The following is a 144,179-nucleotide window of genomic DNA, read 5'->3' on the forward strand; positions in this document are numbered from 1 at the left end:
TCCATTTTTCTTGTAGAACATTTAACCCTGCTGAGTACACTGGCTCTGCTGAAGCAGGAGAGGCTGCTAATGAGACTACTGAAGGAGCAGGTGAGTGCTGTTTATCGATTCGGATCCTAGGCCACAGCACTGTTTCTTTAAGGGAGCGGAAGTCCGATCTCTAAAGCTTTTCACTTAATCATATCCATAGCCACTTTGGCTCTAATACAGCTCTCAATGGAGCCGGATTACAAGTGTAGTATTGATTTCACACAGAATAGAAGGAAACTCGGAATGCTGATTAGGGATCCGATTTAAGCAATTCATGTTGATAATTAACTATGATTTTAAAGGAAAAGTTTATCTAAATCTGTATGGTTTTATTCTGTGGAACACAAAAAAGAGATGGTGGGAGACATAATGTTTCCCTCATATGGTGAAAAGATGCCATGAAAGTGAATGGTGACTGAGACTAATATTCGGTCTAACATTTCTTTATGCCAACTTGCAAATCACTATTGAACCCCTGCATATTACTAATACTACTCTCCTATTAGGAGCTTGGAAGGATAATCTGGAAGATTGGGCTGCAGAAGACTGGAATGAAGATGTGAGTGTTTTCAGGAATCTTAAGATTAAACAAAGGAAAATATTTACTACGCTCATGTGAAATGCTCACTTTTCCTTTAACAGCTTTCTGAGACCAAAGTGTTTACCGCCTCCTACGCTCTTGGCTCCAAGAACCACATGCAGCCTGGACAGGGGTAAGTGCTTCCTGTGCTTTTAACACCTCCTAGCACAGAGATTTAGCATCTACTGTTATTGACATACATTATATAAATTTCCTCAAGGAAGATTGCAAGCAACTGAAGCTGCTGAATTTTGATTTGTTTGCCCTTGCCCATCAGATCGCTACATGAAAAAGAGCATGTGTCAACTAGTCCTAAACAGCTTTTATGTAAATATTCAAAGTGTAGTTAAAAAGCTCGACATAAGAGTAGGCTTGCCATGGTATAAGGTGTTACCGATTGTACTCGGTACATAGGATGACACCGGTGCAAAATTTTATACAGGTAATGGGTAAACATTATGAAAGAAACTTAATGACAACAGTTCCTCTATCAATAGCCAAACGAATAGAATTGCCTACAAGTCACCTAATGAGTTTGCGACTCATAAATAAACCTAAATGAACGAATTGAAAGCCAGATGTTCTTTATTGACAAATCAAAATTACTGACAGCAACAACTGTGCGAGACGGGACACGGTTTATCCCGTATTTTAGCGACTCGCACCCAAACTGCACCCGAACGTGTCTCAAATTTCACATGAAACGGACGCCTTCAGCGTGATTTGAAGATGCATCCAGTGCAGACTCGCAACAGGTTCAACAATTGGGGAGTTGTGTGAGATAACAGACACGACATGACCAAAGTGACTGCGGGGGAAAGATCAAGTAAGATCAATGCCATTCTGCACACGTCTTCTGTCATGTGTCCAGCAAAAGCAGTCAAATATTTAGTCAAAAATATAGCATTTGAGTGCATTATAATTGTTTCCTTCATTGTGATTCCAAAACACCAGTAAACACATATTTACATATTCATGTAATATGAGGAGAAATACAGTACTTTCATATAAAGCGTTTTCTATAAAAAAAACAAAAAAAAAAACATTATTAACATGTGCTCTAAAATGCCAAATTTATTTTTAGTGATAGCCTACTCGGATGAGCCCAATTTTAAACCGAGCGCTTTTCGTTGAGATTTAAAATGGGGAAGAAAACCCTTAACGGAAAAAAATACTGGCTCCATTGATTCGTTATTTTTGGAAAGGTAGTGTTTATTAGAAGAAAACATGGATAGATTTTTTTTTTTCTGTCTTTCTGGTTGTAGATTTTTCATTAAGTGTTGGAGCTGTTCGCAACGAACACGTATTTGCATACGTCAGTGCAGTTTTTCAATTGTTTTCCAATGTAATTATGTTCTAGTTGGACCTCTTTGACAGCTGACAGCTTGTCAGTAGAAGGAGAGTCACGTGACACCATTCGAGGTTCGGACGTGTGAATGGCGAGCTCTGCGCACTTTGCTAGTTTTAATACTTATGTCATAAACAGGTGAAATTCGATACACCCTGTTTCATAACTGTTCAAGGAAGACAATATGTCAAAGAATTCAAAATCCTCGGGCTCTGGAGACATTAAAAGACACTTACGTGCTCAAGCTGATACCCCTGAGCAGCAGGCCTCAAGCCAGGGAGCCGATTTGGCTGGAGAAGTGAGGGAAATTTGGCGAGAATTGTTGAACATGTCGGCAATGCTGATGAAGGTGATTGCTGACTTGGAAGATCTTGCTATAATACGTTGATCGATCACTGCCATGGAGACGAAATTCACTGAGGTGGTCACAAGAGTGGGGGATGTCGAGAAACAGATCGATTATCTGGGGTCATCGGAGAGGGAACTAGCTGCTATAATCTGCTAGCTACCAAGGTGGATTTGGAGTGCGTCTGGGAGAAGTTGGAGGACTTGGAGAACCGTAACCGGCGGAATAACGTCAGAATCGTCGGAATTCCTGAAGCCGAAGAGGGTCAGGATATGGTGATTCCTGGACGGGCTTTTTCCGAATATGCTCGACATGACATAGGCCATAAGCTGGAAATCGGGCGTGCTTACAGGGTTCTGGCTCAGCGATCTGCTAAAGGAGACAGGCCCTGATCAATTCTGGCCAAATTTCTGAGATCATCCGATAAAGATCTCGTGTTGTGCGAGGCGAGGAGTAGAGGATGGCTTTTTTTTTTTTTTTTTTTTTTTTTTATAAAAGAACCACAACATTTTCTTGTTCCCAGACTTTACGAATTCGACGAGAGAAATGTGATCGATTCAAGGAAAGCAAGAAACTCTTACATCAACGGAAGGTTGCTTTTGCTCTGATGTTCCCAGCCAAATTGAAAATAGATGTTAAGGATGGCCGTAAAACATTCACATGCCCATATCAAGCAATGTCCTTCATAAAGTCAATGGAGTTAGTAAGTTATTGTGTGGTTCTTGCATTGCAGCCGAATGGACTGACTCCCTGAAAATTCACTTGACAGTTCGAGGAACTGATTGCCTTTTTTGTTTCTTTTTGTGTTGGTTCCACCTAGTGGCTGGAGTTTGTTTTATAGATTATCTGTTGTTGTGTAACTCTGTCTCACAAAATTTGTATAGAATCACCAGACTTGAGCAATCCATTGGCAAAGATGTCACGGGGGCTCTCGTAGGCATACATGGACTGTTTGAGTTTAGAGGGATGGACGCGCTGTTGTGCGCGGGGTTAATGTGCACGTTTTTCTTTTTTCGTTTGGTTCGAGGGGAAGTTTGGGGTTTGATTGTTGCACTAATGTTGGAATGTGGTCTTTTATAATTTTGTTTTTGACACACAATCTATTTTTTCTCATGTCAAAATGCCAGATGTTAATATGAGCGGATTGTCTCTCTCCACGTGGAATGTGAATGGGTTGGGGCACTCCATAAAAAGAATGAAGGTTATTTCTCTTAAGCGTAATAAATATGATATAGTGTTTCTTCAGGAAATGCATCTTTCCCCACAGGAAGCTGAAAAATTTGGGAAGATATGGGGTGAACATGTTTTCTTTAGTGCTGGCTCAAGTAAGAGCAGGGGAGTCATTACACTGATAAGTAAGCATCTACAATTGAAATGTCTCAAACAAATTAAAGACACATTAGGAAGAGTCATTATTGTTTTAGCAGAAATTCAGGGGTTAAAGTCTTATTTTGGCTAATATTTACGCACCTAATGTTGATGATCAGGGCTTTTTTTATATAGATCAGGATCATGACAAATATTGGGAGGAGAGTTTAATTTTTGATGGACTCAGTCCTTGATCATAGTGAAGAAAAAGTGTGCAAGCCCCCTAGAGCAACATTGACGCTTCACGGGATGTGTAAAAATCTTGGTCTTTTGGAGACTTTCGAACCCATCTGGTAGGGACTACTTTTTTTTTTTTTTTTTTTTTTTTTTAATCAGTCCATAAGATTTATTCTAGAATAGATTTATATATATATATAACCTAAGTTCCAATAAAAATCTATCCATCTATTTTTCTGGTTTTATCTATCTTTTTAAAACTTTCAGACAAAGACTTTGTCAAGACAACATCAAAGTTTGTCTTGACAAACTTTACCTATCTTTGTGTTTGCTAGCTTTTATAAGTGAAGTCAAAAAAGCATAGAACAAATATACATACACATACGTAGTGCAAATTTAAATACAAATCTGTTATATACAGTGCAAGGGAAGTAATGGCAGAAGAGGGTTGCATGAGTGTTTCACCAAGCACACTCATCTCGTTTTCCTTTGCACACTGACCACGTTTACATGCATTTAAAGTGGGTAATTCCAGGTTTTTTGCAGAAAGCGGCATTCTGAAACGTCATGTAAATGAGCGTCGATTTCCTTACGCCGTTTAAGGGATTAAGAGAAAGTGGTTTAACACGGCTAGCTTTCTCCCGGAGAAAGCTGCTTATGTGGCCATGTAAACACATGCGCAGCACTCTAACAGGTTTTTGAAGAGTGCGCATATGCGTGGAACAGACCGAATAAAAAATGTCAGTATGAAGCCCAACAACAAGTCAACGAAACATTTCTGGGAGTACAGTGGGAAAAGCACATTCACTATAAACTATATGCATTTATAAACACCACTGTAAAATATTGACGGTCCCTCACATTGGCATACATGTGCTAGTACATTGAGGGAATCCTGGAGTTTTACGTAAAGGGAAACCCCACTGTTGAAGCGCAGTTCCCCTGCAGGTCACCATAGAAAGTTAAGGAAACAAACACAGCAACAACTCTGGAATATCTGAAAATAAAGTGAAGCAACAGAGAATAAAATAGTGAAGTCTTTCTCAGATACATGTTTGTTATTTACACAAGCGTCGCGGGTAAATTACATTGCTCTGGAGAAAGCTGTTTACCGATCGAGCCGCATGTATACAGGAGTAAAGAATACACCGCTTATACAGTGCATGTAAACCAGAAAGCCACTTTCTCGCAATAACCCGCTTTCTGGTGTCTATGTAAACATAGTCACTGTTGCATTGTGTGGTGAGCTGTCAAAGCTCATTGTAACAGACAACAAAATAAAATAAGGAATTAATTTATAGTTTAGACTTGCATGTTAATGCACTTTTCAAATTGATGAATGAAGAGCCATATTTAAGTTAAATGTAAAACTTATCACAGTTCACATGTGGGAGCAACCAATAAACTTTCGACTACATTTTATGACACACCCCTTAGATGTATCATGGCTGCCCAAAACAGCAATTATTGATGTTTTTAGCCCAAGGACACACTTTGTCGATATGGCTTTAAAGTTGACTTCATAAGTATGTGGGCTAATGAGCCGGTGAAAACTGAACAGATCAGGTTCACTGAACTGTCACAAAGCACTAAGTTTAAATGGCAGAAGGGGTAGAATGACGTAGGTTCATGTCGCGTTTTAAATTTATAGCTGTCAAGAAATTTGACATTATGGCCTTTATTTTAAGACCGTTACGTCTTAAGCGCAGCGCTATGTGATATGTCATACATCCAAAATCAGTGGGCATGGCCAAGGAGGTTTGCTATTTTCATGCAAGCATGCATTAAGTATAGGCGTAAGTGGGTTGGCGAAATCGCAAGCGCAAAGCGCAATTAATAAATGAAGACGGACCATTCAAAAGATGTTGTTAGCTAGTGTTTCATTGGACCTCATATATTTTTGTGAATACACCCACTGTTGCGCACATACTCCCACAGCTGGCATGAAAACTCACCTAGTCCCAGTTTCCCAGGCACATTTAGCGCTCTCACGAAAATTGGAAAAGACGTAGTGGACAGCCATAGCACTGCGCCTAATGCAGGTACTAACCCTAATTGTCATATCAAATTTCAATTCTCTTTTTCTCTGTGCTCCTCAGGGTTGATCTCAGCTCATTGATGCCTAAAGTGGCAGAGGGCGACTCCGAGCTGGCCGGTTTAGAGCCGTCATACCCTGATACTCTCACCCAGAGCCTGGTGTTCACCAACTCCCAGCAACACTCCACCCAAGCACACACACACAGCTATGCCTCTGCTGCCGCTGGCACTTATGCGCACGCCACAATGGTGAGGTCTAACAGACGCACAAACACATACATACACATACTGGCTTGTAGCTCTGTTAAGCATCACAGTTTGGCAGAATTTTTCTGGAGACGTGGCTATTCAGTGAGCCAATGTTGCTAATCAATGAAGATTATACAAGTTTCTCCAGTTTCAGGAGTTTTTTTTTTTTTTTTTTTACATAGGAAAACCTTTTATTTGATGCAAAGATATGCATTAGCCACCAGGCAAGCAAACTAACTAAAAATTAGGGATGCATGGATACTGATGGGTCTTTTGGGTCATGTTTAAGTTGCATGAATCAAATCATCAAAATAAGTGATTTCAATTAATGTCATCTTCTGCCTCTAGTCCATGCTGGGATCCAGACTTCACCAAATTGATGTACAGAAAGCAGAACCAGTCAGCATGCCCCGACTCACCCCTCTGTCCAATCAAATGGCAGGGACCCTAAGCAATGGCAATGAATCTGCAGAACCCACTGCTTCAGTTCCACATGCGACTGTACCTATGACTCTGAGTGAACCCAAGGAGATGCCTGTTACAACAGTTCACAGTGAGTATTACACACACTGTGGTCAATATATATGGCCCCGAGGGGCTGCAAAGTAAATTTTTTCCATATCATATTTTAATTTATTTTGGCTCACACTGTGTTATCGGTCTATATACATGAAAACATAGTTGCCATTATATTTCAGAAAGGGGGTCCCTCACAAGAGAATCTTAATATTTTGGGTTTTCTTGGCATCAAAGTTTTTAATTCCCTGTGTTATAAAACACACTTTTATTTCACTCTCTTTTCTCTTTACAGTGGACCTGAAGTCCTTACCCGACCCATCCCCCATCCTTAGTCAACTGACCCAGCATCAGAATTCAGCACTCCAGTCGGACCTGCTGGCTCAGGCCCGAGACTCCGCCCCACTCCCCCCATATGATGGGCCCTCTACATCCCTGAACCCCCTCTCTGAGCCTGTCAGCACCACAACAGAGCCCCCACAGGCCAAAAACATCAGGCCACAGAGACGGAGAGCGCCCCCTCCCTCCAAGGTAATGAAAGTACTTGTCCTTTCATTGGACTGGCAATGAGAAACACCCAAAGAAGTAAACCTTAATTTACAAATTGTGTGCAAATGCCCATTTTGGGAGTTTTATGGTACCGTTAAATTGTTATATGGTTGCCAAATCCCACTGTCAAAGAAAATGTGCTTTATTCAAATTGACTTTCTAATTTCTGTGTTAACCCTTAAAGTTCGGATCGGCCCACCGAGAAAAACATTATCAAAATATAACAAAATATTTTGATGAACACAAAATAGGTATCGTTTTAAAGCTTAGTACTTTACAATGCATGTAGGCATTATTACTAAAATTGAACAAGTGCTTTGAAATTTGCAGACAAATCAGAAGTGTTCCATTTTGAACATTTATTAATAATTTTGTACTGCAAATATTATTGTTATCGGTAAAAAATTTAAACTAATCCAATAGCCATGTATCATATGTCGTTGGAAAGCTCTCAAAGAGTAGAATACAACCAGTCTATTTGTTTTACTCAGACGAAAATATAGTGAGTAGTAGCTAAGTATGTCTTTGACATACATGTTACATATAAACAGGTGTTACTTATCAAAAAATGAACAGAACATACAATATCACATTGTATTTCTTAGAGGAGGTGTTTCCCGTTAAAACCAGCCCACACACAATGTAATCGGATGCATAGATCATTAGATAATCCACAAGAAGCACAATGTGCACACAGCATAATGTGCTATCTGGTTAAAAATACGTTCACTTTCCTGGATCAAATGACTTCATTGGAAATGATGTAGTACATTGTCCAGCATCATGCAAAGCTAAACCAATTGTAGTAGGATTCAGACTGCTGCAACCAGAGGTGGAAGCTATCCAAATATGGGCAGTGAGGATCGTTCACTCGAATTACATATGGCCACCAGATGGCGGCACCAAGAACATGACCGACTCGATGACTGAAATGACACAGAATAGAACTGAATGAGATCACGTTACTCATGCCTGCATGCTTTGGAGAGAGAGAGCATACCCATAGTGATTGTTGTATTTTCATGTGTGATTACTTCTTATGCACAATTATTATGTATTATGTTTAGAGAGGCTTTTGGAACTTGGAAACATTTTTGGACCCCAGGAGAAATTTTTGTTTTCTTGTGATTGCTTTTTATGTATCAACACAAAATTTTACTCCATTATAGTTGACATGACTGGGAACAAAGCAAAAGCAGTTTTTCAGAGCTACCTTATTTCCACCCAGAGATATATAATGTCAAATCAGAAAAATATAAAAAAAGTTCATTTTTGGCTCAAGTTTTATTGTGATTTTTCAGCAGTTTCTTTGGCTGAAAGTTGTAAGCCTTTAATTTTGGGCTTACAACTTAATGCCACTGAAACAGGAAATCTTTAAAAATGCCTTCAGAGCTTAAAGGGTTAATGAACAAGCCATTATGTGTTTTGATTGCCAGATCCCATCTTCAGCAGTAGAGATGCCAGGCTCTACTGATGTTTCTGGGCTGAATGTGCAGTTCGGTGCACTGGATTTTGGATCTGAGGCCACTGTGGAGAATCTCAACCAATCAGAAACTAGTTGTCAGGAACCTGTGGTTGCTGCTAAAACCCAGAGCAACCCTACCATCAGGTTTATCTGTCCACCTATATCTCTCCTGTTCTAAGCATGTTTGATCTGTTCAGTTAAATTGCTGATACTTAAGGAATAGTATATCCCAAAATCTGTTATTATTTACTCAACCTCATGTCATTCTAAACCTTTTCGACTGACTTTCTTCTGTGAAACACAAAAGACGTTAAGCAGAATGTCTGAGCTGCTCTTTTCTGTTCAGTGAAAGTGAATGGGCAAAAAAGTACCATAAAAGTCAACTATATGCCTTGTACTCTGTATTCCAAGTGTTCTGAAGCCATACAATAGCTTAGTGTGGAACTGTTATGCACTGAAAATCTTGATAGACAGACGTGGTCACAACTGACTTTCATTGTATGCAAAAGCAGCTTAGACGTTGTGCAAAAAAAAATTCTAATGTGTTCCACAGATGAAAGTCAAATAGGTTTGAAATAACATGTGTTTTTATAAACAAAAAGTGATCCTTTGCTTTTTACAGTTCCCTCATTCATGGTACATTTTGTTGTAAATTGATTTATTTGTGACTGCTGTCCAATCAGGTATTGATCTGAGACCATTAAACGATTGTCTTAATGCATTTCTAATCAGAGTTTCTTCCTGTGTGTATCATCTCATCATTTTAGTGATTCTCTAGGTGGTTTGCCTCCAGCGGTGATGGAGTCCAGTTACCCCTCATTGGGTTTATCCAGCACTCCTGCCATGGCTCCCTCTTCTGCCACCGAAGTGGAGTCATCGGCCACCACCCCTCTCAGCGTATGACCAACTACCCATTCATCTCTTTTTAAATATGTTTTAATTTTTAAAAAGAATACTCGATATGAATCTTCCTTACCAAAACTTTTCTCTAGTATAATTGCTTTTAATAAATGAGATGTTAGTATGTCTGACAGCTGAATCAATTTACCTCTGTTTACCCACAGAATGGATTCAGTGAAATTAGGACATCTAGCACACAGGAAGGTATGTAAGATCTGTGTTATGCTTGTGTCTGTTGCCCATTTCAGTAAGGCATCCTGATTTGTGCCTGGCAGGTAGAGACAAGGCCCTAACCCCAAACACTAACTTTGGCTATATTTACTGTGCGAACAGGCTTTTGTTAGTTTGCCTAAAAATTATGATAAAATATACTTTTGTTCTGCTAATGTGTTCGTTTGGTGATATTTCTCTTGTTTCTGCACATCCCTGAAATTCTTAACCTAGGAGAATTAAGAAAGTCGAAGAGCGTTGATGATAGGGCTGTGTCGATACAATCAAATATCGATATATTGCAGTACTTTTCTGAAGATATTGTATCGATACTTTAGGACCATGTATCAGTATTTATATTAAACTATTTGTGTATTCATATTATGTAAACACACAACAAAGTTGGCACACTGTTACTTCTAAATCAATTTAATGAGCTTAATGAGACAAAAACGTGATGTTTTGAGCTACATGCTCTTCATCAGACATCAGCATGTAATTGAAAAATACCCAAATGAATTGGAATTGAAATTGGAATTTATTTGTAATCTAATCAAATTATGATATCGTGATGTATCGCAATTTATCGAATCGTAACTTGAGTATTACATTATTGATGATTGGTTAAAACCAGACGTGAATGTGGTTTGGACGTGAAGTTCTTGATTTACAGTACCTTATCCCAGCTGAGGAAATTGTAGCTAGCTATGTTACTAGCTTAAAGGGATAGTTCACCCAAAAATGAAAATTCTTCAGTCATTTACTCACCCTCATCCCAGATGTGTATGAATTTCTTTCTTATTCTGAACACAAAAGATTTTTTAGATGAATATTTCAGCTCTGTAGGTCCATAAAATGCAAGTGAATGGTGGCCAGAACTTTGAGGGTCCAAAAAGCACATAAAGGCAGCAAAAGTAATCCATAAGACTCCAGTGGTTTAATCCATGACTTTTGAAGATATATGATAGGTGTGGGTGAGAAACAGATCAATATTTAAGTCATATTTTACTATAAATCTCCACTTTCACATTCTTTTGTTTTTGGTGATTCACATTCTTTGTGCATATCGCAACCTACTGGGAAGGGAGGAGAATTTATAGTAAAAAAGGACTGAAATGTTCATCTGTTTCTCGCCCACACCTATCATATCACTACTGAAGATATAGATTTAACGACTGGAGTCTTATGGATTACGTTTATGCTGCCTTTATGTGATTTGGAACTTCAAAGTTTTGGTCACCATTCACTTGCATTGTTTGGACCTACAGAGCTGAAATATTCTTTTAAAAGTCTTCATTTGTGTTCAGCAGAAGTAAGTCATATACATCTGGGATGGCATGAGGGTGAGTAAAGTATGAGAGAATTTTCATTTTTTGGTAAACTTAACAAAAAATCTTTTAATGGTTTTTAAAGCACTTAATACCTTAGCACTGTCTTTTTTGACTGTTTATCAAATTATGTTCTAACTCGCAGTTTGAGGTCTTCCAGTGCAGAATTTCTTACATACTGTAATGTAAATCTTAAGAGATCTGGTGAAGCTGCTTTTAGCCATTATGCGGTAAAAATCTGGAATGCTTTACCAATTTGAAATTAGACAAGCACCAAGCATTTACATTTTGATAAAACTAGATTTTTTTTATTCATCATTATATTCAATTTGTATCTATTTACTTTTGTTTTCCCTATATTTTAATTCATTTTAATATTTTATCTTTGTGCTGTTTCATTTTAATTGCCATGATTTGTTTTACTTTGTCTGAAATTTTGAATTCTATGTTTTTATACTTCCAACTGTGAAGCACTTTGAGCTGCATTTTATGTATGATAGGTGCTATACAAATAAAATGTATTATTATTACGAAACTATCCCTTAAATGTAAAAAATGAATAACTTTGAAGGCCGCCTCTCTTATGTTGTTTTTCAAAAGAATTTATTTTTATTTTTATTGAGACTGCTTATCTACTGCTGTTGTCTGCCTGAGAGTTGGCAACCTTTCGTCACCCTCAACAGACTAATTTTAAAATGCCGCTGCACGTAGTATAACCGCAGTCGTCGTTCACCCAGGGTGACAAAGGGACAAACAGGGCACCTTGCATCTATCTGCATGTCCTAATTGGGCACAGCACATCAAGTCTCCAGCGTCAAGTAATTTTTCTGTCATCATTAAAAGTGAAATGTGGAGGGGGATTCTAGACCAAGGAGATTTCACTGTGGGTGGAGCTACACAGTATGATGTGACCAACTAGAAACAGTATATTGGGCCACTTGTTGCTTGGGACAAAAACATGAAAGAGAGTGTAATTGCTTCCATTGCCTGTTTACGATACCATGTTGGTGACAATTTAGTTCAAATTACCCAATTTGAACAAGACTTTAAATCTTTATTAGGCGAATTCATAGTGTAGACAAACATTTGCGATTTGACCTTTTGACATTTCTTGCCTTTGTCTTCCTGCAGCTGCTCCGTCCAGCACCCCACAATGCATGTCCACAGCTCTCTCTGGCGAGAACGGCTTGCCATCTACATCACTCCAATCTTCCTCCACCTCAACAGCAGCAACTGCCCTCAGCACAGCTCCTCCCTCTCTTAGCAGGTACTACCTCCCCACTGGAATTATCATCTAATTAAATATTTAGGAAACAGTTGACACATTCCTGCTGATGTTATTAGTCGTCTAATGGACTCATTTTTGTTTTTTTTGTTGTTTCTTTCATCAGTCACATTAGCAGTGTTAACTCTCTCGGATCTTCAGCGCCTGCCAGCTCTTCCCTGAGCGTAAGTACTCTCAACCCGAGGTACTCGGGTATGTGATTTTTAAAAATGGATCTTTATGAGTGACTGGATCATTATTAATTGACTGTAATCGCTTCCTCCAGTCACAGATGGGTGCTGACGTGAGCGTGAGCCTGCCTGTGTTTTCCGGCTCTGTGTCAAATGTGTCCAGTTCGGCAATCAACTCAAACGGACTAAACGCTGCAACTCAGAGTCTCTCTGCTAACAGCACATCCGCTCCCTCTGCTGGCCGATCTGCACCACTGCAGCCCTCCATCAACACCTCCAGCACCTCTGGTCAGTGACCATTAAAGTGTTTATTATAGTGCAGATGAAATGTTTGTATTGTTTGGACCAACACATTAACTGTTTGAAAATGATGTGCATTCAATTAAGTATTTAAATTGTTATTAACACATTAATTTGTCCGTGTCTTCAGGTAAAGCTCCTCCGAACCTGGCTCAAGGAGTCCCGCCTCTGCTGGCCAGTCAGTACATCATGGGTCCTGGTGGCCTCCTTCCTGCTTACCCGGTTAGTATATGGCTGCTCTGCACTCCCGTTCATTAAGCAAAGATTTAATATCAATTGCATTTATGTGAGTTGTTTACATTAACAAAAAATGTTTCTCGGTGGGCCTGGGTAGCTCAGCGATTATTGACGCTTACTACCACCCCTGGAGTTGCGAGTTCAAATCCAGGGTGTGCTGAGTGACTCCAGCCAGGTCTCCTAAGCAACCAAAATTGGCCCGGTTGCTAGGGAGGGTAGAGTCACATGGGGTAATGATTGGTGGTTCTCGCTCTCAATGGGGTGCGTGGTAAGTTGTGCGTGGATCGCAGAGAGTAGCATGAGCCTCCACATGCTGTGGGTCTCCGCGGTGTCATGCACAACGAGCCACGTGATAAAATGCGTGGATTAACGGTCTCAGAAGTGGAGGCAACTGAGACTTGTCCTCCGCCACCCGGATTAAGGTGAGTAACCGCACCACCACGAGGACCTACTGAGTAGTGGGAATTGGGCATTCCAAATTGAGAGGAAAAAAACAAGAAATGTTTCTCACCTTCATTTTGTGCCATGTACAAGTCTTAAGTCAAAAGGCTAACAGCTAAGCAATTCCTTTACATTAGAAACAAAAAATAATATACGTAGTCTGTATTTTAATGCAGTAATTCAAATGACAGTTACGAAGCTGCATGTGTCTCTGTTTCTGATCACTTACATGTTGTTTCATTCCTAAAGCCAATCTATGGATATGAAGACCTACAGATGATGCAGTCACGTCTGCCCATGGTGAGGATTTCACTCGTTTCTTCACTAACACTCGGCATTTGGCTATTCGCTATGCCCGGTTTTCATGTGTTTTTCTTTCTTTCTTTTTTTTTTGTCACTCTGTCCTCTGCAGGATTATTATGGAATGACATTCCCTGGTACAGCACTAGCTGGTAGAGATGGCGGATTAGCAAACAGTCCATACTCTGGTAAGTAGTCCACAATTCAGGGTTATTGACTTGTTGCAAGGACTGGTACACTAACAGGAATGGGACAAATAATTTGTTTGCACCTGGAATATTATATTGATGTCTGGGACCCAATATGATATTGTGGCACTTTTTTGAATCTGAATACACAAACTGATATTGTGATCTTTTACCCTGCATCCCAACCCAGACCTTATCCGCCCGAGATTAGAATTCGGGTGTCCCAAATCATAGTATGTGGAAATGAGTGTCCCAAAGTTGCCCGGATGGTCTACTATTACCAGTAAATTTCCAAAATGTGGATCCGTGAAACTCTTTTAGCTAATATTGCCCATAATCCCTTGCTCGACTAAAGAGGAGTTTGACCTTCAGCTTCAGAACTACAATTGTGATACTGGAAAAACTACAAACATGGCTGTGAGACTGACAACGCATCATCCTTTCATGTTTTTACAACATAAAACATTATGTATGTTTGGTTGAACGCTGTGAAGAGAAACTACTTTGTTCTCTCTGTCGGATGAAGACGCTGATTGGCTCATTAAATTGTGAATGGTCAAGCGGCGCTATTGATCAGATAAGGGTATCATAATCATCATTTTGTCATCATGGGTTCATTTATGTCCATCTACTGTATTTGTACTGCTTGATGTGGATGCTCTTGTGTATTCTTGAGCTTGAGCTTCTTTCTCGAAAATAATCTTTAATGAAAGTGTCAGCACACCATATTGATTAAAACGGGATTACCACAAAAAGAAAATGAACCAAATGAACACAATTGTCTGTTCTCATTTTATTTTTGTCATTTATTGTTTCTAGTGGTCGACCGCTATATTGCTGAGGCCGATAAATCGGGCGATTATTCTTTTTTTTTTTTCTTTTTTTTTTTAATTATCAGCATCAGGCGGCAAATTTTCCCGTTTGGCCGTTTTTTTTTCTTTCTTGAGGGCGCCATAAATCGCCTGCTTCCATTGAAAAGCAACTGAGACAGGTAAATGACCAGTCATGGTTTGTTTTGTTGTTACATGCATCGTGGTACTACAATAATAGACCAGTGTGCAATACAGTGTCATTTAAACAATCCGCATATCAGAGCCATGGCAGACGCGTTTGAGCTCATAATGTTAAAGTGCTCGTCTGTTTCATTCTCCCTCTCTCTCCTCTAGTAGCGGTTCTAGCTTGTATGGCGCCCCTGGGCGAAACCCGCTTCAACACGCCCCCAGAAGTTGTTGATGGAGAATTGTATGGCACCTTGGGGGAAACCCGCTTCAACACGCCCCCCAAAGTTGTTGACGGGGGTGGGGGTCTGTGTAGGTGCCTCGTGCCACCCACCCGCAAGATGCCGCCCTGGGCAACTGCCCATGTCGCCCATGCCTATATCCGCCACTGCTCTCCTCAACAGTTCCCTGTAACTTTTAACTGTCTTGTCTAATGATAAAAAGGAAAATATCAAACTAATATCATATACCGTCTGCAAATATGCGCATATCTCGTTTAAATGGATGTAATAAACAAACCTCACAAAACTTGAGCCGATACAGCATCCTGTGGAGCACTCATTTATTTACCTCTAAAGCACGTATTCTATCAGCCTCTCCCCTCAGCAGTTCCCCGTCACCTTTAACTTTCTTTTCTAATGATAAAAAGCAAATATCAATAAAACTTCTATTATATACCATCTGCAAATATGCAGATATCTTGTTTAAACAGATGTAATTCATAAACCTCACGAAAATCCAGCATTTTCTTCCCATCTAGCGCTCATCTAATATCTTCCTCTGAAGTGCATATTCTATTAGCCAGAATAAAAAACTTCAGGATCAAAAGTTCCTCTGATTCACAAATCATGATGGTCAGTGGTCACAATCCAAGCAGGTGATCCAGGTTGTTTAAATTGCCAGGAGACAGCTGCTGCTCACTGGATCCGCAAGAGCACGTGAGTGCAACCAATGTCTTTCTAGCAAGTCAGTCCACTGTCGGCCATCTTTGGAATGCTCTTGGGAGGCTATTTCCAGTCATGACAGTGCAGCTCCTATCTACTTGAATGGGGAAAGACCGAAATCTCCAAAACAGCTGGTCAAGATTACAATCAAAGAACATATTTCAAATCAGCAGTTAAATCTGACAACACTGGTATCCTAAATGGTGCTTCTTTACCTCAGATTACACAAAAAAACACAGTTTTCCCAGCTTTTATAGCAAATGTGCATGTGCATTCTCTAGTTGATTGACAGGCGATGTCTGTATCTAAAAGGTGACTGGCTCTTTTACCTGTAAGGCGGGACTTCCTATCCACATCCGTTGACTGTTGGCTGCATTTGGGTGTTCTAATTTCACTCAATCATTTTAATAGAAGTGTCCCATCTCTGCTAAATGGTCTCTGGTGCAACTTAAAAAGTAAAAGCGCTTAACATGTGCTATGAGTAAATGTCTTATTCACTATGCACTGTATGCACAGTTGGTTTGATTCTGTATTTGTTGAGTAAATGTGATTGCTAACGTGGACATGCCATCCATGGTTGCTGGACTACTGTGTGTACTGTTATTTCCTTCTTCCTAATATATTAACAATTTCTTCAAGTGCAAATAAATTACTAAAATGTTATGACTAAACAGAAATCAGAAGAAACTGCTATCTACCATTTAAAATAAAAAAAATTAAGAATTTTTTTACAAAGTTTTTTGAGAAATTGGAGTAAATATAGTGCTAAATAAGAGTTTATATTTTTTAGCAATTTTATGTTCATTATTTACTATATTAAATTGTGTGATGTATCGGTATTGTATTGGCTTATAGGCAACCCTGCTCTCTGGATATCGCATCGGCCATTTAAAAAAAAAAAAAAAAACATCGGTCAACCACTAATTGTATCACTGAAATATAGCGGAGGTCAGATGCTCTTTCAAGGGACTGTAACGATGTAATCAGTATGTAATACTGCCTAAGGGGGAGAAAATAAAGTGATTCAGCACAATGTCATTCAGGTGTTCGGTCTTTCCGACTTGAATAACATTCAAGTTCAGGAGGTAATCCAGTATTTTTTACTGCGATGAGATCACATCTTTAAATATAACTGTTATCTGTGTTATATTTCATCTGCAACACATTGTAAACATCACATATTGAAAAGAGATAATGACAAGAAAAGAGACTAGTTTGGTTTGCATTAACTAAACATTACTACATGCAACATTATATCTAAATGGCTCTCCAGACAAAACACCCTGTGACAGATCTTCATCGACATGCTGTTTCTTCTCTAATATAGTAGGAAGCATTGTAGAGTATCATAAATGAAATGCAATGAAGAATAATTAATAAAGATTAGTAGAAATGAAATGAGGAACGTGCATGCCATGATAACTGTAACAGGATTATTGACAGGTCAGTGTACGGTGACAGGATACACGTACCAATGTGACTGAGGGGTCTTTGGTTTCAAGATGCAATCATACTTTTTTGATGCACACTAAAAAGTAGACACTTTTCCATCACAAAAACAGTGCACACTTTAAGGGTATAGTATAAGTAGGTGAATTGGGATGCAACATTACTCATTTTCATTAATCTTCACTGGACTTCTGTGCTTTGCGCAACAAGTACTGAACCTCCTGCTCCTGCTTTACTTCATTGTAGAGCTATAGAAGTAGCATTGTGAACAGGCACTTCATTGTCGGTAAAAACAAATCAACGTGAGGGAACTGGTTCCACTATAGTCTTGTCTGTATGGAGGAGTTTTACAGACATCACTACCAATTAAACAAATTATAGACTTATTCTTAGCACGTTCTGGCTTTGCATTTTGGTTAAATAGAAATGGTGTTCATTGACCTAATGCAGCAGTACGTTGCATCTTCTCACACACTTACTCTAATGTGAAAAATGTAACTATTTACAGTGCATCCGGAAAGTATTCACAGCGCTTCACTTTTTCCACATTTTGTTATGTTACAACCTTATTCCAGAATTGATTAAATTCATTATTTTCCTCAAAATTCTACAAACAATACCCCATAATGACAACATGAAAGAAGTTTGTTTGAAATCTTTGCAAATTTATTAAAAATAAAAAAATGGGAAAACAAATCACATGTACATAAGTATTCACAGCCTTTGCTATGACACTCAAAATTGAGCTCAGGTGCATCCTGTTTCCACTGATCATCCTTGATGTTTCTACAACTTGACTGAGTCCACCTGTGATAAATTCAGTTGATTGGACATGATTTGGAAAGGCACCCACCTGTCTATATAAGGTCCCACAGTTAACAGTGCATGTCAGAGCACAAACCAAGCCATGAAGTCCAAGGAATTGTCTGAAGACCGCCGAGACAGGATTGTATCGAGGCACAGATCTGGGGTAGGGTACAGAAAAGTTTCTGCAGTATTGAAGGTCCCAGTGAGCACAGTGGCCTCCATCCATAAATGGAAGAAGTTTGGAACCACCAGGACTCTTCCTAGAGCTGGCCGCCCGGCCAAACTGAGCGATCGGGGGAAGAAAGGCCTTAGTCAGGGAGGTGACCAAGAACCCGATGGTCACTCTGACAGAGCTCCAGCGTTTCTATGTGGAGAGAGAACCTTCTAGAAGAACTACCATCTCTGCAGCACTCCACCAATCAGGCCTGTATGGTAGAGTGGCCAGACAGAAGCCACTCCTCGGTAAAAGGCACATGACAGCCCGCCTGGAGTTTGCCAGAAGGCACTTTCAGACCATGAGAAACAGAATTCTCTGGTCTGATGAAACAAAGATTGAACTCTTTGGCCTGAATGGCAAGCATCATGTCTGGAGGAAACCAGGCACCGCTCATCACCTGGCCAATACCATCCCTACAGTGAAGCATGGTGGTGGCAGCATCATGCTGTGGGGATGTTTTTCAGCGGCAGGAACTGGGAGACTAGTCAGGATCAAGGGAAAGATGAATGCAGCAATGTACAGAGACATCCTTGATGAAAACCTGCTCCAGAGCGCTCTGGACCTCAGACTGGGGCGAAGGTTCATCTTCCAACAGGACAATGACCCTAAGCACACAGCCAAGATAACAAAGGAGTGGCTACGGGACAACTCTGTGAATGTCTTGAGTGGCCCAGCCAGAGCCCAGACTTGAACCCGATTGAACATCTCTGGAGAGATCTGAAAATGGCTGTGCACCGACGCTCCCCATCCAACCTGATGGAGCTTTAGCGGTCCTGCAAAGAAGAATGGAAGAAACTGCCCAAAAATAGGTGTGCCAAGCTTGTAGCATCATACTCAAAAAGGCTTGAGGCTGTAATTGGTGCCAAAGGTGCTTCAACAAAGTATTGAGCAAAGGCTGTGAATACTTATGTACATGTGAATATTTTATTTTTATATTTTTTTTTTATTGTTTTTTTTTTTTTTTATACATTTGCAAAGATTTCAAACAAACTTTTTTCATGTTGTCATTATGGGGTATTGTTTGTAGAATTTTAAGGAAAATAATGAATTTAATCCATTTTGGAATAAGGCTGTAACATAACAAAATGTGGAAAAAATGAAGCGCTGAGAATACTTTCCGGATGCACTGTATTCTTGGCATTATAATATCATGTATCATGTTGCAGTATCATGAGGTAAAACAAGGCAAAACTTTGAAATAATTTTTTCCCACCTCTGATCAGTCAGTAAGACTACATGCATGCGTGTTGGTGTAATCATTCCCGCATTGTTTCACAAATGTTTTGTGCCTCGTCTTGCCTTTACAGGTGAGCCCACTAAATTCGGACGCAGCGACTCAAACTCCCCAGCCCCCAACACCAGCCTCTCCTCAGTGCCCCCCTCACAGTCTCAACAGGGTGCCATCCCCCCTCAAAATCAAGGGCCACAGAACCCAGGTCAAGCCCAACAGGGTCAGACTCAGGCATTCCTCAACCCTCAACTGCCCCCAGGTTACGGCTACACCAGCCTGCCCTACTACCCCGGTGTGCCGGGATTGCCCAGTGCCTTCCAGTATGGCCCCACTGTCTTCATGCCCCCAGCATCCGCAAAGCAGCATGCCATGGGCCCATCCAGCCAGTACCAACACCAAGCCGGATACAGCCAACACGCGTATGGCCCAGGTAAAATATCAGATTTACAGGCTGCTTGACTTTGTAGTTTGCATAAAAATTTAACAAATCTGTCATTTACTCACCCTCATGTCATTCCAAACATGTATGACTTTCTTCCATGGAACACAAAAGGAAATTATGAAGAATTTACTGGTCGCTTTTATCCATGTAATTACAATGAATGGGGACTGGAGCTTCAAAAAGGTAGAAAAAGCAACTTAAAAAATATATATTTAAAAAAAATTGGTTCATATGAAGCATACGCTATATTCAAAATCTTCTGAAGGCATACTTTAGCTTTGTATGAAGAATAGACCAAAATTTTATTTGTTATACACTGATAATAGGCCCTTTCCCATCTACAGTCCTGGTACTTTTACTTAGTTACTTTCTAGATGAGAACTTGTACGAGGAACGGAACACCTGAGGAGACTTTTCCTCTGTTGCATTTACATAGTTATCACTGTAGTGACGTCATCTAGTGTCGACCATTTTTCGTCTGACGTGGTTGGAACGCGTGATTCAATATCAACGACACCGACATAGAATGCCGGGATTGGAGTTAGACTTTTGGTAGGGCTGTTTTACACGAGGTTTGGCTGCATCCGAAAACGTAGGACAGTGTTTTTGGATGAATTGATCTCTAAAGGAAACTGGTCTCTGAACAGTTTAAAAAGCACCTCATTTCATCCTACCTCCTTATACAGTCCCCTGAAGGCAGCATTTTCCGTTTTCGGAAGCAGTCTGTGACTTCAGGTTACAGTTTTAACTGGGCGTGAGAGCTGTGCGTGCGGAGCTCAATGCTGCTGCAGCAGTAGTGAGAGATGAGACGAGTGGTCAGACCACCACACAGCACGTGCAGAATTTAGTGTACAACATGTTAAATTCACTATAAACCTATTTTATCAACACAATCTTTTACCATAAATGCTTTTATGACTCAACATAAATTACTGTACTGAAAAAAAAATACACGTTATACATAAATCACTTTATTTTCTGTATAGTACACAGTACAAACAGTACAGATGCGATGAAAACTCAAAGTGTGTCTCCCGATGAAGTTACACACACATGTACCAAAGTACCTATTCCAGAGTAGGAGCTAAAAATCCCCCAAAAGAACCCAGAGGAACTAGAGTTCTTTAGGTGCGAAAGTGACAAAAAGTACTAGTGGGAAAGTACCTAAAATAGGCTTTAGTAATACCAGTGGGAAAGGGCCTATTCATGACATCCACCCTAGCCGTTTTCATTAACAGGTCTGAACGATTTGTTCACAAATGAGTAAATGATGACAATTTTTGTTGTGATTAAACATCATTTAATCCCCAATATAGCAAGGTTTTCTTTCCTTACTAGGCTGGGAAACACAAGGTGTCTCAAGCATTTCTTGGTTTGAAATCTCTCGTTCTCTCTGCTAAGGTTTTGACGAGCTGTCCCAGGCTCATGCTGGAGGAGAGTATGGGAAAGGATATGGAGGCAGCTCTCAGTCCCAGGCCAAAGCAGTCAGCAACAGCACAGGAAAAGGTAGACCTTACACTCACTCTATAAAATAATAAAAGACACACATATGTGTTTATAAGACACATTTTAGTCAATATTAATATATAATCTTTAAAAGGCAGTAGTCAATACTATATCAATCTTGCTAGACCTCAATCTGTCTTTTAGGTGTATGTTAACCTCCAGAGACCCGAATGTGACTGCTGTGTGGATTTTCCATTTCTCTTTTTGATTTATAACTAGTAGCACCTAATAAACATGTCAAAAAAAGAAAAGTTCTAGAGCAAATCGTTTTCCTAAAAATGAATGGCAACATATGTGGACAGCGGGACTAAGTTGTGAAATTTTAAATACCAAGCTATAGAAAGTCAGATTTTAGGAGTGAATGGACTGCTATAGGATGCTCCCTTGTTCACTATTTAGTGAATGACTTAACCTCCAGTGTGCTGTCTGTCTGCACTGGTCTCAGAACAGTTGGAAATGCACCTTATTTTCATCCGAACTCCATATAAAGCCTCGGAAAGCAATTTTTTTCTCAATGTGAAAACGCACAGTAAATATACAATTTCTAATGAAAACCTTGTGCTATTGTACACATCAGTGTACATTGTGTTTAACAGTGTGGCGTTTCGTGATAAATCGCCCAAATTTTAACAATGGCATATTGGATGAAACTAGAGACTCCAATCTTTTGACTCAAACAGGTTTCAATGTAAAAACTTAATTGGGTTTCTTACAAGATGTAGTTTTGTTTGGCTTTTCTCCAAAGACAAACTTCGCTGTGATTGGCGCCATGTTGTTTTGTCACATGACTCGAAAGTGTAACCCTTTACTGACAGCACAGAGTCTCCTGAACTGAGATCAGTTGGTTTAAATGAATTAAAATTATGCGTTGCGTATAGCGAAGCCAAAATACAACGTCCACGCATGTGTACGCGGGGTCGAACAAGATCAATATAAAATGTATATTCTCATGTAGATGTCATGTTTTAACATTTTAAACGACTTCACAGCACCAGGATTGTCTGGATCTGCAAGCTCCGAGCTTACTGGTACTGTCTACAGCAAGAATCAGGTGAGCAGCGGGTGGCGCAGACTTGTATGTGAGAAGGGTTGGGGGGGATTCAAAGAAAAAGGTTGGGAACTACTTAACTAGATGATGTGAACATTATACATGAATCACAAAAGATTAAATAGATTGATCTGTATTGGACACCTCTATGTGCAGACTTTGGCAACAGCATTGACACAGTTCTCTCATTGTATTTTTGTGCTCTCAGTCTGATCCTGTTGATCAGGCATGCGCCTCAGATCTCTGTTAATCTCAAGTAATTGGTCGTGGTTTACAAATATTACACAGCAATCGGCTTAAATTGCCTTTATTCCCTCTTTGATTCCCGCTTTTGACCCTATGTCTTAAACATCTCTTTTATTATATACAATATCATAATATTGATCATTTATTATTTATATAACCTGGTGGGTCCATTCATAGACATTAATTCTGTCTCACACTCCTCTGACCCTTCTAGACATTTGACAAGCAGGGTTTCCCCACAGCAGCTGCCCCTGCCTTCAGCCTGCCCTCAGCTTTGGGAGGGACCGGCCCGCTTAACCCTGCAGGTGCACCTGGTTACGCCCCAGTCCCCTTCCTTCACATCTTGCCCCATCATCAGCAGCCCCCCTCACAGTTACTTCACCACCACATGGCTCAAGACACACAGGTGAATGCAATATTTACACATGAAAAAGTATTCCAAAAAGTAATGCTGGACTTGAGAATTCATCTAATGAGCCACTTGCCATGAATAAGCATTGCTTGTTTTAAACCAGTAAAGGCACAAAAACCATGTTCTTTAGAGAGAGAACTATAGATGTTAGATAAACTGAACACATCTGTACTGACTGTATTAAACAATGTGATCATTTTTATTTAACTGATTTTCAGTTCCTTGTTAAACTATAATGTGAGTTGAATGCTTTACCATCACCCCAAGCTGTGTGAATATGTACATTGTTTAAGATACAAGTATTGAACTGAGGTCGGCTAATGTGCTAAAGCTAGCAGCAACACATCACATGCGTTTGAAAGTGTCACTTCCGTCAGCTGTTAAACCAGCGAATGCTTCCGTGTAGTAAAAAATGGGTAAGTGTTTCATTTGGGATGATACTACACTTTGAAAATTCATACACTACATGGCTGAGTGCATAGTGTATATTTTAAGTGTATAGTGCGTCATTTGGGACACAGCTATTGACTTTGTGCCCTATTTGTGGAAAGTGCCATCAGGTGTTCTTATAATATTGATCAAATGCTTTGTTTATATTTCATTAAATAAGCAGTTATCCTAATGTGTTATATTCATGTTGGATATGTTGTTTGTCTCTTTGCTCTCTGTAGGGCCAACGCAGTCAGTCCAACAGCATGCAGAAGAGTCAGGGCAAGTCCAACTACAGCAGCTCTCCTTACTGGGCGAACTGAACAATCACTTTTCAAACCGTTACTGACATGAAAGCCCAAATCTGCGTGCCCGCACTGTTCTGCCTCTCATCTGAAACATACACAGACACCGTATCAGTTCTCCCACCATCCCCCTCCTCCAAAGTTCTCCTCTGCTATTTTCCATTTTGTTTTTTCCTTCTCTGAATTTGGTTTTTCCATGTAAGATATTTATGTAAGTATTTATATATACTGTAAATGTTAAGAAGCCAAACATAAGATATGGTCACTCCATTTCTTTTTTTTTTTTGACAGACTCTTTGTTTTGTTTACTTTTTAAAAACTGCAGAGATGTAGCAAAACATTTAAAGGAAAAGCATTTTGAGGAAAACCAAAAAGAGACATTGCAATGAGAGAGCTAGAGCACTGACAGTGGAGGAGGGTGAAATATTGTGGGAGTGTCACTCATTCAGACATCATGAGAGGCTTCAACATCAAGAGCGTTCCACTCTTGAGTCCTTCCCTCTGAGGGTTGTGTCCCTGTACTATGGTTCCCAAGTTAATTTCTGTCAGAAATTGAGTTTAAAGCAGAAATTTAAATTCTGGCCAAACAGAAAAAGGAAAAACAGCCCATACATTTTATATTTTACTCTTGTTCCCCTCTGAATAAAGGTTCTGAGCTATTCACCCATTTGTGTGTCTTTCATTTGTTATGCTGCTCAGGTGATAGCAGGTGCAGACTGATAGTTTATTCATTAAATATGAATCCTAATACACACACCACTGCTCTTCTGTTTCTTTTTTTTTTTTAACCATTTATACACAAACTGAAGGGTGATGCAAAACAGCAATTGTTGCATGCTCATTTAAATTCTAGTCTACTGGAATATCAGCATCCTTATGACAATAGTGTACTGAGATGCATTCTTTAAAAAAAAAAATACAAAATGTTACAATGGTATTTTCAATGAGTTAGTTTAAAAATACACTAGGGTGAAAATGCATTAAAAAGGCAAATTTGTTTTAAGTAATAAACATTTTTAATTCACTTTTTATTTTTTGTCAAATAGGATATCTGTAAACCGCCCTTTAAAAGTTTAGTTTTGCTTGTATTTTGAATGGTGTTTCAGTTTTTAAAGGGATAGTTCACCCAAAAATTTAAATTCTCATAACTTATCCTCATGCCATCCTAGATGTGCACAAATGAAGATTTTTAGAAGAATATTTCAGCTCTGTAGGTCCATGCAATGCAAGTGAATGGTGACCAAAATTTTGAAGTTCCAAAAACCACAAAGACATCATAAAATAATCCATAAGACTCCAGTGGTTTAATCCATGTCTTCTGAAGTTATCCGTTTTGGATGAGAACAGACCAAGATGTTACTCCTTTTCACTATACATTTTGTCATTGCAGTGTCTAGTCACAATCATGATTTCATGCTCCGTTACACTTCCTAGTGCTTGAGGCATTCTTAGAGCGTTAGATGTTATATAAGCCCTGAATTGCTAGGTGAATTATTTTTTTGTCCGTCTCAGTGTCCAACAACAAAAAAATATTCTTCTCAGGCAAAGCTTTTTCCTGAAAATGTAATATTTTTGGAGAAAATTTGTTTTTTTGTTTGTTTTTTCTCTCTCTGAAAATTTGTTTTTTTCCCTCCTCAATAGGCAGCACATAAGAAATGTGTTGTTTTTTTTTTCTTACTAGCTAAAAATTAGCATGTGCTACCAACCTCGGCCACCAGGTGCCACTAGCAGTAAGCATGAAATCTTACGCTGACAAGGTGACAGAATGTGAAGGTCATCAAGCAATCAGAAATGACTCACATTGTCCCACTTGACAACGAATAGTACATGAAACATATGTAACCTGAGGTATATTCATTTAATTGTGGGATTTTCTGTATTAGAAGACTCAAACACTGTGTATGCTTTTTTCCTTGTTTAAGATTCACAAAACATACTTGTTAACTATACCTTTATAAATCAACAGATAAAGTGCCACAGACATTCAGTCACGTTGTCAGCATTAGATTTCCTGCTAGCTGATAGTGGCACATGGTGGCTGAGGTTTGTACCACATGGTAATTGTTTGCTAGCAAGAAGTGTGTTTTTTCTCATGTGTTGCCTTCTGAGAAGAAAAAAAGAATAAAAAACAAAAATTATTTGCAGATCATTTTTTTAATTTTTTTTTTTTTTTTAATTGTAGGATATAGGATCAGTAAGACACCTTAAAAATAAATTTCACCAAGTGAATTTTGTTTTTTGTTTTTAACCGGGCTTCCGTAAGATGGTGCTAGGAAGTGTAATTGAGCTAGAAATCATGATCGCCAAGGAGACTGCATATGTCCAGATTTATAGTGAAAAATGCGTTACATTTTGGTCTGTTCTTACCCAAACCTGATTGGATTGCTTCAGAAGACATTGATTAAACCCCTCGAGTCTTATGGATTCATTTTTATGCTGCCTTTATGTGCTTTTTGGAGCTTCAAAGTTTTGTCACCATTTACTTGCATTATGAAGACCTACTGAGCTGAAATAGTCTTCTAATAATCTTAGAATTCTGCATCTGGGATGGCATTATAAGATAATTTTCATTTTTGGATGATCTGTTTCTTTAATATATAAAACAGATTACAAGTGACTATTTAAAAGAGGTTGACGTCTCTCACGGTTAGGTCTGTAATCCAAGAGTTTTCCTACTTTGTTCTAAATATTATATTTACTAAGAATGAAAGACTGATAAAGTCAGAGTTGCCTTAGTATGAGTGATATATACCTACAAACTGTCAAATGATTAGAATCACCATGGAAGTTAAACTGAATTAGAACACGTCTCACCAACATCTCCTTAATAGATTTAAAGTCAAAATAGGTGAAGGCCCCAAGGACTTGAAACAGCTAATGTGTTTAAGTGTGTTTTCTGTCACTAAGGAGCTTTATTTTGTGTAAGCTGGTTACGTTGAAGCTAGGAGACTGAAGGGCTGGTATAGCATGAGTTCTCGTTTATGTTTATCTCGTTTATGACAGATTCCACTATGGCAATAGTGAATATGGCAATGCCCCTAGAGATCAAAAGAGACAATAAAAAATCATCCCATGACTCTTTCCCACAAACCACTTTGGACTACAGGGAATTCCACAGATAATGGGAAAATGGTTCATTTTCCAGCAAAATATGATTTATTTTGCATACTGAGCATCCACAGTTTTAGCAATAAATGTGTTGAGTTAATATGTGTTATTAATAAAAATGTTATATCCTTTCTTATATGCTAAAATTAGTACTTTCCTGACCCATGACTTATATAAAAAAATAAAATAAAAAAAACATCTTTTATATGTTAAAAATATATTTATTTTAATTTTGTCAATTATTTGTCTATCTTATTTATGTATACATTTTGGTTGGTTTATATGTGTATTTTATTTTTTATTTATATATATATATATATATATATATATATAATTTTTATTTATTTGTTTATTTTCTTCCTTCACCTTTACTTGTCTTAATGACTTTTGATTGTATTCATATATTGTTTGATCTTATTGAACATTTATATAGAAAAGGTTTAGCACAATTTGTGGATTTTCAGATGGTCCCTTACCCACCATAGGCAAATTTTCCAACTTATATCAATGTTAAATTAGTGATCTGGAACAGTTTCACCGTGACGCCATCTGACCAGCTTAAATACTGGACAAATCATGTCCCGTATTGATTCGATATTGGACGCATCATTTTATCTTTAAATACGGGACGGGTGGCAACCCTATGTGTGTGCCTTCTTTAGATTTAGATTTTTTAAAAAGACTAATTTTAGATTGTTCTTAATATGCGGGTGAGTGTTAGCAGTTGATACCACCAGTTTTTGAGTGCAGAGATTTTTCTATTGACAATACATCATCTTATTTGTTCTAAACTGCCAAAATGCCAATTTTGACAATTTGGGTTTTCCCATAAATCATTGAAAATAACACAGTATGGTTCAGTTTATCAGTAGTACAAAGTAATAGCTAGCAAAATTAAATAAGGATTAACTTCTGTAAGGATATAAATTGATAACAACATAGGAGCAGAATTCTGAAGTGTACCATTATTTTATCTGAGCATATATTCATTATCAAGTGAAAAGAGGACAATGTATAATAACATTGAATGAAAAGTATTAACAATATGATATATGATAAATGAAATACAATTAATTATATGATATGATATTATACAGTTCACATTATGAGATATATATACATATACTGTACTGTATATGTATACTCAGGGTTGGGAGGGTTACTTTTAAAATGTATTCCACTACAAATTACAGAATGCATGCTGTAAAATGTAATTTATAACGTAGTCCGTTAGATTGCTAAAAAGTGCACTCATTAATTTTTTCCTCATTAAAAAAGTTTAACTCCTAAATACATTAATTGTAATTTTTCAATATATGTAGTAAATCATGAGCACTCACATTAAAATGAAAACTCCAGTTAGAATCACATGACCAGCCGAATACTACTCACTTAATCTCAGTAACAGTCCTGTTATTTGACACTTTCACTCATTGATTAAAGTAATCATGGCTGACTGTGAATACTACATTTCTACAATGGCATCTGAAACTGAAAACTATTGATTTTAAATGACGCTGCATCCAATCCACTAGGTGTCAGTGTAAGTCCAAGATAACACAAAGACAAAAGTTACTGAGTGCACCTTTAAGGTCAGTAATGTATTCTAAATACTTTGGATTACTTCTTCAGCACTGGCAGATTTTTTCATTTGTTTTGACTATAAACAAGCAAATAAAGTAAGAAAAATACACTTCACTGTAAAAATACATTCTCTGAAAAAAATCTTAAATATCTTATGCAGTTTTTCTACTCAAGTAAATTAATCTTGTTTTTTTTTTTTTGGATTTTTAGGTATTGTTAAAGAAAAACAATTATTTGATGCATTGCTTGCATTCATTTACTTCATGTTCCACGTATGCTGTAATGTAGGAGTGTCTGTCTGCTGAATAACTGTCTGAATAATGTCTGTGTGTATGTGTCTGTGTGTGTGTGAGTGTGTGTGCATATAGATGCATATAAATGTTTCTAAGAATGAAGTTGTATGTCATCCATACTCTGATTTGCAGGGAATAACAATCATCTCCTGCCAGTGAGACCAGTTGAGGGATTCCAACATAGCCGTTAGGGCCACAGAGCCCTTTTTGTGTTGTTGTTGTTGTTGTGTATGTTCTGGCTGCCTGTGTCTGTCACATATGCTGGTCAATGGGCCCAACCTCAGTGATGTGTCACTACTGCTATCCAGCGAGGCAAGGGTTTATGTCTCTTTAGATTCCGCCAGCATTGAGCACATAAAATCCACCCTGCAATTCAATTTGGTAATACAGTCTTGACTGCATTAACCAGTCTATCATTTTATACACTGCTGACCTATTTCTCTTATTACATTTAAAGGCATTTGGTGAGCAAGTGCAGGAGAATAAATGGGTTTTATGCATTAGCCAAAGAACTTCTCGCAGGTGGTCTGCAAAGAGTTACACTGGGGCAGGTTAAACATTACTTTTGTTTGTACTTTGTTGAAATTGGCTGGTGCGTTTAAATAAGTATTAGAGTAATTTAATGTACGTTTATGCAGTAACCTTAAACTTTACACTTGGCTAGAAGCAAGCCTGTATGTCAGAGATTTAACTGTTTTTTGTTTTTGGACTCATGGTTGTTACTCATGCATGGAATCATTAGGCTGGAATGTGGGATTGCCTGCTTACCGTACAAAAAAATGAAAGCATTAGATGCTCTTAATGAGAGTTTATAAGTTTTTCCCTACATGGGGTCTGTGAACAGTTACATTGGGGGTCCTATGATAATTATCCACTGATTTCCGCACATTACGTTTGTTTACTCAGCTCTGAAGAGGTGATAAATAAAGGCCTAATTGCGGCAGATGGAATGCACGCTGTTAAGTGTTCTCAGAGAAAGACACTTGAAGGGGGGCAGCTCGGGCTCGCTGGGTAATGGCTGTCAAGCGGAATTTGCGCCCCCCGGTAGAGAAGCAACGCGCTGAATGGGGTTGCCCGCTACCTCCGTGAGCTGGGTACTTGATTCATCTCTCAAATCTCTGCATGTTCCACTTTTCCTCCTCCTCCCTCTGTGCTTTAAATGACAATCCTGCTCTCGCGCTGAATGGCGGTGGTCACAGGGTGTTTTCATCCCCTTTCATCTTGTTTATAAGGACCGTGAGATATTCTTGTCCCTCGCCTGTTGTCGGATTTGACAGCGGCTCCATTCACGAAGAAATTGGCCGTAATTAGTGCAATTATGCTGATTCGCACTCGTGTTGGAAACGGAACAGAGCGCACAGTGTGCGCGAGCGCAGAGGGATAACCAAAACAAAGATCAATCAATCATGACGCGAATGAGAGCGACGCGTAACGTCCGCCACATAATGATGCCATCAAAGCTGCATCGAGTGACGAGTGTATGCAAATGTGAGAGGAATGATGAAAAAGCCCAACACATCAGATCTATAAGTCATTGTAGTAAAGTTGTGAAATAATGGATTGAACTGTCTACATTTTACGAGCAATATAAACAACAACACAAATGTTTTGACTCACAAACAAGTCGAGTAAATATTCTCAAAATGTGTCTTTTTTAATGTCACTGATGCCTGTCTTTCTCATGTCTTACCAATAATTAATAAATGTAAATGTAAAAAGTAAACATGAATTTCCATATACGCAAGCCATCACACGATCAAGAGTTCTTTTGTTCCGTATGTCAGCACAAGGCCGGAGGAAATTACAGCCGTGCTGATATACGAAACAACAGCATGATTGCTAGTGTGATATTGCTTTTATACAACGAACAAGTACATTTTATTGAATAACTTACGTTTCAGACAAAACTTGTCAATACGAAGTCAATTAGCATCAAGCTTAAAGCCCAAAGTATACTTTGTTCAGATGCGAACAGGACGTGTAACGCAAATTTCGCCATTAGCGGAGTGTTTGAGCACTGAATGCGTGCAACCAGATTTTTATTACGGTCACAATGAAGTTCTAGAAGAAGCTCATGGGAAGAAATTTGCGTAGAAAAGTGAACTCTGTCCTGCAAATCTAGTTGATGAGAAGACCAATAGAAGATCAAAATATCACATGGTGAACTCTTGGCTCAATTTAAGTAATACATTTCAAAGCTGTGTTTTTATTGTGACAGGAAGGTGAGTAGACGGTATATTTTAACATTTTAAATATAATTTATTTGTTATTTGTGATGTTTTATTTACTAAAACCAGAAGTCCTCCAGTGTGACATCCTGGTCCGTTGCGTTGTCCCGTGCTAAAAGTCTATTGTGACTGCCCCATACAATGGTTTTAAACTTGCATTGCTTAGTTCATAAACGAAACAGTGCTTTTGAACAAATCGTTTGTTCACCTCTGTTGTTTTGGTGGTTAACGACCATGATTGAACAACTCTAGTATCATTACTACTAAGTGTGTATCATTGTAACATGAAGGCTGTTGCTAGATAGGACCCGTCCTATGTAGGCAGCGGTATACCAAGCGTCCTCAACTTAGAATGAGATGGCCTCCGTAGAACAAACCGAAACAAAATGTATCATGGTTACAATGAGAGCACGCCCTGAGTGAGAAGGGAATCTCTGAGGTAAACTTTAGGAGAGTTATAATGATGTAGAGCGAAAAGAAATGGATTTTATGGCTGTACTTTTATATTTATTTAACATTATTTATCATTATTATTTTACACCCGTCTACTTAGGAACATTGAACATCATACCTTAAAATCGGCTTCATTTTTCAGATAAATTATTTTCATTTACTTTGACAAAGAATTTTGGGTTGTAAGTGCCAATGAAGAATCCACCTCCTGCATCCTCCGAATTCCTGTGAAAGAAGGTCACATATGAAGGCTGCATTTTGAGTGTCCTACTTGGCTTTTTTTTTTTTACTGTATAACCAATAACTAGGCCTACATGACAGAAATACAACTTTTACAGACAAAACCAAAAAAATGTATGAAATCAACATAAAACAGCCAGGAGATACATTAAGACGCTACATACTTAGACACATTTCACAGCTTTTGTATGTTTTAAGTATTGTCAGACGTCTGTTTTAAAGCTTATAAACAGTGAGTGTGCTACTTGGCTTTCTGAACCAAGGCAGCCTCTATGACGTATGTGGCCGACAAATGCGACCTCAGGAGCATGCAGCCTTTGAAACCAGACACAGCTAGTCACCCATAACATAAAATTTACTCATTTGATGCCACCTTCTGGCGGAAATATGCAGTCCCCAAAAATGGTCACTGAACGTATCAGTGAATGAAATCAAAATGAACTATGAATCAAAGTCCCCACCACTATTTGGAAAGCCACAAACACTGAGAAGCGGAGTGATACTAATAGAGTGCAACAGTGCCCACCCAAGTTTTCAGCCGTCTGGGTTCCAGAAGAATTTTTCCCATTCATTTTTTCCATAGGCTTTTCATAAAATCCTTCATAAAACAGTTCTAAGCCATGAACCGAACCAAACCAACCAGCTCAGGGGTGAATCACAACATTACAAATTTTGATTTGAAGCATAAAAGTATTTGAAAATCAGACAAAAAGATAAAGGTACAAGACTGTGTACTTACCGTCTTTCAGAGGGTACGAACTACACTCCCATGAAGCATTGCGAATGATGTAATTAAATAAAAAACAATGGAAATATATAAAAATATAGATTTGAGGTTGTTGATTATAAGTAAAGAAACAATATATTTTAAGTTTACTGCAAAATATCCCAATATATACAAATTTATAAGTAGTTTAAGTGTGTAGGGAGACAGACTCGATTGCGTCATTCACAGTGGGTCATGTAAGTGAACGGTCGCTACTGGACTTGTTTGGTGGGCTTTGTTGGCTGCTGTTTTCTGATTGGTGGATAATCTCTGCTGGATCATGGGTAGTGGAGCTGTTCACCAGGAATTCCGCTATTAAACACAATTTTAAAACAATGAAGTAGAAATAATGCAGACTGATGGCTTCAACAAAGGCATATACCATCGATGAACAACCTCACAGTTAACGGTAGGTCTGTCTTTAAAGGTTTATATGTTATCGTTGAACTGGTACCAGACTGTTGCGCTCTATAGTGAAGCATCTCTTAGAATGCTGCTTGTCCAATCAGATACGAGGACCAAGAACTTAGTTTATCCTGAACGCGGAAGTGTTCCACGATTCATAACATAAGCCTGTTTACGTTTTCTGGTCTCTAGTGTTTTTTCACTTGCATTGGCATATGTTATTAGTGGATGTGGTGTTTGGCATATTAAATTAGCAAAACATTGCCAAATAAAAAAACATTTGGTTCCATAGTGCCGATACTTTACAAAGTCACGGTGACCGTCTTTTGACAGCACCTCGCCCGTCAGAGTTTGAGTGAGTAGATGTCATGAAGCAATGACCCAAGATTAGTTACTTTGATAATTAATTTGAGCTGTTATCTGCATAACTGCATAAATTGAGCCTGAACTAATTTTAACTCCAACTAAACTTAAAATGGGTTTTGTTCTCTGTCTGGATAGCTCGTTTTGGTAGTTTTTGCATTGCTTCGTAAGGAGACCGGGTGTCATGCCGAAATGTGATTCCCTAGAATCCTTATGTTTAGGGGTGGGGTTTAGGGATAGGGACCAATGACTCCCTACTATGGTTAAGGTTAGAAATAGTCTTTAGTGATAAGGACCAATCAGGTAGCAGGGAGTCAATATCTGGTGGGGAGTCCAATTTCGGCACAGAAAACAGAATCATCACTTTGTGTTTGCTCAGTAAAACTGTGGAGAAAAGAATTTACAATATGATTTTTGAACCAAACTGAAAATAGCCTATTAGGCTATATAGCTGTTGTTAGTATCTGGGAATCTTATCTCTGATAAATGTGATAATTGCAGCGTTTCCGCCGGATCCACTTTGATCCTTGAGGACGTCTTGAGGATGAAACGCGGTGTGTCTTTAAGACCCTGCGGAGGCCCGGTAACCCCACACGGCTCCGTTGTCCGTACTCTCCCGACTGTCTCTGTAGTTATTTGAAGGAGGCGCTATAGCCATATCTCCACTTTACAAAAAAACGGGAGAAGTAACGGGGCACTGTCTTGAGAGAACAAATCAAGCCCAAGCTGTGCAAACAGACTCTTCTCTCAGTCTCTCCGCGGCGTCGGAGTGAGTGCGGCCGATGCACGGCAGGCTGAAGCGTTTGGAGGCTCGTGTCCAGTTGAAATCCTCCGCTCACCCCCTCTCTCGAGTATATGTGGAGCTCAAGCGACACTTCTATGAGAATCCCCACTGAACGGCGAGACGAAGTTTGCTTGTTTTCTTAAACCGGGGGTGCTGGGGCGAGTAGAGGCGAGAGAGAGAGGGTGAAAGATGGTTTTGAACAGCCTCTCGTGCGTCTTGGCTTGGCTCTGCTTGGCTTGTATCTCGTCTTCTCCGTGCAAAGCTCGGATTTACACCAACCACTGGGCTGTTCGGATACCCGGCGGACCCGAGCAAGCTGAACAGATCGCCAGTAAATATGGATATAGAAACCTGGGCCAGGTACGTGTGTCCCGCACAAACGAGAACACAACTAAACTTGTTTGGAAGGATTTACAGTGATTTATTTGAGTGTGTTTTGTATCTAGAGGTCTTTTCCCTCTGTTCAAGTGTTTGTTATCATCACTTTCATTGAAGTTCAAACGTCAAGGGTGAAAGCGCAGGAGCTTCTCACACAAACACACACATGAACAAAGTTTCATAGAGTGTGTTGTGATTGTCCAGACTCTCCAACTTCTGTTGTTAAGCCCTTTAATCTTCATTGAGTTGTCTGAAGACTTATTTTATTATTATTATCAGCACAGAATGTGGAAAACAACAACAACAAAAGTCTTTATGAATCTGTTTACCATCTATCATAACTAATAATGAATGCTGGCAAATCAATTTGGCTATAAAATGAGGTGTACATTCATATCATCAGTATGAAGAGAAGTCACACATGTCTTTGTAACCTCTTCAGAATTTACTTGTAACATTCACTGTAACATGTCTGTGCGCTGACAGGGTGTCAATGCAAAACAGGCCAAAAGTGTTATGTAACATCTTTCACATATTTCAGATGATCTGAGCATTAATTACTGTAATGACATTGAACGATATATAATGCAGTCATTTGCAATGAAGTGTTTTAATTTGTCAAGCCATTTTAAGTTTTACAGAAGTTACAAATTACAGGATGAATTGCCTTGTCTTCCACTGCATCTTAGTCTTAATACACCGAAGAAAAAAAGACTAGTGAGATGTTCTTAAGTAAATTTGAATAGTATAAAATTAAGTTAAATCTACTTAACTTCATGATGACACTGTAAACTCGAATACATTTAAGGTAATCAGTTTCAACCCTGCTGGAAAATCCAGTTTAAGCTGGTACCTGTGTTTTGGAACATGGTAGCTGGTCATGAGCTGGTCCAAGTTGGTCATGAGCTTGTCATGAGCTGGTCCAAACTACCATCTACCAAAAACCAGCTTGACCACCTTGAGCTGGAATGACAAGCTGGTAGCTAATGTCCAGCATGGACCAGCTAATGTCCAGCATGGACCAGCTAATGAAAAGCTTGGACCACTAATGAGCAGATTGGACCAGCTAGAAACCAGCTACCATGTTCCAAAACACAGCTACCAGTTTAAGCTGGATTTTCCATTAGGGAAGTTAATAAATTACACGTTTAAGTTAGCAGGACTGTCAGATTTTGATTTTGTCATGCGTGTTGATTGAAATATTAAGTAAGCTAACTCATACAATTTGAATGCACTTAATTTAATATTCAACTCTTTGTGCGAACTTAAAATTAACAAGTAATCTCAACTTAATTACTTAAAGTTGAGGTAACCTAGCTAGTACAGTGAACACAGGCATGCTGAATAGAAGTCCCCTGCCCAGTTTCAGTAAAATTTAAATTCCTGTAAATGTAAAGTGACATTCATTTAACTCAAAACAATAAAACAATTCAGGTTACTTAAAAGGTGTTGGTTTTGTGAACTCAAAAGAAAGCGAATGTTCTACATACTCATGGTTAATTTATTTGAACTAATTTGGATGATTTAATTTTTCCCTTCTCAAAATAATTAATTATTATGAGCATTAGGGTTTAAGTGTAATATTGATTAACGTGAGTAAATTTAACTTTAACATTTCAGTTAACAGTAACTTTGACTTACAAATCCAAAGTACATGGGACTTAAACTTTAAAAGTAAAATTAGAATTTTTTCAGAACATGTCACATTTTGAATGTTTAATCATGTACCTCGTGACATATTGAAGCCTTCCACAGAGATGCTCAATACATGCTATGTAGTTTATTAGACAACATCACTTTCCATTACAGGTCATTAGCAAAGATATTGACCTGTGCACGAAGACACATAATTGTGCACTTTTACACTTGGTGCACAATACATGATGACGGTAACAATCAACAGTTTTTTTTTTTATCATGAATGGGTAGAAAAAGGACTTCAAACTCCACAAAACTGGTGGTGGTTGAGGAGAGTCCCCTGTTCACTGTGTAAAGCGCTTTGAGTGTAATGTCAGAAAAGCGCTATATAAATGTAATATTCATTCATTCATTCATTCAAAACAAGAAGTTACCAAACGTTACAACAAAATCAACAGTAAAAACGGTGAAACCATGCAAGCTCATTAATTATTCAAGCCTGGTGCACGCTGGGAACACCAGCTTCGAAAAGTTAAGTAAAATGTACTTATTTTATTTACCAGTGAAATTTAGTCAAATTAGCGAATAAATATGACAAGGCTTTCTTCTTTAGTATTGATACATTATGACGCACTGTTAACAAACAATCATTGCTGAGTGACTCCAGCCAGGTCTCCTAAGCAACCAAATTGGCCCGGTTGCTAGGGAGGGTAGAGTCACATGGGGTAAACTCCTCGTGGTCATGATTAGTGGTTCTCGCTCTCAGTGTGGCGTGTGGTAAGTTGTGTGTGGATCGCCGAGGATAGCATGAGCCTCCACATGCTGTGAATCTCCGCGGTGTCATACACAACGAGCCACGTGATAAGATGCGCGGATTGACTGTCTCAGAAGCGGAGGCAACTGAGACTAGTCCTCCACCACCCGGATTGAGGTGAGTAACCGCGCCACCACGAGGACCTAGTAAGTAGTGGAAATTGGGCATTCCAAATTGGGAGAAGAGGGGATAAAAAAACAAACAGTTATAAATAATATGTACTTATAAACTATAGTATTAATTTTTACAAGTTTGAATTGAGTACAAATGTAGAATTTACTTAATATTTTCTGCTATATTTACCTTACTACAAAATATATATTTTTTCAGTGTGGGAGCAAAAGAGCTAAGAGATCATAGTTTTCATTAATTAGGGATAGCCGAGCACTTTGCTGGTTAAAGATGCTGCTGAATTTAAATAAATAATAGGTACTGTAAATCAAGTGTACGTTTATGGTGGAGCCTTAAACTTTACACTGGACTGAATCAAGCCCATGTGTCAGAGATTTTACTGCAGCCAGGTTCATACACTGATTTCACAATGTGTTATCTTATCATACGTCTGTTCTTTTTACACCAGCTAAAATGATTCTCCTCAGGTTCCTCCTCAACCACAAGGATGTCATATCCATTATAACTAATTATGAACCCTACTGAACTTCGCAACTTCTCAAACTCATGTCTTCCTGTGGGAATCTGCTGTTGGGCTCATGGTCTTTACTCATGCATGAAATTATAAAAATGGAATGTGAGAGCTTACTTAGGAACCAGTTAAGTGTTCCTGTTTACAAAGGAAAGTATTAGATGCTTTTGATTTGATGAAAGAACTAGGAATCCAGTATAAATGTTCTCTACATAGGGCTCATATGCTTTTGAGTAGCTGCTAGAAACTGTGCAAACCAATGTGCTGTTCATAACCCACTTTGACTTTGTTGGTGAACTGATTAGGCTTATCTTTGGCTTCAAGAGTCATTGTTTTTTTATGGCAGGCTTATGTTTCCCTATGGAGTACAGTAGTCTATGGAGAATGTGTCATGGCTGCACGGTGTTATTGCACTTGTCAAGTAAATCTGTTGTGTGGAAAGTAATACAGCCTCTAGAGTAACCAATCTTCCAGTCAATGAGATCTTAAATTATTAATGAAATGAGCCCATTTCGACATGCCTGTGGTGAATATCAGTGTTTTATTTATAGCAACTTATACATTTATACTAAGACGTAACTTCCCTGTTTTACACTTTTTTTCCCATTATGTAGGACGTCACAGTTCGCATTGCAGTAACAAGTCGATTCTTGTTTCGCAATCTGTTGGTTTTAGAGATCGACCAGTATTGTTTTTTATGACCGATACTGGTTATTTTTATAGTTTGAGCGTCCGATAGCCTACATTTTTTATTACCATTTTATGTCTTCAACTAAATCACTCACTAGTCTCTGAAGTTAAGCTGCCTGTTTTAAGAGACCAATACAGCACATTGTCAACAAATTCATAATTTAGCATAATAATTCATAATAAAATCAACCCATTTTACTGGCAATATTCACTTGTCCAAGCCTCTTCATTAGTGATTGACCAATATGGAGCAGGATATAAATATGTATGTATATAATATATGTACTATGTATATGGATATAATATCGCACATAGTAAATGACGTACATGAAACTGCTAAAAAACTAAAACCTAGCATAATATATACTGAATTTCACTCAAATGTGTGAAGAAAAAAAACTATTTTGGTGTGTTTTAGATAGTAGATAGCAGCTTCTCCTGTTTAGACATTCCCCATTACATGGAGAAATTGTTAAAAAAGGAAGAAGGAAATGACAACAGTGCACACATAAAACCAGTAACCACAGACATATGTGCACATTAGCAATCACATTTTCTCACAGAAAGTAATATAATATGAAAATTATAGTGCTGTTTTATTCACGATTAATCTCATAATGTTTTTTGTAGTTAATCGCCTTTAATCACAGATTTTGAAAATGCTGAAATTTGACCCTATATGTACTACTTTTTCAGTCAAAATGCATTTTTTCCATCTTAGGAAAGAAAAAACAAAACAATATTTAGCAATATAATGGTTTATTAACATTTTCCAAACAAAAACTTCCACAGTATAAAGATAGAAATGCATTAAAATAGCACCAATTCAGGTAACATTAAATGTTTCCCAGAGTCTTTTTAACACCGAACCTAAAGATACGAAACAAAAGGCATCAGGAAAAAGTCACAACCTGATTGGCAGCTTTTATGACGTATATTTTGCGAATTTCTCTGTTGCACACACAAACGAAGATATGCTGCAAGAACAGCTGACGGCGTTTCCGACGCCTGTACCGAACTGTAATGGGCAACATAGCTCCTATGATGAGAAGAACCAGGTATGCTTGAGGTCAGTATTAGGCAGATTACTTCCTGTTTTTGGTCCGTTTAGATGTCTTTGGTCCATGTTGCGTTCATATATCAATCGAACTGCACCAGAGTTCGTTTGGAAGCGGACCGAGACCCCTGAATCTGCTTGTTTGGTGCGCAACAAGGTTCGGATGGCAGCGTTCACACTTGTTCAAATGAACTGCACTAACAGAACAATCGCACCGGAGTTCATTTTAATCGAACCAAACCTGCCCAGTGTGAACACACCCTAAATCTCTTAAACGATCTTCCTCCACAATATTAATCTGCCGGTAGACTGTGGCTGTCCGTGTTGCCACAGCAGTCATGAAGCTGCGTTCATGATTTGCGTCAGAGCGTCAACGGCAGTGTCAAACGCCACTTTGAACTCCACGCTTGCAGACAAATACGTCTCATACGTCTCATTCTGCGTTTTGGTGATTTAGTTAAGACTTGACGTGCTTCTGTGGTAATTAAAATGCACCTTACATAGGTTCCATCCTGGCATTTTTGTACATCATATAGCATTAAAAGTTCCTTTCTCCATCATTTTATCACTGACAGGAAGGCACTATTCTGAATGTTTGTGGTGTGTGTGTCAGTGTAATGAGTCCAGGCGAACACATTACAAAGATTCTGCCCTCCCAAGAAGTTTTTATACTGGTTAATTCTATACAAATGGTAAATGTGTTCATCGCGATTAAGAAAAATTAACACGTTAAACTTTTAATTAATCGCATGCGTTAACTCAGACAGCACTAAAACAATACATAAATAATAATGATAATAGCTAATAATAATATTTTAAATAAATAAATCGGCCAATATTTTGAATTTTTAAACTATCAGCCGATTTATTGGCCGCAGCGATATATCAGTGGACCACTACTCTTCATTAATGAATGTAACTTCAAATTTAAGGTCTTTTGAAATCTAAGGCTTTACACAATTTGTTTTCCTATATTTGAGGTCATCTTTGTTTTGTCCCATGTCTAACTTTATTGGTAAACCTGATATTAAAGAACCAGTCATCAGTTTAAAATATCAAACCAAGTATCTGTCTGTCACTAGTTGTATTTATGTGTTCTGAGCAGCATAGTGTAGTTTTTTTTGTTTGTTCGGTTTTCTTTGTAATACAGGAAATTACAGTTGTGTGTGTTGTTCTTGTAGATTGGTGATCTGAAGGACTACTACCATTTCTTCCACAGCCGTACGATAAAAAGGTCGACGCTTTCCAGCAGAGGCACACACAGCTTCATCTCCATGGAGCCAAAGGTCAGGCTTTTCACTATAACAACCCCACACCTGTGTGTTCTATGGTCTATATGGACTCCTGACTTCTTACTCATCAATGAATAGAATTGAAAGTGCATCCAAAACAACTGTTGCACAGTGCAAAGCAAGTAGATAGCTGCACTCATAGACGGTGCTTTCAACTTGTGACCTATAGATTCTGTATTCGGGAACAGTCTTGGGTTAGGTTATCACATTGGATTGCCTGTACACAGTAGTGCACATGCAGACTCTTTACTGAGCTGTTCTGTGTTCAGTTTTGAACATAAAAAAACAAATGAAAAAAGAAAATTCTTATGATTTACTTGCATTCAATTCAAGTCGAACATGTTCTTGAGCTATATAGTTGACATTGCTTACAAGGATGAATCTCACGAAGCTGGTCAAGAGGATGTCTAGGACATGGTATGCTCATCAAAAGGAAAAAATAAGAAATTATATTTTGCACTCTGCCATTATTTTCGAGACATTATATTCATGACAATTAAGCATGTTTTCTCCAAAAGAATCATTAATTTATTCCCATAATGTAAATATATTATTTAAATTGTGAAGAGTGTATACATCCTAGTAGTATTTGCTCTACTGCCTTTATACAGATTTGAATAAAGAAATAAGGTTATTTTCATTACTTCATTACTGAAACATCGAGAATGAGAATTACAAACAAAAACATAACAACGGGTTACAGTAATGAAAATTGGAGTGCATAATTGCCATGAAAATAATGTCACAATAAAAAATTGCCAATGGTTTTAAAAATAGGCCTGATGTTTTATGCAAAATAAAATTTTTGCCTTTTTTATCTTTTTATTTTAGGGTGAAATATGACTTGGATATATTTTAAGGAATAGATTTTTCAGGGCAAAAAATAATTTATCTAGTTAGAGAAATGCTACAGAGAATAAGGTGTTAAGTGTCTGTCATTCAGCTAGGGGAAGTTACTAAATAATTTCTCTCTCTCTTAGGTGGAGTGGGTCCAACAACAGGTAGTGAAGAGGAGAACAAAGCGAGATTATAAACCCTCATATCCTGGTCCAGTACAGTCCAGTATGGCCCAATCCAACTCCATTTACTTCAATGATGCTAAATGGAGCAGTATGTGGTACATAGTGAGTATACCAAATTAACAGCTTTTCAATTTGTTTAATGAATTGCAAACACTGGGAAAGACTTGATCATTTTCATTTTTACTGCACTTCCTGCATAGAAAATGAACTTTTTGCCAGGCCAGGTATTATAGTGAGAATCAAACAACTAAACAGCATGGCAGTATCCTTGTTAAAGGCAACAATAATTCAAAATTTGAATTTCAAAACCATTTGAAACCACATGAATTCAAAATTTCATCAATAAAATAACATCAACGAGAAATTTGTGCAGAGGTTGCTATCTAACTACTTTTACTGTTGAAGCTGCTGCCATTTTGGTTTTTACATGACATGACAAAGGTCAAGTGAGAGTTAGAGCTTTCATAATTAGTTTCTAACTTGTAATTTTGAGTTAAGAAAGATGAACAGTTTAAACTAGTCGAAAACTTGTAATTATGGTGATTCTGGTATGATGTGACCGCAGCATATTTTTAGCTGTTTTCTGTTTTAATCATAAATGTGTGACATTATGGAAGTTAAAGTGATAGTTCACACAATAATGAAAGTTCAGTTGTCATTTACTCCCTCCTTATGGTGTTCCAAACTTACTTTTGTAATTCTGTATTGCAAAGAAGATAGAAATTCATACAGGTTTGGAATGACTTCAGAGCCAATAAATAAAGACAGAATTTTCATTATAATTAAGATGTGAATGCTGTTTCACGTCTTTAAGAGCGAAACCATGTCTCAGAATGATTAGCACCAAATTAATGTTCCGCTCATTTAAATGCTTATGTCTTTTCATGAAAACATAACACCAGGTAGCAAAACCGTTGTATTTTAACTAAAACATTAGCTCTGCTAATTTGTCAGCTTGAATCTTGCTCAAGGAAGACTGAAAACTCAAAAAAAAGACTGAAAAAAAGGAATGCATGTCACACCAGATTAACCGAGTTTATACATGTGAACGCCACCCACAGAGATACATTTGCAGCGTCTTCTCTAACATACTGTCTAGTGGAGACATTTTCTGTGAGGTAATTATAAAAACAGGCTTTTGTTTTCATAGCTGTCATGTTCCTCGGCGCATGAGTGTCAATGGCACGAATGTGAAGACATCCTTGCTTTTCAATGACTGACATGGAAAACGACCTTCAAATTTGCCAAAAAGTAAAAAAAATTTGCGCTTTGGCTAGATTGAAACCTTGAGTCATGACGCAGATAGTTTATCTAATTATGTTCAAGGGAAATTGTTCGAATAACGTCTGTTGTCGCCATCACTCTTTCTTTGGATGACTTTGTTCAGTTCAGACAGGAACGGCAAGTGAGTGAACGATGCGGTTGTTCTCTAATGAGTGGTTACAGCTCTGTCAATGGTTAATATGGCTCAGATAACATCAATACTTTGACCGGAATGCATCCATTTGGCTCAGGTTTTTCTTGTTGACCTGGGAGTTGTACTTTGGGAGCAAATAAACTTGACTTTCCAGGATAGGGTCTAATTCCAACTTAGCGTCTGATTCCATGTGGTGAACTTCTCTCTGCCACTCAAAGGCATATAATAACAGTATCCGAGTCGTGCGAGATGAAGGAAGTTGTACATTTTGGGGATATATTTCAAAATTAATTTTAGCACATAATAATACCCAGAATATAAAAACAAAATAAAACACAGAGGTGTGGCCTAGTGGTTATTACATGTGCTCCAGACACATTGAGTGATGGTGCTCACGTGGAAGGCTCACGTTTGAATCCCGATGCCTATGTTGTGTGTCAATCTCATTCTGTTACTTAGAAAAGCCCCCCCCCCCCCCATCCCATTAAAGTAAATGTTTTTAATGGTAATTAAATATATATATATTTTTTAGATATTATTTAGAGGTCATGGCATGAGGAATAACATTTTTCATTGATTTTTTGACATATAAGAGGTCATTGTACTATGAAAACATACTGTAAACAGGGGTGTAGATTCCAGAGGTGGGTGGAGGTTACCCACAAAACAAGCAAGTAAGCCACCCCCCCCCCCCACCTCCTTAATTTATACCATGATCAATGGAAACATGGGCAAATGCTTCACACTGCAACTCCCCCCCCCCCCCCCCCACACACACACACAGTTGCATCTGACCACCTCCACAACAACACATCAATACCTGCTTTACCTTATCACTTTCATAGCCCCACCCAATAGCGGTGAACAGTGAGATGGCAATGAGAGAGAGCAGGTCAGTCAAGATCAGAGAGACAGTCATAAGTGTGGCGTCAAGATTTAAAGGAGAAGCAGCACCAAAACCAAGCGTTTCCAACATAGGGTCAGAGTGAGGGTGGAAAATGCAAAAACCTTTACTAATATTATAAATGACCCTTAAGGAACATATTAAATAAAAAATTAAAAAAAATTTGTAACGATTTTTTTGTGTGATTTTTATTTTTTTTATTTTTTACTATTAACACTTTCTTTCTTTCACTTTTTTATGTAAGCATATACACTACCGGTCAAAAGTTTAGGGTCACTTACCTATTCTTTATTTAAATTTTTTCACATTTTAGAATAACAGTAAAGTCATCTAAACTATGTAATAACAGAAATGGAACTACGGGAATTATATTGTGACTATAAACATCCAAAATAAATCAAAACTGTGTTATATTTTAGCATCTTTAAAGTAGTCACCCTTTGCCTAGAATTTGCAGACATGTACTCTTGGCATTTTCTCAACCAACTTCTTGAGATATCACCCTGGGATGCTTTTTAAACAGTATTGAAGGAGTTCCCATCTATGTTGGGCACTTATTGGCTGCTTTTCTTAATTATTCGTTCAAAGTCATCAATTAAAAAAAAAAAAAATGTAAATACAATTTTAGTTTTGTAATGAAATCAATTAATATAGTGGCACAGTTATATTTTTGTCTACAAAACTCATTTGAAACATTTAAGAATACACCTTCAGATTAAAAGGTTTTTAAGATCATGAGAAACATTTCAGTCAAATGACCCCAAACTTTTGAACAGCAGTTTATGTGACTTGTTTGTTGCTTAAAAGTCTTCTTATTTGTTCCAGTTGTCTCATTTCCTCCTCATCTGTGTGTCTTGCAGCACTGTAATGATAACATCCATAACTGTCAGTCTGACATGAATATCGTTGGTGCGTGGAAGAGAGGCTACACGGGTAAGGATGTAGTGGTCACTATTTTGGATGATGGGATCGAGAGAAATCACCCAGACCTCATACAGAACTATGTAAGTGTGTCTGTGTTTGCATGTATGCCTGCATTCGTAATGGGATACTAGCATACTGCTTAATGCATACTGTGCAGTATACAGTGCATTCAGAAAGTATTCAGACCCCTTCGTTTTTTTAACATTTTGTTATGTTGCAGCCTTATGCTTAAATGCTTTAAATTATTTTTTTTCACATCAATCTACACTCCATACCCCATAATGAAAAGCAAAACCAGATTTTTTATAACTTTGTAAATGTATTAAAAAGAAAAAAACTGAAATATCACATTGACATAAGTATTCAGACCCTTTGCTATAACACTTGAAATTGAGCTCAGGTGCATCCCATTTCCCTGGATCATCTTTGAGTCCATCTCTGGCAAATTCAATTGATTGGACATGATTTGGAAAGGCACACACCTGTCTATATAAGGTCTCACAGCTGAAAATGCATATCGGAGCAAAAACCAAACCATTAGGTCAAAGGAACTGCCTGCAGAGCTCAGAGACAGGATTGTGTCAAGGCACAGATCTGGGGAAGGCTACAAAAAAATTTCGGCTGCATTAAGGGTTCCCAAGAGCACAGTGGCTTCAATAATTCTTAAATGGAAGAAGTTTGGAACAACCAGGACTCTTCCTAGAGCTGGCCGTCCGGCCAAACTGAGCAATCGTGGGAGAAGGGCCTTGGTAAGAGAGGTGACCAGAGATCATGTGTGGAGATGGGAGAAACTTACAGAAGGACAACCAACACTGCACCAATCTGGGCTTTATGGCAGAGTGGCCAGAAGGAAGCCTCTCCTCAGTGCAAGACACATACAAAAAGCACCTAAAGGACTCTCAGACTGTGAGAAACAAGATTCTCTGGTCTGATGAAACGAAGATTGAACTGTTTGGCCTCAATTCCAAGCGTCATGTCTGGAGGAAACCAGGCACCGCTCATCTCCTGCGCAATTCCATCCCAACGGTGAAGCATGGTGGTGGCAGCATCATGCTGTGGGGGTGTTTTTCAGCGGCAGGGACTGGGGGACTGGCCTGTTTGAAGGAAAGCAGAATGTAGAAAAATACAGAGATATTCTTAATGAAAACTTTGTCCAAAGCATTTAGGACCTCAGACTGGGCCGAAGGTTCACCTTCCAACAGGACAATTACCCTAAGCACACAGCCAAGGCAACACAAGGGTGGCTAAGCAACTCTGTGAATGTCCTTGAGTGGCCCAGCCAGAGTCCGGACTTGAACCCAATCGAACATCTCTGGAGAGACCTGAAAATGGCTGTCCACTGACGGTCCCTATCCAACCTGACAGAGCTTGAGAGGATCTGCAGAGAAGAATGGCAGAAAATCCACAAATCCAGGTGTGCAATGCTTGTCGCATCATACCCAAAAATACTTGAGGCTGTAATCGCTGCCAAATGTGCTTCAACTACAGTAAGTACTGAGTTAAGGGTCTGAATACTTATGTTAATGTGATATTTCAGTTTTTTCTTGTTAATACATTTGCAAAGTTATCAAAAATCTGGTTTTTGCTTTGTCATTATGGGGTATGGAGAGTAGATTAATGTAAAAAAAAATAATATTTTAAAGCATTTTAGCATAAGGCTGCAACATAACAAAGCGTGAAAAAAATGAAGGGGTCTGAATGCACTGTATACTGAATACTGCCTACTATTTTTTAAAAGTGGGACATGAAACGATACACATTGTAGCACTTAGCAACAATGTGCAGTATAGTTTTAGCAATGCAAAACATTTCAGACATTGTTTAATTCAGTGAGTGGCCTCCAGTTATCATCTTGGAAGTAAATTGGTTATTTTTTGCAATTTTAATAAAAAATTTAAACATTGTAACTTAATACATGAAGGTCTTTAAACCATTACATTACAAAATGTTTCTATTTTTTCCACCGTATTGATAGTGTCCCACATACTTGCCTGCGACCACCCAGGTGTATGAGGGGTATTTGTTTGTATAAAAACATCAAAACTCTCGGCAGTCCGATCAAATAATGATAATCAAGAAAAAAATTAACAATCTGGGCATTTACATGCTCGTTCTTACACGACTATGCTTAATAAGCTGACAGTGTATGAGGTCATGTAAATGGCTTTAACGATTTTCCTTTAACGATGTAAGGTACACTGTTTAAATCTTGGAATATTCTGGGATTAAGACAAATTAAGCTTGATTAACAGAATTTGGACCATATGTTGATTACCACAAAGCTTAATTTTGACTTGTCCCTCCCGTTCTTTAAAAAAAGATAAAATCTGTGTAACCATAAAGGTCATTGCACACCAAACGCAAATTTTTGCCACTATTACGATTTTTAATAAAAACAATGGATTCCTATGAAATCAATTAACACCTGGAGTGAGCAATCGCGCGCCAACAAAGTGAGGTTTTTTTTTTATGGCGAGTGAGTCGTTTTTTTCCCCCTGCCCAGTGATGAAATGCCCTGACCAATAAAATATGAGCTTTGGATCATGTGTCAGGAGCGCTGCAGTTACCAAAACAAGTACAACCAATGGCGCTAAAGCACAGAAAGCTGTTTTGACCAAAAAATGGGGATGTTGGTTGGGATTTGTGTTTCATTGTATGGATTTTAAAGACTCTTGGAGCGTTTAGATTTCGTCACATTTAATCATAACTTGCAGGGTTTTGAACAAATGTACACTCACTTTATTAGGAACACCTGTACACCTGCTTATTCATTCATTCAGCTTCAGTTAATGTTCACATCAACCATCAGAAAAATGTGATCTCAGTGATTTCGACCCCTCAGACTGTGTATGCATGATAAAACTGCCAGCCAACTTGTCCAGCAGGTGAATGGAAATAGTTTGTGATAGTGTCTTTAATGTATTCTTTCTCAATGAGGAAATCAACAACAAACTCGTCACCGCTGAAGTAGCTTGTAGAGAAATTTGTTTTTATTTTTTTCGATATGCTCGCTAGAGAACTTGCTTTTCTTTCACATTAAGAAGCCATGGTTATTTACTGTTGAACTTGTCAAGTAGTTCTTCTCATATGTGATGGGCGAAGGGCTGAAAGGTGCTTTGCGCCACCTACAGTACCGGGGTAAATTAGCACAAACTATTGTTAAGGATTGAATGGGTTAACTGCGATCATTTGCCTCACTGGTAATTTGGTAGTCCGCCGAAAAAATGTAAACAACTTTACTCAAGTTTTAACAGAAGAATTAATGTAAGTGCTTTTATAAAATAAGCTTCACATTTCTGCCTTTTTAAACCCTCCAAAAATTGGTCCCATTCACTTCCATTATAAGTGCCTCACTTTAACCTCGATTTTTATTTTTCAAAGAATAGTCAAATTTTTTTTTGTTTTGTTTTTTTTAAATCAACATTTTGCCACAAATTCTGTAAATTGAGCGTAACTTGTATTGAACCCAAAACATTCCTTTTAAGCAAAAACCGTTTGACACACATTGATTTTTGGTTGGTATAAGTGTATTGCTGTGCAGGTAAACACTCAGTATTATATACTGTACATTTTAGGGAATATACTGTAGTAGGTCATCCTGGTACTCCATCCATGTATACAAAAAATTAGCATTTTCCACACTGTGTACATTCTGCATACTGCAGAAATAGTATGGTTGTACGCTATAGAGCACAACAGTGACCGCCCACTTTGTCAGCTATCTGGGTTCCGGAAGTATTTTTCCCATTCATTTTGCCCAAGACTTTTTTATAAAATACTTCATAAGAGTTGTAAGCCATGAACCAAACCAACCAGCTCCGAGGAGAATCACAACATCACAAACTTTGTTTTGAGGTTAAAAAATATTTGAAAATCAGACATTAAGACAAGGCTGTGTACTTACCATCTTTCATGAGGGCACGGACTACAATCCCATGAAGCATTGCAAATTATGTAATTGAATAAAAAACAATGGGAATATATACAACTATTGATTTTAGGTTGTTGATTATAAGTACAGAAACAATATATTTTACGTTTATTGCAGAATATACTGATGTGTACAAATAGATAAGTAGTTTAATGGTGAAGGGAGACCGACTCGATCACGTCACTCACAGTGCATCATGGGAGTGCGTTGCCGCTCCGAGGCACGTTGTGCAGGTTTCGTTGGCCGCGGTTCTCTAATTGGTGGAACTTTCTCTGCTGTATCATGGGTAATGTAGTTGTTTACCATGAATTCCGCTATCAAACACGATTTTTAAACAATGAAGTTGAAATGATGCAGACGGATAGCTTCAACCGAAGCATATACGATTAGTGAACAACCTCGTAGCTTGCGGTAGGTCTGTCCTTAAAAGTTATCATTGAAAATCTATTTGCCTATGGGATAAATGAATGGGATTTTTACTTCTGGAACCAGACTGTTGCACTCTATTCCAAACAAAGCCTCTGTGTGGTTTTGATTGGTCAAACTCAGTAAGCCTGTTTGTTTTGATGTCTCTGTGTTTATATAAGATTTGGATTGGAAGTACTTGTCCTCTTTATTCCAAAAAGGTCATTCACATGTAAAAGTCCAAAAGTGCTGTACTTTGGTGTTTCAAAAAAATTTCAGATATGTCTATGCCGTAAGGCACTTATGACTGATTAAACTGCACTCCTCATGTTGTGATTGGAGACATTCCCACAATGAACGGACAAGTCCATGTTTGATTTTATTCTCACATCTCTTTCTCTCTCTATTTTGATCTGTATGCAGGATAATGAGGCCAGTTATGATGTGAACGGTAACGACATGGATCCCATGCCCAGATACGATGCCAGTAATGAGAACAAGTAAGAGTCAAGTTCATTGCATGCAAACAGTATAATCAATTGTTTTAACAAATCAGGTCGTTAAAATGGTGTAAAGGCTTTGTTTATGCTTTTATATTGTTTTGTCTTTTCTGTGGTGCGTGTGTGGATGTGGGTAATTGGCTTGTAATCCTTGTGCGACGAGAGTGAAGTGTTTGTTGAAAGTGGCTTTTCGGAGTTTGCTTTGTGTGCATCAGAGGGTTTCTTAGGTGTATGAGTAAATATGGTTCTTGGCTGATGATCCTTGTGTGCGTATTTGGCTCGTTTGTTTGGCGAAAAGGGATTTTAAAATTAACTTTGTGTGTGTAGGTAGATTTGGGTGCTTGGCTCAGGATCATGTGATTTTTAAGTGTTTGGCATGTTTGTTTGGTGGATATTGATATTTTCTGATGTATATGTGCGTATGTATGGGTGTGTTTGGTGAGTGGGTGGAGGCCCCCATGTGTTTTTGTGGCTGCCACTCTGTCAGTGTGTGTGAGCCGGTGCCAGATGGCTCTGCAGCTTTTTGGACAGTTCAGACAGAAAGCTTGGCCCCGGTTCTAGTACTCAGTGCCATTACTGTATCTGCTGAGGGCTCCAGAGCCCTGGAATTATGAAGTTGATGATAGAAAACGGAGCAATCTACCTCCTCTGTTCCCTTGAAGGAATAGTTCACCAAAAACAAATGTCTTTATTTACTCACTTTTATAGTGTTCCAAACCAGCATAACTTAATTTCTTATGTGGAACACAAAAGGAAATATTTGAAAGAATCTTCAAGCTGCATTTTTCTATTAATTTAACTCATATATGGGTGATTCTATCAAGAAAATGTCCTGGTCACACAAAAAAATCATTGCCCTTAATTAAATTGTAGAAAGTTTTTACAAGTAGTTTTAATGTCTTTCATTTTAGATTAAGTCAGTTTTATTGAGCAAACATAATTTAGTTGGATTAGGTCAAATTACTATAGTAGTTTTAACTCAACTTCATTAGGTTCGTCAAACTAAAAAAAAAGGTTTATTTAATACATTTTCTTATGTTGGTCCAACTTAATATATTTTATTTATCATTATTACATGCCAGGTGAACAAGTGTAAGGACAGTGAAACCGTTACACTGTCAGTTTAATAGCAAATATTTATAGAGCTAAACAGCACTGGAATATCCTCAACCTAAGCATAAGTGCCATTCTTCACCACAGTGTTAACCCCCAAATCTCCAGGATAATAGACGCTCTTAATACTAATAAAACATAAACATGAACAAATCTCCTCCTATTCTCATTTTGCATAAAAATGCATAAAATAACCCTTAATTTAAACATTTGTTCTCCCTATCAAACTTTCATGTAGTCCCAACTCAACTGCTATTTTACAAATTTAAATAGTTAGAAGTCGCAATGAAATCAAGTTGTGACCAAATGTTCTAGAATTTTGTTGCTTTAGTTTATTATAATTGAGTAAATTGAACAAGCAGCAAAAACGAAATCATCAAATCAATACAAAAATATATGAAACTATATTTTGCATAAACAAACTGAAGCCTACATGTAGGACCATTCGATTTTTTGCATTGTGACATTATTTTCAGGACACTTAAGCACATTTTCTACCCCAATTCTCATTATGGCAACGCATCTGGATGCATCACCATTGCACCATTGTTTTTAATGATTCTCATTACTGTATCACAGTAAAAAATATACTGTTGTACAATGATTTTTTTTAATTACTTTTTTTTTTTTGTTTTTTTTTTTTTGGGGCAATGAGAATTTCAGTGACAATATCAGAATATAACCTCTTCAGGTTTTGTAAGAATCACCCACATAGTTACCAGAAACGGTTGAGCTCGAAAAAGGACAAAGACCATAAACATACAATAAAATAGTCTGTGATGACTTATGCACAATATTTCAAGTCTACTGAATCAATACCATAGCTTTGTGCGAGAGAGAGACCAAAATGTAGTTAGTTTTTGCAAAAAATAAAAATGTACCCCTACTTCTCAAATCTCATTCCAACTTCCACATATTAAAGTTGTCATGTCATGATTGGTCACATGGCATGCAAGAACAGATGGTGTTCAGCATCAATGGTGTCAAACTTGTCAAGTGTTTGGTATAATTTTTTTTTCTTATTTTTTCTGATTTTACATTATATATCTCAGGATGTAAATAAGGTGTCTCTGAAAAATTGCTTTAGTTTTAACTGCTTTAGTTTTGCCACCTGAACTGAGTAAAATTGGGTGTTGATAGGACAAAGCAATCAAAAGTTATGGCATTACAAAAATAATTTATCCTTCTGTCCAAAAGCCTCTCCAAACAAATAAAATATACAGTACATAATAATCGTACATAAGAACAAATTACACATGCAAAAACAACTTTGAATGAGTTTCATTCTGTGTCATTTTAGTCATCGAGTCTTTGTCGTGTTGGCGCCATCTGGTGGCCATATTTAATTACAGTGATTGATCGCATGACACTCTGCACAATATGGAGGACTGTCACCACTGGTTGGAGCAATCTGAACTCAATCCGATTGGTTTAGAATCCCATGATGCTACAGCATTTCCGATGGCATTGTCTAATCCAGGAAAGCTAACGTGTTTGTAGCCAGATAGCAAGATGTTGTGTGCACATTGTGCTTCGTGTGGATTATATAATGATCTATGCATCCAATTACATTGTGTGTGGGCTCGTTTTAAAGATAATCGCCATGGTATGTGTAATAGTATGTAATATTTTGTGTTCTGTTTCATGAAGTTATAAGTGAAAAGCGCCATATAAGCAACACCTGTTTACATGTATGTCAAAGACATATAGTTAGCTATTACTTGCTATATTTTTGTCTGTGAGTAAAACAAATAGGCTGGTAGTATTCTACTCTGAGAGCTTTCCAACAACATATGACACATGGCTATCTGATGTGAAAAAAAAACATTCAAAGCACTTGTTCAGTTTTGTTCATAATGCCTACATGCCTAGTAGAGCTTCTAAGCTTTAAAACAATAGGCTAACTATTTTGTGTTGGTCAAGACTGTAGATATTTATATTTTGATCATTAATGTTTTTTTTCGCAGGTCGGTGCCATTTAAGCTTAAAAGGTTAAGCTGACCCTGTTTTTAAACTCTGGAACTACAAATAGTCACAGCACCAAGAATGCTCCCCAAACCCCCATACGGAGGTCTTTGCATGAGTGCACATATGTCTGTTTGTGCGTTTTGCTGCCGTGAGCAAATCTATTCCTCCCCTCTTAAATTTACACTTTCAGGAACCCCATTAGAAGTATTTCCATGGCCTGAGGAAAAGGGGAGAGTTGGTATCATCACTGCTGTTGGTAGGAAGTGTGATGTTGATACCAGAAAGCGAGAGGTTTGGTTCTGCATGTACAGACACGGTGTATATAGGATACCATCCACCTCTTGTAATGGTCTACAATCTCTGTGAGGCCTCAAGCGCATGTGAGCCAAAAGTTCAAAAGGTCTTGTGAATGGGTCTGCTCTCACCCCATAAAGGAAGTATACTGATCAGCCACAACATTAAAACCACCTGCCTAATTTTGTGTAGGTCCCCCTCGTGCTGCCAAAACAGCGCCAACCCGCATCTCAAATTCAGCATTATCTTCTCACCACAATTGTACAGAACGGTTATCTGAGTTACAGGAGACTTTGTCAGTTTGAACCAGTCTGGCCGTTCTCTGTTGACCTCTCTCATCAACAAGGTGTTTCATCTGCAGAACTGCTGCTCACTGGATGTTTTTTGTTTTTGGCACCATTCTGAGTAAATTCTAGAGACTGTTGTGTGTGAAAATCCCAGGAGATCAGCAGTTACAGAAATACTCAAACCAGCCTGTCACCAACAATCATCCATACGATTTATCTAATCAGCCAATCGTGTGGCTGCAGTGCAGTGTATAAAATCATGCAGATACAGGTCAGGAGCTTCAATTAATGTTCACATCAGCCATCAGAATGGGAAAAAATTTGATCTCAGTGATTTGGACCGTGGCATGATTGTTGGTTCCAGACGGACTGGTTTGAGTATTTCTGTAACTGCTGATCTCCTGGGATTTTCACACACAACAGTCTCTAGAATTTACTCAGAATGGTGCCAAAAACAAAAAACATCCAGTGAGCGGCAGTTCTGCGGATGGAAAAGCGTTGTTGATGTGAGAGGTCAACGGAGAATGGCCAGACTGGTTCGAACTGACAAAGTCTATGGGAAATCAGATAACCACTCTGTACAATTGTGGTGAGAAGAATATCATCTCGGAATGCTGGGGGGGTGGTGGTAAGTTATTAAACTTAATGATAATAAAAAGACATTAATGTTTGAATTGTAACAACTCGATTTGCACACACAGTCTTTCAACTTTGAGTCAGAGCCTGTAAGAATTTGTGCATCTGTGTCTACTTGCAGTTTTGGTTTCGGGTTTAGACTTATAATTTGACAGTAGTGGTCGAGTCAGGAACAGGTTCATTTGTGTTGCTGAATAGTGATATGTTAAAGGTGGCAATTACGTTAATTCACTCATGGTTGGGACCATTTTCAGTAGAGCACAGGAAATAGTTTTCTAGGCTAATATATGCCCTTCAGTGTATTTTTGCTTTGTTCAATTTTTCAATAAAGTATTCGCTTTTATTTGGCAACTGTCCTACACAAGCTGTCGATCTTTACTGTGCTGGAATGTTTTGTGTTGTTTCCTCTGCTGATAGTTTGTGTAATGTGACTCTTTATTTCCCTGTGGTGGATTTTGACCGTGAGGTTCACCGCTGCGGTTCATTCTGAGTAACGGTGGACTTTTGAGCCCCAAACCGAGCGGCTGTATTGTAAATATTGTAGGGTCATATATCTCACAGATGAAGTGCTGCTTTGCACTTAATTTTCAGTGGAAAACTGCAGTTTATTGAACCAGACTCTAAGCTGTATGTCAAATGTGAAGCCATGTTTCTCTCTGGAGTGTGTGCTTGAGTGAGTGAACACTCAGTGTCAAGGTGGCACTGAACATGTACCGTATGTCGTATATAAATTATGGGTTTATATGTTACGTTTAGTTCTGTTAATTTTTTTTGGTTTTGTGGGTATTGGGTAATATTTAAAAGAAATGAAAGGAAATGTCTAGGCCAGTTCAGAAAGTGCTGGAGTGATGTGTGGCCTCAGGAACTTTGTGTTTAGGTAAAGTGTGTGTGTGTGTGTGTGTGTGTGTGTGTGTGTGTGTGTGTGTGTGTGTGTGTGTTGTATGTGTTTCTGCTTTTTTCATTTACTTGTATTCAGCTAGCAGATGCGACTTAAGGCCGAAACATACTCTACGCAAGTACATGAACACAGATGCTAGCGCTTGACCACCGCATTGCCAACGCACAGTACGGTTGAACATGCTTAATGTGCATTCTTGCGTTACTATGCCGGGAACGAACATGAGTACTAAAGGGTGTGCTAGAGTTTCCTTCAAACATCTGTGTCATTAAACTGGATGTGTTATTATTCAGGGAAGTTGCTATAAATATATTGATTTTAACTTACTTGCTAAACAATAATCTCTTCAAACTTTCATTGCTCCGCCATGACAGTAGTTGAGTTGAAAGAGAAAACTCGCCATAGAAGTGGACAATTCACACTAATCTTGCTATTGCGCCCCTTGTGGCAACATTGAGAATGCAGCGTGTACTTGCGTTGGGTTATGAATTGTGCTTTGACACATTTCGAAGCAACGACATGTGAAATTGGGTTGCAAGATTCGTCTGCATTCACGTACTTGCGCAGAGTATGTTTAGGCAATTAGTTTGATGTAGCCAAAGTTTTGACTGTCTGCTGACAGCTTATTGTGGCCAAGAGCCATCCAATTACCTGGAAAAAGCCATCTTACTGATATGAAAAATGACCAATGCGCTTCTGTAGTGCACAATTTAAAATGCAACAAAATAAAAGAATAATTGTGATTTCCTTTAACTTCTTTGGCTTAAAAATCCAAAAAAAAATCAGATTTTAAAGGTGCTGTAAGCAATTTTTTTTCATGGAAAGGAATACAAAAAATTTTCCTACTCCCTGAAATGTATTACTGAAATAAGTTTTGTAAGATATCTCACCGGTCTCTGTGACAGATCTAGACTCTGTAAACAACAAACAAAAATGTGTCTGTGAACTGCGGACAATGACGCTTTCGACCTGTCAACCATTTTGCACGTTCTCATAGTATTGTATTTGCAGCGAATTGAGACGTATTGCCATTTTTAAGCCATGTTGTTCATAAAAGTTGTTAGTTCAGCATGCTATTTTGCTGCTGTTGTTTTTAACAACTGTTTCTGCATGATATCGTTCTCAGTAAAGCTCATTTGGTATCTTTGGAGTGCAGGGTTTTGGAAAAGGGGGCGTGGCTAATCCAACGGCTCAGTCTCGTGGAAGTAGAACCGGTAAAATCACTTGCAGCACCTTTAAGTACTACTAACTCAAACGATCAAGTACAGAACTGAGGTTGTGGGGAATACCCATAATCCTTTGCGCTTGATTAATTTAAGCAAATTTGTTTGGTCAAAAGGAAATTATTGGGGCATTTAATTAGTTGTTATTAAGAATTGATAGAGATTTTGGCTCTTTTTAGTATTACTTATGCTGTTTTACTTTAGTTGTTTTGAATAGTCACCATTAGGGTGATTACTGTTCGCTTTGGTGAAGTTGGATCCTGTTCAATCCATGTCATTTTTCCTTGCGCATGTCAATGTGCGTAGCCAAAGTGCAGCTTTATCTACACTTCTTTGGGGAATCAATTGTTAAATGACTGACCTCAGTCATTATTTCCTTATGAGCCAATTAAATTAGGCAGAAACAATAATATTAAAGTTAATTTAAAACAATGTGCTATTAATTGTTAAATATTATTTGTGTGACATACCTTTTTAAGTAAATAAAGTTAAATGAACTGATACATTTGTGTATATCTAACAAAGGGTTTCTAGTTATGCTGATATAAAATGACCGTAAATTGAATTTACTTAAAAAAAAAAAAAAAAAAAAAAAAAACGTGATGTAAAAATGCTACATAAATATTTTAAGTAAATCCAACACATAGTATATTCAGTGTGGTTTACCATTGTGGGTAAAGAGTGGAGATTTTGCTTAGGTTGAGGATGGGTACACAAATATTCTGTATGTTTCATTACTCAAGGAGCAATTACATCTTGCCATTTAACATGCTTATATATATGCTTTTGCTAGCTCATAGTTTGCTAACTAGCATAACCTTACAACATAACGTGACCCAAAAATGTTAGGGACACATATAAAATCACTTTGAGGCGACTTAATTGGGTCATTTAAAAATAACTTCATTCCATTATGTTGAAATTACGTGAACAAATTATGTTTTCTTACAAAGAATTAATGAGCTAAACCAAGAGGAAAAAATATGTTGATGCAACTTAATTAATTCATGTGAAAACGATGTACATGATTAAATCATGGAAATTCAAAGCATTTTTTTTTTTTCTGTAGGAGTTTCACTGACCTTTTAACCTTTTGACCTTGTAGATGTTTATGGTTGCGATGGTGACTGAACCCTACTCTTGTCCCAGGATCTGGTGCTGCTGTGGCTCTTTAGAATCTTTGTTTCTTTTTCTTTTTTGTTTTCCTTTTTTAAATGGCTTCGATTCCAGACTCTGGTTACCATGGTAGCATGAGTTTTTCTTTGCAGCTGTTCTCTGCTGGAGGTTCCATAGCGGAACTCAGTCTCTCTCTCTCTCTCTCTCTCTCTCTCTCTCTCTCTCTCTCTCTCTCTCTCTCTCTCTCTCTCTCTCATCTGTCTGTCTCTGTCTGTATTGAGTTTTTTTAGTGGATTTTTTGCTGGTGATTTATATGAGGTTTATGTGGGTTTAGTTTGGGTCAGGAATGTTATCCACGTGGCGTCTGAAGCTGTGGAACATCTCAAATGTGTTCCTTCAATATCTCAAATATTTAACCACTGTGTTGTCGCTCTGCTGGCTATGAAGCACATGTTAAGTTTCAAGCCAGCTGTTTCACTGTCCACTTTGATATTATTTCTGCAGCAGTGTCTGTGCTTGCGTAATGCCCAGTTCACACTGACACCAGTTTTACTGGGGTCACTGTTCTGTTGGTCGTTCTAACATTATTGGCGAGCTTCAAAACTTGCTGAAACCATTTGTTTACAAATGGGGTATATAGGGTTCGAATCACGATATGGCCAAGTGTGATTATTAAATCACAAGGATGTGATTTAATTTAATAAATATATACAGTAGTCTCTCTTTAAGGTTTTCATTTATACTGTGAAGCTCTGTCATGTAGCTCTTTATTTGACCAAAAATATTGGTTTTCTTCAAAATGAATTATTATATTTTCATTTGATTTAAAGTTTGATTTATTTTTAATAGACAGTTTTGATGATAAAATTTTATTAAAACCTAAAAAATTTCATCCAGAAAAATTAAAACGTGAAAAAATAAAATGGAATTTAGGAAAAAATATAATGGATTTCATAGGGCCCTAGATATATTGTCAGTAAAAACAAGATGCCATTTTAATTTCACAAGAACTTTTCTTGAGGCTAAAAATGAACTTCGTGCAGGGTAAAACGTTTGCATATAAATTGCAGCAGAGCACAATACATCAGATCATAAACAAAATGAACAAACTGTCAATGTCAATCAAACTCACTTGGATTGCTGGCTATTTCTGACATGGTTTTCCACAGATCATAATTGATTATTATATCCTTGTATGTGATTACAGACAAATCCTATTAAGCAGTGAAATCACACAGTAACTTCTCCATCTTGCCTGGACTCAACTCCAGAATCTCACAAGAGTAGGATGCCGTGAGCTCCACTGACTTATCTCCCATTTGTTGTTGCCTATGGATGGGAATTGTAAAGAATTTAACAATTCCAGTTCCGATTCCCCTTAACGATTCCGGTTCCTTTATGGTTCCAGTAACGATTCCAGTAATGATTCTTTTAGTACTTTTGAGGAAGAATTATTTGGAAATGAGAGTAAAGAGATTTACTGCCCTCTGCAGTGTTGCCAAATGATGAGATCCTTTCAGATGTAGAGAGTAAGATATAACAAATCAGAAAGATATTTAACATGTTTGCAGACTTTTTAGAGGCATAAATGCAATCCAGTAATTGATCCTTACTATATTTTAAATAAAATTCTAGACAAACAAGAAATGTAATCATATGTTTCATGCATTAATTCATTCTTTTCTTAAATTCCACTTATTACAACAAAACTCTTTTATCTTTAACTACACATTGTCATATAAACATGTAGTCAATAGCACAGGCCTGAAGTACAACATGACATAACAGTAACAGTTCCAGAGACACCTTGGACTGTGATTTGTAGTCTAAAGTTGTACTTCAGGCTTGCAAAGCCCCATACACACATGCAGCGACTTTATCGCTTCATGTTGCTTGCCCTGTACTGTGAAGTCGCTAGTGGGTTTTCCTTCTGCTTTTGCGCTATTGGTGGACTGCACGCTTGGCCATACTGCTTTTTTTTTTATTACATCCATGTATGTTGTTGCTCATAAGAGTAATTCATTTGGGAATCGAACTACACCGAAAGCACTGTATGTTTCGCACGTAGTAGAACCGGCTTATTAGACTCATTTGTTCGGGAATCAACTACTCCGAAAGCGCTGTATGTTTCACGCTGTAGTTTCAGTAGAGGGCAGCGCTGCTGCTGAATTGCACCGCAGGAAACGCTGTCAGAGTATTTTAGTACAGTGTTCTGTCAACATCGGCGGAAAATGTAAAAATTAAAAATAATAAGGTTCGAGTATTTAAAGAAAAATAAAAAATGGAAACTGTTCTGAACAAGAACCGTTTCTGAGTACCCAACCCTTTTGTTTGCCGCATTGCATCACTCCTCATTAGCATAAAGTTCTATTTTTCTCAACTTCAGTTCAGTGAGTCATTGGACACACCCACATTGTGTCGCTAATGGTCACTGTCACTTATGTCGCTGTTAAACCCTTAATCTAACTGAAAATGAATTTTTGCCTTTGCTGTCAGTGTGAACGGCCTCTAAAGGCTAAAGTACAGTATCTTTCAGTTTTCCACGTGCTGTTGTGACTTGCGCACAGTGGGATATAAATTTCATCATCAGCACAGTCCACGTGGACTGTCTGATTGCAGCCCAGTTTTTGTAACATCGCATACCTGCATGCGTCACCTGCGCATGTGCCTGATGACTAAATTTATGTGACACGCACTGTGCGTGAAACGAAGCAGCAAGTGAAAAACCAAAGTATACAGTCGACAGTGTTTGATTTATGCAGTGCTACATGCATGCCAGAGATAGTGAATGTGTGTGTGTGTGTTAGTATTAACACTAATGTATGATTTACTCTGTGCAGGCATGGCACGAGATGTGCTGGTGAAGTGGCAGCGTCCGCCAACAACTCTCACTGCACAGTGGGCATCGCTTACAATGCCAAGATTGGGGGTGAGTGTGGCAGACTGGCACTGCCCAATTTATACCCACCGCTGTGCCTTGAAATTCTGCCTTTTTACACCCATTATCACTTATTTGCACAAACACGTACATGTATAAAAATACCTTATTTTACCAGTATTGAAATCACACCGATGTAAAACAGTAAAACAAGGATCTCTTCATGATATTCTTTATTGATATTCACAGACATCATCTTCAGATTATTCTTTTTGTTTTTGGCTCCTGCAGGTGTCCGCATGTTGGATGGAGATGTGACGGACATGGTAGAGGCCAAATCACTTAGTTTACATCCTCAGCATATAGATATTTACAGTGCCAGCTGGGGCCCAGATGATGATGGCAAAACTGTAGATGGGCCCGCTTCCCTCGCCAGACAGGCTTTTGAAAACGGCATCAGGCAGGTAAGGAAACATCTCGTCATGCACATATACAGTTCACTCTACTTCACAAGATTTACAAGCACAAGCAATTACAGAGCCTAAGAAAAGCATCTTATGTTTGTGTCCTTTTCCAGTAATGTTGGGAATGGAAAAATGCAAGAGTTCATAAACCAGTGTAATTTTCAGGTCATCAGTCATGTCTGGCCCACCTAAGGTGCTTTCCTTTCCTTCTCACACCCTACCGTCTGCTACGGGAATTAACTTTAGAAAGTGATTTTAGTTTATCTTCCCTGAGTCAGTAATTACCATGTATCCTGTGCCAAAGGTGTGTTTGGAGTGGTTTAGGCATGTTTCAGGTATGTGTATTGTGAGACATCGGGTAAAACTGGTCTCCTCTTGACAGACAGTGCTGAAGGAGAGGATATTAATCTAATCCCACTCTAATAGTTCCTGTTGTTATGTTGATGTTTGTTTGAGGATTTTGGTTTAGCTCTATAGGAAACAAGTTTAAGGTGCCTCATACTGTAGGTGCTGGCTTATAATTGCCATGACAACAGTATACTAGTCTTGCCATAGCCAGACTTTTGACTACCATCATAAGACTGTATACAGACAAATCAGATTTCTTAAGACATGCTTTCTCCTTTAAAACGGTGTTCTCAGCCCCCAGTTTGGTCCACAATCGAGTGAGACACAAGCTTTGGATTGTAAGACTAACACCCTAATGTGGCCTACTAAACAGTCTGGAGATCTTTATTCTATGCACTTTGTGTCTTCTGCAGAGGTGGGTAGAGTAGCCAAAAACTGTACTCAAGTAAAAGTACAATTACTTTTATAAAAAAAAAAAAAAGAAAAATTCTTTCACAAATGACATAATGGACGTTAACTCCCCTATATTCCATTACATAATACACATTTAACATGTATTACAGAATTATTATTATTATTATTATTAATGGAAATTCTGTCATCATTCACCATAATGTTGTTCCAAGCCCACATGACTTTCTTTCTTCCATGCAACACAATAAGTAGATATTAGACAGAATGTTTGCCTGAGTCACTATTTACTTTCACTGAATGTTTTTTTCTCCATATTTTGAAAGTGAATGGTGACTGAGACTGTCAGTCCCTAACATTCTGTCTAACATCTTTTGTGTTCCACAGAATACAGAAGGTCACACGGGTTTGGAACAACACGAGGGTTGGGAAATTATGACAGAATATAAAATTATGGCTATCACTTTAAAGGGATAGTTCACCCAAAAATGAAAATTCTCTCATCATTTACTCACCCTCATATCATTGAAGATGTGTATGACTTCCTTCTGCAGAACACATTATGATTCATGAATTTTAGAATATTTCAGCTCTGTAGGTCAGTACAATGCATGTGAATGGGTGCCAAAATTTTGATGCTCCAAAAAGCAAATAAAGGAATTATAAAAGTAATCCATACGACTCCAGTAGTTAAATTCATATCTTCAGAAGTGATATGATAGGTGTGGGTGAGGAACAGATCAATATTTGTCCATTTTTGCTAGACATTCTTCTCCCAGCCCAGCAGGGGGCAATATGCAGAGAATGTGAATCACCAAAAACACAAGAAGAATGTGAAAGTGATCTGTTTCCTATCACATCGCTTCTGAAGATATGGATTTAACCACTGGAGTCTTATATATTACTTTTATGATGACTTTTAAAAAAAAATATTTAGCTTTAAAATGTTCACATGCATTGTATGGACAAAAAAGCAGAGAAATTCTTCTAAAAATCTTGATTTGAATTCAGCAGATGAAAGAAAGTCGTACACATCTGTCATGAGGGTGAGTACATGGTAAGATAATTAAAATTTTTGGGTGAACTATCCCTTTAAGGGTTCTTGTCGGATCTGGATGAATTAACCAATAAGAAGAGAGGTTTGGAAACGTTTCTAGTAATTATTATGGTGAAAACGTGAACAATGTCCCACAGGGACATTATACAGTATATAATGCTGAAATATAAACCAAAGCAATTAATGCCTACTTTTGCTATTTCATAGATTTTACTTGTTAGTTCACAGTCTACACAGTTAGTAAGTACGTAGTTAGTACGCAGCCTGCATAAGGCCCGTAACCCCGGTTGCGCAACACTCTCTTCACAATACGATCAGCTCGCACGTCTCTCACGTGCGTGGCTTCAGTTGTCAATCACGCGAACGGCAGAGCAAAAGGCATTTACACTTAACTTGGATGTTTACATGGATTTATACAGTTAATCAGCCCGTAGCTGCCATGGTTTCCAGTACCCCCGCGAGGGCGCTGGTTAAATGCGTAAATACTGCTCAGGACATGAGGGACAAAGCGCACTGCTATATTTCTGCAGATTTAAAAATGTACACTTAAAAACTGATGTCACAAGAGCCCATATTTTCAGAATCATCCTGAAAATTACCATCACCATTACACAGAAACGCCCGCATTATCATTAGAGCCACAACTCGCCTCAGCATGCTGCCTTAGTCTGAACTGCAATTTTAATCTTGGAATACCCGCTTGTCTTGGTGTTAAATTAAGGCATTGCATGACTAAACTATTATTTTTTTCACTGTGCGGAGCAAAGAAAATGTTTCACTTAGTTAGAAGAGCATGATGCTACAGCAGTGATGGACTCGGCTTGAGTGACAGTCTGCGTCAGCGCACGCAGCTGTGAAGTTCCGCCCATAGGAAGTTGCTTGGTATGGCAGTGATCTCTGTGTGGGTGGTGCTTTGTACACAGCTACACTAAATACTCACAATGGACAAGGATATCATTTTAGCGCAAAGTTTGTTTTTAACTTTACTCTCCCAGAGTATAAAATGCAGCATTAAAAGAGTCTGCTTGGCAGTTCGTTTTTTGCTGGTTTCACCAATGAGCTCAAAAATAGGGTTTCACACACGCTCACGCTTTCTTCGCCCATGGAATTTGGCCATGCAAAGGTAAATGTTACTGCGCCTTAAAAAGAATGAATATCAATGGAGTATAATTCAATAAGAATCAAAGTATTACAAGTATTGCTAGTGCAACACTAGGCTTTGCTTTCAAAAGCACAGACGCCATCATATCTTCTTCTTTTGATATATGTTCTTTTCAGCTAATTGTTCGAAATGCTTCACAAATTGTTCTGAATGATTCATTTACGAATCGGTCCGCATTAAAATTATTTTTAAAAATCGGTTTCCAGAAATAACAAGTGACTGGAAATGTACTGGAAATTCATTGATCAAAAAGTGTGGGAACAGTTCTAGTTACTGTTTTTTTCTTCTTCACAGGGCAGGAAGGGGCGTGGCTCAATCTTTGTGTGGGCATCAGGAAACGGTGGACGGAGTCGTGATCACTGTTCGTGCGATGGCTACACCAACAGCATCTACACCATCTCCATCAGCAGCACGGCAGAGAGCGGCCGCAAGCCCTGGTATCTGGAAGAATGTTCCTCCACCCTCACCACCACCTACAGCAGTGGAGAGAACTACGACCGCAAAATCGTAAGTTATCGTGAAGGATTTTTAAAGCTGCAACATGCTCTTCAGCACAGAAAAAGACAGAGGGTGTGTCTCAATCAGCTCCCAAGCTCCCTATGTCGTGAATCAGTATATCGTGAACACGAATACAGGCACTGGTAAGGGTGTTTTTCCTCCACTGAACATTGGGACACTTATGACTCAATCACCTGCTACACGATAACAAGCTTGTGCATTGTAGCGCAGCTGTTAACAACATGGCTGTATATATGCCACTATCGTTCATTTTCATTGAAGATATTCAAACGTGAAGTGTTATTATGACAGATAAATGACATAAAGAAATTAAAATATAAAGGAGTGTATTTTAAACCTTCTTTTAACAACTCTTAATATTTAAAAGATTGTTTCATTATGGATGACAGACAAACAACATCTCTTTTAAAGCAAAAATAAGGCTTCGATATCATATATTTACACTTGTGCTCATCTTCTAATGAACTACAGAAGACATGACGACATTTCGGGTTAGGGAACATAGTGAGTAACGATGCTCCCTAGTTTTTAGGGTGCAATGTGGGATTTTTTTTAGGGAGTGAATGTTTCCGTGCACTGCAACGATTTTGCAAATGAGACAGCCCTTAAAATGTCCGACTCACCGATCAGTGCCCTGACTACTGAACTAGGGAACTGATTGAGACGCAAGCAGACTTTCTATAAAATATGTTGAAGTGTGTCATTTTAGTTACGTCACCCAACGGAACTGCAAAAATAGGTTTTCAAACCTGTTTTTAGAAAATGTGAGTATTAATTGCATTACATTTTACAAAAAAATATGATGTTTAAGTTGTAAGTTATGGCTACGATAGCTTATAGTCTTATTCATGCTTAACTAATGCATGATTGTGGACTCTTAAAATAAAGGGTTACCAATTCATGCAGGTTTTGAACTACATGAGGTTGAATAAATCATGACAGCATTTTTGAGTGAATCATTTAATGGTGGTATACAAGAAAGTATTTTAACATCAAAAAATTATAAACTTCAGCTTTTAACGGTGCTGTAAGTGATTTCGTACATTTTTCCCGACGTATTCCTTAACCACCTCCTGCACATTTGTCTCAAATCTCTTACGAAATGACCATTGTTGCTTAATCCTGGAAAAGTTCATATAAGCATCATCAACCTTAGACTAAATAATGTTTTCCAAATGGCCAGAAACTTGATATTCTACACAAAGGAAATGGCTGAAACACGTTTCCTTATGTGCATTTCTGCTCCCCTTTCGGAAACAAATATCAAGATAATACTCAGGTTTAAACTTTAGGGATCTGCCTCGACTGCTTAATGCATATCCTGCTATTCCCTGGGCTACACTTGTCTGTGTTGGTTTAAACTGTTTTGTTGGTCAGTGTGTCATGAGGCCATCCTAGTGTTAACCGCTGTGGTTTACGCAGCCCACACACACTTTCACACACTCCTGAGAGACCGACAATTCTTCCTTGTCTCTCAGCTTGTCTTGGAGTGACGTGTGAAATTCCACATTAGCTTTCGAACTCCTTTTGCAATGCACGTTAACATTCTGGAGCCCAGTGCTACAGACATTAGCACTTCTCTTTGATGTCTCCTACAGTTTTTAGGTAATTCATTTGAGATTTTAAAAAGTCATCCTTGAATTTGAAAGCTTCCCTATTACTATTGCTCATTGGGCTGTATGCTTGCTTTTTAGGTAGTAGCACTGGTGCAAGTAATTTATTGCTATTTGTATTATGTACTACTACTACGATTTTGATACAATGTCATAATTTAATGAGTTATTTTATACAACGATACATTTTTATTACTATATTCATCACAACAAAAATCATGGTGCTGCAACACCCTCACAATTTCCATGACTGGGCATTTGCCCCCACCACCTCAGAATGGGTTGTACCTGTAATACTTAGATTTTAATCATTTTTTGTTAACATTAATTTTAATAGTTTAAGTAGACCACTGAAAACCCATATCCTCCAACCACTAATCTGAATAGCCTATTAGAGGAACTCATCCAATGACAGTGTTTCGCTGGATCCAGTATATAAAACACCACTGTTTAAGACCATCCTCTTGAAATTAAAGGAATATTCCGGGTTCAATACAAGTTAAACTCAATCGACAGCATTTGTGGCATAATGTTGCTAACCACAAAAAATAATTAGGACTCATCCCTCCTTTAAAAAAAAAAAAAAGCAAAAAAAAGCAAAAAAATCGAAGTTATAGTGAGGCACTCAATGGAAGTAAATGGGGGCCAATTTTGGAGGGTTTAAATACAGAAATTGTAAGCATATTTTTTATTAAAGCACTAACATTAATTCTTCTGTTATTTGAGCTGTAAAGTATCAATCATAGTCAAAAATCATAGCTTTGACAGTCGTTTTAGGGTTTACGGTATTACGTCATCATGGCAACAAAGTTGTAAAATTGGATATAACTTTACACAGAAAAAGTTAGTAGGTGATTTTATTACACTAATTACACCATTCACTCTCATTGTACAGTAAGTGCCTTATAGTGATGGGTCGTTCATGAAAGTTTCAGAAGAACGAGTAGTCTGAGTGTGATTCGCTACTTTGTCGTGGCCGTGCATGCGAAAAATCCGTATACATGTTTTATTCATTTGACATGTGACAGCAGCATAGGCTCTGTACAGGAAACAGAAATGATTAGTTCATACTCCCAACCCTTCTTAAATACAAGCAGTTAGTCAGGATTTATTTTTGGCCCTCACAGTTATAATAAGTGTTTCTGGTATTACATTTTGGCTTCTTTATTTCTTACAGTTTATAACTTTGTAAATATTTCTGTCATGATGGTTCTTTTCAACATTGAATCTGGTAATAAAGTGTTAGTTAATGCTTTAAACTTTATCTGTATAATGGGAAAAATCACATTCATAAGCAAGATTTCAAGCCCAGTCCTAAATGGTTTATATTAGATTTACAACTTTTATCTTCTCTTCAGAAAATATCATGGACTACAAAAGCTATGAGGAAACCTCATATTATTGACTTGTCTTATTGAATTGATTTTGGATAAATTGTAATTATTTTATTTTTTTCAGTGCATCCCCTTGTTGTATAATTTACGTCCTCCTTAAGTCCTTATTGTGAGCTGAACATAATTTTCCTTTTGAATTTACTGATAGTCATCTCAAACCATTTGACTTTAATGTTACACTTGGCAGACAATATCAGAATCAAAATCTGATTGAGCTTTATTGCCAAGTATGCTTACACATACAAGGAAGTTGTCATGGTGACAGAAGCTTCCAGTGCACAAACAATACAGCAGCAAGACAGAGAAAATAATAAAAAATAGAATAAAAATAAAAAGTGAATAGAAAATAAGTATATATAGAAATACACAATAAGACTAATATATATATATATATATATATATATATATATGCATGCATGCATGTATGTACAAATACAAATCTGTTCAACACTGTATACAGTGCAAGGGAATGTAATGGCAGAAGAGGTAGGGTATGATGGATAAATATAAATAGACTAAACTGTGTATTGCACATAGTTATTGCTCAATGGGGCAGTTTTAACTGTTCATGAGATGGATAGCCTGAGGGAAAAAACTGTTCCTGGGCCTGACAGTTCTGGTGCTCAGAGCTCTGTAGCGTCGGCCAGAAGGCAACAGTTCAAAAAGGTAGTGGGCAGAATGAGTGGGGTCCAGAGTGATTTTTCCAGCCTTTTTCCTCACTCTGGAAGTGTATAGCTCTTGAAGGGGGGGCAACCAATAATCCTCTCAGCAGTCCGAACTGTCCTTTTGTAGTCTTCTGATGTCTGATTTCATAGCTGAACCAAACCAGTTATTGAAGTGCAGAGGACAGACTCAGTGACTGCTGAGTAGAACTGTATCAGCAGCTCCTGTGGCAGGTTGAACTTCCTCAGCTGGTGAAGGAAGTACAACCTCTGCTGTGCCTTTTTTGCAATGGAGTCAATGTGGGTCTCCCACTTCAGGTCCTGTGAGATGGTAATGCCCAGGAACCTGAATGACTCCACTGCTGCCACAGTGCTGTTCAGAATGGTGAGGGGGGTCAGTGTTGGGGGGTTCCTCCTAAAGTCCACAGTCATCTCCACCATTTTGAGCGTGTCCATCTCCAGGTTGTCAATATCTTGTAAACACTTCCTCCATTAAATAAATTAAAATAATTCATCATGACAATTCTTATGATTTTAAAATGTCATTTATATTCACACTGAAATTAATCATGATACAAACAACTGCAACACACTGAACTATAAGCTGTAAAGAGAAAAACTATTGAAAGACCAGTAATTGTCACTTGTGAACAAATCGTTTGTCTCCTATGCTGAGCCTAGTAATGGTCACGTGACAAATAAATGAAAGACTCAGATCTGAAGACCGAGTTGGGAGGTGAACTAATCATTTCTGTTTCCTGTAGAGCTATGCAGCTGTCACATGACAAATGAACAAAATGACTTGAATAAAGATTGATTCATATTGCTGAATGAGATTCAAAGATCCAAATCTATAAAATGATGCCATCTTCCCATCACTAGTGCCTCACTGTAACCCAGATATTAGCTTTTTTTGTTTTTTTTTATAAAGAAAAGGACGTCAAAATTAATTTTTTGTGGTAATCAACATTATGCCACAAATGCTGTCGATTGAGTTTAAAGCCTAGTGCACACTACATGACTCAAGCTCATCTCCTTTGTTATTTTGAGTCTGCAATGAGAAGTCTCAGATCTCATGACGAACGGACTTGTTGTGTGAACACTCCTGTGACTGGCTGAGACTAGTCCTAGACCCTACGACGGATTTCAAACCTGCTAGACATCTTGTCGTCAGTTGTGCGCACTGTCCTGACGAGTGAGAGACCGACAAAGGGCAACAGCCAATGAAATACAGAGAGAGCGCAAGAGGAGTGAAAGGTATTGGGAAGGAGACAAAAAAATTATTAGAAAATTAAATAAAACATCACCCACATCTCCCTACCCACTGTCTTTTATTATTCGTAAGCGTAATTTTAACATGCGTTTTATGTGATACATTTGAAATGGGGTGACCATAAAGACAGCTGTAACGAGGTTCAAAAAGATTTGTCCACTTTAAACAAATTGGGGCTTGTAGTTCAACAGCAGAACCACCTAATAAAACAAGAGTTTAAACTTGGCCGGTTATGTGTGGATTTAATGGGGAAAGACCTGTCCGATCTGAAAATGGAAAAAAGCGAATACACGTATATGCACAATAACTTCACTAAATTCTTCATTGTGTCTGAAATCAACATGCAGCAACACAGATATGAGAAGCACACACATTAGAAGCTCAGTTAATATATTCCACTAAAATAATGTATTCACTAAAATAACTCCAAATTCTGCACTTAATGTCACTTTTGCACTTCTGTTAAATTCAAATATAATTAAGAGGATCTGTGAGCAGGTTTTAGCGCTTTCTTTTTCTTTGAAATTTTGCACTTTATTATCATTTAGTAAAACACAGATGTAATAATTGATTTACGCCCTCATGAAATCAGAGACTTTACCCTCATAATTCGAACACAGTTGGTCAAAAGAGACGACCAGGTGTAACAGTGATGTGCCTTGCATGTACACATGTGATCGGATCACCCAAAACACATTTTATTACCAATTTGAATAGTTGTGTAGTTGATACATCACTCATGTAGTGTGTGCACCAGCACAATGGAAAACAAGACTGTGAGGCGCAGGGCCTGAAGTGTGTACTTGGCTTTACTTTTATTGAACCCAGAATATTCCTTAAAACTACTATACAGTATGCTCAAAGAATTTGAGAGCAAATGGAAAAAGTCTCTCTTTTTTTTATTGATCTCATAAGTTTCTGCTGGCCCTATTTTTTTTATTTTATTTTTTTAGTTTTTTGCGTGCAGGCTGTAATGTGTGACTCGTGAGTGCGACCAGAGTGCTGCGCGTGGGATGGAAGGAATAGCAAAGTAGACATCAGGCTTATTGTATGTGTTCTTTGTTGCAATGCTACTCATAAGTGGTGACAATTATCACACATGCTAATGGGTTTCAATTAGGGCTGGACGATATGGCCAAAAATATTATCAAGATATTCTTTTTCATATCGTTCGGTATCGATATTTATCACGATATACATTCACATTTTTTGAATTTCCAATTTGGCAGAAGAAGAAAACCAAAAAATCCTAAACAGTCAAAATAGTCTATACCAAACAGCATTGGGGGCCCAGAGACAGCCAAAGCAGCGGTGTCTGAGGGATCTTCTACCAAAATATTAAAATATTTTATAGAGTTTATCAATCGAGTGCAGTTGTTAAAAGATCATCTGTTCATTTAGAAGCATAATGACAGCATATCATTTTTACATTCAAATAATTTTTATATTTCTTTACATTCAGATACCCAAGTATGGGGGGCATAAAAGCCCTTGTGACTGAGGAATGATACTGTATGGGGGTAAAATTTATCTGAATGGACCATTTTATATTTTCATTAAAGGGAGAAAGAATAGGCCACCAACTAGTAATTTTATTGTCTTTCCTTGTCATCCATGCCAGAGATGATTAATTTCACAAAATTAGAACAGAAATCTATTAGTTTAATATTAAAGGCTCATAACATGCTGATTAATGAAGCTAAATTTATAAAGAAAAACGTTATTGTCCAAAGACGCTTATGTGGCGCCTTATGGCTACTTGCATGCAGGGAAAAAGCCAACGAATGCGGAGCGGGACAGGGCATAAATGAAGCATGTTCGGTGCTAGAGAAAAATATTCAAGAATACAGCGCAGAAAGATCAGATCTGGTGTACGCTGCACTGTTGTTTTGTTGTGCTGCTTACTAGAGACGAAGAGAGGGCTAAACCGTCGTCATGATGTCTTGCGGTCTGGATGTAATCAATCTTGGGTCCGGTGACTGGCGTAGCCTAATCGTTAGCAAGGCACTGCCTGCTAACGTTAGCAACTTCGTACAGTCTGAGAAAGCCGAACTGCTTGCGTTTTTAGGGACACGCACATGATCGTCTAAATGTAGAACACAGGCTAAATATCGAAAATTACTCAAGCTTATCATCGATATCGTGGAAAAATTTTTTATCGCTATAAATATCAAGAGTGATTTATTGCCCAGCCCTAGTTACAATTTGTCGTTGCATAGTATAATTTTTAATCGAAAATGCAAGCAAGACTGTCGCAAGAACAGCCCTGCCTAAGGATTAGGAAAATCTAGGTGGGCAATGCCCCCCCAGCCCTCTCTTTGACCCAGTCATTCATTCATATTCTCTCTTTGTTTCTTGTTAGATCACAACAGATTTGCGGCAGCGTTGCACAGACAGTCACACTGGAACATCAGCTTCAGCTCCGATGGCAGCAGGGATCATCGCTCTTGCTCTGGAGGCAAAGTAAGCCACTGAGATTACCCCATCACTAAACCTTATAATAATTATGTTAGTCAACGTTTCTTACATCTGAACAAACTTTCATGGGCTCTTTCTCCAAAACTTTGTGAGCTGCCTTGCGGTGTTCTGTCATCTTCTTAGGCAGCATCCTAACTGTAATGGAACCTCATTAGTGACTTATTTGGAGCGCTCTACATAGGCAGCAACTCAGCCTGAAGAATGCTAGTTGTGTCATGCACTAAGTGCATAGCAGAATTGACAAACGATTGATTTCAAGAGTTGTACGCAAGCGTGTTGCTAAGATAATGACGCAATACTCAAAGCATAAAAATACTTATTACAATTCTCGATTCAGATTGGCCAATCGCAGCATCGAGTGGTCTGATATTTCTGAATAACAGCTGCACTTTTGGGGATAAAGTGATATTTTACCGGTCATCCAGATAATGCGAGTCATCACTCTGTAATCTTTACAGGTAGGCTAATAAAATAATTTCAGCTCAAATCAATATTTCATGTCCATTTATTTAGTTGGCAAGTAGTCTTGTAATAAGCAGGATAATGAGCATTCAAACAGTAATTTTCGAAATATAAACACCTGCAGAATTCAGACGCAAACCAGAGGTGGAATTCAGCAGTTTCTGAACGTCTCTTTCTGGAGGTCTTTGCGGTCATTTATTGTATGAAAAGAAAGCGACCGCAAAGACCTCCAGAAAGAGAACTTTAGAAACTGCTGAATTCCACATCCGGTCTGAGTTCAGCAGGTGATTATATTGCGAAAATGACCGTCTAAATGCTCATATTTGTCATCTTGGATGGTTTTTTTACTAAGCTTGTAGTGATTGCCTTATTTATGAAGAAAGCATTGCAATACTGCCTTAAAATTGTACCTAAAGAAAGTGTCTTACCTTTTGGAACCATCTGTATGTCAGGATGTTTTCAATATGTTTTCCTTGTTATGTCTCCTTTAAAACTTCTCGAGAGTCGTGTGGGATAGCTGACTCATTCTATAGAAACCAGTCATGTTGAGAGTGGAATAGCATGTTATTCATTTGCATTATATGCAATGTTCTCAGACATTTTTGCTATTGAAAGAAGATTCTTGTTTGTCATGGTTATGACAATGTGAGCGCTCCACATATAAAGTTGTGTAGTGAGAGGCACACGTCCCATCAGTTACAACTGTGTCTGATTACACTCAGGAAATACTGAGGAAATCCTCTGCATATGGCTGCCATGTGACTGCATATTCCCGGCAAAATGTAAAATCTTACTCTGCTCAGTGTATTATGTGAACAGGGGGTGGCCCATGAGATTTTGAGAACTACAGCCTCAGCGGAAAATTATTAAAGTCGCAGTGAAGTGCCCTGACAAACCCAGTTCTGTTAGGTGTTTTGACGTATTTCCTTCTGAGACAGGAAGTGGGGGCGGTCTAACGACTCATCACATTTTTAAAAGTGGCCAAAAGACTTTAGTTTACAGCCACACACACACACACCCCTTGTGTCAGAGCTGCTTACTGGAGAAACTTGACAAGCAATCTCAATACTGGCCCGCCTGTCCACCAACTTTCTTTGCTTTTGACGAGGCTGGAGCCATATTCAATATTCTGAGAAAAAAGTATTGTGATATCTACAGTATAAATTATTTTATTTGCACAGCCCCAGTGTTGCAGATCTCCATTAATTGACTCTCTTATTTTTGATTCTCTCTTACAGTCCTTTCCTGACGTGGAGAGATGTGCAACACATTATTGTGAAGACATCTCGTGCTGGTCATCTCATTGCCCCTGACTGGAAAACCAATGCAGCTGGTTATAATGGTAACAACCTTTTTTCATGCACTATACTGTATGCAAAGTGGGATGTTTGAGAAACAGGGCACCCAAAAATTATTGTGAATAAGTGCGATGTTGTTAGCTCTTTTTAAGCCTTCATTTATTAGATAGAAAAACTGGCTTCTTGCAGTTCCAGACACCCAACTTTGTTTTTTTTTTTTTTTTTTATTTTTTAAGCAAAGGCATAGACTACTTAAAATCCTACCACAGGCATTTGGTCGATTAACCGATATTCCCGGCCCAAACTGACTCTATCGGTTGAGCCTATCGGTTATAAGCATGAAAACAGCGATATGAAAAACCGATGGTTGATTTAGAATTCATTAGTAACACACTTTGAAAAATCTTTGAAAAAATCTTTGAATTCAAATGCACAATTCAGAAATAAAAATAGCCACAATATGTAGAAGGGTTGGCACTCCTAAGAACATATAATATAAAATTTTTATTTTTTCTCATTCTCACATTAATGTGGAAAATTCTCCATAAATGGACGTGACAGTTGTGAAAACAGCACTTACCTATAGGCTACATGAAGAGGGAAACCTAAATGCTTTGAAACAAGCAGACTTTGACGTCTGAGAAAATGGTATGATATCCATCAGTGCTGCATGATTGATTGATTGATTGATCGCAATATAGCCTTGTGCGATTACTAAACCATAAAAGTCTGTTTCTGCATTCAGCACTGCAGTCAGCACTGTGTGAGCAAGCAGCGCCCTCTAGCGGTCTACACACATTTTTACATGATGTGGTTGACGTTTTCATGGAATTGCCCAACATATGCGTAGCATGAATTTGTAATGTTCTATCTATCATATACAATACAAATATGTTAAATGTAAGTTCTGTTTTTTTGAACTGCAAAAACAGAAGTGCAAAAATGTTTTAGAAGTACAAAATAACCTTTTTCTTATCGATCATCATGTTATCATATTTAGTTATTTTTTCTTTTTTATCTTTTTATGTTTCATTGTGGCTCTCTTAAAAATGTTGGTCTACATCCTGTAGCTGCAGTTACCTCTGAACTCCATAAAGATGCTGTATTATCATCAAGATGAAATCTGAGGGTGAATAATAATTTATAACAAGGACACTTTGGATAAAATGATAGCAGTTTACATCAGAGCGAGCCAAGTATTGCTGAGTCCGAAGCAAAGTATGATTATGATTAATGTTAATTTGAGATCTACTGATTTACTGTTGACTTTTGGTTGAACTGTTTGTCTACTCACTGTAGTAATAATTGTAAGAGTAACACCTATCCAGTGTAGATGTAGGGAAATAACCGTACAGTTATAGATTTACACTACATGGCAAATGTATGTGGACACCCAGAATTGCCATTCTGGAACAGACAAGGGTCCTGTTTTACCTTTATTATGTGTCTAATGTGCATAGTACGGGCCAAAACCATTCATTAGACGGGGGTGTCTACATTCTTTTGGCCATGTAGTGTAGTTGTAATACTTCCAATACACTGAATACAGCAATTTACTGAATATTTCCAGACTAACAGTCCACTTTCCCATTTACAACATAGAAAATTGTTGCAAAATCTTCATTGACTGTAGTTTTGAACTTTATAGCAAATCTAAATCAGTATATATATTGTTATTTTTTTGTTGAACAATTAAGTTGTACATATTCTTACAGTTAGTCACCTGTATGGCTTTGGGCTAATGGACGCAGAGGCCATGGTGAAAGAAGCAGAGCACTGGAAACAGGTTCCTTCTCAGCACATATGTGTCGAGAATGCAGATAAACAAATCAGGTACTGCCCAGCCCATAATAGATGAAGTTATATTATATATAGTAGTATTTTAAATAAAAACTTTGTTTTCTGTAGAACCATCCGTCCAGAGCACGTTGTTCGGTCCGTATACAAGGCAACAGGCTGCACGGATAATGCGAACCATCATGTTATTTATTTGGAGCACGTGGTTGTACGTATAACAATTACGCACCCACGAAGAGGAGACCTGTCAATCAACCTAACCTCACCGTCAGGGACAAAGTCACAGCTGCTCGCGAACAGGTAAAATGACTAGTATTGTTGACAAATAACAAGTATTTGGATACATTGAACTTGGTTTACTGCATACTGTAGTACTTTGTATTAATATGGTTAAGCTTTTCCTGGTGAATCCCAATATAATTCTGAGCAATTCCGGGTGGAATTTTGCCAAAAGTAAGTGTTGTTATAATGCTAATTAAGTCATGTACTTTGCACTGTTAGGTGTTATAAATTTCTGTGTATTGGATGTAGTCTAGTAGTATATTGGGTTCCCATTGTCATGGCAAAACTGGAGATAATAGGGAATTTTACAACTGTGTCATGGAAAATCATGGAAATAAATAAAATCTATGGCAATTTCTATTCTGAATATAAATTTTTTTCTAGTCACACTATTCTAAAATATTTAATCAGCTAGAACCAGCTGTCCAATTTGTGAGCGAATCTTTTCTATGAATCAGTCAAACTCATTCACAAATCAATCTGACTGATTCATTAGCAAATCTGTCTGAATCGGAATGATTTTTAAACATCCTTATCCAGTAATCAGAAACTCCTGAAAAGGTCATGAAAATTCATTGGTCAAAAACTGTGGAAACTCCGAATCAAATTAGTGTTATTACAGGCTGTTCGATCACTCAATGGAGGGCTTTAAGAACTGGGAGTTCATGACCACTCATTGCTGGGGAGAGAAAGCCACTGGAGACTGGATACTAGAAATCTATGACTCTCCCTCCCAACTCAGGAGCCAGAAAGCTCCAGGTAGTTCCTTAAAACAGCATTCATAACCCTATTAATACCCTAAGTGCTTGATTTCAGCACTCACACATTGAATTGTAATTGTTCCAGGCAAGCTGAAAGAGTGGTCACTGGTGCTTTATGGCACCTCCGTGCACCCCTACTCGTTCCGCAGTGACAAGCCTCGCTCATTGGCCGAGCCTCAGCCTGAGGATGAGTATAGTGAGGAGTATGGTGGTGAGTGTTGTTTTATTATCATTCTACACATCACTGAATATCTGTGTAAACCTTCTGAGCACATTAGATTCTGTTTTCTTATGTTAGGCCCCTGCCACCCAGAGTGTGGTGAGAATGGCTGTGAGGGCCCCGGACCCCAGCAGTGCATCACTTGTCTGCACTACTTCCTCAAGTTCAAGAACAACACCAGGTATACAGCTTTACATAGTCATTCCAGCTTTAGGGGCCATTCACAACAAGTGTTGTGTCCATCTCTGCTGTTATTAATTTGTTTTTTGTGTATACATGCGCAAGACAAACGTCATTGACCATGGCACCATTCAGTAGCGGTTCTAGCTTCCATGTCACCAATGCCTAAATCCACCACTGGCACCACAGGAGTGCCACTTTTTTTTTTAGTTTCCATTCAGTTACAAAGAGCTACAACTTTTAAAAACACTGAAAACTGCATTTTTTGTGCAAGAACATGTTTGGCCTGAATGGCACTTTAATAAAGGCACTTGTCAAAGTGATTTCTGTCTAATGTATTAACCCACATGTTCTTGCGGTCTGGCATTTTAATGGTTCGTAACAGTAAAAATATAATTGAAGTACCAGATTGATGCTTTGTGACTTTCCCTTATCTTATGAGAACTGATTATAAACAAAATTTCAGTTTTATATCGGACTGACATCACTTAAGATTCTGGTGTAGACATTTCAGCAGTTCACTCCTGCCAGTTGTTTATTGGGATTTGTTTTATTGTATCTTTGTACAGTGTGGTTTTGCTGGGGTCAAATTGACCCCAAACAGAAATCATGTTACTAGAATGGATACTGTAGCAGTCACATTTCTGAAAGGTCTATGCCTACTTTGATAAAACAGAGGTATAAAGCTTCAATAATTTCTATTTACTTGGTTTTGATTTGGTCAGATAAACATATTAGATGAGTCTGAGGGGAAAATAAGAGGCTTATTAAAGTTTTTATATTATTTTTACACATACATCATTGGGATCTCTGAGACCACAAACATGAAAGTTAATCTTAAACAAAACATGATGGTGAAAAGTAATTTCAATAATGCTGCAAGCAGATTGAGTAAAGTGTATTATTTGTAGAGCTGTCAAAATAACAGCGATCAATTAAAAAAGTTTAACGCATTAATTTTTAATCCATTTACTGTACTAAAGAATAAACCAGCATAAACACTGTTTGGAAGGGCAGAAACTAGTGGTGGTGATTTTGATTCATTTCAGTGACACGATTCATTTGATTCTGTTCAAAAGATTCGTTCATTGATTCGTCCATTCACCATTTCTGTAAGTTACGCCTTTGTGCTTGTAGATGGTGCCAAATGACCATCTTTTAATGAAATAAATTGAACCAAAAGCAGTCAGCATTCACGACCAGAACAAGTCTAATTAAGTGTCTACAATTGTACTAAGAGACTTCAGCACTGCAGAGTGTTCAAGCATCATAAGCGTTTCCACACAAATTACAAAAAAAGCATATCTATCATACTGTGAACTGCTTAGCATTACTATTTATTAAGCTACACAAAAATAGACAATACTAACCTACAAAATAATTAAGAGTTTCAATTATGTTCATTCTTATGTCACTGTAATGTGTGGTGGTCATCACTCACTTTTATTCTTAATTAATCTGGCCCCTTTTCTTGTTGAACGAGATTGACGAACTCAACAAATGACATGCAGCTCCTTTGGTTCAGTCGAACAGCAGATCCTCGTTCATGATGACTGATCCATTCATCTCGTTCGCGAATGAGTGCACCAGTTTATTAATTTAGTTCATGAACAAAATGACCAACTGATTCAGTGAGGGGTGTATTCGTTCAGTTGGTCAAACCAATGATGTACTCCTTCACAGCCAGCACTCAAATGCTATTGGCTCGAATTGGCTTCGAAAGGGAAAGACGTCAATGAACTAGAAATATGATTCAGTGTATGGAGGTGATCGAAAATGATTCACTCACTTAAATGATTTTTTTTCAAAAAGACCGAATCGTTCATGAACTAAACATCACTAACACATACAGCAGTGATTCATTGTCAGTGATAAAAAGAAGGGGAAAGGACCTCTTAATGCTATTTGATGTACAAAACAAGCCCAGATGGGACTTGTGAGAGAAATCAAGTATTTATCAGCTTATGTAAGGCGCATTTTAATTACCACATAAGCACATCAAGTCTTAACTATCACCAGAATGCAGAATGAGATGTTTTTGTCTGCAAGCGCTTTTCATGTGAAGTTCAAAATGACGCTTGACGCAGGCGCTGACGCTCTGACGCGAATCATGAATGCAGCTTCCCAATTGCTTTAACAAAGCGGATTTGCCATCGGATTTATTGTGGAGGATGACAGTTTAAGAGATTTAATGCCCATTGCAATAAAAATGCAACCTATGTGGGGACTAGTTCTTTCAGTCAGTTAAACTCCCACTTAGACTTTGGGAAACGTTTAATGTTACTTGAATTGGTGCTATTTTAGTGCATTTCTATCTTTATACTGTGGAAGGCTTTGTTTGGAAAATGTTAATAAAGCATTATGTTGTTACATATTGTTTTGTTTTCTTTCCTAAGAAGGAAGGAAATGAATTTTGACAGGAAAAGAAGTATATTTATAGTCAAATTCAGCACTTTCAATTGTGATGAACTATGAAAAATTATGCGATTAATCGGGATTAAAAATTATAATTGACTGACAGCACTAATTATTACACTTGACCAAGGTGGATATAGATTATATTTTTCACTTATTTGAATTGGTTGAAGAATTTTGAAAGTTTTTAAGATGTGTGTGTGAAAGCTATTGCTTAAAATATGTGTTTTAATATCTCTTGTACTTTAATTTAAATCATTTTACTTGGAGACAATAGGGTTTCAGATTTATTAACTTCTGTATAAACACAGCGGCAAATGCTGACAACAGCTGTGTGTCTGCGTGCCTGTGTGTGTGCATGTCTTAAATGCATTAATACATTATGTTCTCTCTTCCAACCCCGGTTACACAAGCTGTGCTCGCATCTACAGTTGATGGCTTTCACAGACTCTGACTCTTGCCTTTGTTTCCTGGTGAAAGTGTTTCTTCATGGCTGCCAGATGTTGATTTTTCTGCTCTCATGCGGCTCTTTCTGACTGTGTCTGTCTGTCTCTCTCAGGACGTGTGTGCCTGAGTGTCCGTCTGGGTTTTTCCGGGACGATAAGAAGCGCTGTAAGAAGTGCTCTACGCTATGCGAGTCTTGTGTTGGCAGCCGTAGCGATCAGTGTTCCACCTGCCGGTCGGGGCTGTACCTGCTGGAGGGAGCCAACACCTGCATAAGCTCCTGTCCTGATGGATTCTACCTGGACCGGGGCAAGTCAACTCCCACTTCATCTTACTACTTTTTTTACTACAATTTGAAGAGCCCATTTAATCAAAATCTGAGTTTTGTGGCTTTTAGTCCATGCCTGTTAGCTTTGAAGCCATCTATATGCTGGTGTTCTCCTAAACCATAACATAATTAACTTGGCGGATACATGTTTTTTAAATTGACGTTATTTGTCTTTCGTAAAATAGATTGGCTTTATAAAAAGGGACAAGCCCTTCAGTATGTTTCAATAGTAAATACATCAAAACAGGACAGAAAACTGTGCTGGTCAAGTGGTTTCTTGGGGTCTTTAAGAAGTACAAGCTCTTTCTACATAATTTTTTTGAGATCTTAGTAATTAGGTTTGACGGCACAATGGAATGTCTCTGGTTTTCTTTTCCATACAACTAAATTAAATGGGGAAGAACTGTGTTGAGCTTCAAAAATGACAAAAAACACCATTATGACTACTGGCACATCACGTTCAGGTACGAGACATGCCAACAACACAAGGCATTTAGTTTCATTGTCATCAAACCTGGCACGATGCATCTTAGCAGAAGAATGTAAAGTCATATGGGTTTGTAATGACATAAGGCAGGGTTCCCACCTGTCCTGGAAAATCTGGAAAAACCTAAAATTTCACAGTGTTGTTTTCCATTCATGGGAAAGTCATGGAAAATGAGAAAAATACCTAAATACCTTGGAAAATTATTCTTTGTCCTGGAAGATATTTTAGTATAGTAAACATGTTAACAATCAGGACTCTAGATAGGTGTCAAATCCAGAAATTTGTATAGTTTTTTTTTTTTTTTACTGCTGGGTGTTGCACATTGTAAAACAACATCATCGGTTGACTGTCTTGAACAAAGCTTTATCATGTAAATATTTTTTACTTTGATCCGATGAAATAGTTTAAGTATTGGTATAGCGGCAATTTTTTTTTGTTCCAATATTGCTGTGCTGTTACTTATAAAAACATTTAAATTTCAAACTTCAGACAATGACAACGGTCGGACTGCTAAATATGTTTTAAAAATGAGTTCACACCCTGAGGTGGTAGCGTGGTGTTGTGGCCTTTACACCTCGAAATGTGAATACATTTTTAATAATTCAACAATCAGAGTCTGCTTATACCACAGTTACAACATATCGGGACCTATGATTTCCACAATGCAGAAAACATGGACGGAATCACAGTCATAAAAATGGCATTAGTTCTAAAACGCGGAATGACAGTGAATGTTTGAATGCACAATAAATGAAGTTTAAATCATGGTATGTCCTAGTGTGATTAATAAAACCACAAAATTCTGCAATTTAATTGAATAAAAATTTAATCTGCATGTGCTGCGCACTTCAAAATGAATGTGTGAAGCCGGCTGCTTATACACTCAAAACACCTCGTTAGGATCATCACTATGATGACAGAGAGCAGAGCGCTTTGAAGCGTGTTGCACATACGGACTGTATATTAATTTAAAGCACAGCTTTTTTGGGTTTAATAATAATACTGGGCCATGTTGAGAATTGCTTGTCCGGAGGCAAAAACTAGTGTCAAACACAAACGCCAAAATAAAAGTTTGATTAAATGGACGTGTGAAATGGAGGAAAAAAAGACAAAAATATATAACTTCTGTACTACTTACGTAATGTTTACTATAATTAAATAATTATAATATAATGTACTAAAGCAATATCTTACATTTGTGATGTTCTGTTGTGCAGCACTTCATTTGACAAAAATATCTCCAGTGTTGTTTCGGATTGTGCTCTGAGGATTTTGTATAAAAACACTTCATTTGATAAATAAATTAATTACAGTAATTATATTTTCATTTAATTAAAGTTTTGATTAATTCATTTGATTAGACACCATTTTGATAATATTTAATTAAACAGTCAAGTACGGAATTCCGAAAAAAAATCCATACATCATGACCCCTCGTGTTAAAACATTACACTCATTGGGCACTTAAAATGTCCTGGAAAATTGTGCCTTGAAATGAGTGGGAACCCTGATAAGGGTGGGTAAATGATGTCAGAATTGTCATTTTTGGGTGAACTACCCCTTAAATGGCATTAATTGTGTTGTATTTGTGCTGCCGCAGACTACAGCATGTACCGGAAATGCAGCGAGAACTGTAAGAAATGCACCTCGGCCAACATCTGCACAGAATGCAAGACTGGGCTCAGGTAATTCCCTCACATTCATCCTGTTGCAACTACGATATTCCCCCTTTTATGTTCTTTTGCCAAGATTTGATCTGAAATATAGTCTGAATCTTGGGCTCATGCTGTTAGTGAGCCAAACCTCCGACAATACTTTTCTAGTTCTACGTCGAGAGCTGTCAAAGTAAGGCCACACTGGCTAAACGTTGAAATATCACTGGAAACATCCTGTTATACATGTTAAGTTCTTAGGTTCAGATGTATGTTGAAATACAGTCTCTAGTGAGTGACTCTAGTTGGGCTTTTCCTATTCCACTCTGTTACGTTAGATAAAAAAGAGAGACGCCAGAGAGAGAGGTGGAAAAAGAGAGAAAAGAAAAACAGGTCATGGCACAAATTATGGCGTAATGCACAGCAGCTGTTTTCTGTGAATGCTTTTGAAATATGTTCCAGAACTTCTCTGAATCTGCTGTAAAGGTTTTTCACCCTCTCATGTGGACTTTAATCCAGATTTGTTGATCTTTTCAGACTCGTTTAGACTACAGTAGGTATGAAAAAGTGTGGCCAGACAGACGAAATCTTCTACCTGCACTCTCTCTGTTGTCTTTTTAATTATTCATATTCGTTGCTATTTTAGGGATGCTATTTTGGAAAACCTTTGCCAGTATTTTTGCAATACCGTTTGGTGATGCTCGTGGCTCAGAAATTACACACTTTACCTTGAAGTAATAACTTGGTATTGACAATATTAACTTCATCGCTGAACCCTTTTGAATAATTTCTTTCTTTTTTTTTTTTTTCCATCTCCCTCTTTCTTTCCTTTTGTCTTTCTATTCCTGCTAGTCTACAGGGGAATAAGTGCCAGTTGAGCTGTGAACCTGGGACCTATTACAATGGGCACAGACGGGCATGTGAGAAGTGCCACACGACTTGTGCCACTTGTGCAGGTAAACACCTGAATTAAAGGACATTTGTTTTCTAGGTTTACAGATTTACAACCTTTTGAAAATCATATAATTTAATTTCCAGTAGGTTTTATTTATCCATCTTCTAAATCCTGGAGGACACTCTGATTAGACATTACATTTAGCTTTTTTAAAAGGATCTATGCCCTTTTTGGTTGGCACATTTAGTCCGCTAGTGCATCCAACTATGACATTGACTATAATCATCATAGGCACAATGTGCACAATGGGTGCACAATATGTTTCTTTTGAAAATGATGTCATTGACAAATGTGAAGTGCCTTCCGAGACCATTACGTCAACACAGTTCTCTCCAACATTCAGAAATTAAGCCTAATTACGAAGTCTTTTCAGTACAACCAGTGCTTAGTTTGGATGTAATTGATCCAACACAGTTAGTATTGTTAGCTCTGATTTTGTGTCCGATTGTTTGTCAATACTGTGAGCAAAGCTCACCAGACAAGCAGTAATTTCAATTACTTTTAACCCTTTAAGCTTGGATGGGGCCGTGAGAAAAATTTGTTTTTGTCAAAATATTAATAACTACAGTCTTGACCAACACAAAATAGAAGGGCTGCAGAAGTCATATTGCGATTATTTTGAAAAATATTGCGATTTTGGAATTTGAACTGCAATTACGATAGACCAAAAAAAAAATCACATATTCAACTGCCAAAAGGCTACTGGGGTTTTCGCACTTGAGTCCTCTTAAAAAGAACCAAACTGAGATCTTTTTTGCAATTCACCCACAAACAAATAAATATATAAACAATGAAACAAAGAAAAAAAACACTGTCTTCATATTCAAATTGTACCATCCACCGTGTACCTGTTTTTGTCCATTTTGTGACAAGGTCTCAGCACACTAATCATCATCATTAGTTTTTGAAAACCAGTCAACTTGATTATTAGGGATGCTCCTATCAGGATTTTAACATCTGATACCATCTCGAATTTTCTTCGATCGATGCTGTTCATTTAACTTTTTTATCAGCAGCTCTGTCAGAACTGGTTATTTGTAAGCTTTCTGCTCAATGTCACTGTTAACTGAATTTCCCTGTTGGTAATACTATAGTTGTTGCCTAGTTTTTGCTGTCAAAAATACTGTTGGAAGGTTGAATAATTAAATAACACAAAATATTCCATTTTACTCTTTAGGCTAGGCCTTAAAAACAAGTAGGCTTATACAAACTATTCTCTACTGTATATAAGATAGTCCTAAAGAACGAGGCTTAATGTCAAACTGAAGTTGATCTGATAACTCAGTGGTGTAATTAAACTTAAAGTGAAAGTTTTGGTAAGTTTGTCACCATTTCATTTAACAATGCATTCTATTATAGTATCTAAATATTTTATATAGATTTATTATATGTACGTTCCTTCCTTTTCATTTTGTTGGATGTTGGTAAAACTAGTCCCGCTTTCACTTGTTGCTGCTGGGAGTGTAATAAGTGCGACACGCTCTCTCGTGAGATAAACAAATGATAGTAGAATGGAGCAAGAGCGCATGTTTCTAGACTCCTCGTGCGATTGTTAAATCGTAGCCCTTTGCGATTTAACAGTTGCACGAGGTCATATTGCAATTTCGATTTTATTTCAATTAATTGTGCAGCCCTACAAAATCGGTATCTTTCTAAAGCTTAGAAGCTCTACTTTCCAATGCATGTATGCATTATTCCCAAAACTGAACAAGTGCTTTGAAATTTTCAGACAAATCAGAAGTGTACCGTTTCGATAATGTATTAATTTTGCAATGGACATATAATTGTAATCAGTAAAACCATCAATCTCATCAAATAGCCATGTGTCAGATGTTGTTGGAAAGCTCTCAAAGAGTACAATACAACCAGCCTATTTTGTTTACTCATACTTAGCTATTACTCGCTATATTTTTGTCTGTGTCTTTGACATTTACGTTTCATGTGAACAGGTGTTTCTTATATGATGCATTTTCAGTTATAACTTAACGAAAAATAAACCGAACATAAAATATCATATACCATTACTTAGAGGAGGCGATTATCTTTCAAACGAATGTTTTTGACAAAAGAGCCCACACACAATGTAATCGTATACATAGATCATTAGATAATCCATACGAAGCACAATGTTACATATGGCCACCAGGAGATGGCGCCAAGGTAATGACAGTAAATTGACTCGATGCAGGCTTTTTTTTTTTTTCTTAGGCTGAGAGTTTCAGAATGTATCATAATCTATATCATTAGAAAAATGTGAAAAGTTACAATGATACCAAACAATAGACCCTCTTTTTTTTTTTTTTTTTTTTTTTTTTTTTGAGTTATTAGCCTTTAATTTTGGTTATGTCACTGAAACAGGAAATCTTTAAAAACACCCTCAGAGCTTAAAGGGTTAAAGGGTATTACTTTTTACTACAAATACTTATTAAAATTTGTTCCTTACAAGAGATGAGTTATTTGGCTTCTTGTAGGTAGTACATTTTTGCTAATGTTCTTGTAGATTCCGATCATACTTGGAGGAAACCATTTAGTCAGGAAGAAATTTCAAAGCATTGGATAAATAAGTGTTTGCATACATTCCAAGTTGGCCTACTGTATATTCCTAAGGACTTGTGGTTTGCTAGCCTAGCATCTCCTGTTCCTGTTTTGGGAACATGACGGTATTCCCTGTGCTCAGGAACTGGGATGGAAGCATGTAATGAGTGCGCTTCTGGCTATTACTTTGAGGAGTGGCGCTGCGTCTCCAGCTGCAATGTGGGATACTACTTGGCGGAGCAAACAACAGACAACGGAGATGTCCACAAATCCTGTCAAAAGTCAGTAGTGCATTTCTAAACATGAAATCTTAAAGCTTAAAGGGATAGTTCACCCAAAAGTGAACCTTCTGTCATCATTTACTCGCCCTCATCTTATTCAAAACCTGAATGACTGACTTTCCTCCATGAAAAGGAAATGTTAGGTCAAATGACAGCCTAAGTCCCCATTCAATGTCATTGCATCTTTTTTCCATGCAATGAAAGTGAATGGTGACTGCAGCCATCAGTCCCATACATTCTGCCTAACATCATCTCCTGTGCTCCGCAGAAATAAAAAGTCATATGAGTTTTAGAAAAATATAAGAGTGAGAAGGCCTACACGTTACATTTTTGAGTGAACTATTGCTTAAATGTTTAATGATGGCATCTGACTTGTGACTGGTGTGATTCCGCCTCCAGGTGTGATCCTACCTGCTACGTCTGCACAGGGGCCGGGGAGAGGAACTGTAGCACATGTGTTAGCGGATATAACCTGGAAAACGGTGTGTGTGTCGTCAGCACCATATGTAAAGATGGTGAGTACTGTATATTCGTCCTTGCTACATTTATGTTTGCCACTTCGTTTTTGTGTTTTCTCTCCTTACGTTTCTGATCTGCAACCTTTATATTTCTAAATGTGTATTAGATTTTGCATGGGATTAAATCTTGAATTTATGGTTTCATGTGTTTTCGATTTTGCGCTTTGGAGTATTATTATGATTCCTTTAAAGCTGCTGTGTGTAATTTTTTTTATGTTAATATATACATATATATATAGTATAATATATACGTATATATACAATGATCAGCCACAACATTAAAACCACTGAAAGGTGAAGTGAATAACATTTATTATCTCGTTACAATGGCACCTGTCAAGGGGTGGGATATATTAGGCAGCAAGTGAACAGTCAGTTCTTGAATTTCATGTGTTGGAAGCAGGAAAAATGGGCAAGCGTAAGAATCTGAGTGACTTTGACAAGGGCCAAATTGTGATGGCTAGATGACTGGGTCAGAGCATCTCCAAAACAGCAGGTCTTGTGGGGTGTTCCCGGTATGCAGTGGTTAGTACCTACCAAAAGTGGTCCAAGGAAGGCCAACCGGTGAACCGGCGACAGGGTCATGGGCACCCAAGGCTCACTGATGCGTGTGGGGAGTGAAGGTTAGCAGGATAATGCACCCTGCCAAACTGCAAAAATTGGTCATGAATGGTTTGAGGAACATGACAAAGAGTTCAAGGTGTTAACTTGGCCTCCAAATTCCCCAGATCTCAATCCAATTGAGCATCTATGGGATGTTCTGGATCAAGAAGTCAGATCCATGGAGGCCCCACCTCACAACTTCAGGACTTAAAGGATCTGCTGCTAACGTCTTGGTGCCAGATACCAGAGGACACCTTGTGGAGTCCATGCCTTGACGGGTCAGAGCTGTTTTGGCGGCACGAGTGGGGACCTACATGATATTAGGCAGGTGGTTTTAATGTTGTGGCTGATCGGTGTGTGTGTGTGTGTGATATATATATATATATATATATATATATATATATATATATATATAATATATATATATATTATCCCATCTTAATGTGCAGAGTATAAGTAAGCCATTCGTAGGTTGATGAAGTATAAACACTGTGATGTAGTGCCATTTTCAAGACATTGCCTTGTTTTTTTGAGCAGCTTGATATAGCAACATTGGCTCAACCAACGGCATGAGTTTTTGGTGGGATTATCTGTTTGTTTGACTAATAGCAGTCAAGGGGAAAACTGTTTTGGAAATTATTTTTGCAATTCTCTTTAATGCCACTAGTGGTGCAGAAAGTACACACTGCAGCTTTAAATTCAACATGAAATCAAAATGTATCTTTTTTTACTTTCTTACTGCAATTCATCAATGCACATTGTTAAAAAAAAATAATAATACATTCTGTGGATGTCAAAAATCCTCAATTTTAAACTCTTTCTTCCATCTGTTCTGTTTCACTTTTCATAAACCAGTCAATGCCCAATGGATGAAATCAAGTATCACCCTATTATTAAATATTCCGTTTCATTCTAAAATATGCCAGATTACAGAAGTAAAATGGGTTGTGAACGTGCTTTCATGTTCACTTTTAAGAAATATTTCAGGCCAGTTTATTTTCAAAGGAACTTGTAATTGTATTGGCTAGTGATTCATAAATGATGAGTCTAAAATGGTGACCCAAGTTCATTTTTGGGACATTTTTAAATATCAGTGTGGGCTACAATTTTAAAATAGACTTTATCTATTACAGTCAATTTGCAACCTTTGACTCTTTATCTGTGTTAAAGGGATAGTTCACCCCAAAATGAAAATTCTCTCATCATTTACTCACTTTCATGCCATCCCAGATGTGTTAGATTTTTAGAAGAATATCTCAGCTCTGTAGATCCAAACAATGCAAGTGAATAGTGGCCAGAACTTTGAAGCTCCAAAAAGCACATAAATCTCCAATGGTTTAATCCATGTCTTCTGAAACAATCCAATCGATTTTGGGTGAGAACAGACCAAAATATAACTCCTTTTTCACTACACATCTTGTCACTGCAGTCTCTAGGCACGATCATGACTTCAAGATCAATTACACTTTGTAGTGCTTGATGCATGCGCAGAGCGCTAGATGGCGCTAGGAAGTGCAATTGAGCTTGAAATCATGATCACCAAGGAGACTGCTGATGTCAAGATTTATAGTGAAAAATAAGGTATATTTTAGTCTGTTCTCACCCAAAACCGATTATCGCTTGAAGACATGGATTTAACCACTAAAGTCATATGGATTATTTTATGCTGCATTTATGTGCTTTTTGGAGCTTCAAAGTTCTGGCCACCATTCACTTTTATTGTATTGACCTACAGAGCTGAAATATTCTTTAAAAAATCTTTGTTTGTGTTAAACAGAAGAAAGAAAGTCATACACATCTGGGATGACATGATGGTGAGTAAATGATAAGAGAATTTTCATTTTTGAGTCAACTATCCCTTTCAAAGTGCAACCTAAAATTTTTCTTTGATCGCTTTCTAAATGTTTGTTCTCCTTTTCTTCCCAATGATCTTTCCTTCAAATCTTTTCATCCTGGATACCAATCACACCTGGATATCCTCCTCCTTCCAACAATCAACTGGATCTATAAAAAAAATAAAACCAACAAAACAACATTACCGTCACCTCTCGCTGTGACCTGATCTGCATCATTTCCTGTCCGCCGACCAATTGCGTGCTCTCTCTGCTCCTCTCTCCTCTTCCTGCTCTGTGGAAAGCAAATGAAGAATCGTGGGCTGAGGGAAGTTTCTGTGTGCTTGTAAAAAAGAACAATCTGTGCCAGAGGAAGGTTCTTCAGCAGCTCTGCTGTAGAACATGTTCTCTAATGGGCTGAAGGAACTTTCCGGCCCCACTCGCCGCTCATGTTCCGCTAATTTATATTCCAGTCGAGAGCCTTCAATATGGGACTGCACAGTGAGGTTTCTCGATGCCAGAACTACAACAAACCTACCTTTATCTCTGCGCGTGTGTGTATGCCTGTGTGTTTGAGAGAAACTGTCAGGGTGGTACAACTGCGATCAGTAATAAACAACAAATCATACATGTCAGTATTTTGTGACCAAAGCATGGATGCCAAATTTTTTTACTTTTTTTTTTTTTTTTTTTTATTGTTTTGGGTCCAATTTGGAAAGACATGCTGAGCGAGTTTGGTGTCGAAGCGGCGTTTCTTGAATTTTTCCACAAGTTTTGAGTATGATGAAAATGATCAAAGCCAGTTTGTGCATATTCTGAATAAATCTCTCTCTGAGAACCTCAAAGAGTAAGACCTCTTTGAGCAAAGTGAAGAGTACGGTTTCACCCATTCTTCACTGCAGTAAAACTTAAAACTTGACACTGGAGGTACAAAAAGTATTTCCTGAAACATAGGCATTTGTTACTATAGAAGCACAACTTGGACGTCTTTTTGTCTGAAAGTTAAATGACCTGCCAGTTACAGCAATTCCGCAAAGGCGCAGCAAGAGATTGATTTGATTGCTGTCACGTCAGGTTAAAATATACTTCACCTCAGGCTCAAATCTCATACAGTGGTTTGCGTGTGTGTGTGTGTGTGTGTGTGTGCGCGCATGAGTGTTTTTCATCATTATTGCATAAGTGAAAAAATAGTTTAAGGTTTATTGAAATCTAAACTTAACCGCACCAGGTGTTAGTGTAACTCTGAAGATAACAAATCAATTTGGGCTAAAGATGATGCAATTACAGGTTTTAGTCGTGGCGCTTAAGATGGGGTACGAAGCATCCTTTGTCTTTCCAGGTCTCATCATATACCCTCAAGATGTTTTCAAAATAACTTTCTTTTTTCTACATGCATTATTTTATCTTTCCCTTTCATAAACCAACTATAAACCACAATATTAATCCTGTGAAATAAATCTGAAACATTCTGCTAGGTTTTTTTTTTTTTAAACCTAAACATTGAAACCTGCGTTAAATGCAGGACATTTAGAAAAGTATTACAATGATCCAACATTTGAGCCATGCACCATACATATGTTCAGCCTTTAAAACACTCTTATCTGGAATTTCAGACTTTATCCCTTGGGACTGATCATGCACTATTGATTTATAGTGCAAATTAAAATTTAAACTGCTGCATTTTAATCAACCTTAATGGGCACCTAAAATAGTTCATTATTCTGGGTCTTCATGATAGTTGGTTATGATGGATTATAATGCATAATACTATATTTCACTAAAAAAGCTTTTACTGCAGACGTAACTGGTGCTATTGATGTAGTGGAATTGTTTGGACTCTGTACCAAGAAAAAAAGCGTTATGAATTTGAATTAGAATTTTCAAAAGGTTTTTTTCTCACCCATATTTCATTGATGACATCGGCCATATTTATGTACTTATTGCAGGATCCTGGGAAGAGAAAAATACCTGAGGGGGATATAGGATATTACATTAAGGACAAGTCAGAAACGAGGTTATGAGTTTAGTTCTACTAATAGTACTACACAACATTAGACTTCTACATTCATTACATTCATTTTTGACCTATCCACTTTTGCTCAATGTTAAGGGGATTTCGATGTCTGTTATTTATGAATGATGTGGTTTAGGATGACGTAGCCTTTTATTTATGATAAAGATTTATAAATGATCATAGTTCAAATGAGTTTTGTTTTATGTATGGGACTGTCCAGCCACCTCGTGTTAATTTGTGTATTCATGTCGCAAAAAAAAGTTGTAGTATGATCTTAAGTTTCTATGGACTCGATACATGCAACATTACATGTTATAACAACTAATGTTATATAGGATTACATGAATCAGTCTGTTGAAATGTTACATTTACTCTGTTCTGGCAATGTTTTCTCTTAATGTATATATGTATTTTTATCACTATTAACCTTAAAATATATTTTGCACCCGCGTTCAATTGAAATAAGGGGGAGATGGATGATCAAATTTTTTTTTTGTATTATTTTATATTTTTGTTTTTTAACCAGCTGCCATGAACAGTTAGTCTATATGAAGAGTTGTTGTAGCAAGGGCCAAGAAAAATGTTTTATTATGTAGAGAAGACTGGACAAAACAAATGGTTTACTGATCTTTTTAATAATGAACTTTAAAATAAAAAGACTCCAGAGAGATTAAATGAGACCACTATTGTTTATTCATTTAGATGCTATTTTATACTACTGCTGCTGCTACTACTATTCGCCACTAATTCTGTTGATTTTAAAACCAATTAGATGATTATACGATGATTTTTTTTAAGGACTATTCTGGGTTCAATACAAGTTAATCTCAGTGGACAGCGTTTGTGGCATTATGTCAATTACCACAAAAAAAGTTTTACTCGTCCCTTCTCTGTAAACACACACACACACAAAAAAAAAAAAAAAAAAAAAAAAAAAAAAAGAGGTTACAGTGCAGCACTTACAATGGAGTGTTTAAATGCAGAAATGTGAAGCTTATAATTTTATAAAAGCACTTTCATTAATTATTTAGTTAAAACTCATGTATTATTTGAGATGTAATGTTGTTTAAATTGTCATTTATATGGTTGTTTTAGGGTCTGTTGACATAATGCTGTCATGGCAATGAAGTTGTAAAATTGGCTATACCTTTACACAGAAAAGGTTAGTAAGTGAATTAGTGAACATTCATTCATTCAAATAGTATTTTAAAGTTTATGAATTAGCCCCATTCACTTCCATTGTAAGTGCCTCACTGTAACCCAGATTTATGCTTTTTTTAAAGATAATCAACATTACGCCACAAATGCTGTTGATTGAGCTCAACTTGTATTGAACCCAGAATATTCCTTTAAAAAATATTTAGTGTTGAATTACTGCGGCGTACTGGTGTGAAAATGCTTTCAAACTCCTTTTTTGTTTCGAAGAGAACAATTCAGCATTTGATTGAGCAAAAGTTGTATGTGTTAGGGAAGCAACAAGCACTTGTAGATGGTGACAATGACCTAAGAGACAATATCCCCCTTGTTTTGACCTGCGGCCGTTTCTATTAGGAAAAAGATGTTGAGAATATTTGCAGCTCCCAGGCACGCGACAACTAATTAACTTCCTAAGCCAAGCATTTACTGTATGGTTGCACTTTTGTGCTTCAGACATGAATGATACCTTAAATTATGTGGAATGTTGTTGAACTTTTAATCTGGCTGATAACAAAACATGTTAAAAAAAATAAAAAATAAAAAAAGCCCATAGGCATCTTCTAGGACCAAATTATCATAGACCCATTTACACCTAGTAGAGACTCTTTTGACCTGGTCCAGCAAACAATGCCCTGGCAACCAACAGTCTAGAACCAGGAGGTGGAGTTTTGCTCAGGCAAATAAATGTACAAATCTATTCTACATTGCAGTATTAAATGTTAGAATCCTATGTCAGATATCAAGGTGATTCTCAAGTATTTTTGCAATTTGCAATAAAGGGATAGTTCACCCAAAAATAAAACTTCTCGTCATTTTCTCACCCTCATGCCATCCCAGATGTGTATGACTTTCTTCAGCAGAACACAAAGATTTTTAGAAGGATATTTCAGCTCTGTTGGTCCATACAATGCAAGTGAATGGTGACCAACATTTTTAAGCTCCAGAAATCACACAAAGCAGCTTAAAAGTCATTGATAAGACTCCAGCTGTTTAATCCATGTATCCTAAAGCGATATGATAGTTGTGGGTGAGAAACAGATCAATATTTGTCCTTTTTTACTTTCAATTTCCACTTCCATATTTTTCATTTGTTTTTGGCGATTCCCATTCTTTGTGCATATCGCCACCTGCTGAGCAGGTAGGAGAACTGATATTAAAAAAGGATGTTATGCTGAACCCAAACAAAGATTTTTAGAATAATATTTCAGCTCTGTAGGTCCTTACAATGCAAGTGAATTGTGACAAATTTTGAAGCTATCAATATGAACTCCAGTGGTTAAATCAATATCTTCTGCGATATAAGTGTGGATGATGTAAAAGGACTTAAATGTTGATCTGTTTCTCATCCACACTTGTCATATTGCTTCTGAATACATGGATTAATCCACTGGAGTTTTAAGGAGTACTTTCATGCTGCCTTTATGTGCTTTTTGAAGTATCAACGTTCTGGTCACCATCCACTAGCATTGTTTGGACCTACAGAGCTGAGATATTCTTCTAAAAATCTTTGTGTTCAGCAGAAGAAAAAGTCATGATGGCATGAGGGTGAGTAAATGATGAGAGAATTTTCATTTTAGGGTTAACTATCCCTTTAACACGTACAGTTTAAATGAGAAAACTACTTCAGCTGATGGAGGAGAGATGACATTGGCTTTGGTCTGATATTATTTATTGTTCAGGAAACTGTTTTGTAAGGAAACACTTTATTATGCAATTCTGGTGATGGCACTGACGGAAATTACACACTTCACCTTTATAGTTGACTTTAAGCATCACTGAAAAAGTGGATTTTATGTCCCCTGTTGGTGTATGTTACTGAAATGGTTTAGGGTTAGTTAAACCGATTCAACTGTGTGTGTAAAATTCATTGTAATTGAAAAAATTTGGGATTTTCATTGCTCACAAATTGACAAAATGTCTCTGACTAAGACTAAGATTGTTTGAGTGCATTCTAAATGGGTTTTAATCCAAAAAATTGGTCTTGCATGCTTTGAAATTGTGCTGATTTATGAATCTAGCATGTGCATGGTCTTTCAGTCATCTGCAATCATAAATGTCAACTGGCCAAACATTCATCCAGAAGCCTTTCATAAATGCTAAAGCTCACAACATGTGAACTCAGGTAAGCACTTTGTTTTGCCTTGCTTTTAATATTTTTCCAACTTTACTTTTTCCCATTCTAGTTGAGAACACAAACTTTCGATGCACCACCGTAGAAAGGACAATGCCTTCAAGTTTTACCTATATTGTGCTATACATAAATATACAATAAATGCTACATAAAAAAGTAGAAGAAAACAAAAAGCATTGGGTACTGGAAATATCAGGGAATTTTAAAGTTTTAATTCCCAGGCCTGAAAAATTTATGGAAATGAAATAAATCCTTAAAAATAATATAAAATTTCTTCAGTGACAGTAGATTTCCTAGTTATGCTCAGTTCTAAAATATTTAGTACGCTAGAATTGAATGGAATCTCTCTCAAAAAAAAAAAAAAAAAAAATATACATAAAAAATCCTATTATCACCAACAACTGGAAAATTCATACAAATTCACTGGCCATCAGATGTGGGAGCCCAATTTTGTATTTGCTATCTGCAGTTTATCTACGCCGTAATCTCGGCTGATGTGTTTTTTGTATTGTCTACTCAGGGGAGTATTTAAGCAGACATGGGAAATGTGAACTTTGTAACGCAAACTGTTACAAGTGCACTGGACCTGAGAGTGAAGACTGCATCAGCTGCTCATCCACCAGGTGACAGAGGAATGCCATCAAAAATCAATTGTTTCTAACAGTACCTAGTTGAATAATGCTGCAGTGCAGGGGGATGTCCATTGTTTGGGAAGAGATTTAAGTGTTTACTATCTGGCAGGTATCTTGATGATGGGAGTTGTATGATCCGATGTAATGCAGGGAAATATGAGAGGGATGGACAGTGCCATCGCTGCCATCACACATGTCAAGAGTGTGAGGATGAGGGACCTGAAAAATGTACCCGCTGTAGCAAAGGTAACTCCAATCACAACGTCTTCACACTTCATATTACAGAATAAAACAGGGACAGGATCTAGCCTTGTGTTACTACCATGCTACCACTTTAATACAGAATTATGCTCTCGATATTTAAGCAATATCACATGAGCAAAAGTGCTGTTGTACTAAAATAGAGATTTTTTTTTTTTATTCAGATAAGTTTGGAGTGGAGCGGTACCTCTTTGAAGGGGAGTGTCGTGATAGCTGTCTAAAGGGTTATTACCATTCCTCGAAGGGAACATGTGATCCCTGCCCTCCGTATTGCTCTGTGTGTACTTCGCCAGGCTACTGTCTCTACTGCACCCCCTCCTACTACCCCAAAGATGGGAAGTGTGCCAAACTGGAGTGTGGAGTGGGTCAGTTGCATCATTGCCTGCTCTAGAATGTTCTTAATTGCTTGCTTGGCTTTTATTTTTCCTTTTGGAAAAAAAACAAAAACAAAAAAAAAACAGCTGATTAGGATTCTGGTTACTTTATTTTGTAGGGTGCAAGTTCTTAGGAAAATCAAATTAGGGCCCAAACAGGGCATTAATTATTTGGGCATTTTATTCCCAGCAAATTTGTCTGATTTAGTCAGAGTTAATTTTGATCCCTTAATAAAAAGTTTTTCGAGCGATGTGGGCAGGTGGGCTTCATTACATTTATCGATGATTGGGAAGGTTAATGTTATTAAAATGAATTGTATTCCAAAATTCAACTACCTGCTACAATCTCTCCCTATAGATGTCCCCCTCTCTTATTTCAAGCAATTTGATAGCGTAGTGAAGTCCTTCATTTGGAATGGTATACATCCAAGATTACATTTCAGTAAGCTGCATAGGCCGATTGACAAAGGTGGGCTAGGCCTACCCAAGATTTTGTTTTATTATTATGCATTCGGTCTCAGACATTTGGCTCATTGGTCACTTCCACCTGAGAGAGCCCCTCCCTGGTTTTGTATTGAACAGGAAGTTCTTGCCCCTATTTCGCCATTGCAAAGCCTTTCCATCAAACTAATCAGAGAAGATAAGTTACACCCCGTTATCTCGCATTTGCCTGCGGTATGGACAAAAGTGTCCAGAGTGTTTAATTTGGACATTTATTTTAATGTTGCCTCAAGCATTTGGCTGAACACAGAGTTATGAATTAATAAGTCCCCTTTCTGCTGGACAGAGTGGTTTGTGAGGGAGGTTAATACGCTCTGTGACCTATATGAGAGTGGAGTATTGAGATCCTTTGAAAATATGGTTCAACATTTTGGGATTCCCAGATCTCAGTTTTTTAGGTATTTACAGCTGCGCAACCTGCTCTGTACTATTTTTGTGAGAAGCATACACCCCCCTAAAGCGGCAGATACTCTGGGAGTGGTGAATACTGCTTTTGGAAAAGGTCATGAGGCATCAGTATATTACTCCGTGTTAATTCAGAGTCTGGGGGACGGAGCTTCAGCTTCTCGAGATTATGGGAGAAAGATTTAAACTTGGTATTGGAGGAGGGAGTGTGGAATTGGATTCTAAAAAAACATCAAGTCTGCATCTAGAGATGCTTAAGTTGTCTGATGCAATTTAAGATTTTACATCGATTCTATTGGACCCCCTCTAGATTGTATAGGCTTGGTCTTAAAGACACACCCACCTGCTGGCGATGCCAGTCAGAAGATGGGGACACAACCCATGTTTTTTGGTGATGTGTTAAGATCCAAGAATTTTGGTTGAGGGTTCAGAGTTTTATGTGTGACGTATTGGGCACTCAAATTTCATTTTGCCACAGACTCTGTATTTTAGGCGATGGGACGGTCATTAATATAGGGGATGCGTACATAAATAATTGGGTGTTATGATCGAAAGACAGGTCATTCTTAGGGGATGAAAGTCAGCTGGAACACCCTCGTTTTCGGGAGTGGTGCATAGAGATGGGCAGGGTAGCGGCATTTGAGGGGATGATGTATAGAAGGCTGGGCAACATAGGTTTATTTAATAAAAAATTAGGCAGTTATTTTGACTTTGGAGGGCTCTCGGGGGAGGCAGTGGAGGGAGATAGATAATGCTAAATGTTTGTGTGCATTCTTGTTTTTTTTTGTTTTGTTTTTTTAAAGTATACTTCTTTTTTTTTTTTTTTTAAATACTTTGTTGATTTATTGTTTGTTTATGTGTCATTATTAATTTATTATCAGACCACTGAGGTGCGCATTTGTGTCGGGGGGGGGGGGGGGGGTGTTTGGAGGGAAGGGTTTTAAGTTCATATAATCTGATTCTGTATTTTCTGTCATGTCTATTTAATCTGTGACTGGAATCAATAAAAATGGTTAATAACAAAAAGAAAACCAAATTAGTGTATGAAATGCAAAAAGGGACAGTGTCATCTAATGTTGCCAAACTGTTTTGTGATTTTTATTTGTTTATTTTTTTTAAACAGTTTTTTTAGGTCAAAAAGTTCCAACTGGGTGAATTAAAACAACTCTGTAAAGAATATCTGGGTCATATTTCACCCCAAAATCATAGGAAAGAAATAAGTAATTTTATTATACATAAAGAAAATGAAGAATATTTTAGGACCATTTATATTTTTTGCATTGTGACTAGTTACCCCTAATTCTCATTACCTTAATAATAATAATAATAATAATAATAATAATAATAATAATACAATGATTTAAATAATGATTTGTATTTATTCATCATGATAGAATTTGTTGTACTGCTTTTAATTGATGCTGATTTAAATACAAAAAGCCATTGTTTTACAGTTCTTTGTGTACTGCAATACAGTAAAGAATCTTCCAGTAATCTTAATGTCTTCATATTAACACATTAATGCAGAATTATGCTCTTTATATTTAAAGGGATAGTTCACCCAAAAATTTAAATTCTGTCATCATTACTCACCCTCGTACCAAACCAGATGTATATGACTTTCTTTCTTCTGCAGAATACAAACGAAGAGTAGGTAAAATATCTGTAGGTCCATACGATGTAAGTGAATGGTGGCCAGAACTTTGAAGCTTCAAAAACACATAAAGGCAGTATAAAAGTAATCCATAATATTCCGGTGGTTTAATCAATGTCTTCTGAAGCGATCCAGTTGTTTTTAGATGAGAACAGACCAAAACATAACTCATTTTTCACTGTAAATTGCAGTCTCTAGGTACGATCATGATTTCAAGCTCGATTACACTTCCTTGAGCTTGACACATGCACAGAGCGCTAGATGGTGCTAGGAAGTGTAATCAAGTTTGAAATCATAATCGCCAAGGAGACTGTATTTAAGCGATATCACATGAGCAAGAGTGCTGTTGTACTGAATACAGCATTTTTTCACCCCTAATCCTCATTACCGTAATGCATATTTTTTTTACTGTGAGAACAATTATTAAATATTATTTAAATGGTAAAGTATTTACATAATATATCATTCATTAATGTAGTATTTGTTGTACTGCATTGAATTTAATGCTTATATACAGTTATTTGTATACTGTAATATAGAAGAAAAAACCTTGCAGTAATGAGAACCCAATGAGAGAATAGTTAGAATAACAAAATAAAAAATAAAAAAACAACTAAAAGGTAAAAACATCAGGACTTCTTACAGTAATGAGAATTTTGGGGGGAAATTCTCAAAATGGTCCTAAAAATAGTTTTCACCTTCTTTATGCAAATATAATTTTAGGGTTCCCACCTAGACATGTTTGTGCTGTGCTAGATCACTTTAGCCTCTGGAAATCTGGAGATCTAACCTAGTGAAGTTTGTTTGGCTCCTCACGACACCCACTGCTGTTTAACTAATCTTCTTCACAAATTTTTATCACAGTCAAAGATGTGAAGAGTGTGCGGGAAGAGACTGTCTGAAGGACTCGGACTGAAATAGCCGCAGAAATAAGACAGAGTGGGGGAACAGAAATTCTTATCATTAGTGCAGACATGTATAAACTGGTCCCGTGTTATGGCCTCCAGGGCCTCAACACACTACTATTCTCTACCTGTCACATGTGCGCACGCACGCACGCACACACACACACACACACAGTCTCTTTGTCTTTCTACATATTTTTTTTTTAGACTCACACAAACTCTTTTGTCCTCTCATTGTACATGCTCATACAAGCGCATGATCTCATTTTTTACTTATGTACATTGTACCATACAGTTTCTCTTCCATGTTAGCAACAGTTTATTCTGAGAAGGAAAGTGCTGACGTGAAGCTAATCCTGTTGCTATACTCTTCTTCCTGCATAGGTGAGGTAGCCGACCAAGATCATGAGGACTGTATTACCTGTGAGGAAGGCTGTCAGAAATGCCTCGCTGGTCAGTATATTATTATATGGATGACTGTGTGCTCAAGCAATGATCTACAAAAAAAAAAAAAAAAAAAGATTTGAAATAAGAAAAAGAATATCCTCAGCCTGAACTCTTGCAACAAAGCATCTGCCACCTTGTCTAAACTTCTGCCTGTGACTCAAAACCTAGTGAGCTGCCTACCTAGACTGCATCATGCATGTGCAGCATTTCTGGGCATCATAGGCACCTTTCAAGTCAGCTGAGCTAAAAAATGTTGTAAGCCTCTATTTTGCCCAGAAATCTTGGTAGGGAGCTCACTAGGTTACGTTGTGAGACACAACCAGTGTATCATACTCGAAAGATCAAAGCTCTAGAGATACAGATAAGCATCTAACATCAGCCCGCTGCTAAATGGCCCATTGGATCTGAGAAAGAAACTTCACATCTTTCTCCACAAAAAGAAGCGGGAAAGCAAGAATACTGCACTGCCCACCACCAAAAACTCGAAAGTCGCAATCTTCGTTCATTTCGCACTGGTAATATTTATTGTAACAGACCTTATTCAGAGTAGCGCCATATTGAAGTTTTGGCGGGAATGAAAACAAGGCTTTGAGAGATAGACTTGCAGTCTTTTCAATGTGTTATAATGTAGTTTAAAGCAGAGTTGATTGCTCAGCTGATAAAAATAAGACAAAAAATATATGAGATGTGATCTGGGACCCTTTATACAGCTTTATATAGTACATGTCATTGAAGAAACTGCATCGTTTTCAATCCTGTCAAAAATTAAATATGGCACTACTCTGAATAAGATCATTGGAGAAATTGGAACGCCTTAAATGTAAAAGAGCCAATCACCTTTTAGATACAGACATCGCCTGTCAGTCAACTCGAGAATGCTCATGTGCATTAGCTGAACCAGCCTGAAAAATAACGTTTTTTTCTTTCTTTTTTTTTTTTTTTAAAGAGTGATCTGAGCAAAATAAGCACAATTTAATATACCATTGTTGTCAGATTATAAAGTGTGTTCTTTGATCGTAATCTTGACCAACCGGTTTGGAGATTTCGGTCTTTCCCCATTCAAATAGATAGGAGCTGAACTTGTATGCCGCTTGTTTACATAGAAAAATAGCTGCATGAGAGCGTCCCAAAGATGGCCACCAGTGGACTGACTTGCCTTGAAACAACTTTGATAACGTCTAGATGCTGTTAGTCGTTGCGCAGTGATCTGTCGCCATCTGCTGGTCACAGCAATATTTGCAAGAGCAATATTGTATCCAGTCAAAACTCACCAACTTCCAACTGATTTATGAAGAACTGTAAAGCACTAAACGTGATGTTTAAAATGTGAATTGCTCACACGTCACCTTCCTAGGTGTAATTTTGTATTTATTCAAGGTTTAATAAAAACTGATACTATTCAACTGCGTCTTCTTCCTCCGCAACCCATTTAAATTAACAACATGCTGGCGTGCGCTTGCTTAAAGGTTTGTCACTCAGGGCTTAAACATTTCGATACCTCAGTCGAAAATCAAAGAAACTTAAAAGCGTGTTTTATACATCTTACTGTATTGTGTTCTTGCTATGCATTATAAGTAACCTCGAACGGCACGAGGCCTTTTGTCACCTATGCAAAGTTTCTACTGTAAAATGCAGCAATGTCACTATCTGCTGGCCACCTGTATTATTGCAAGAGTAAGTAAAACTCGCAAACGACCTGCTGAGTTTCTGTTAAGACAATTCAAAGTATGATTTTTTTTTTTTTTCCCCTCTTCCCAGTGAATCCAGAGCACTGCATGTCTTGTTTACCGGACTATTACCAGTAAGTCTGACTCTTTTGATTTTATGGCTTCATAAGCAGTTACAATCTTAGTTAAAGTAATAGTTCACCTAGAAATGAAAATTCTATCATTATTTACTCACCCTCATGACGTTCCAAACCCGACCAACGTTCTGTCTTCCATGGAACACGAAAGGTGATTTTTTTTTTTTTGAACAATATCTTGGCCAGGGTTTTTCATATAATGCAAGTGAATAAGGATTGCTATCTAACTCCAAAATGACAAAAAAGCACCATAAATAATCCATACGTACTTAATCCAAAACTTGTGTGTTATATTCCTGAAGGCATATGACATGCGAGAATCAGTGTTGCTTGGCTTCAGTGTGGTCAAATGGCTTTGATGCACCATATTTACAGTTCATTTCAGAGCTTCTATAGAGGTGATTAATGACTTGAATCTCAGTCTTTTCCTTACACAAATCTGTCATATGGCTTCAGAAGACTTGGATTATAGAGCACGAGTCTGATGGACCACATTAATGATACTTTGATGGAGCTTTTTAGTCATTTTGGAGCTTGAAAGCTTCAGTTCCCATTCACTTTCATTGTATGGTAAAGAGCAGCCAGGATATTCTTCTAAAATTTACCTTCTGTGTTTCGCAAAAGAAAGTCATATTAGTTTGTAACAACATGAAGATTAGTAAATGATGACAGAACTTTAATTATTGTCTGAAAAAATTATGATGCATTTCCACAGACTGGGATCGAGCTGTCGCAAAACCTGCCCTGAGAAAACATTCGAGGACAAGATTTCAATGAGGTGTGCTCGATGCGATGATCATTGCGAGACCTGCGATGCCTCTGAATGTTACCTGTGTGAGGAAGGCTTCTTCCTGTCAGGTGAGATCAGGCCTAACTCACACACACCACAACTCTTCCAAAAACAGCCTACCTCTGATTGTATCGACCTTCATGTTTCATCAACATGGCTGTGTGTGTTAGTGTAAGTGTGTTTAAAAGAGTGCTCTGGAACAGCAGCATAAAATGTAATGTACTTGCCTGGTGAGAAAAGACAGACATGCTGTTACCAGTCCTGGTATTCTATCTGCTATTCTGTAACTTCTCCATTTTAATCATAATATATACTGTATGGGAGTGATACAGTATGTGATGATTGGCTAGTTTTTCTCCTTCAGTTGCTCTTGTTTCCTCACTGTTTGCATTTGCATAGAAAGTGTGCTTATACATTGCCTGGCCAAAAAAAAAAAAAAAAAGTTGCCATTTGGATTTAAATAAGCAGATACTTAAGAGCCTATGATTGGATCATTATTGCAGTGATTAATATGTTTCAGCTGGTAACAATTATTTTAAACCTAACTGATGCAGTGTGTAGCTTCTCATTTCTTAAACAACCATGTCGGAAGACGTATCCCGTGGTCGTGGAAAAGATGTTGCTGTGTTTCAGAAGGGGCAAATTATTGGCCTGCATCAAGCAAAGAAAACAAGTAAGGAGATTGCTGAAATCACTAGAATTGGGTTAAGAACTCTCCAACGCATTATTAAATTTACTATTAGGATAGTGGTGAACCGTAAGATTCGCGGAAGAAATGAGGTCGGAAAAAAACTTGAATGATCGTGATTGAAGATCACTAAAATGCTTTAAGTCACATCGTAATAAATCTACAGTAGAACTCACGGTTATGTTTAATAATGAAAGTAAGAGCATTTCCACACATGCAATGAGACGAGAACTTACAGGGTTGGGACTAAACAGTTGTGTGTCCACAAGAAAGCCACTTGTTAATGAGGCTAATCGGAAAAAACGACTTCAATTTGCTAGGGAGCATAAAGATTGGAATGTGGAGCAATGGAAAAAGGTCATGTGGTCTGAAGAGTCCAGTTTTACCCTATTCCAAAGCGATGGTTCCATCAGGGTACGAAGGGAAGCACATGAAGCGATGTACCCGTCATGCATAGTGCCCACTGTACAAGCCTCTGGAGGCAGTGTTATGATCTGGGGTTGCTTCAATTGGTCTGGTCTAGGCTCAGCAACATTATGCGGCAATAAAATGAAGTCAGCTGACTACATGAATGTACTGAATGACCAGGTTATCCCATCAATGGATTTTTTCTTCCCTGATGGCATGAGCATATTCCAGGATGACAATGCCAAGATTCATCTGGCTCAAATTGTGAAAGAGTGGCTCAGTGAGCATGAGGAATCATTTTCACACATGAATTGGCCACCACAGAGTCCTGACCTTAACCCTATTGAAAGTCTTTGGGATGTGCTGGAGAAGACTTTACGGAGTGGTTCGACTCTCCCATCATCAATACAAGATCTCGGCCAAAAATGAATGCAACTCTGGATGGAAATAATTGTTGTGACATTGCATAAGGTTGTCGAAACAATGCCATGACACATGCACGACAAAGCTAAAGGCGGTCCAACGAGATATTAGAGTATGCAACTTTTTTTTGGCCAGGCAGTGTATTATATTTCTTTAAAATAAATGCCACTTGGTTTGATGTTATGTTAAATAATGCAAAGACATTTGTAAGTGTGGCTGGAGTATCCAAATACTTTTTGGGGACACTGTATATCTTTACTTGGCAGCATAACTGATGTTTGTTGTTGTGGTTGTCCTGTACTCTGTTTACCTGCAGATGGTACATGTGTAGAAACTTGTAAGGAGGGTTTCTATGGCGACATGAGACAGGAGTGTGAGCCGTGTCACCACATGTGCCGGTCGTGCGGTGGTCCGAATTATGATGACTGTGATTCGTGTGAAGAAGAGATGTATCTGGATAAGGGCCAGTGTGTCAGCAAAAGTAGCATCACATGTCCTGATGGAAACTTCCTAAACAGTATGAAAGCTGTAATTCTAGCAAAATATTGTAAAGTTTGTGAGATTTTTATGCTTATACATTCTGGCACATATTTTTTTTAAACATTAAGTTAAAGTGATCCAACTAGGTTTTTTAACTTTGTAATTTAAAGCTGAGTGTAAATTTTAACGTTTTCTTCATTTGATCCTATTAAAAACCTGTGTGTGTGTGTGTGTGTGTGTGTGTGTGTGTGTGTGTGTGTAGGTCAGAGTGAGTGTGAGAAGTGTCATTCCTCCTGTCAGTCATGCTCAGGGTATGAGAAAAACCAGTGTATCTCTTGTGAGAAAGGTGAGTTTAACTTCAGTTTCACGGATACAAAAAACCATTATATATATATATATATATACATTATATAAAATGAACCCATTTGATTGTCTACACAGGCATGTTTCTGACCAACAGCCAGATGTGTGTGTCTGTGTGTCCGCCTGAGACTTATGGGGACCAGACGAGTGGGCACTGTGAGGATTGTTTTTCGGGCTGTTCGAAGTGTCAGGATGCCCATCACTGTCTGAAATGCAAATTTGGTTTTGGTGAACTCTACCTGCAGGAGGGCAAATGTGTCGCTGAGTGTAAAAGGTGAAAGCATGTACTTTCAGCCTCTTACACACTAAATGATACATATTTACATGCTCTCTCTTATGCACACACACATAAGCCATGTCCCAATTTGCATACTATTCATCCTGAAAAGTATACAAAATTAGAATTTTATTTCCCGAATTATTGTATGCCAAAAGTAGAGGTTAAAGAGAGAGTTCCAAAATTCCTATTCCTTTTCAAATTCAAAACTCTTTGTTCACTATACAGTAAATCTTGACAGATTGATAGTAATAAAGGGCTTACATTTTGGTCTGTTCTCACCCACACCTATCATATCACTTCTGAAGACTTGGATTAAATTGCTTGAGTCATATGGAGTACTTTTTTGCTGCCTATATGTCCTTTTTGGAACTTGAAAGTTTTGGACCCCATTGAATTACATTGTATGGACCAAAACACCTTATTCATTCTTCATTTCGGCAAAAGAAAGTCATACGAGTTTGAGATTGCATAAGGGGGAAAAAATGATGAATGATCATTTTTGGTGAACTATCACTTTTAGGCTCAGGGCTTGTCACCAGTAGGTTGCTGGTTTGAGCCCCACAAGAAATGAGCCATGAGCCAATCACTGCTGAAATAAATTCCATCAGCTTAGGTTGTGTTGCAATAAATATTCAGTTTTTTTTTCCTATTTTATTGTTTTATTAATTTCTATTCTGTTTTCTATTCTATTCTACACACTGTCCTGTTCTATTGTTTCTTAATCTATTCTGTTTTCTATTTTATTCTATTCATATTCTGTTTTGTTTGCTATATTGTTTCTATTTTATTCTACACGCTGTCCTGTTCTATTGTTTCTTATTCTATTTTGTTTTCTATTTTATTCTATTCATATTCTGTTTTGTTTCCTATTATATTGTTTCTATTCTATTTTATTCTATTCTATTTTCTGTTATATTCCATTCTGTTTCTTATTCTGTTCTTTTTCCTATTATATTGTTTTTTATTCCATTCTATTCCAGTGTATTCTGTTTTCTATTCTGTTCAATTCTATTTTTTACCCTGTTTTATTCTGTTGTTTCTTATTCTATTCTATTGTTTTTATTTTATTCTATTCTGTTCTGATCCGTAATCTATTGTTTTCTATTCTATTGTATACCCTGTTCTATTCTAATATGTTTCTCATTCTGTTTTGTTTTATATTCTTTTTAATTCTATTCTATTAAATTGTTTTCTGTTTTTATTTTATTCTCTTCCCTGTTCTATTCTACTGTTCCTTATTCTGTTCTGTTTCTTATTCTATTGATTTTATTCCAGTGTTATTATAGTTAATGAAAATAAAAATAAAAACTGAAATTATTGGAAAAAATAAACTTTTTCATAACTCCAAAACTAACTAAAATAAAATACAAATGATCTCAAATTCATTTTAGTTTTAGTTTTTGATATACTAGGGTGAATATGGGCAAAGTGGGACACTTTGGGAAATTTTACTTGTCTTAACACTTTGAATTATGATCCAAATGCCACATAACCTAACATTATACATTTGAAGAAAGCTTAGGATGTCTTCAACTTTAGTCAAAAGCAAAAAATATTCAAAACTGGGAAGTAAAACCTTTGAAGACCCTCTTTTGACCAAATCCCAGACTTTTTTAAAGCAGTACTGGTAAAGTGGGACAGAGGAAAATTATTTTCTAGGAAATATCTACAAAGTATTTGGAATTAAGTTTTATATTTTCTATTCCACTTTCACATCATAACATTGTTAACTTTTACTTTTTTATAACCTTAACAAGATTTACCACAAATTTCTGTCATTTTCATTATCATTGCTTTTCCCGCCAGTGATCATGAAATGAGCTCTGCCACACATCCCAAAACAAAATAGATAAAGGGATAATTCACCCAAAAATGAAGTCTCATCATTTATTCACCCTCATACCATCCTAGATGTGTATGGCTTTCTCTCTTCTGCTGAACACAAATGCAGATTTTTAGAAGAATATTTTGCCTCTTTTGGTCCATATGATGCAAGTCAACTGGGCCCAAAACCTTGAAGCTCAAAAAATCACATAAAGGCAGCATAAAAGTAATCCATAAGTGGTTTAATCCATGTCTTCTGAAGTGATCTGATCTGTTTTGGTTGAGAACAGACCAAAAAAATTACATCGCTTCTAAAGACATGGATTAAACCACTGGAGTCATATGCATTTCTTTTTTTGCCACTTTTATGTGCTTTTTGGAGGTCTAAATTTGAGTCTCATATTGACTTGCATTGTATGGACCTACAGAGCTGAAATATTCTTCTAAAAATCTTCATTTGTGTTCTGCAGAAGACAGAAAGTCATACACATGTGGGATGGCATGAGGGTGAGTAAATTAGACTTTTCATTTTTGGGTGAACTATCCCTTTAATTGTTTACTCCACAAAGATTAGTATAATAATGATGTACAATCATTTAATGAAATACATATGGATACAATGTGGAAATGTCCTTTGTCACTTTACGCATATTCACCCTATATTATAAAATTTGCAACATATACAATCCACATTAAACATGAAAATACCACTAGATAGAGGTAACACTAGACTTTTAAAATTACACCAGTAAACACTCAGCTTTGGCAGCCATAAAAAAATAAAAAAATAATACTAAAACTAAAATAAAAATCTTAACTGAAACTACAAAGCACTGAGAATACGAAAACTAAACTAATACTAACAGACAAACTGAGAATACTAACAAAAACTAAACTAAATTGTAATGAAAATTGAATATAAAATAGAAATAAAAACTAAATTAAAAATCCAAAACTATAATAACACTGTTTTCTTCTATTGTATTAGTGTGTTCACTTTTACTGTTATGTAATTACTTCTTATTCTGTTCTGTTTCCTATTCTATTGTTTCTATTCTATTGTATTCTATTGGTGCGTTAACTTACTGTTACTGTTATGTCATTACTGTAGTTCCAACATGACGTGAAAGCACCGTACTATATTTCTTATTCTGTTCTGTTTCTTATTCTATTGTTTCTATTCTGTTCTATTCTATTCTATTCTCTTTCCTGTTCTATTGATTTTAGCAAGATGTTAACCCATACATGCAATTGCAAACAGTTACGTGACAAGTGTGTTATCAAGATGCAGTTTTATGATGTAGATGTCCCAAAACTGGTGTACTGTCTTACTACATACTAAAAAGCACTTTCCCTTCAACAGCAAAGTACATACATTCAGTGTGTAGTAGAAGTGTGTGAATAGGGATGCAACCATCACATACTGCTTATCCAAACGCTGTTCTTATAAATGATTATTCACACACACTCGTATATCTGTGGTGTTTTCACAGGGGTTACCCAGAGGATGGTGTTTGTCACAGCTGTGCCAAAGAATGTGCTTCATGTGAGGGGAAAGCCAATTACTGTCTGAGCTGTGAGGAAGAGTACCTGTATCTCAAAAACACCTGTGTGCTCCACTGCCCTTCCCGTCACTTTATTAAGGATGGAGTGTGTGAACGTTGTCCAGCTGGCTGTACTGAGTGTGACCAAACTGGCAAATGCAGCAGTGAGGATCTCAGATTTATTAGTTACCGATGCAATATTAGCATAGGCTTTAGAAAATGACCTTATTTAATACTGTATTTTTATTTGTTTATTTTTAAAAGAGCACAGCAGTGACCACCTTCTTGTTCAGCTGTCTTGTTCCCTTTCATTTTCTCCCTAGGGATTTCAAAACATTCTGCAATAAAGTGTATTAAGACTTGAGATAAATCGCAACATTACAAACTTCGATTTGAAGAAGAAAAATGTATTAATTTGAAACAAAGTCGTAGATTATAAGTATAACAACAATTATTTGTAAGTTTACTGCAAAATATGAAGGTATATACACAAATATATAAGTTGTTTGAGAGTTCAGGGAGTCTTGATTACTTCATTCGCAATGCTTCATGGGAGTGTGCAGTCACTGCTGACCTCTTTTGCCAGAGTTTGGGAAAAACCCTACTGTTGTGCCCTATTGCGTCCCAAAAACTGCCTGTGAAGAATACTGTGCAAATCAAATGTCTTGTTTATAGGGTTCCTCCTTTGTTTTTTCTCCTCTTTATAATGGACACATGCTAAAGTTTGGCACCCTTTCTCTCCATAATTATTTCTTTGTCTCGCTCATGCTCTTTCTCTCTCAGAATGTGCAGAGTACTACTTCCTGCATAAGGATTCCTGCAAGGATGACTGTCCTATGGGGTACTTCACGAATGTACAGCAGAAACTGTGTGAGCCTTGTCACAGAGATTGTGCAGCATGTGATGGACCTGACCAGGATGACTGCATCTCCTGCAGTGATTCCAGAGCTGTACGTCACAATGGACAGTGCTTAAATAACTGCCCGTCAGACAAATATCTGGACGGAACAGAGTGCCGAGGTATGATACACAGTCTGATTTATTTATAGGCTTTAATTGCCTTTAATTGACAGGACAGTGTGAATAGAAAGGAAAATTGAGTGAGATGGATAGGAACATGATGTAGGCCAGACTCGGAACTGCATCCCCATGGGAGTGCAACATGTTTTACAATGGCAAGAAAAAGTATGTGAACCCTTTAGAATTACCTGCATTTATGTTTAAATTTGTCTTAAAATCTGGTTTGATCTTCATCTAAGTTACAATAATAATCTGTTTTAACTAATAACACACACATTATTGTATTGATCTTGTACATATTCAGAATACATCATTCAAACATTCACAGTGTACATTGGAAAAAGTAAGTGAACCCCTAGGCTAATGACGTCATCAAAAGCTAATTAGAGTCGAGAGTTGGTAAACCTGGCATCCAATTAATGAAACAAGATTGGAGGTGTGGGTCAAAGCTACTTTGACTTATAAAAAACACTGAAACATTTTGAGTTTGAAATTCACAAGAAGCATCTGCTGACGTGGACCATGCCTTGCAAAAAAGAGATCTCAGAAGACCTATTTTTATTTTATATATAAAATCAAGCTTTTGACACTTGAGGGACTATTACACAAGGTGCAAACATTCATTGATGCTCAAGAAGACAACACACAACTATATACATACTATATGTAAATATCTGTAATGTAGATTCTGAAGAGCAGTACTAAATAAAAAAATCATATCTCTTATATTTGTATAAATGATGAAAGGTGTGTGAACATTTATGAGACAAAAGGGAATGCAAACTTATCTTCTTAACTATATATACTGTTTATTAAACCTTCAATTAATTATCAGCTGTCTTCCTTTTTTTCGGCTTTCTATCTTGTTTCTGAACAGCAATCTAAATCGAGCAAATCTGTGATTTGGCAACTAAAAACAGCCATTTGGCTCCTTAATGTTTCAGTTTAGTTTCAGTTTCCAAGTCATTTTTTTAAGTCTGGAGCCCTGACATGGACAGTTACTAAATACAGATATAAACAGGTCTAAAACATATCTTTATGATCTGATCGCTCAAACCACGTTCTTTTTTCTTTCTTTTTTTTCTTCTCATTTTTGCACTTTATCACAATGTAGGTATGTAGTAAATATCACATAATCACAGACCTTTAACAAGTGGGCACCTGGATCAGATGTTAATACCAGGTTTAAACAGGGCCAATGTGTTTGTGTCTTAGACTGTGACAGGTCCTGCCTGACGTGTTCAGGCCCCCACCCGTCCTCATGCCTCAGCTGCTGGCCAAACATGAGGATAAACGTTAACGGTCACTGCGAGTACTTCAGTGACTGCTCTCTGCGCTCATTCACTGATAAGGATGGACAGTGCAAGTCTTGCCACCGGAGCTGCTTTCGCTGTTCAGGCGCGAGCAAAGACCAATGCCTTAGCTGCGTCTCAAAACGCTTTCTACTCAGTAAGCCAAGTTCTGATTTTGCAGCATAAAAACATTTACTAACTTTTACAAGAAGCAGATATCTTCTTTAAATTACTCTGCATGTAACAGCCACAGTTGCACCACTTTTGGTAATATTGATTTCAGTCATTACAAGCTCGATTTACACTATGATTAACACTTAACCACAACATGCTTTCTTGTGTCCTGTCAGATAATACGTGTGTTACCAAGTGTCCAGATGGTTACTATGTAAATAAGGACAAGCAGGAGTGTGTTCAGTGCCATGTGAACTGTGCGTCATGCAGTGGGCATCACAGTAATGACTGTCTAACCTGTAAACCAGGCCTGCTGTTGCTTGGACACAGCTGTTTTCCCTCCTGTCCAGCAAGGTATCACCTCCTCACTGTCTAAAACTAATTTTGTTTTATTTGTAGTGATAGCTAAAGTGAGAATCAAGCTAGACTCTCAGTTTCATAAAACATTAAGCCAGGCACTGTAGCTTTGCAAGACTAGAAAATGTATAGATTAAACTAAACCAGCAGGATTTGCACAGTCATCATGACAAGGATGCCTCCCCTTTAACTCCTTCACCTCTAGGGGGAAGCACATAAGCACCATAAGCAATGAGGGTTGTCTTTTGTCCATTGAATTAAAACAATAGTCTGGAGTTTGAGCAATCTATTGTTTGGGTGGAGCCACACTTCAAGTTTTTCCTCTCTACTTTGACCACTTTAGATCTGTTTGAGGTATATTTCCTTGCTTTAAGTGGCTTAAATCTTGTTGGCCTGACCGACTACACGCAGTGCATGAGTTCAGGGTTGTAGAGCCCAAGACGTCTCCCAGAACACCTAAATGATACATACCCTTTCTGGTTATATACTGCAAACACTCATTAGTGGTGCATGCTAAGGTATTACTATTACTTTTGCTATTGCTATTACCAACTCGTCCTGCACCGTATGTGTATTCCTTCCAATTATGAGTCATTAAGAGTTTGTTGTTTTTTCTGGTTCAACTCATCCATTATTGTTCGTCTGAGGGTGTTTTCCCAGTGAACAGAGGGAGTTGTCATAAGACAGTCACACAAAAGGTCCAGATATACTTCATATTTTGTTTCAGTTTTTCAGAGAATGTATTTTTAACATGTGTATTTTGTCTTGCTGTACTGCTGTACAGTGCTGAAGAATTAATCCAAAGTATTTAGAGTTACCTTGAGTATTCTAATGGAATACGTTACAAATGACATTTTACAGCATGTATTCTGTAATCTGTAGTGGAATACATTTCAAAAGTAACCCTCCCAACCCTGAATATTAATTTAAATCATCATCAAGTGGTTAAACAGATTCTTTTACTGATCTCGTGTAAATTCTACTCATAGAATGAGGCATAAATCATTGATAACACATTTTAATGTCACATTTGTAGTCTTGAGCGTCCTCATATTTAACCTCCTGAGACACCTGCGTGACTGCTGTGTGCATGTTCCATTCCTCTTTTTGATATGTAACTAGTATCCCTTAAGAAACATGCAAAAAAACAAAAAAACAAAAACAAAACAAAACAAAAAAAACGCTTTTTTAAGACCAAATAGTTTTCCTAAAAATTGATGTCCACATATGTTGTGAAAAGTTGTGAAATTTTAAATAGTACCAAGCTATAGACAGTTTTATATATATATATATATATAATTTTTTTATTTTGTATTTTTTTTGTTTGTTTATTTTTCCAGGAGTGTTGGTTATTCATGTTTTACAGACATTACATCAGAAATCATCATAATTAATTCTGAAACAGGTAATGGCCAGCATAATCCAATCACTGCCAACCGTACCTCCAGTGTGCTGTTTGTCTGCACTGGTCTCAGAACAGTTTGAAATGCACCTTATTTTCAACTCCATATAAAGCCTCTGAAAGCAACATTTTCCAGTTTTTGGATGCATCTATTGATTCTCATTGTGAAAATGAACCGTAAATATAGGATATTTTAACTGAAACTGAGCATACAGTCCACGAATGTGGTCATTGTGTTTAACAGCGTGCCGTTTCACAATAAATTGCTCAAATTTTAAAAGTGGCATATCATATCTTTTGACTCAAACAGGTTTCAATGTAAAAATTTAATTAGGTTTCTTACCAGATGTAGTTTTGTTGGCGTTTCAACCAAACATAAACTCCCCTGTGATCGCCGCTATGTTGTTTTGTCACATGATTCAGTGCATTGAAATTGTAACCTTTACTGACAGCCCAGAGTGTCCTGAACTGAGATCAGTTGGTTTAAATTAAATTAAATTATGCGTCGCATATAGCAAAGACAAAATACAACATTCACGCATGTGGACGCGGGGTCGTACCACAGTGGTGTTTCGGGTGTCTGAATGTTTGCAAACAGTATGTTGTTGCACAGCTGTTTCAAACTTCTTTTTACCCCTGAATGAATAAGAACTTCTCAGGAAATATATTGGGGCCTTAACAGTTGCTTTGCAGAGTTATAATCATGTGCTAACCAAAGCAAATAAAATAAAATACATCTGTCATATAAAATGAAACATATTAAAACTTTATAGACAGTCTTACTATTTCAGTGGAAAGCTACCTTGTTGTCTACTGCCTACATAGGCAGCATCCAAACTGATATGGAGCTCTACATAGGCAGCAGCTCTATGCTCTATAATCAATTCTGTACCTTTTGTAACAACATTGGTCCCGCTTCGTCCACCATCTTGGATGGATTTTTTTTCCATGAGCTTGTTACAATGGTTTCTGAGAGTTCTTTTTCTATGAAGGATACATGCGTTGCAATGCGAAATTGCCGTGTTAGCAAAGGTATCTCAAATAAATGTCAAAAAGAGGGAAAGAAAAGTGTGAGAAAAGATCAAAAATAAATAAAATAAAAATAAAAAAACAGGCGGAGGAGAGAGGCTGCTCTGACCTTCAAGACTAGATAGGAAAGTCTAGGAAAGGTGTCCTTTAATGGACAGATTGGCTTTTCAAATGGTTGCTTCTTGAGGAAGGTATATTAGGGTAATCTGAGTCATTTTTTTGGGTCCCACTTTATATTAGGTGTCTTTAACTACTATGTACTGTACTAACATTTAAACACTTATAATACAATGTATTTATTGTGTAACTATATGTTGTTCTGAAAAATTCTCACATGATTTACTTTTGCTGCTACTGAGGTTGAGGTACGTGTTTGTAAAGAAGTAGGGTTAGGTTTTAGGGTAAGGATTGGGGTATGGTTAGGGTTATGGGGTAAGATTAACTGTGTGATTTAATGCAGGTACTTTAAGTACAATGCAACAACACATATGTACATAATAAGTACATTGTATCAAATTATTTAGTACAAATTAGTTAAAGACACCTAATATAAAGTGGGTCCTTTTTTTGCAGTCAACTTGCACTGTATTTACTGTGATTATCACCCCAACACTTCCCCAACAAATGAGACCTCAATTACATGGCAGGCCAGTTAAAATATGGTCATGTTCACATAGGCTTGCATGTGAGACAGAAAGAAATCCACACATCAGAATTTATACTTTTTGTGATTTATGCCAAAATTATTGCATATACAGTATATGTACACTTATAACCTATAAATGTATTTTTTCCTCAGTTTCTTTGTAAATGCTAACTATGAATGTGAGGCGTGTGACCATACTTGTGAGGAATGCACAGAAAGCAGCAGCTTCTGTGTCAGTTGTAGAGACGGATACTTCCTGTTGAGAAAGTCTGGCAACTGTCTGCATACATGCCCATCAAACTACTTTCCTGATACTTTGGACGGAGAGTGCAGACGATGCCACCCCACATGTGAAACCTGCTCTGGTAAAACCCATCAGCATGCAAGACCGTACAAGTTTTTTTTTTTTATATATATAACTGTTTTACATGATATAGTTATTTGAAACTGACAGTGCTGGTTAGTAACATTTTACAGGTAATCTGGATATATAATCTGATTATAATGACTTTTTATGGATTACATATTAATCAGGCAATGGAAGTTAATTGCTCAATTTATTGATCCTCTAATTTTTCTTTTTTAAACCTTAAATTAAATATAATTTCAAATTTAAGAAGACACAGGGCAAAAACATTACCATGCAATGTAAACTCTGCCTTCCAAAATGTTATATTTTGTCCACATATATAATTTTATTTTAAATATGAATAATTCACACCAGATTTTTCTGTCATCTTGGACAGAACATGCATATCAGTTAAAATGTGTTTTTGTATTTGCATGACCCTTTAAGTGGCTTTCTTCAATCAGTGACAGGCTAATAGAGAGTAAAACACAAAAAATCATATAAATATGTCTGATCTCTCTGCAGGCAATGGTGCGCTCTCCTGTACTTCATGTTACAAGGGGTTTGCAATGTTTGCAGGAATCTGCTCATCTACATGTCTAAGTGGACAATATCCCGTCCCCTTGAAAACCATGGTAAAATTTATTTTCAATCCATAGATTACGAATCAGGCCTCTGATGTACTTGTCCAACAATTTTAAAATGATTGTGATCATGATGATTGATTGTCTGTTTTAAGGCTTACACGATTATTATATTACGTTATATTAAAGCAATATCACACGAGCAAGAGTGCTGTATGGCCCTACATCAGCACAACTGTGATTTGGCTGCAGGTAATCACAGCCGTGCTGATTTTGGGCCATGCAGCACGATGGCGAGTGTGATATTGCTTATATACAACAGTTCAATAAACAAGTAATTAAAAAAAAAAAAAAGAGGAAAAACTAAGGACTGTCACAAAATACGCAGTTTGTCAAAGAACTACTTTCTTACGCAACAGATCAGGATCTGCCGTTGCTATTTCAAAAGATGCGCACAAGCCTCCTTTACTAATTCGAAAATGTCAATTTAGAACTAGTAACGACGGCTTGGGCTGTTTCTAACAAGTTATTGGAGAAATAACGGTATGTGTGTGTGTGTGTGTTTGAGAGAGAGAGAGAGAGTGAGCATGTGCGATTACCTGCGTCTGTCGCAACTCTCAAGCAGAGATGTTGTAGTGTGTTAGTCAGCTTGATGAAGATGATGTCATTTTGGTCAAATATGTACATCCTAAGACACACAGTTAGTTGCTTTTACACATCTGCGCTGCTTTTACACTTTGGTTTAGAGCCACAAACACAAGCGGAGTGATACAAACAGTGAAACGTCCGAGTGCTGATGGTGTGAGACATCAGTACTCAAAGAACATCTCTCGTCTAATCAGATTCGAGGCCCAGAACTAACTGTTGTATATTATATTATATTTATATTATATTATGCAATAGTAAAATATTTCAGACATATATTCTTCACTTTCACACATTTTTGTGTCACTGTTTGTCATTAACACTGGTTGTATGAACCCCAATGACCAAGAACATTTGACATCACACGATCATTAAATTAAAGTGAAAATGGAGCACATTGCATTCACTATCAAAATTCTCATTTATATTTTCACGGGAGTTTGGCGCAAACCTCCACAGACGGTTTGTGCATCACAGCGCTTCAGAAGCGGTTCATCTTTTCTGAGTGCGGTCAGCAGTGCAGCTCAGTGAGATGTTCAAAGTTCAATTGAATAAGACACCTTTATGCATTTATATATTCGCTTAAAGTTCCATTATTTGGGCAGTAAAATGTAATTGGAATTTGAAGTGCACAATTAGTAAGATCAAATAACCGTTATCAGATGATTATTTAATAATCGTGACAGGCCTAGTCTTTTTAAAGATTCCACAAAATCAATTAACAAGCACAGTTTTCTGCCCTGTGTTGATGTATTTCCTTTTAAAACAGGAAGTTGGGGCATGGCATATTAAAGGGCTTGTCCCTATTTTAAGTTCTCCAATATCCTTTGGTTTACATCACAGCCATGAACCATCTTGTGCTGCTTGCTAATGCTAGTCAGAAGTTTGTGGGATTAAGGGGAGGAACCTTATAATTTTAGAGAGCATTTGATTGGACAACAACTTTTAAACATGTTGAGTTATTCAAAGTTTTTCCTGAAAAAGAATGAAAGTTCATTTTGTCAGCGCTAAGTATACTAGCTAGGCTGACCAGACGTCCCGGTTTACCCGGGACACTGAAAAACTCAAATGCGCAAAGAATGTAGAGTAGTTGATTTTTCTTAGGAAAAGTAGACATTGTCACTGCTCAGGACAAATCAAAGACTCTTAAACAGTTACTGATCACTGAGAAAGCAACAAATCCATCATATTAAGAACAAAGGAAATATAAACTTTCAAGGATCATTTGTGTAAATTCAGTTACTGTTTTGTCTTGTGGAATACTGTATATGTGAGTATCTGTTTTACCAAGTAGCTTCTTCAGGGCAGTACTACATAAAAAACAAAATGCAGTTTTCATGATATATATGCAAAACTCCAGTTTTGATTTCATGGGGTCTTTAAACCCCTATTGTTTGTAGGGGTTTGTCTAAAAAAGAAATCTTGACATTTTTAGCTATTTAAACATATTCTTCTGGAAAGGAGCATCAATTTAACAATAATGACCTGAATCCCCACTCTTACTGATTTATGCAGTATCGCTGCTTTATAACATTCTTTGTGCTATGCACAGGATACCACATGTGCGAAATGTGACCCATCCTGCATTGAATGTAAAGGCCCTGGGTCTTACAACTGCACCAGGTGCCCTGCTCTACAGCGCCTCTCAGAGGATGGGAGGTGTCTTCCTTGCTGTGGAGATAATGTGGATTCCTCAAGATTCCCCTGGGAATGCTGCCATTGCCATGAACTGAATGGTAACCTCTAAATTAAGTCAGTATTGATAAGTGTTCAACCATTACAGGGCTTTCAGTGGCTGATATTTAGTAAGCAGGCTGGTCCTTGGCCATTATAATGCTGATATATTTATGATTTATATTTTCATTTAATGATAGTTAATGATTGCAAAGGAGACAGAATTTTCCGGAATTAGAATAATTTACAACATTAGTTCTAAACTAGTGGGTTGCAATGTCAAAAATCTCAAAATGGTCAAATATCGGTTGATTTATTGGCAAGGCCAATATATCAATCTATCACTTAAAATAGATTCTGTTTGTACAACCCCTGTGAACAAACTCAAAGTTCTTAAATGTGACCTTTCACCCCTCTTTTCTTAGATGAATGCATTGTCGGGCTGAACTACAAGCTCCTCAGCAAAGATCCGGTGCCTTCAGGTCATCCCGGCCTTGTTGTGTTCACAGTCATTTTTGTGCTGGTGAGCTTGTGGCTTGTCATTTTTCTTTTCCTGCATTTTCGAACGAGGATCACCTCAAAGCCCATCTTCAAATCAAACGGATATGCCAAAATCGCTGATGGCCCCTTTACCTCTGCAACCCTCAAAGACAGCATACAGACGGAGTACTGTGATAAAGATGAAGGCCAAGAGGATGAGGAAGAGGAAGATGATATTGTTTACATGGGGAGGGACGGGATAGTGTATCGGAAGTTTAAATACAGCCTGTTGGATGGGGAGGAGGAAGAGGAGGAGGTGGAGCTAGAGTATTATGACGAGATGTACACCCTCACCTAAAATATACTGTTGGAATGTATGAGTGCTCTTTAGCAGAAAGCATGTTTATTTGCTTTGTGCATATCAATACATTCAGAAAGTGAGGAATAAAGGGTTTATTGACTTTTGGCCATTTGATGTGTGCCAAACTTTAGAGTCAACATGAAATGCCTTTCGCAACCCATTTTACTTCAGTAACATGATGTAGTTGTGATTAAAACATAATATTCAATAATAAAATAATAAATTAAATATATATATATATATATATATATATATATATATATATATATATATATATATATATATATATATATATATATATATATATATATATATATATATATATATATATATATATATATATATATAAATATATAAATATATATATATATATATATATAAAATATATATATATATATATATATAAATTAAAAATTTAGTCAGTTTTGAACAATAGAAGTACAAAGAGCTGCTGTGTTTTGGTGTCATCAGTATTTGTGCTATTACATCATGCATAAGTTCCTGTTAAGTCCTGTGAATTAAATATACATTGTATTGATGACAGTATGCAATGACGTATACAGAGGAGTGTACAGGAACTGATTAATCAGGGTTTGTTTTTATGAGTAAGGAATTCAACATCATAGGTTTATCTCAGTTAAGTTGGTAAATTTGATTAAATTAATGTATCAGTCAATACATATAAACCAAGAACACAACACATTTCAAAATGTTGAATTTGTAAAAAAGAAATAATAAATATAAAATAAAATAAAATAATACTCATTCACTATTACAGGGAAGCAAAGATCAGACATTAAAATTATACAGAGCCTATGAAAGATAGAAAGCTGCTGTGTCTGAGGCAATTACAGTAGTATAGCAAGTAAACAAGACATCCTCATCTGCTTGATGGTGGAATATGTGATTTGGATCAGGTCTAATGTAAAATGTATGGATTTCTTGTTTCCCAGAGTTTTAAATGTTTTGGATTCATGTAAAAAAAAAATAAAGGTTTCTTCACTGCCTCTCCTTAAATTTGGTCTGATCTTAACCAAATTTGGGTCATATGATTTTCAAACCATGATGCACAAAAGTTCTCAAATTGATTTTTGCTATTCCCCTAGGAAACAAGCTAACAAAGCTGCAAGCAGGAAGTAATGCAATATCTTGGTAATGCTCTGCAAATTGAATTAATTAGTGTGCACTATGCCATAAGGATGTCTGGGCAATGTCATGAAAGTACTTGGCCTTAAGTTGATGTTTTTCTGCTACTCCTACAAAATGTTGCCAATTTCCCACCAAATCTGAGCCACATTAAAACTAACTTAACATTTTTCAGTATTCTGAAGTATTTTTCCCAATAGTGTAGCATTAGGAGTCATTTCCTTTCACAGCTCAACATGCACATATATTTTTGTTTAAAAAAAATAGCTAGAGCTCATTTATTCAAGGTGGATGGAATGTGGATGCAGCATTTATAAAGTATAACAGTAGTAGTAAAGTTGGGATCCACTTCTGTTATCAAAGACAAGTGTGTCTCCTCTTGATGGTCACCTCTTTGTTCCGTGGAAGCTGTAAGAAAACGATCAATAAGGTCAACAGAGAGAAAGTAAAAGTGTTGTAATGTTCCACGCAGTCTAAAAAAAATTGCATTGTAAAAGAACTGATGTACAATAATTCTTCATTTCTTATGCATTGTGAAAAAATGCACATTAAGAATTATGATAGTTATCTTAAATAGTTGACAGAGGTAAAACTGACTTGACTTGAAACAGATGCAAAGATGTTTTATTAAACAGATAATGTCCAGTATCTGTATTTCTGGTGTTTGTGATGGTGAGATCTCCAGTCTGGTATTTTTCAGCTGAAGTCTGTCTCTGAATCTCTCAACACCTTCATTTAATGAGAGCTGATTGGTCTCTCTATTGCATTTAGCAATGACAGTAAAAAAGGTTGAAGGACCAGATCCTTCCATATCAGCAAACTCCCACCGTAGCAGCTCATTTCGTATTTCAGCAACACTGCTTCTTAGAGTAACAGGTTCTCCCGCCAGCACTGTTATTCTCATCATTTTATCTGCACCAGCACCAAAAACATCTGCAGAACAATATAATGTTGGTCAATATATTTGTGTTCAAAACAGTGTGCACAATAGTTTAATTAGTATAAACCGTTATCATGGCTACTTGAAATTATCAGGGATCTTGTTAAACGTAACCTTTGGCTGATCACTTCTAACTTTAGGATCCACCAGAAGGAAATGCAGAGTGGCAGGTGCCACAAAGCCAGGAACAGTATAAAGTTTGTTTCCACATTTCATTCTTATCATTAGTTAATCTGTGTTTAGGAATAATTGTATCTATCCTTCTTCCTCCTCATTACCTTACAGTGATTGGACAGAGTTTCTGAATACCTCATAGGCGTTGTTGACATGTAAATGTTGACGGCAGTGTAAATGTGTTCGGCTAGCTGATGTCAGATATTTGTAGAGGTCCAGAACGAGTCAGTTTTGTTTTTTTTCCCCCACTGAGGGGTTTTAAGTACTGAAAGTTAGAGTGTTTTATTTTTATAATAACTCGAATCTTTTTCGCAAAAGATTAAGAAAAACTTTATTTCTCATGATATGAACACTTCAATGTTCAACTAAAGGAAATATCAAATTGCCTGGTATTCGATAGCATGTACATTACTGTTCTATATGCAAACAAAGAAACAGATCATAATGTGTTGTAATGCTGATTTTTACAAAGGAAAGCACACAGTAATTAAAAATCTTACCGTCATCTTGTTGACCAACGTCCTCCTCATGAATCAGACCTGTTTTAACAATAATCACAGACTTCAATAAAACTTTTTGTCAATTATGAATTCTAGCAATGGACAAAATACACAGTTATACAGGAATGTACTGCTTTGTAAATCACTTACCTCATGAGATGTTTCCTCACCTACTAAAAGCAAAGACAGATCATAGTATGTGTAAATGCTGATTTTTACAAAGAAAAGCATACTGTAATTGAAAATATTAGCTTCACCTTGTTGTTCAGTGTCTTCGTCATGAATCAGACCTGTTTTAACAATAATCACAGACTTCAATGAGACATTTTTTTCAATTATGATTAGTAAACTTTACAAGATGTATAGAAACTTACTGTTTTGTTCACTCTCCTGATTAGATGTTTACCCACCTACTTAAAGCAAAGAGAGATCTTAATATGTTGTAAATGCTCATTTCTAACATTTCCCCCCATTTCTCTGAGCATCTAAGTGTGTGTCAGTCATGCCCTGCACTTCTCATTTGCACCCCTACTGGTGTCTTTCTCTCCATATTTACCAAGGTAAACATTAGAACTGTTCTCACGTGTATCAGTAAATAAAATGATGTCAAAGTATGTAAGTATATTTATCCTGTATATCTTGTAAGTGCATTTCTTAGCTGAAAACTGTAACAGTACTTACAGGAGTTAACAATGTTCCTCTATGACCTGAAATTCCTTCCATTTACTGTATCTTCGATACTAGATTTATTGCATTACTTTGGCACTGATAATATAGTTAACGCCTATGGACTGAAGTTTGGGCAAAATCAAGCTCTGTGTGTGATTAAACTGAACTAAGACCACACCTTCTTATTTTACAAGAGAAAAATGGTTATAAACTAGAGCTCCATCCCAGACATATCAATTCTCTGTTTCTTCAGTCTAAATCAAAATAGCACAAAATCAGTTCTCTATTTATCACTGGTGTTCCTTTGGACTGAATAGACAAACTGAAGGAAGTCACATCACACATAACAGAGTCAGTGCACACAGTATTACAGTATCTTACTATCCTCCAGCGGAATATGATTTTGCCCCATATTCTGGCCTGTTTAAACAATAATCATTTGACAATGAATTTAAACAATGAAAGAGATCAAAGTAGCTTTTAGATTTTTTAAAATGAGGTTACAAAGTTACAGTAGTTTCCAATTTGACTTGTATATTTAAATATACTTTTATCTACTTGTGTTCAAATAGAAATATCTACTTTTGATAAATACAGCTAATTTGTTTCTCTAATATGTTTCTTTACATGTAAAACTTGCCCTCTTGTCCTGCTTGTCTAGAGTTCCTGTAGATGTAGTAAAAAACACCAGAAGCAGCAACAGAATATCAACACATATTGTAATTTTTTTTGTTTTGTTATTATTAACATTTTTATTGATTCATAAATTAACACAAAAAAACAACAACATATATATATATATATATATATATATATATATATATATTGAATCAATCACTTTAAACATTAAACCCCCACTATATACCCCCCCCCCCCCCCACGTGGTCAATACAATATAGACACACACACACACACACACACACACACACACGCACAAAAAAAAAACACAAAACTAAACTAAAACAACAACAAAAATAAAATTAAATAATCAAGTATAATTAAAAAAATTAATAAAAAAACAAAACTCTAAATTACTCCCTCCACCGCCCCTCCTCGAGATTCCCCCCAAAATGCTAAGTAATTACCCCATTTCTTATTGTAAGAATCCCTAACTCCCATCCTTATGCTCGACCCCTCCTCGAAGGCAGCCACTCTCCCCATCTCCGCACACCACCACGGGAACGAGGGTGCTCCATCTGACTTCCAACTCCTCAAAATAACCTGCCTACCAATCATCACACTGGTCAAAACCCAGTCCTTCATGTACTTATCCTCCAAATCCATGACCTCCCCATCTCCCAAAATACAGAGTCTGGGGCAGAACGAGACCTGAGTGCCCAACACATCACACACAAAACTTTGCACCTTCAGCCAAAATTCTTAGATCTTGCGACACCCCCAAAAACATGGGTGGTGTATCCATCTTCTGAATGGCATCGCCAGCAGATGGGTGTGTCCTTAAGACCAAGCCTATACAATTTAGAAGGGGTCCAATAAAATCTATGTGTCTTAAATTGTATTAGGCGAACCCTTGCATCTCTAGATGCAGACTTGATGTTTTTTAGAATCCTAGCCCACACTCCCTCCTCCAATAACAAATTTAAATCTTCCTCCCATAATCTTTTGAGAGAATTTAAATCTCCGTCCCCCAGACTCTGAATTAGCAGGGAGTAATACACTGATGCCTCATGACCCTTCCCAAAAGCAGCAATCAACACTCCCAGAGTATCTGCCACTCTAGGGGGGTGCGTGCTACTCCCAAAAACAGAGCAGAGCAGGTGGCGCAGCTGTAAATACTTATAAAATTGAGGTCTGGGAATCCCAAAATGTTGAATCAAATTTTCAAAAGATCTCAATACTCCACTCTCATATAGGTCACCAAGTGTATTAACCCCCCTCACAATCCACTCTGTCTAGCAGAAAGGGGACTTATTAATACATAGTTTAGGGTTCATCCATATGCTCAAGGCTATGTTTAAATAAATATCAAAGTTAAACACTCTGGACACTTTTGTCCATATCAAGTGTAAATGCGAGATAATGGGGTGTGACTTAACTTCTCCGATTAGTCTGATAGAAGGGCTTTGCAGTGGCAAGATAGGGTCAGGAACTTCCTTTTCAATACAAAACCAGAGAGGGGCTCTCTCAGGTGGAAGCGACCAATGAGCCAAATGTCTGAGACCGAATGCATAATAATAAATCAAAATCTTAGGTAGGCCTAGCCCACCTTTGTCAATCGACCTATGTAACTTTTTTAAATGTACCCTGGGACACTTTCCATTCCAAATGAAGGACTTCGCTATGCTATCAAATTGCTTGAAGTAAGAGAGGGGGACATCTATAGGGAGAGATTGTAGTAGGTAGTTGAATTTTGGAATACAATTCATTTTAATAATATTAACCTTCCCAATCATCGATAAATGTAATGAATCCCACCAACCCACATCGCTCGAAAACCTTTTTATTAAAGGATCAAAATGAACACTAACTAAATCACATACAGTGTATCCGGAAAGTATTCACAGCGCTTCACTTTTTCCATATTTTGTTATGTTACAGCCTTATTCCAAAATGGATTAAATTCATTATTTTCCTCAAAATTCTACAAACAATACCCCATAATGACAATGTGAAAGAAGTTTGTTTGAAATCTTTGCAAATTTATTAAAAATAAAAAATGAAAAAAATCACATGTGCATAAGTATTCACAGCCTCTGCACTTTTAATATTCCCTTCCAACTCCTCGAGTTCTCGTGCTTTGGATTTTTTCGTGAATGAGGCATACTGTGTGATCTGACCCCTAAGAACTGCCTTAAGTGCCTCCCAAGCCACACCCACAGAGGATACTGAGGACCAGTTGGTCTTCATATAAACATTGATTTCAGTCTTTAACATTTGTTGGAAATCAGGATTTTGCAAAAGAGATACATTAAGGCACCAACTACATGATTTATTTTTCTCCATATGTGGCAACACCTCTAAACTCACCAGGGCGTGATCTGAGACTAAAACATTTCCCATTGAGCAATCAACAACAGATTAAATGAGGGACTTAGATATAAAAAAAAATCTATTCTAGAATAAATCTAATGGACTGATGAAAAAAATATATAGTCCCTACCAGATGGGTTCAAAAGTCTCCAAATATCTGTAAGACCAAGATTTGTACACATCCTTTGAAGCGTCAGTGTTGTTCTAGGGGGCTTGCTCACTTTTGCTTCACTATGATCAAGGACTGAATCCATCAAAAGATTAAAGTCTCCTCCCAATATTATATCATGAGGGGTGCCAGCGGCTTGCAACATCCCTTCAAGATCTATAAAAAAGCCCTGATCATCAGCGTTAGGTGCGTAAATATTAGCCAAAATCAACCTTTGCCCCTGAATTTCTCATAAAACAATAATGACTCTTCCTAATTTATCTTTAATCTGTTTGAGACATTTGAATTGTAGATGTTTATTTATCAGTATAATGACTCCCCTACTCTTACTTGAACCAGCACTAAAGAAAATATGACCACCCTATATCTTCCCAAATTTTTCAGCTTCCTGCGGGGAAAGATGTGTTTCTTAAAGAAACACTATATCATATTTTTTACGTTTAAGAAAAGAAATAACCTTCCTTCTTTTTATGGGGTGCCCCAACCCATTTACATTCCATGTGGAGAGAGATAACCCACTCATATTAACATCTGACATATTGATATAATAGAAAAAAAAATTGTGTGTAAAAACAAGATTATAAAGACCACATTCCCCATTAGAGCAAAAATAAAACCCTGAACTTCCCCCCGAACAAAACAAACAGAAAAAAAAAATAAATGTGCGCATTAACCCTGCACACGACAGCGCAAACTGACGTCAATCCCTCTAAACTCAGAAGGTCCATGTACGCCTACGAGAGTCCCCGCGACAAACTTGTCATCGGATTGCTCAAATCCGGTGCTTCTGCACAAATTTTGTGAGGCAAAATTACATAACAGAAAATACTTTGTAAAACAGACCCCAGCCAACAGGAAGAATAAACACAAAGAACATGTAGATTCATTCACAGAACTGTCTCGAAGGTGTGTTCCTCCACAAAACAAACTCCAGCTGATATAAAGCCATTCAGTTTCCTCGGTCAGACTGACAATTGTTCAGTGAGCTGGCTGTTACGAGTGCAGCAGATGATGTAATCATTCCAATGTCTCACGAAAATACTCCACAAAAACAAACCATCACGAAAAGAAACAAAACAGGCATCCCAGTTCCTTGGATGATCAAGAGCCAAACTCACTCGGAGGCCACATAAGAAAAATACATCATGACTTACTCAACCCGTCAACTTTATAAAAGACGTCCATTAGGTGAGCATGTAGATATTTTGAGGTTATCCATATTGTCCATACTCAATCTGGCTGGGAACTTCAGTGTAAAAGCAATCTTGCGTCAATGCAAACGTTTTTGAAGGAGTCATGCCACAAAACAAACTCCAGCCGCTAGGCGGAGCCAACACAAAAAAAAACAAAAATGGCACCCAGCTTCCTCAGACAATCGAGTCACTGAACAGCGAGTCAGTCTACTAATATAAGAAACATCAAATGGCTTACTCACTCCAGTGTATCTATAAAGGAGAGTGCCTGTTTGGGACATGTAAATACTTTGCTGCCATCCCTGGTGTCTATTCTCAGTTTGGCCAGAAACATCAGTGCAAAATGATAGATGATCGCAATGGCACCGCGGATGGCTGCCTCAGTGTGAAGTTCCTCAGTTCTTTTGTTGTTTTTGTTTGTTTGTCCGGTGTTTAGTAATCTTTTTCCAGTCAGTTTTAACAGAGACAAACTGCTGAACATTCGACAGCATGTTCAGACAATCTTTTCACTGTTTTTTAATATTCAGACGTTTTGCTAGACATTTTAGTTGGAGGCGTGGCTTTGTTGTTCAGGAGACGCAAGTGAGGAAGACGAGCCGGTGCGCTGGTCAAACTGCGTCGGCGCGGATTTCGAACAGCGCTGCCGAGTATTCACTTAGCGAATCTCCGCTCTCTTCCTAACATAACGGACGAGCTACATCTCCTCACCTGCACAAACAAGGACTTTTTAACCTCTGCTGCCTTGTGCTTCACAGAAACCTGGCTGAGTGAAGCCATTCCGGACAGCACATTACATCTGCCGGGCTTTCAGCTGTTCAGAGCGGATTGCATCACGGAGTTAATGTTGAAAATGAGAGGCAGTAGAACATGCTTTTATATCAATGAAACTTGATGTACAGATGTAACAACGTTAAAGAGGATGTGCTGTCCTAATTTGGAAGCGCTCTTTATTAACTGTAAGCCTTTCTACTTGCCGCAGGAGTTTTCCTCGTTTATTCTGGTGAGTGTGTATATCGCGCCAAACGCGTGTTTGAACACAGCGCTGCAACAGCTGGTTGATCAGATCACAGACATGGAACAACAATACCTGGACTCAGTAATTATTATTCTTGGGGATTTTAACAAAGCAAATCTCACACGTGAACTGCCCAAATACAAACAGCACATCACGTGCCCCACCAGAGACAGGAACATACTGGATCATTGCTACACAACAATAAGGGATGCATATCGCTCTGTCCCTAGAGCAGCTTTGGGACTCTCTAGTCATTGTCTGGTTCATCTTCTTCCTACTTACAGGCAGAAATTTAAATCAACCAAGCCAGTAGTAAGGACTGTAAAGAGATTGACCAATGAAGCAGAGCGGGAACTACAAGCCTGCTTCGATTGCACGGATTGGAGTGTTGAAGCCACAGACCTGGATGAGCTCACAGATACTGTTACATCATATATCAGTTTCTGTGAAGATATGTGCATTCCTACTAGGACTTATTTGAAGTTCAACAACGACAAACCGTGGTTTACAGCAGAGCTCAGGCAGCTTCGTCAGGCCAAAGAGGATGCTTACGGGGGGGTGGGGTGGGGGGGGATAAAGTCTTGTACAATCAGGCCAGGAACACACTGAACAGGGAAATCAGAGTGGCTAAAAGGAGATACTCTGAGAAGCTGAAAAACAAGTTTTCAGCTAACGACCCTGCATCAGTGTGGAGTGGCATGAAACAACTCACAAATTACAGGACTCCTACCCCCAACCCTGTAGGGAACCAACAACTGGCTGACGACCTGAATGTGTTCTACTGCAGATTTAAAAGGCCCAGTCTCACACCCCACACCCACTCTGACCTTCACTTCACACAAACACCAACACTTCCTGCAACCCCCCTCCTCCCCCCTCCTGCTACTCAACCTGCACTTAAGATCTGTAAAGATGATCTGCGCTGCATCTTTCAGAAACAAAAGACAAGGAAGGCTTCAGGCCCAGATTGCGTCTCACCAGCGTGTCTTCGATCCTGTGCTAACCAGCTGGCCCCCATCTTCACACAGATCTTCAATAGATCACTGGAGCAGTGTGAAGTCCCATGCTGCTTCAAATGCTCAATCATTATTCCTGTCCCAAAGAAACCAAAAATTACAGGACTTAATGACTACAGACCTGTCGCCCTGATGTCTGTGGTCATGAAATCATTTGAGAGACTGGTGTTGGCCCACCTGAAGAACATCACTGGACCCTTTCTAGATCCCCTTCAATTTGCTTATTGAGTAAACAGGTCTGTGGATGATGCAGTCAACATAGGATTGCATCATATCCTGCAACATCTGGACAGACCAGGGACATATGCAAGGATCCTTTTTGTGGACTTCAGTTCAGCTCTCAACACCATCATCCCAGCTATACTCCAGAATAAATTACACCATCTCTCTGTTCCCATGTCTATCTGACAGTGGATTTCCAGCTTTCTGACGGACAGGCAGCAGCTTGTGAGACAGGGGAAACTCACTTCTTGCACCTGTACAATCAGCACTGGTGCCCCCCAGGGATGTGTGCTCTCCCCACTACTCTTCTCCCTCTACACCAATGACTGCATTGCCAAGGACCCCTCTGTCAAGCTCCTGAAGTTTGCAGATGACACCACTGTCATTGGCCTCATCCGAGATGACGATGAGTCTGCATACAGAAGGGAGGTTGAACAGCTGGCTGTCTGGTGCAGTCAAAACAACCTTGAGCTGAACACGCTCAAAACGGTGGAGATCATTGTGGACTTTAGGAGAAACACCCCAACACTGACCCCCCTCACCATTCTAAACAGCACTGTGGCAGCAGTGGAGTCATTCAGGATCCTAGGCACTACCATCTCATAGGACCTGAAGTGGGAGACCCACATTGACTCCATTGTGAAAAAGGCCTAGCAGAGGTTGTACTTCCTTCACCAGCTGAGGATATTCAACCTGCCACAGGCGCTGCTGATGCAGTTTTATTCAGCAGTCATTGAGTCTGTCCTCTGCACTTCAATAACTGTCTGGTTTGGTTCAGCTACGAAATCAGACATCAGAAGACTACAAAGGACAGTTCGGACTGCTGAGAGGATTATTGGTTGCCCCTGCCCCCCCTTCAAGGACTATACACTTCCAGAGTGAGGAAAAAGGCTGGAAAAATCACTCTGGACCCCACTCACCCTGCCCACTACCTTTTTGAACTGTTGCCTTCTGGCCGACGCTTCAGAGCTCTGAGCACCAGAACCATCAGGCACAGGAACAGTTTTTTTCCCTCAGGCTATCCATCTCATGAACAGTTAAATTGCCCCATTGAGTAATAACTATGTGCAATACACAGTTTAGTCTTTTTTATATTTATCCAACCTCTTCTGCCATTTCATTCCTCTGAGAAAAAAACAAAAAACATTTGCACTGTACATAACAGATTTGTATTTGCACTGTACATAACAGATTGTATAAGATTTGCACTACCCATGTGTATGTGTGTATGTATGTATGTGTGTGTCTGTACGAATGTGTATAATTCCTTTTATTTTTTATTATTATCTATGTCTTGCTGCTGTTTTTGTATTGTTGTACACTGGAAGCTCCTGTCACCAAGACAAATTCCTTGTATGTGTGAGCATACTTGGCAATAAAGCTGATTCTGATTCTGATTCTGAAAAGCGATCTTCCGTTGATGTAAGAGTTTCTTACATTCCTTGAACTAATCGCGTTTCTCTCTTGTCGAACTCGCAAAGTCCGGGAACAAGAAAATATTGCGACTCCTCCAAGAAAGCTTTCCCTTGCTCCTCGCCTGGCGCAACATGAGATCTTTATCGGATGATCTCAGAAATTTGGCCAGAATTGATCGGGGCCTGTCTCCCCCAGCAGATCTGCGAGCCGGGACTCTGTGAGCTCACTCGATTTCCAGATTATGTCCTGTCATGTCGAGCAGACTCGGGAAGAGCTCGTCAAGGAATTTCACCATATCTCTGCCCTCTTCATGTTCAGGAATTCCAACAATTCATATGTTATTCCTTCGGTTCATATTTTCGAAATATTCAAGTTTTTCCAAAATGTGTTCCAAGTCTGTTTTGGATGCAGATTAGCAGATAATTCCCTTTCCGATGACTCCAGATAATCGATCTGTTTCTCAACATCTGACACTCTTTTATTTAAAAATTTTTTATTTGGATTTTCCCCTTTTCTCCCAATTTGGATTGGCCAATTCCCAATGTGCTTTTAAGTCCTCTTGGTCACGTAGTGATTCGCCTCAGTCCGGGTGGCGGAGGACAAATCCCAGTTGCCTCCGCGTCTGAGATCGTCAACCTGCGCATCTTATCATGTGGCTTGTTGAGCGCGTTGCCACAGAGACATAGCTTCACGCCACCCACCGCGGCATCCACGCTCAACTCACCACGCGCCCCACTGAGAACGAACCACATTATAGCGATCATGAGGAGGTTACCCCATGTGACTCAACCCTCCCTAGCAACCGGGCCAATTTGGTTGCTTAGGAGACCTGGCTGGAGTCACTCAGCACACCCTGGTAGCCAGCGTCTTTACCACTGAGCTACCCAGGCCCCCACATCCGACACTCTTGTGACCAACTCAGAGAATTTTGTTTCCATCGCCGTAATCGATCGACGTATCAGCAACAACCTTCGTCAGTATCACCGAGATGTTGGACAGTTGATGCTGAATTTCTTCTCCCGACATGCTTTCTAAATCGAGTCCCCGGCTCGCAGTCCCGTCAGAGGCCTCAGCTTGAACACGTAAGTGTCTTTTTTTGACTTTGCCATGTTTACCTCAAAGAGCAAATATAACTGTGTGTATCAAATATCACCAGATTATAACATGAAAATACTTAAAAAACTTGCATAGTGCGCAGAGCTAGTCGCTCACACATCTGCTTCTCCCATGGCGTCACATGTCCCCCCGGGATTCTACTACTTTTTTCAGGAGAGAATCAATGGCGTTGGGTTCTGATAAGGTGGATTGCAAGTTTTTACAGGCTAGGCTAGAATCTGGTTAACTTTGTAAATTGGGATCAAAACCTTTGACAGTTGACAAGACCTGAAAGGAAATAGTGTGTAAATTACTCGTCTGGATGAGTTTTTAATTCTTGAGACATTAATGGGAGTCGAGAGATATCTTTTAAGTTGTTTATTTTCTCTTGCGGAGGACTTATACACGGGACATACAGGGCAGGCGTGGGCGCCGCCGCAGTAATTGCAGGTATGCAAGAATTGACAGTACTGTCTATAACATCTTTATTTATTAAATTTGTTGCAGATTTGGCGACTTTGATTGAAGGCAGTGGAGTGATTTAAATTTGATCTCGATGAGGTGCTCTCATTCCTGGACTGTGGTATGTAGGGCCCTCCAATAAGGACACTGGTTCCACTGTGTGACTCTCATAGCGCATTTGGTGGATTTGACGGTGTGGGAGGGAACTGCTACCGGAGTAGCTGTAAAGAGAGTGTAGGATGGAGGCTTTGTTGGGTTTTGGCAAGCATTGCTGCTGCAGGGGAAAGTGGTGGCCGTTACCGCTTGCGGAGGTAACTGTGCACTATGATAGGCCCCTGTATGAAGGAGATTGGAGAGTGGGGGAGGAATGTTAAGAACTGGGCTGTAGGAGGTCAAACCCGGAGCAGTTGTTGTTTGTGAAGGTGGTCTCATGCTGGTGTCCTCTCCGGGAACAGGTTGGAGAGGGACTGGAGGGATAGCAAAAAGATTTTGATTGAGGAGGGCTTGGTTAGGGATGGACAGGGCTTAAACATTTTGGTTTTTCTGTCTGAGCATAGTGGTAGGATCTGGAACTGAGGCAGTTGCAGAGTGAGCAGGGAGTCCAGGAGGGTGGGAGAAAGGGGCGTTGTTGGTTACGATGGAAACGGGAGCTTGAGGGAGCGCTGACGTGGCAGCGATGGCTGCACTGCTGTTTGAGGAAATGAATGGGTCAGGAAATGGCAATACTGTGTTAGCTCCTTGCGAGGTGGAAATGAGTTTTGAGCAACGGGAGGGGTAACTAGAGACTTTCTTTGGCAAGGTTTTGGGGGTTCCTGGTGGAATTTCTTGGCTGCTTTGAGTGCTGGAATAAAGTTTGTAGAGTTGGGCTTTTTAATTTCCGTGAGAAGGGGATATTTGCGATGGCGAGAGCATGACGCAATTTGTTAACAGTTCATTTTGAGATCGGAGGAATGGAAGGAATTGAAGATGGTGATGCTGTAGCTGAAGTCCTCAGAGTAACTTTGGAGCATGGAGGCCTTGATGGAGGAGGAGAGGAGCACTTTCTGGAGAAGCACCTTGGGGAATCCAAAGGGGAGCGTCGGGCTTGGTGACCTCTGTCCCCGTCTTTGGGATAGGAAGATGAACTTGTGTCAGAAGTTAAAGTTGTAGAATAAAACAGCTTTTATAAGGTTACTAATATGACTGGAGTCTTAATTTTAATGTGACTGGTCATGATTTCCTACATATATTGCAAAATCACAATTCTTGTCTTCAAGAGTTAAACATTTTTAATGAGGAAAAAAAAAAAATTTCTGAGATTACTGAATTTAAAAGTAAGTTAATCTCTCTCTCACTTATACAACCCTGATTCGGAAAAAGTTGTGACAGTATGGAAGATGCTAATAAAAACAAGGAGTGATTTGTAAATTCTATTCACCCTGTGCTATATTAAAAGCACTACATTTGATGTTTACCTTGTGAATAATTTTTTTTTTTAAATCTTAAATTATTTTGTATAATGATTCAGTTTTAAATCCATTAAAAACACAACAAATTTTTGTTCTGAATCCCAAAAGTAATATAAAAGCTGTGATCTGTTCCTATTTAGTATTTTCTCCAGGTGTGTTTGGTGTTGATTCAGATTAAATGAAAAAAGTATCAGTGATGGAGGCCAATTCTGCCAACCTACACACTGATATTACTGAAATACAGGGAGATTATATAATACTGTGGAAGTTTTGAGCTGAAGGCGCTCATATTGCTGAAGTTAATATATCAGCTAAAATAATTTCTTCATCTGAAAGCAATAAAGGATTCAGAGACAGACTTTATCTGGATGATCAGACTGGGTCTCTCACCATCACAAACATCAGAACTGAACACACAGGACTTTATAAAGTACAGATTACTGGAAATAACTTTTCAAGGAAAATGTTTAACGTTACTGTTTATGGTAAGTGCGGTATTCCAGATGCAAAATTCAAAACACACAAAAATCCTGCTGACTTCAATTTTTTCTTTATAGGCTGAACTGCATGCTTGTCATCTGCAAGTGTCTTCTAATGATTGAAATTTAAATGCAAATTACAATGTAATTTGTCCCGTAATATGTGTATCAAAATTAAATATTAATCTATTATAATTGTAGAGAGAGGAGTGAAGATCAGGACTGTCTGTGTCATACCTCTCACTGAACACATTAAAAGCACTGAAAAAAGACTATTTACTGTTGATTTGATTTGCTCCTATTTCTCTTTATTATCATGTTTTCCAGCTCTTCTGCCTGTTCCTGTCATTGCCAGTTACTGTCCACAAAATCCTTCATCATCAGGAAGTTCATCCAAATGTGTGTTGCTGTGTTCAGTGACAAATGACACATGACTCTCTCCTGGTACAAAGGAAACAATTTACTCTCCACCATCTGTGTCTCTGAACTCAACAGCAGCCTCTCCCTGGAGGTGGAATATCAGGATAAAAACACCTACAGCTGTATGCTAAACAATCCCATCAGCAACCAATCTTAACATCTAAACAATAATCTGTCAGCCATGTTCAGTTAGGTCAGCAGTGATGTTCAAACTCATTAAAGCCTTTAGTGGTCTAAAGTCAAACCTAAGTATAACACACTGTTCATGTTTTGTCCAAACTACTCAGTTGAGCCATCTGTCTAATATGATGGTGGTCCTCTGCGTACCGTCAAAACAGCGCTGACCCACTGAGGCATGGACTCTACAAGACCCCTGAAGATGTCCTGTCAAGACATTAGCAGCAGATCCCTCAAGTCCTGTATGTTGCGAGGTGGAGCTGCCGTGGATCGGGCTTGTTGGTCCAGCATATCCCACAGATGCTCAATCGGATTGAGATCTGGGGAATTTGGAGGCCAGGGCAGCACCTTGAACTCTCAATCATGTTCCTCAAACCATTCCCGAACAATGTGTACAGTGTGGTAGTGTCCACTGCCATCAGGGAATACCACTGTAATGAATGGGTGTACCTGGTCTGCAACAATGATTAGGCAGGTGGCATGTGTCAATTTGACGTCCACGTGAATGGCCAGACCCAGGGTTTCCCAGCAGAACATTATGCAGAGCATCACACTCCCTCAACAAGCTTGTCGCCTTCCCATAGTGCACCCTGGTGTCATCACTTCCCCAGGTAAACAGCGCACATGTACACGACCGTCCACATGCTGTAAAAGAAAACGGGACTCATCGGACCAGGCGACCTTCTTCCACTGCTCCAAGGTCCAGTTCCAATGCTCACGTGCCCATTGTAAGCACTTTTGATGGTAACCAGTGGTCATCATGGGCACTCTGACCAGTCTGTGGCTATGCAGCCCCATGCGCAGCAGGGTGCGATGCACTGTGTGTTGTGACATATTCCTCCAGTAACCATCATTTAATGGTAACATTTTCTGTGACTTGTGCCACAGTAGACCTTCTTTTGATTCGGACCAGACGGGATAGCCTTAGTTGCCCTCGTGCATCATTGAGCCTTGGGCACCCAACACCCTGTCGCCTTTTTGTGGTTTGTTCCTTCTCGGACCACTGTCAGTAGTTACTCACCACTGCTGACTGGGAGCACCCCACAAGCCTTGCCTTTTCAGAGATACTCTGACCTAGTCGTCTGGCCATAACAATTTGGCCCTTGTCAAAGTCACTCAGGTCTTTACTCATGCCCATTTCTCCTGCATTCAACACGTTGACTATGAGAACTAATTGTTCGCTTACCATCTAATCTACCCAGACCTTGACTTGTGGCCTTGTTAGGAGATGATCAACGTTATTCGCTTCACCTGTGAGTGGTCATACATTTTTGGCTCATCAGTTTATGGTAGTAAAATTAACGAAATGGGGCCCAGCACCTATTTAGTTTGGAAGAGTCTGTTTGGAAGAGTTTGTCGAAAGGTATTGTTGTGTTTCAATGTTGTTGGTTTTTATATGGAGTGACTATTTGCACTAGGTTTAAATAGCACCTGCCACACAGTGCAGCTATTTGCACTCCGATAGTCAAACTGCACCCCCCCCGTGTTGCTGCAGTGGCGTGTGTAATGACAGTGTGACGTGCCCTTTTTGTGTGGATGACCTGGGTTCTAATCCACTTTTGTCACACTTCTTCAGATCCTGTTTATATAATAATAAATAAAAATTAATATAAAGGTTAATTTCCTCATAGTGATTTGGTGACGTGATGGTCGGGAAGTTCAGAGAAAGGTTTGATCCATGTTTATTTTGTGTTTACTATGATTTTACTACAAAATACTATGGTGATACTTTGGTTACTGTAGTAAAAACCATAGTACATTTTTGTAAGGTAAGGTTAGGTTAAGGGGTAGGGGTTGGTGTAGGGTGTCCGTGGGACTCTAAAAAAACACAATAAACAAGTTACAGGGATGCTGTATGTTAGTGTTTAATTAGATGTGCAAAGCTTTTGTTTACACAGTGTAAATAGCATCTGCCTTTTTTATTCCCTCAGACTGTCCAGTGTAGTGATGATGTGACCCGGTTGGTCGTCTCTGCTGTGGCTGCTGTTGTCATTCTGGTTTATGACATCAGATCCAAGAGTTGAACAGAAAAGAATAGCTCAGTAATCACTATTAAACAGTGATAAACAATTGCAAAATTGGAATACACTGTCTCTCTCTTCTCTCACTTTTTCTGTATTTTGATAATTTTTTTAACAAATTATTATTATTATTATTGTTAAATCCAAACAAAGAAATATTGTGTGTGTGTGTGTGTGTGTGTGTGTGCAGAGCATCTGTGTTTGTAGTGATAATGGTGTATTTTATATTTTTAATCAAAATATTCAAATGCCAATAAAGCAGGTGGATGTTCAAACTGGTAAAAGTGCTTACTCTCATATTACTTACTTCTGTGGACCACAAAAAGTAAATTAGTAAGGAATATTCTGGCCACAGAGATGGCTGAACATTACAGTAAGTGGAGATGAAAAAAAAAATTGAGAGTTTTGGGACACTTTGCTGTATATCAGTCATGGGACAAAAGTGTGAAGAGTGAAGACGATAGAACAGCTTGCAAATTTGCAAAAAGTATATATATATATATATATAGTAATCTTTATTTTTATGTAATAATAATAATTAGAAGAAAAACAAAATTGCCAGTAGAGTGTATGTGCATACACACTAAGTTTGGGGACAAATTTGTCCCAAGTCAAAACATTTCTTTAGGGTGTCCTCATTTGGAAAAACAATCTATACATAAATTAAATCATGTTTTTTTTTTTTTTTTTTTTATTCTAAATGACTTATTTTCATTTACATTAACTGTTAAATGCCATTTAGATAAGTAATAATGTACAGATTTTGCTCTTATAGAATGAAATTGGTACTTTTATTCACCAAAGTAGCATTCAACTGAACACAATGTATAGTCAGGACATTAATAACGTGAAAAATTAATATTACAATTTGAAAAACTTAAACTTAAAACTAAAACTACTTCAAAGAATTCTCATCAAAAAATCCTCCATGTGCCGCAATGACAGCTTTGCAGATCCTTGGTATTCTAGCTGTCAGTTTGTCCAGATACTCAGGTGACATTTCACCCCACACTTCCTGTAGCACTTGTCATAGATGTGGCTGTCTTGTTGGGCACTTCTCACACACCTAACAGTCTAGCTGATCCCACAAAAGCTCAATGGGGTTAAGATCCATAACACTCTTTTCCAATTATCTGTTGTCCAATGTCTGTTTCTTTGCCCACTCGAACCTTTTCTTTTTGTTTTTCTGTTTCAAAAGTGCCTTTTTCTTTGCAATTCTTCCCATAAGGCCTGCACCCCTGATTCTTCTCTTTACTGTTGTACATGAAACTGGTGTTGAGCAGGTAGAATTCAATGAAGCTGTCAGCTGAGGACATGTGAGGCGTCTATTTCTCAAACTAGAGACTCTGATGTGCTTATCCTCTTGTTTAGTTGTACATCTGGCCTTCCACATCTCTTTCTGTCCTTGTTAGAGACAGTTGTCCTTTGTCTTTGAAGACTGTAGTGTACACCTTTGTATGAAATCTTCAGTTTTTTTGGCAATTTCAAGCATTGTATTCAATGATTGACTGGTGAGTTTCTAGAGAAAGCTATTTCTTTTTTTGCCACTGTTGACCTAATATTGACCTTAAGACATGCCAGTCTATTGCATACTGTGGCAACTCAATAACAAAAAGACAATGTTCTTCATTTAACGAACCAAATAGCTTTCAACTGTGTTTGATATAATGACAAGTGATTTTCTAGTACCAAATTAGCAATTTAGCATGATTATTCAAGGATAAGGTGTTGGAGTGATGGCTGCTGGAAATGGGGCCTGTCTAGATTTGATCAAAAATTACTTTTTTCAAACAGTGATGGTGCTGTTTTTTACATCAGTAATGTCCTGACTATACTTTGTGATCAGCTGAATGCCACTTAGGTGAATCAAAGTACCAATTTCCTTCCGAAACAGCAAAATCTGTACATTATTCCAAACTCCTGGCCCCTAGTGTATGTTATTGAGGAGAGAGTGCACAGTGCATACTGTCAGAAATGTAGTGTGATGTAACATGGTACAGTATTGAATGATTTACATTTTCATGTACCACAACATTTACAGGTAGCCTACTTACACAAAAAACACCATGGTACTTAACCTTTTTAAGTGATGGTAAACTGCAACCTAGACACAATACTTCAAAGACCAATACTGAGCAAACCAATTGAATAAAGGTCCACTACCTCAAATTAACACACTTGTTCAGAGGATTCTTTTTTGTGACATCAAAGCTGTCAAGCAATGAATGACAAGATTCTTTATGTATATAGCTCTTTTATTACAGTTAAGCAAGCAATTATATAATTTATGTGACATCAGAATTAAAGCGTTGCCCTATGATGATAACAGATTACTGGCATTTACAGGATAAACAAAGAATTTTTGTTGCTTAATGCAAATGTTGGTGTCACTTATAACCTTGAAGGAATGCTTGGTTGTGCACTGTATGTTAGTATTTAGATTTTAGTTTTTACACATTTAAGGCACTGACATGACCTACAAAGCAAACTATTCACACAGTACTGAAACATCGAGGATGCAGTTGTCTAACAGGTCTAAACATCCCCTGATGGCAAAGATTAAAAAATGTAGCATGGCAAAAATTTTGAGGTCTTAAATAGTGTCATCTTCCTGAGTCCATCTCACAAAGAATTCTTGTAGTCTGATGCCAAACCAGCAGCATTTTACTTGTTTCAAACGATTGAAACACAACAAGGAGAAAGTGTTAAATCAGATTAAGCGTTATGGATCTACATGAACTAACTCTTACTGTCTGTTGAGTCTCTTCAAAAACAGTTAAATGTTTAACCAGAGTAAATGGAAAAAAGTAAAAAAGCAGAAGTTATTTTAGGTGAAGGTTTAACACTACATAGCACATAATAGGGCTTTTGTACACACTCTTAAATATTTAAAAGACCATTATCATTCATTCAAGTAATAATGTACAGACAGAGTTGCCATTTAACCACCGTCTGACCAGTTTTGCATTTGCAGTATGACAAACTGGGCTTTAGCTCTCTTTATCTCAACCTTGGACTTCCATCTCAGGGCACGGTTCTCTGAGAACCATAAAAACGACTCATTTTGTCTAAGTGAGGATGAATTCCAATTTCAGCTATTCTTGAAGTGAGTAGCTTAATCCTTTTCCAAGTCTTTGCTGAACAACAATTAAATCATGTTGTAACTAAGAACAGTGGAATTTTGTTGCCAAAAGAGAAGAGAACACTCTCTGACTTTCACATGATATCACTGCGAGGGGACTTGATATCACTGCGAGGGGACTTGATATCACTGCGAGGGGACTGTGGTAAACATGAGTGCTGTGAAGGGGAGTTTTCTTTCCAGGACAGGGTTCATGTGTAACATGATGCTAGCAATTTTTGTGACGTTCTTCGTTATGTAACTCGAATCCCTCTTTGTGTATCATACACAGACACTGAGAAGGAAAACACGATAATAACAGGTTTTACACATGCATCTTGCGTTTAGCGCCTGCACTTAACCAAAGCACAAAACTGGGACATAAATCTTATTTAAAATACAAAAATAACAACAAAATGCAAATGAAATAAGATGGATTTTTCTAGAGGTCATTAGAGAGAAGGGACAGTGAGTACAGTGTTCAATTCAATGACCGTTCATGATCTTATCAGATCTGGTTGTTGTGGATACTGATGTCTTGAAAAAGTTATCCTCTTTCAGTTTCAAGTGCTCAGGCAGGTCCAGGTTTCTCTTCGCCTCCTCAATGTCACTGTGGATTGCTGCTATCAACTCATCTGTGAGGAAGACAAAACTTTGAGGGTTTGTTTGGGTGGGTGTACAGGGTGTTTTGGCCTCAGTGATTTCATATGACGTGGGAGTAACTTCAAGATTGCACTTCAGTGTATCTTACCAAGTGATTTGAATCCTCTCTCAGGACGAATGTAGCCCGCCATGGCCACACTCAATATCTGGCCGTAAAAATCTTCCTTAAACGTGTGGATCACATGTGTTTCCTGTCACACAGAAAAAACAGAGCAATAAACTTTGGACATTAGAGACACGGGATGGCTCATTAAAAAGTCAGAATAGCCATATATTCATCAAAGCCTTTAATAGACAACAGACTTTCGGTTTCAACACATGACACTTTGACATTTCCTATTCCAGTTATGTAATAATACTCCGTGTTTAAGGAATTCACATACACTACCACTCAAAAGTTTGGACACACCTATTCACTGATTATTATAACTATTTTACACATTTTAAAATAATAGTTAAGCCAAAACTATGAAATTACATATATTTAAGAATGGGCATTATGTAGTAGGGACCAATTTTTTGTTTTGTTTTACAGAAATCAAAACTCCGGGTTTAATACAAGTTAAGCTCACTCACCAGATTTTATGGCATAATATTGATTTTGACTCATCCCTCCAAAAAAAAATAAACAGAGGTTACAGTGAGACACTTACAAAGGAAGTGAATGGGGCCAAATTTAGGAGGGTTTAAAAGGCAGAAATGTGAAGCTTACACTGGGCCAAGAACCTTTTACATGAGAGCACATGAAAATATATCCTTTATTTATTTAGTTTTTAAGTGAGATTTTGTTCTATGTTTCATGACCCGTGCTGTTGAGAAAACTAGTTTAGTCATCTTTAAATGAAAATATGAAAAATCTAAATAAAAACTGAATAGGTGTCTCCACATTTTCTGTGCTTGACCCCTAATAAATAGCCTGTAGCTCCTAATACATTTTGTGAAGGTACAAATACAGAATCTGTTTCTGTGTTAAACTAAAGTCAGAGGAACTGATATAAAATTGGCTTAAAAGTATACATTTATTGGTAGGCTGTTTGTACATGTGAAAATGTGAAAACACTATATGACAATAATGCTAACATTAAAGTTAAAATATAATTTGAGAAAAACCATGATGTAAAAACATGCGGTAGATAGTGCTTGTGTTATATGAGGTGGAGAGGTTGAAATGTTGCAGAAGAATTTTTAAAGGAATATTCCGGGTTCAATACAAGTTAAGCTCAAACGACAGCATTTGTTGCATAATATTGATTACTATAAAAATTAATTTCGACTCGTTCTTCCTTTTCTTAAAAAAAACACAGTGAGGTTACTGTGAGCCACTTACAATGGAAGTGAATGGGGCCAATTTTTGGAGGGATTAAAGGCAGAAATGTGAAGCTTATAATTTTATAAAAGCACTTTCATTAATTCTTCGGTTAAAACTCATGTATTATTTGAGCTTTAACCTCCTGAGACCACACGTCCACATGGATGGAGATTATGTTTTGGCTTCACTATACACAATGCATTATTTAATTTCATGTAAACCACCTGATCTCAGTTCAGGAGACTCTAGGCTATCATTAAAGGGTTAAACTTGCAACATATGGAGTCATGTGACAAAACAACTTGCTGCCGATCTCAGCTGAGTTTGTCTTTGGGAGAAACGGCAACAAAACTACATATGGTAAGAAATCTCACTGTTTTCAAATTAAAACCTGTTCGAGTCAAAAGAGTGGATTCTCTAGTTTCATCTGATATGCCATTTTAAATATTTCATCGTTTTATCATGAAATGGCACGCTATTAAACACAAAGACCACGTATGTGGACTATAGGCTCATTTTCCTTAAAATATCCTATATTCACTGAGCATTATCACATTGAGAATCAATGGATGCATCCAAAAGCTGGAAAAATGTTGCTTTCAGAAGTTTTATATGGAGTTAGGATGAAAATAATGTGCATTTCAAACTGCTCTGAGGCCAGTGCAGACAGACAGCACACTGGAGGTTAAGCCATTCACTAAATAGGGAGCAATGGAGCATCCTAAAGCTTTCCTATGCAGCCAAGTGCATTCACTCCTTACATCTGGTAAAAAGTTCAGTTTCAGGCAGCAGATGATGTTTGGACCACTCAACATGTTTGGCAGACATGAGACAATGATAATCAGTACTTACAGTACAGTCTATAGCTTGGTATTATTTAAAATTTCACAACTTATTTCCGCTGTCCACATATATGCACATACATTTTTAGGAAAACTATTTGGTCTAAAAATATATATATATTTTTTTTTTGCATGTTTCTTAGGGGCTACAAGTTACAAATCAAAAAGGGGAATGTAAAATGCACACAGCAGTCATGCTCGGGAATTAGCAGGGTAAAGTTGTTTAATTGTAATTTTTATGGTCGTTTTAGGGTTTACGGCATTTCGTCGTCATGGCAACAAAGCTGTAAAATTGGATATAACTTTACACAAAGGTTAGTAAGTGATTAAATCACACTAAAATCATGTTATCACACATTGTTTAAGTCTTGTGGCTATACTTTTGAAACAGTGAGTATTTAAAGTTTTATGGACTGGCCCCATTTACTAGCCTCAATGTAACCTCGATTTTTGCTTTTTTTTTTTTTTTAAGAAAAGGAGGGACGAATCAAAATAAATTTTTGTGGTCAACATTATGCTGCAAATGCTGTCTATTGAGTTTAACTTGTGTTGAACCAAGAACATTCCTTTATATCCATCTGGGATGCTTTATAAACAGTATTATAATACTATAGTAATACAGTACAAAATTAATGTCAAGCATTTAAGCATAAGCCTTTATATCAAACGGTTTTAGGAGCATGTGAAACATAACTTCTGTCGAATTTGTCAAAACTTTTGTGTACATAAACTTCTCTGCAACTTGAGATGTACACACCCTAGAAAGGTGTTGAAAACTACTTACCATTGATTTCTTGGTGTTTTTGTAATAAGGGTTCCAGCCGATGCTCATCACCATCTTGTGAATGTCTCCGTTATCAACGCGTGCCCACCCATAGTAGATGCCAGTGTTGATGTCAGCAGGGAGACTGTCCACTACCGACTCCGGGAAGTTGGCTGAGATCAGAACCAAAAGAAAACATTAAAACAAAGGTTGTGTTCAAATTAACAGAGAAAGAGAATAAATAAATACAGGCCTCAACTCTTGACACATTTCCTTCTCTTTAAGAAGATCAATTCTGTCATAATTTACTCACACTCATGTCACCCATATGATTTTCTTCTGAGAAAAACACAAAAGATGTTTAACAGAATGTTGTGGGCCGTTCAAATCGAATGCGTTTTTGTGTCCGTATGTGCTTTTTTTTAAATAGTTTTCCCATGCAAACACACGCTTTCAGCATCTCGCGCAGGAGCGCCGCATTTTTTGTAGAAGTCACGTCAAATTAAAAACAGCTTTAACTTTTGTATAACAAGAATGCATTCAGTCTGATCTGCCCATAAAATGGAGATGGGTCAGTCTGTGTCCTGCAATAGTACTACAAGACATGCTCACTACATGATACGCCCACTATAAGACACGCCCACTACAAGTTACGTCCCCTTCAAATAACCAGTGAAATGCAGAAGTCTTGCAACAGTTGGACATCACATTCATACACTGTGTTTGTTGTGTTTATTTGGAGTCCCGCAGAAACCCTTCACCTAACCACAAAGATTAAAACATAAAAAGTGAGCTATACCGCAACATAAAAGTTCCATTGAATTCAATAATACCACCGTATCACTAGGTGGTGACAGTGAGGAGAAACGTGATGAAAATGAAGATGAGAAGATGCTAAGCTAATAGGCTAACTGGCAGTTAGCTTGTGAGATAACTGGGGGGGGGGGAAACAGAGAGACGTTCAATTTCACCAATATCCCATTCATTTTTTCAAAAGACGAACTGATTTTCAATGATAACTTGTAAAACTTTAAAGACAGACCTACCGCAAACTAGGAGGTTGTTCATCGATGGTATATGCTTCCGCTGAAGCCATCGGTCGGTATTATGTCAACTTCATTGTTTAAAAATCATGTTTGATAGCGGAATTCATGGTAAACAACTAAATTACCCATGATCCAACAGAGAAAGATCTACCAATCAGAGAACTGCATCCAACATAGTTCCACAAAATGTGCCTTATAGCGACCGCTAACTCCCATGATGCACTGTGAATGATGCAATCGAGTCGGTGTCTCTTCACCCTTAAATTACTTACTGTATATATTTGTACGTATCTGAATATTTTGCAACAAATGTAAAATATATTGCTTCTATCCTTAAAAATCAACAACCAGAAATCAATAGCTTTATAAATTCCCATCATATTTTTATTGGATTACATCATTTGCATTGCTTCATGGGATTGTAGTTTGTCCCCTCATAAAAGACGGTAAGTACACAGCCTTCTACCTTTGTCTTTTTGTCCAATTTTCAAATATTTTTTTTTGCCTCAAAACAACGTTTTTAATGTTGCGATTCACCTCGGAGCTGGTTGGTTTGGTTCATGGCTTACAACTCTTTTATGAAGGATTTTACGAAAAGTCTTGGGTAAAACGAATGGGAAAAATACTTCCGGAACCAAGACGGCTGAATAAATGGGCGGGGCACTGTTGAGCTTCAAGGGGGCGTTACTTGGAGTAGGCGTGTCGTGTAGTGGGTGTTCCTTGTCGCAGACGGATACGCTTGCCTAAATGACTGACAGAGAGACTCAGTCACCATTCACTGTTTTTACATCCTTTCTCCATACAAAGGGAATGGTGACTGAGGCTGTCATACAGAAAGTCATTTGGGTTTGGAACAACCTGAGAGTTAATAAATGATGACAGAAGTTTCATTTTTTTGGTGAAATATTCCTTTAACAGGATGTGTGTGTTCACTTTAATGGCATTAGATCTTCATATAACCAGCCATAGATCCAAAATCACTCAAAAACCCTATTAATAAATA

General features: G+C 37.8%; 3 protein-coding genes, 1 long non-coding RNA gene and 1 other non-coding gene across 10 annotated transcripts in view; 2 read left to right on the forward strand and 3 right to left on the reverse strand.

Annotated features, from left to right (window-relative positions):
- The window catches only part of ubap2b (ubiquitin associated protein 2b), a 41,261-nt gene extending 16,536 nt beyond the window's left edge, over nucleotides 1-24,725 (forward strand). For 2 of the 3 annotated variants that reach the window (XM_051652636.1, XM_051652638.1), the window contains exons 8-28: nucleotides 17-90; nucleotides 537-589; nucleotides 673-743; nucleotides 5,949-6,135; nucleotides 6,484-6,688; nucleotides 6,947-7,182; nucleotides 8,637-8,809; nucleotides 9,433-9,562; nucleotides 9,730-9,769; nucleotides 12,235-12,370; nucleotides 12,495-12,552; nucleotides 12,654-12,846; nucleotides 12,989-13,080; nucleotides 13,786-13,836; nucleotides 13,949-14,024; nucleotides 19,747-20,100; nucleotides 20,224-20,295; nucleotides 21,514-21,618; nucleotides 22,608-22,669; nucleotides 23,127-23,318; nucleotides 23,996-24,725. In XM_051652636.1, the coding sequence (XP_051508596.1) occupies nucleotides 17-90; nucleotides 537-589; nucleotides 673-743; nucleotides 5,949-6,135; nucleotides 6,484-6,688; nucleotides 6,947-7,182; nucleotides 8,637-8,809; nucleotides 9,433-9,562; nucleotides 9,730-9,769; nucleotides 12,235-12,370; nucleotides 12,495-12,552; nucleotides 12,654-12,846; nucleotides 12,989-13,080; nucleotides 13,786-13,836; nucleotides 13,949-14,024; nucleotides 19,747-20,100; nucleotides 20,224-20,295; nucleotides 21,514-21,618; nucleotides 22,608-22,669; nucleotides 23,127-23,318; nucleotides 23,996-24,076 (2,641 nt within the window). In that variant the 3' untranslated portion in view covers nucleotides 24,077-24,725. The remainder of the gene's footprint in view (nucleotides 1-16; nucleotides 91-536; nucleotides 590-672; nucleotides 744-5,948; nucleotides 6,136-6,483; nucleotides 6,689-6,946; nucleotides 7,183-8,636; nucleotides 8,810-9,432; nucleotides 9,563-9,729; nucleotides 9,770-12,234; nucleotides 12,371-12,494; nucleotides 12,553-12,653; nucleotides 12,847-12,988; nucleotides 13,081-13,785; nucleotides 13,837-13,948; nucleotides 14,025-19,746; nucleotides 20,101-20,223; nucleotides 20,296-21,513; nucleotides 21,619-22,607; nucleotides 22,670-23,126; nucleotides 23,319-23,995) is intronic. The other variant, XM_051652637.1, reaches the window with a different exon arrangement.
- Nucleotides 24,726-34,119: 9,394 nt separating this feature from the next.
- On the forward strand, nucleotides 34,120-118,027 carry LOC127414540 (proprotein convertase subtilisin/kexin type 5-like). 4 transcript variants are annotated; one of them, XM_051652642.1, is made up of 37 exons: nucleotides 34,120-34,642; nucleotides 40,684-40,788; nucleotides 41,775-41,918; nucleotides 44,998-45,141; nucleotides 49,821-49,897; nucleotides 60,273-60,361; nucleotides 60,602-60,774; nucleotides 64,047-64,259; nucleotides 71,576-71,676; nucleotides 73,392-73,495; nucleotides 75,167-75,284; nucleotides 75,360-75,548; nucleotides 76,153-76,289; nucleotides 76,377-76,502; nucleotides 76,590-76,692; nucleotides 79,666-79,859; nucleotides 81,966-82,050; nucleotides 82,870-82,973; nucleotides 85,650-85,788; nucleotides 86,188-86,303; nucleotides 94,604-94,706; nucleotides 94,825-94,961; nucleotides 95,141-95,341; nucleotides 99,200-99,268; nucleotides 101,021-101,063; nucleotides 101,782-101,924; nucleotides 103,692-103,892; nucleotides 104,118-104,201; nucleotides 104,297-104,492; nucleotides 107,816-108,030; nucleotides 108,650-108,886; nucleotides 110,102-110,335; nucleotides 110,529-110,706; nucleotides 113,940-114,151; nucleotides 114,661-114,770; nucleotides 116,917-117,100; nucleotides 117,464-118,027. In XM_051652642.1, exons 1-37 carry the CDS (start codon nucleotides 34,472-34,474, stop codon nucleotides 117,874-117,876), a joined length of 5,592 nt encoding a protein of 1,863 aa, XP_051508602.1. In that variant the 5' UTR covers nucleotides 34,120-34,471; the 3' UTR covers nucleotides 117,877-118,027. The 4 variants fall into 4 exon arrangements, with proteins under 4 accessions (XP_051508602.1, XP_051508601.1, XP_051508599.1 ...); XM_051652641.1 differs by lacking the exons at nucleotides 94,604-94,706; nucleotides 94,825-94,961; nucleotides 95,141-95,341; ... (12 more) ...; nucleotides 116,917-117,100; nucleotides 117,464-118,027 and adding an exon at nucleotides 86,771-87,272 and having other exon boundaries at nucleotides 34,122-34,642; XM_051652639.1 differs by lacking the exons at nucleotides 94,604-94,706; nucleotides 94,825-94,961; nucleotides 95,141-95,341; ... (12 more) ...; nucleotides 116,917-117,100; nucleotides 117,464-118,027 and adding an exon at nucleotides 89,047-91,435 and having other exon boundaries at nucleotides 34,123-34,642.
- Nucleotides 38,018-38,155, reverse strand: LOC127415510 (small nucleolar RNA SNORA5). The gene has a single exon (XR_007892954.1). It is a non-coding gene; the product is annotated as a small nucleolar RNA SNORA5 (small nucleolar RNA).
- LOC127414542 (uncharacterized) lies at nucleotides 70,676-72,812 on the reverse strand. The gene is made up of 3 exons (XR_007892814.1): nucleotides 72,582-72,812; nucleotides 71,741-71,826; nucleotides 70,676-71,665 (listed from the first exon to the last, which is right to left on the reverse strand). It is a non-coding gene; the product is annotated as an uncharacterized LOC127414542 (long non-coding RNA).
- A 19,639-nt stretch (nucleotides 118,028-137,666) lies between the features above and the next one.
- Nucleotides 137,667-144,179, reverse strand: part of LOC127415205 (riboflavin kinase-like) — a 7,122-nt gene continuing 609 nt past the window's right edge. Inside the window, exons 2-4 of the mRNA XM_051653846.1 lie at nucleotides 142,152-142,303; nucleotides 139,305-139,407; nucleotides 137,667-139,188 (exon numbers count right to left, since the gene is read on the reverse strand). Coding sequence (XP_051509806.1) covers nucleotides 139,040-139,188; nucleotides 139,305-139,407; nucleotides 142,152-142,303 — 404 coding nt within the window. The 3' untranslated portion in view covers nucleotides 137,667-139,039. The remainder of the gene's footprint in view (nucleotides 139,189-139,304; nucleotides 139,408-142,151; nucleotides 142,304-144,179) is intronic.

This window comes from Myxocyprinus asiaticus, chromosome 24 (assembly GCF_019703515.2).
Source record: "Myxocyprinus asiaticus isolate MX2 ecotype Aquarium Trade chromosome 24, UBuf_Myxa_2, whole genome shotgun sequence".
Lineage (NCBI taxonomy): Eukaryota > Metazoa > Chordata > Actinopteri > Cypriniformes > Catostomidae > Myxocyprinus > Myxocyprinus asiaticus.

Bases quoted from the DNA above. Each gene is read 5' to 3' on its own strand.
- LOC127414540 (XM_051652642.1), top strand. From the start codon at position 34,472: ATGGTTTTGAACAGCCTCTCGTGCGTCTTGGCTTGGCTCTGCTTGGCT. The intron at 79,860-81,965 runs GCAAGTCAACTC...GTGCTGCCGCAG, and splicing joins TGGATTCTACCTGGACCGGG to ACTACAGCATGTACCGGAAA. The intron at 110,336-110,528 runs GTAAGCCAAGTT...GTGTCCTGTCAG, and splicing joins CTCAAAACGCTTTCTACTCA to ATAATACGTGTGTTACCAAG.